This window comes from Calypte anna, chromosome 5A (genome assembly GCF_003957555.1).
Source record: "Calypte anna isolate BGI_N300 chromosome 5A, bCalAnn1_v1.p, whole genome shotgun sequence".
NCBI classification, from domain to species: Eukaryota; Metazoa; Chordata; class Aves; order Apodiformes; family Trochilidae; genus Calypte; species Calypte anna.
Genome location: NC_044251.1, coordinates 35,144,301 through 35,288,479, shown reverse-complemented (window position 1 = coordinate 35,288,479; position 144,179 = coordinate 35,144,301). Strand labels below are relative to the sequence as shown.

The window sequence follows — 144,179 nt, the reverse complement described above, 5'->3', positions numbered from 1 at the left end:
GCATCGTGGGTTCCATCACCTCATGCTCAACTCCCACAGCCTCTGTAGCACCTGGCCAAGATAAAAATCAATGATTTCACACTATGGATATGCCTAAGTTCCGTGTTGACTCTGCATGGGGCAGTGTTAGGAGATGGAATGAGGGTTGCAGATGTGGAAGGAGGAGCACACATCTCGAGGAGCCCCTGGCTCCACACCAGACCAGGGTACCAACCAGCACAGCAACCCCCTCTCACTGTGCTCTGCCCTAACTGAGCATCCCAGGTGAACCCATTAAGAAACAGGTTCCTGTCTAACAGTTTCTCCTTTGGAAACAACAGTAGAGGTATAAGGAAGATACAGAGACAAATGACGCAGAAAACCACCCCTGGTGCTTTTTTCCCAAACGTAAATCTGTTCAAATGAGGGGTCTATTTTTTGTTCTTTTTCTTAGCTTTTGGCTGTGACACCTTCTATGTTGCTTCTCTTTTCAGTGACCTTGTGCATTTTTGCTCTTCCTAATCCAGGTTTGTCTGTCCTGTCTTCTGTTACCTGAAGACCCTAGCTCTCACAGAGAACGGAGGTAAGAAAACTAATAAAATATATTTTATCAAGATAAGCTATATAATGTCAAGGTCAGGCTGGATGAGGCTTTGATTAGCTTGGTCCAGTGGAAGGTGTTCCAGCCCATGACAGACTGGTTGGAACTAGATGATCTTAAAGAAACCATTCTATGATTCTCTGGTTTATCCTTCTACCCACCATACCAGCTTCCAAAATACAATTTCCTGCCCAGGGTGGCACCCTATGGAGCATCCAACACAAATGGGATTGATCTGAAAGCAAAGTTCCCTGCATGAACAGAGGAAGGGCCTAATTTTATGATCCAGTCCCTGTACCTCCATGTGTGGCTATCTAGAAGCAGCAGTGGCTCATGGGTGGCAGTGATCAGGCAGAAGCATTTGGGCTTGTAACCACTGCCTCGTCCCTGCTGGGTGAGGGGGTCTGGGCAGACCTCAGTGTCTGGGTATGTTCTTCAGTCTCCCTTGGAAAAGAGGACTTCTCCTGACTTGGTGCAGAAAAAACAAAGGAAACACCAGAATGTTTTGGGGGTGGAGGTGAGGAGACATTGTCTCTGAATTTTTAATAGGTTGGGTCATGACAGTGAAAACAAAATTGATTTAAAGAAGCAAACCTGGTCTTGCCAGCAAGATAAATATAAGTGCACTGCCTCCCCAGGCTGAGGAAAGGGTCTCCTCTTCCACAGCTCCATTAAAATAATGACTTCTGCCACTTCTCCCTCCCCCCAGCCCTCACCACGGGTCCTCCTTCTCCCATGCTGGCGATTGTGCTGGGATATGCCCCTGATAATCTTCTGCTATCCTGGGGGCCTGGGAGGCAGGAGGGCCATGGAAAGAATCCCAGCTTTTCCATCTGTCGAATTCCCGAGCGGCAGAAACCCGACCCTGCAGGGAGCGGGTCTGAGCTGCATTATTGCTGCTGTGGCAGAGCAGGCAGAGCAAGCAGCCTCTGCTCCTGGCCATGCATTATTAAGTGAGCTCGGAGAAAGGGAGGGACACCAACGACTGGGTGAGTGAACTTGAAAAGTAGAAAAGCTAAAGCTATCCCCATGATAAAAAAAAAAAAAAAAAAAAAAAAAAAGCCAACCCTGAGCAGCCAATGCAGAATCTGCTTTGATGGGCAGAGCTGACCAGCCATGAGATGGAGACATGACAGACATGCTGATAGTTTGCTGCAGTAGTATGTGGGTTTTTTCCATGATTTTAGCAACTTTCTAGAAAGGGAAAGAGCCTGTATGAAAAACAAGGCAGTCAATGTTAAAGCCTGCAATGCACTTGGCTCTGTTCTAATTAGCTAATGGCTGAGGGAGAGGGATTAACTATGAACTGCCTCAGAGCCAAACCCCACAGAAGTGGTGTGACCCCATAGAGCAATGCAGGGGCTGTGAGCCTGGCCAAGGGCTCCTGGGGTGGCACTGCTGGCACCTGAGGCTGGGGGACACCACAGCTGCTGCAAATCAACTCAGCTTTAGCTCTCCAAGCTTCCCATCCCCTTCGTCCCAAAGCACACTTGGGGTTGATGGGTCAGGGGACCCTGCCACAGGCTCAGCACTCCTAAGCCATCAGCTGAGTCTAACCTGGGACCCACATTTACCTGTGCAGGTGCATCCCTGCAGCCGTGCTTCCAACCAAACTGCTGCACTGTGACACTGGCATGAAATGCAGCGTGTGGGGTTTGTGTTCTGGAGCCCCATCACCCATAAAGGTGGATGGGATTTGATGGGGGGGTGAGAGGGGACCCCGCCTCCACACAGCTGATCACTGTCACAGCAGCAGCAGGAGGGTAACAACCAGCAAACACAGGGCTTGTCTGAGAGGAAAAGCCATCCACCAGTGAAGGTGCTAGACCAGAGATGGAACCTTGACCAGGTATGCAATCCTTTCCCTTCCTCAGGCTTTTCCTGAGCTTGTTTAGAGATGCTTTTATGGAGCCTTTTGTCAATTTTCCAGCCCCCTGGTAACTATTCCTTATATGGAAAAACAAGAGCACAAAGGAACTTAATGTGTTTCTAGGTGCTTTTAATAAATTTAATAAATTTGGCGAGGAAGCAAAATAAGCCCAACTATGTGAATCCAGAGCCTGTAACTTGAAAGCCTCCCTCAAGCAGTGCAAAAATGGCCACTCCTGTTATTTGCAGAGGAGGCAAAATTGCAAAGGGCCAAGTATTGCAAAACCCCAGGCTCTGCAGAAGGTGATTTATAGTTACCTGAAAAGATGTGACTAAGGAGCTCAGGAATCCCAAGCTGAACAACAGTCCATTGATAAGCCCCAAGACACTGCGGGCCAAACTCTTGGCTACCCCCCAGCTGACCCCTGGCAGTGTCCTGGGCTTGCCCAAAAGATGAATGTGTGCAGGAGAGAGCTGGGAGCACAGGAGGGCACTGCTGCAGGCCAGGGGTTCTGTGCATTGGGGCTGCTTTGATTTTGTCAGCAGAAGATGGACCAAATCCATTGCTGGAGGCAACTGGAGGCAAGCAGCTTCATCGCTGTCAAGGGACCAAAGGTCAGAACTTTGCTAATAGGTTTATTTTGTTTTGTTTTAATTCTTCTTTTTCTTCTTCTTCTTCTTTTTTTTTTTTTTTTTTCCAAGGGATGTTTTCTTTCCACTTGTGCTCCTGGAAACGCAAAGGCACACAAATAGAAAAGGACAAATCAATAAGCATTTATGAGCCTTGAAAAAGCTTTCTTCTCTCTCAGGTAAAATCTTAGTTGTGCTCTTTATGTGGCTGGGATGATTCATTACGCTGCCCTCTCCCCCACAGGCAGGCAGAAATAAACAGAAATATCTTCCAAATTTAGGAAGGACACCCTCCCCCCTCTCTATTTTCCCCAGCATTAGTATAATTTTCTCCAGACAGATTAAATTATTCGCTCTGAATACGTGCAACCTTCTGATCATGCTTGGTTTGCTGCAGCATAGCCTGCTACACAGGCAACTGGTTTTCCTGGCCATGAATACATCCCTGATCGACATCTCATTTGCCCCTGTGCCAAAACACTCCCCTAGTCCCCTCAGCTCTGCTTTTGTTGTTTGTGTCCTCAGCTGGATCAGGAGCACGTTTTGTCCAGCAAAGCCACGCGTATGGCCCATATGTTGCTTTCTCTCCCTGTGCTGTTTTCCTTTCAGCCCTATCTGCTTCATCAGAGGGAGGGAGCTGATCATCGTGGCTACGGGGCCAGTTTGCACAAAGGGAAATGTAACTCAAGCCCTGGGCTGAGCTGTTTTGGCAGGGTAGCCAAGGCACCGCTTCTTGTTTCAGACAACCTCCCTGCTGGCCCCTGCCCTGGCTGCCTCTCTGCCTGCAGGTGCCTCTCACCCCAGCCTTTGCCCTTTTTTTCACAACCATTTTTCTTCTCACACACTTGTGGACAAAGCTGCCCATGGATGGAGAGGTCCCACCAGCAGGCAGTTTGCACCCCATGTTGCTTTTAAAGACCCTGCCAGGCCAAGAGGTGCTGGGCAAAGGCAGAAAACTGATAGCAATGCCAAGAGTGGGTGCTGCCAGGGGTTGGGCTGATGTGGGATTTGCTCAGGCGGGAGAGCCACACACTGCTCTCCATCCTGCTGCACATCAAATTCACAGGACCTGGGTCTCTGGGTCTCTGTGCCTCTGCCATCTGACACTGAGGGCAGGCATTGCAATTCAGAGGGAATTCTGACATTCTGTCATCTAACCACCCCCTTGGTAGGGGAATCCTCAGAGGGAGGGAGGCACCCAAACTCTTCAGATCATCCTTTGCAATGGCCTGGGATGGTGCTCTCTGGCCCTGCCTTTGCACAGACCTTATTCCAAAGTTGTTGCTACCATCCAAGGTCTTTGTAGTGAGTTTGCTGGCCCCTGATGGGTTTGAAGAAAGTGCAGAGTGAAATTCCCTTTCACTGTCTGCCTTGGTTTGGTTTCTTCCCACTGCAAGAAATTCCAGGATGGAGAACAGTCAGATCAAAGCAAGACAATCCCAGCTGAAACATGCACAATTTGCATATTCCATTAAAAAAATCAAAGGGGAGGGTGTGTAAAATATTTGTGCCCTGGAGCATATACAATGTATGCCCCAACAAGATGCTTATACTTATTTACTCTGATGCCTAATAACAAAAAGAAAAGAAAAAAAAAAAAAGCGACTGCTGTAATTTTCACATCCCAAGAATTCTGGTTCATCTCATACACAGGCCATCTCCTTGAAAGAAGCACAGCTACCTCTAAAAAAAGATTAGACTGACTTTTGGCCAATTGCTTATTTTTGAAGGTCAAACTAAATACATTCCTTGTTCAGTGGGAGGTCCCCCATTGATAGAAATCTTTATTGCTTTGGTTCTACCATTTCATTTAACATTTGATAGGCCACAAACACAGGGGAGCTGAGTGGAGGATACGTGTGCTTTTCTCTGCTGTATTTTAGCATGGCACAGTGAAAAGTCAAAATGGCAAAGCTGAGTTTCTTTTAGGCTGAGAAAAGAAGAGGCTGTGAATTTAATTCTGCTGCTGGATCTGCCACCAGCCAGCTGGATGACAGTGACAAGGTCACTGCTCTGTGCCACTGTTTCTCCATCTATAAAAAAAATGGTTATTGATCCCTTTTTGGAGTATTTTGAGATTGACTGGTGGAAAAAAGAGCTGCCTGAACAGTGCACCATTATTGTTAGCATTAATATTTCTATTGCTTTTTTTTATCACTGTGGTGGCTACTAACATTTCTAGCTAATGTTGCACCTCCCTGGTGTTTGAGCACAAGCCCACCTTTTCACAAAAGCAGGGTGAAACTGTTTGCAGGGGGGAGGTGTGACCTGTCTAAAGTCTGATGGCTGTATCCTTTTTTATGCCTACCATTTCCACATTCAAAGTCTGCACTGTTCTGCACTGACCTCCAGCAGGAGACAACAAATAAAGGTCCATGGGTCTGTGCTCCCTGTGGAGCAGTGGGTCACGGGGCTGCTCTGCTGACCCCAATCTCCAGAGCCCTTCTGCTAGTGATGGGTCCTGTTCATCCATCAGCCAAGCCTGTGGGATGCAGCCCAGGCTGCAAGGTGGCACACAATGAGGAGAGACAGAAGATCCTGGGTGCACACCCAGATGGGAAAACAGCACCAACAAGAACAGAGCATCTCCTCCGGCCCACAGTTGCCCCAGCCCTGCCACAGGCAGGGACAAAGCCCTTGGGTATTTCTTCAGAGCTACAGGCTGGAGGAGAAACTCTTCTCTTCTTCCCCACAGGGTTTTTTTCCTGGTTAAAGCTCTTCTGTGCCAACACCCCAGACTCCCCTCGACACCCAACCTGCCCTGTGCCACATCCCAAACTCCCATGGGTGCTGTGCCTTATGCCAGCTATCCTCCCCTGCTCCCCCCTCCATGAGTTCAGGCATGGCAGTACCCTGAGAAAGATGCTGCCTTCCTCCCACGGAGTTTTCCTGGAGTTTTACAGCAGCTCTGTATTGATTCACTTAAAGGCAATGATCGAGTCCCTCATAATTTATTGAAAATCAGCCGGGTGGTTTTTGCTGACTCCCACGCCTGATGTGGCTCACACTAATAGGATCAGGTGCCAGCAATAAGTCGTCCTGGAGAATATAATCCCTCTCACAGAGCATCTTCCAAGAAAAAAATAATACACAGGAAGAATGCACCTCGAGACATCAAGCGTTTCAAGCGTTGGTTTGTTTGCTTTTTCCCAACAGCCTGCCTTTAAGGTACATCATTTCTGGCATCAGGTTTCCTCACGTAGAGACCATTTAAGTACTTAAGGTGCTCTCTATGTACTCAGCCAAATGTTTTGCCAAGAAACCTAGAATTTCTTTGCTTTAAAGGCATAAAGTCTTCCATCTGAGTCTTAATTATAGGGTTGAATACACAATGAAACTGCAGCTAAGCCCCTACATGCATGGAATGTAACACCACTTCACTGCACCTCACCTGAAAGACAACTTGTAAAAAAGCCACAGATGAGTAATAAACTGGAAGGACACTAATAAGAAAAAAGACTTTTTAAAAAAAATTAAAGAAAAATAAATCCAGTAAATAATTATCTGTTTTCTGATTATGCTCCTCCTGACAAAAGACAAAGAGTTTTGTCGGAAGTGACTCCATCTGAGAAGCTACTTCCAAAAAATGTGATTTTAGTGATGGCAGACCATCTGCTCATGGCCAGGGAAAGGAAGAATCTGAACCCATCTGCATTTGAACTGCCCCAGTGTGGGCACTCAAGCTCTCTTGAGTTGTGTTTCTGGGATGGGTGTCCCAGGGGAGGTAGCAGAAGTGATGGAGCCCCACACCTTCCCTGGGAGAAGGAATCCCAAGAGCCATCTCTGCTGAGACATGCCCATGGTGCTATTAAAGATTTGCAGTGCTGGAGTCAACAGGATATTTGCCTGGATTTCTGTCAGCTTGAGGTCAAGCCCATCTGCAAGGCTTGTTTTGCACCTAAGCAGTAGCTTAGCTGTGATGGCTCTGGGAATGTGGCAAACCCAGATGCTCCTTTGAGGCTCCCCTGGGGCTCTACAGAGCAGAGCAAAGCAAAGCTGTAGGCAGTGGTCTCATGGCCATGCTTAGGCCAGTCCAGACCCTGGTGGCACCATTCCCATCAGAATCTGGATCCACACAATTTCTGCTGCCAGGGCTGTGCCGTATGGTTTTGCTGTAATAAAATATTATGGATAAAAGGGAATGCCCAGCTCTGGGGAAGAGGAAGGGGTGTATGGGCTCTCCTTCCCATGAAGGAGAACAGAGAGACTGGGCCAGGATGGCACATGGGGTGGAAAACCCTGGAGAGGAAGCTTTGCTCTCCATGACCACAGCAGCCAGCTTTCATGGGATCACAGAATAAGAGAATAAGAGAATAGTTTTGGTTGGAAGGGACCTTAAAGATCATCTAGATCCAATCCCCCTGCATGGGTAGGGACACCTCCCACTAGACCAGGTTTCTCAAGGCCCCATCCAACCTGGCCTTGAACACTTAGGGATGGGGCATCCAGAGCTTCCCTGGAAAACCAATGCAGCATCTCACCATCCTCACACTAAAGAATTTCTTCCTAATGTGTAGCCTAAATCTACTTTCTTCCAGTTTAAAGCCATTGCCTCCTCATCCTATCATGGTGTGCTGCATGGCAGAAAGGGTGAAACTCCCTGGATAAATCCCTGGCATGGTGGGGTCATCTTCTGAGGGAGAGAGGCAGAAGATCAACAAACAGCGAGATCCAGTCAGTGCTGCCATTGCTTCAAAAGAAACATGCATTGCATTTCTTAGCAGAGGAAGAAGCCTCATCAAAGCATACCTGAAAGGAGGGAGCATGCTTCACCCAGAGCACATAATCTTCATTTTTAACCTGTAATTTTTTTTTTTTTCCATTGAAAGATCAAATTGGCTTCTTTAACTCCATCCCTAATTAAATGCTTTTCTTTTTTCCTTTTTCCAAACGGCAAATTCCTGCAAATTCAAACAAGTTATATCACCTGGCAGAATTAATTTTTAGTCAGGACATGCCTGTCATTCCAAACAAATTAGACATCTGAAGGGGTGGGTTTAGCTGCATTTCTGTGCACTAACCAAACCGAGTGGTTATGAGCCACACGGGGCCAAAACCGATGTTCTTCAGGCGACAGCAACCCCTATGCATACCAGCACCTCGCTGAATCAAAGAGTAAACACCCATTGTGCTGGGGCACAGGCTGCTGTGGGTCTCTGAACCCGTGTTTAATGACCTTGTCAGGGAATGTGTGTGCTGTACTCTTACACTTTTAAGAAAGCATAATGGTGCTTTTGTCTTCTGTTTTTTCCTGTGTGGCAAGTTGCAGCTAGTCTTCAAAACTTAGCTTAAAAACTTTGCTTATTACTTCTGGACAGTTCTCTTGCCAGTTCTATGCCTGTCTTTTTTATTTTTTTAATTATTTTTTTTCCCCCCTCTTGAGCTAGGTGTCTCAGCAAATATCGAACTTTCTTTTTCAGTGCTGTAACTGATAGTTTGCAAACCAGTTGTGTGTCTGTGCATGTGTGCATCTGCAGACTCACAGTCTCCATTTCACTGAACAGACATACTGCAAGAGCATAACTTTTGTGAGAAGACCTAAAATAAACACTAATGCTCTGTTCAAAGGGCCCTGGTGATTGTTGTCTCCTTATTACAGAGGGAAGTTCACACTCATGCCTTTTGGCAAGTGCCAAAGTCCCACTAAATTAAAGACTCTACGGGCTTTTTATAGGCACTGAGAACAATGAAAATGCAGTGAAAAACAGAAAGGGAAACCTTTCTCCCCACCCAGAGGCTTTCAGGAAAACTTCAGGCTCTTTTGCCCATGTTTTTCTTTGTATGGGTATGCAAAACTTATGTAGAGCTCCTCAGCCAGCCCTATGGTCACAGCTGCAGAACTGGAAAGCTGCTGTCTATCTCCAGCATCTAAACCTGCACTTCAGCTACAGAAAGGGTCACTTCATTACAGATGACAAATTGTGTGCATACACCCAGAAAGCTGATGCAGAAGCTTCATATACATTTCTTGGGGCCAATCATTGAGATTTGGAGGTTTGAGAGTATGTCTGAGATTAGAAAGTAATAGCAACAAAGATCCCTTCCAACTGAACCATTCCATGTGAACTTCTGTGAGCTATTACAGATTCAGAATGGTTCAGGTTGGAAGGGAGTTTAAAGGCCACCTCCCTGCAATGAGCAGGAACAGCTTCAATTAGATCAGGTTGCTCAGTCCAGTATGAATCTTAATCATTACAGGGATGGGGCATCTACAACTTTCTGGCTTACAGTTTCATGACTCTCATTGTAAAACATTTCTTTCTAACTTCTAGTCTAAATCTACACATTTTCAGCTGAAAAAAACCCTATTATCTGGAGCAATTAGAATGAAACTGGGGACATTTCTGCCTGGCTGTGGATTTTTCATAATTCTTTACGTTCTTTTTTTGTAACTGATTTTACTTGCTGGACAACAATGTTCATGGTACAAGACTAGGATTCACCTCTCAGCACTTTAAACATTTACAACACTTCTGTCTCATGAGAGGTCCCTTCACAGTTGTGTACCATTCTAGAAAAAAGATGGATGTAATTGATTTTGGGCACCTATTTTAGCATAAGGTAAAACCCACTTGAAGGCATTGACACTGAAGAGACAACAGCAGGCTAGGTGGTAACCAGACTGATGGAGGTACCTGGAGCTCAGTAGATGAATTGCACCCTAGGTATCATTTAAGTCTTGAACAGATCTACCAGCCAACTGCTTTTGCTGCAAAATTTGTAGGAAAATTAGTCAGGGAGCTAAAGGAATCTTGCTCTAGGCAAGGAACATTATCATCTCCTGGCAGGAAGACAAGGCACTGGGAAGTGAATAATTAGGAAAGTGTATGAATATTAAAACTTTAGTGGCACCTGAGGTGCCTGTTAACTCTACTAAAACCTGAATGTAGTGGAAAACACACAATAGGCCTTCCTAAATAAGATAAATATGAGTAGTAAGTCAGCCTTTGATAAACTGATTTTACTTCATGCCCCCTTATGACTCTCAGGAGCTCACATCCCACTGGAGGGCAGCTGGAGAGATCCAGAGCTCTTAGTCTCAGCCATGGAAGACTGCTCTTCCAAAACCAACTGAGAGCACCCTCAAGCATGCTGAAGTGAGAGGAACCCTGGTAACTCTTTAGAGGTTATGAGATTTGATGCAATGAAGTCTCAAAGAGTCAGGCTCAGATGATTTGGCAGAAGACAGACTCACGTGTTTTTGCTCCCATTGCCTGATTTGCAGGAGACAGGAGGTTAGCAGAAAGGTGGGCTGAAGAACACCTTTCTCTCCTCATTGCTCCAACATATGCCACAAACACAAAAGTGAAACATATCTCTGTGGGATGGACACTGGAAGGAGATGAGATGAAGGATGGAAAGACAAAAATAGGAGGGTCAGAGAAAGGCCCTATTCTTCATGCTAACTCCATAACACACATCTCCATGATACCCCACACTGAAAGCCTCCTAAGTGTGGCCCCCCAGGGGCATCACACCCTGCTCCGGGGATGGGCAGACAGCTGAGCCCTGGTATAGTCAGGAGATGTTACTGCGGGCAGGATGTGTCCCTTCCTCCAGCTGGGATGCAAGTGGTTTGGCAGCACCAGCATCAAGCCATGTGCCTGTTGGACCCACCTCAATACTCCACATGATCTTCCATCACCTTCCAGGGGTCACAAAAATGCCACACCACACAGTCAGCATGTGAGCACACACTTTCATATTGTGCTTAGGGAGATGGCTTAGTGGTGGACTTGGCAGTGCTGGGCTAACACTTGGACTTGATGATTTTAAATGTCTTTTCCCAACCAAAACGATTCTATAATTCTGTATGTACCTACAGACAGAGCTTTATATATTTATGAACACAGAAAGCCCCTAAGTCTTTCCATAGTGCTTTAGGGGGCACTTACATATAAAGGCAGAGCATTAAGGCCAGAAAAAGTGCCCCACATGAAGATAATGCTTCCTATCCCAAAACACAATCGAAACATAAGAGCAGGCGTAACAGGTGGACACAGACAGCGAGGCTGAAGGGAAGCTCATGGCAAAAAAGGAAACCAAGAAAAGCATTCAGCATGATGAAGCTGCACGTCCCTTTTACTAAGATTGTTTTTTCTCATTTCTTGCAAAATATTGCATTAAAAAATACTCATACCCCATTCTGGGTTGTGCAGATAACGCTGGGAACGAAAATGGCTCAGCTGTAACCACATGCTCTAGTATGGGCAAGCACTGGGGACTCATGAAGGCTTGTGTCTTGTACAGGAGATCCCAAATTAGATATTTTTGTTTAAATGACACTTCTTCCCTTACAGCTTTTCTCACCAGCTGTCCTATGGAGGGCTCTGTTCTATATCCGTTTGTTTACCTACTCTGCTGTAGGAACCGTTCCCATGACAGCTCCTATTAGAGAGAACACCTGCAAGTCTGAAACCCTGAGCTCCTTGGTTCAGAAATTAATTCTTGACAGCCTGAAGAAGGCAATAAGCAAGAGTTTCCAGGGAGCTGTTAGAACATCATACAGGGAGATGCATCTAGAGGATGGCAGCCTCAGATAACAGTTACCAAAATTCCTCTCTGCCAGGGTGTTATGTGATGGATTTGAAATGAGAGTCTGCAGTTGTCTTTCTTTGTTAACTACCTGTCTGATGGTAAGTCCCCAGGACCCCTGGGCTTGCTGTAGCAGGCACTTTGCAAACATGTAGAAAGGACAAAGCCCAGAGTTTACAGTGGTACCACAGGATGGGGCTTTTATTCTATTGTACTTATTATTATTTTTTTTATCCTGCTCATTAATGAGAGCTGGGAAAAGGTTACTAGCAGCTTCACACAGCTCAAAATTAGAGGGCAAGGCCAAATCTAGGAAAAAAAAAGTCTCCTACTCAGACAAACCTCCTGAGGGCCAAGACAAATTTCAAATTCTGGCAATGTTAGATGCTGAACATCCAACAGCAGACATTGTATAGGCAATCAAAGATTGCTGCACTCCTTCTGTGGCATCTAAAATTGATGTAACCTTCTTCAGGAAACAGACAAGTGCCCATTGACTGTACCAAGGAGACCAACCTGTACTACAGCACCTGGACTGGAGACATGCTGTTTAGCCCTCCTCCATCTGGCAGAGGGCTTTCTTGGGAAATGTTTGCTAGAAGATTTTGCTTAGTGTCCAGCATGGTTGTTCCTATCACTCTGCCAAGAGACATTCCCCTAAGTTCCTACAGTACAAAATTTTATTTTGCCTTATCCATGAATCTTTCCACACAGCAGGATGAAGCATGACTGCTGCACACTTTAGCACACTACTAACACATCTCCAGCAATGATGCCATGACATGGGGACATGAGGCTTATCAGGCACACAAATAACACAAAAGTAGCACAAGTAACAAAAAAAGCCCCCCAAAACTGCTGAGGACCTGAGTAATAGTCAAGTAAAAGCAAGGCCATGGTTCTTTCGTTGCCCTGTTCCTCCTGCCAGGGCATATTACAGTGACTACCTTGCTCTGCAGACTCACTCAGGTTTCCATCTCTTGGATAATAACTTCTCCCTAATGAGGGCTCTTTGTTTTCCTGGATTTGAAGGCTGCCTTCATGACCTCAACCACCTTGCTTGTCACTCCCCATGGCTCCCAGGACCAATGGTGGGAGTAAATGGCAGAGAAAAATACCACTTTTAAAAAATTCTGATTTCTGCCCTTTGGTTTTGCCCTGGTGGGGCTCATGACACAGCTCCATGGGTTTGTGTCTGCAGCTGAGCAGATATGCCCAGGTCTGACCTTTTGTACTTCACACTGGCAGACAACAGCAGGCTGAGGAGCAAATGAAACCTCTGCAAACAAACTCTTCTGTCTTAGAAGCACAAATCGAGGCATGTTATTCAACATTTTGGCACTTCAAGTCCCACAGCTGAGTCTCAGAAGCATGAAGCACTCGACAGGAGCTTGTCCCAGAGGGCAGGTTTCAAGGATGACCTGAGAGGTCTCTCCAATTCTATTGCACTCTATAAAAAACAACTTGGGAAAACGAGAGCCGTGTATCAGAGTCAGAACCACATATCTGGATGCAAATGGTGGCCCAGCAGGCTGCTAAAGCAAACACTGGCAGCACCGCCCCTTGACTTGCCCTGTAACACAATATAGAGCAGCTCCTGGGACTGATGCTTTGCAGTGCTGTCACCAGAGGAACCACTGGACTCTTCTGGTAAACTAATCCTTGAGGTGAGGCCGTAGGGCAAAGGGGAGAAGGGTGCACTGAGAAGGATAATCCCCATCTCCTTGAAAAATTAAAAGCTGTGTTCCACCACTCCAACACTGGGCAGCACTTTGCTCTGTCAGACACTCACAAAAGCCAGGAAATTTTACGTGTGCAAGCTCCCAAGCTCTAAGCTAGGTGACAACCTGAAGGAGCTTGCCTGGGTTCTTGCAGAGTCAGGAAGCAGGCACCATGGGGGACCACAGAGCCCAGGGTCCCAAGTAGCTGGCCTCAAAGGGACCAAACACCCCCCTAGAGAACCCCAGAGATGGAGAGACATCTCACACCCAGGGACAGTAGCAGCCTGCTTTGGAAATTTTTGATTTCCAATATCCTATTGGTGTGTACTCCCTACAAGACACTACCCCATCAGGTCTGGGACCTGAAGACCCATGCAGCAAGCAGCACTGAAGATCTCACAGCCCAGGGATGACAGCCAGGGCTCGGATGGGGCCAGAATCATGTGCACATCCTGGGTAGTTGCCCCTCTCCAGCCTTTCACGGGCTGCCACCTCACTGGGGCTATATTTAGTGAGGCATATGCGGTGACAGTCATTTTTCCAGTATTTAGGAAATGCTAGTGCTGTCTTCTGGTTGGCTGCCAGGTGCTACTGGGAAACATGTGTTGGGATTATTTTCGGTGCTCCCACCACCAGAGCACCCATCAATCACCCTTATGGGGCTGCTTCAAGTCTGTCTGGACCATGGCAGCCCGGCCAAGTCCTCTTGCCTCCCCAGGGTGGGGGGGAGCACGAGCACCAAGAGGCTCAAGGCAGGCATGCAGATCATTTTTTAAAGAAATTCTTGCCATGCCAGGCTCAGCTGAGCCCACCCAACCCCCCTGGAAAGCCTGGGGGAAGGGGTGATGTTTAAAAGGAGTGGGCCTGGGATGGGGGCACGCTCTGGCTTGGTGATATGGCCTCTCTGAAATGGTTCCTGGGAGGAGAAGCCAAGAGAAAGGCTTTCCTTCCCCAGTGGGCTGGCTCTCAGAAAGAGTTTCAGCAACCAGGGTGTTGCTTCACTTCTTACTGGCTTCTGTCAAGGACCAGCTCTGAATTTGCTTTCTGCAGGGGCCTTCTTGCTGTGTAGAAAGCAAAATACACTGAGTAATTACTTGTAACTAAGTGAGGCATTGGAGTCCAGCAGAGAACAGAGGGTTTTATAACTGTTGTTATTACTGAACTGATACGCTCTGTTAAACCCTTTATTTTCTTTTAAACGGCACTTATTTTCCCAGTGTACTTTGACCACAGCACCACCAAAGAAGCATGGCTCAAACAAACACTTCTGCAAGGTCTTGATGTGCTTTCTCCCAGACTGCAAAAGCCTTTCCTTGGAGTTTGCAGGAGGCTCCCTCACCTCACTTCCCACCACTTCCCACTGGGCTCTCCCTTTGGGCTCTTGATGCTCCCACATTTTCCCCCTCAGCCTCCCCCCTTCCTCACATCTTTATTCTCTTCCCTTCCCTTGTGCTCTCCCACACACATCTCCTCTCTGTGAGCTGATGGCATGCTGAGATCAGGCAGGGAATGTACCTCTGGGAGGGCTTCTGAGACCAAGAGAGGAGAAGGTTTCCAAGATGACTGAAAACAGCAAAGCCCATTCTCCAGGCTGGCAACCCCAGCAGGGCCCACAGCCATGGCCCCAAGTATTTCCTCCAAAGTGACTGATGAAGTTTCTCTTTTTCTCCCACCAAGGCTTTCTTCCTCCCCTGTTGTGCCTCAGTAGTCTGCAAATGACATTTTAATCTCCATGCTTTGGTCTGCTGCTCCATAATGTGGGTTTTTTTCACTGGAATATGTACATATATCAAGCTGATGGTAACTGTAAAAGTGTCTTGTAAATAATGTCATTAGCAGTTACAAAGTGATGGCTGGGAATTAAAAATTATTTACAGAGGAAATCTGGACACTGTTTAAAACAACTGATAAGATACAGAGTTTTGCAATAGGTGTGTGAGACAGAAAAAGACATGAAATTTCCCAGTCATGTTGCTGGTGATGGATATGTCATTGTACTGTATCTCTTGTTTCAGGTTCTACTCTATGTAGGCTCAGAGAAGCATCTTTTTATGAAACCACTCATAGAAGTGTTTGGGTTTCCCTGAGGGTGATGGTTTGTTGATCTGGCAAAAGCAGGTGGGGCATGGATGATCTGATTGCTGGGGGTGGGGAGGTCCTGTTTGTGCCAAGAAAGACATTACAGGCAAATCCCCTGCCTGCAGCTGATGTTTTTATGATTCAGGTGTGTTTTCAGATGTCCCTTTAGCTACACTTAGTGCATGCCACTGTCAAGAGCCAAGTGAACTCTGCTACTCCTGGCAGAAATCACTGCCAGGAGTTGTTCTCCTTAGAATATCCACGCAAGTGTTTTGTAAGTGTCCACGTCACTTTCCTACACCTGAAACAGACTCCTACATCTCTCATCTCTCTTTGTTTTTGAGGACAAATGGACAAGTGCCACCAGCCACCAACTGTCTATGAAACTCTTTCACTGGGCTGGCAGGAGCAGGAACATTGCAAAATCAGGCACAGAACAATCAGCAAAAGGGTGAATTTTCTACGTGTCTGCCACATCAGAGCAGCACAAATGTCCATCCCTCAGTCTGCAGGTCAAAGCAGTGGTTTGAAGTAGAAGATACCACTCAGTGCAGGATGGGAAGACATTTGGGGCCATCCAGTCCAATCCCTACCCCCAGCCTTGTATCACTCAGCTTCCAGACCCTCCTCCCTATGCCCCAGCTGTGTGGTGCAGGATCAGGGATGTCCTCAACACCCCAAACACATTTCAAAAGGAAGTCCAGACAGTAGTAGGGCTTTAATAGTTGGAAATGTCCCTGCTGGGACACATCCTATTGTCAAACCTCAGGATACCCTAGCCCCTGCCTAGTTATCACTCCCACTGGAATTTTTGCTGAACTGGCAAGACAACACTTTCTTATCTATCTCCTGCTGCCCCTTCCCAAATGCAGAGTTTTGGTAATAGCCAGGTTTCTTCCCAGGGTTTCCAGAGATAGTGTGCACTCTTACAGAGGTCCACAGCTTGCTGACAGCATCCTCAAATCCCACAGGCTGGCCTTGGTCTGGACCTGGTACCTTCAAGCTGTACATGCAGCACATGGTGAACATGTTGAGTGGACCCTAGGCACCTGTGTACAAATGGTGGAGGACATTGGTGGTGGAGAATCTGGTATCACTGCTGTATCCTCCCTTTGTTGCAGTTACTTTGCCCACACCCACTGTGTCTTGCCCAGACTCCTGCATCTTCTCAGCCAGGCAAACTCACTGCCCTGTCTCAGCTGCAGACCACCAGCAGCCCCATCTTCAGGGCCTTTGGGGTAAATCTTTAAAACTCCAAGAGATCCATCCCGCTCTTGCAAGAGAAGTATTTGCTAAGACAGGAACAGTGATGAGAAGCCTTCCATGTGTGGAAAGCACAGCAAAGCTCATGATTGTTAATGTTATCATCCTTCTCCTTTGAGGACAGCAACTGGTGGAAGGGCAACACAGCTGCCAAATGCCCACCAGGGACTCTGGAGACCAGGACTTTGCCTGGTTTTGCATGGACCCCAGGCTGGTGGCTGAGACCCATCTGAACTTGGACACTTCTCGAAACTCCTGGGTGGGAATTTTGCCTCGGGAAACCTTGAATCTCTACAGCAAGAAGTCCTGAACAGTTGAGTTTTCCCTTGTTTGGGGAATAGGAGATGGCTCTGGGATGCCTCCATGGGCCTGAGCACTGCCTCCTCTCTCCCACCCAGCACCTTGCCTCAGCAGCCACTGCACCTATGCCTGCCCCCAGCACTGCTTGCAGGAGGCAAGCCCTATTATCCATGGAAAATAATTTTCAGCAAAAGAAACTGTATTCTGAATATTATTAAAGACTGATAGCCTTGTGTCCTGGAGCAGAGGCTCCCAGGTTTGCACAGATCACCCAGAGAGGGCTGCCTGCAGTTAGGATGTATTGATGGTGCTCATTCACTGACAAATTCAATTTCTGGAAACATTCATCATGGGTTGATTTTAAGAATGGTGTTTCTCCTTCCTAGAATGGGACGTATTTTTATTTTTCTTTTCTCTTTAGGTTTTGGAAGTTTCCCAGAGAAACATTTGAAGTTGATGTATCACCTAGGAAGTGACTGACTTTTATCAGAGTAACAGAAACTGAAACATGAAAACTGACCAACAGATTCTGGCTTACAAGGGCTGTAGTGTTGCATTTAGACCCAAGTGTCCATATTGTCTTCAGAAGTTCTTTCTCAGACAGGCACCCATCTTGTTCATGCAGCCCTGGGGGAGAAAGGAGGGACACAGGGACATGGCAGCCTCCAAGCCTCTTCTCTCAGACATAGGGAGAGAGAGCATTGCCCTTTGCATAATACTCATGCAACACATACATATTTGTTAGAGCTCATCTTGCAGTTGAAAAGCTGCATCAGAAATTTTTCCCCTGAGTGGATTTTCACATATCACTGACAAATCCCTCAACATAAAGTCTGTTAACAAAAATATTCACCAAAAATTCCGAGTATCAGGGAGGAATTTCTCTGCCCATGGATCTCTTTTGAATCAAGGCTACTCACTAAAAGTAAAACTTGTTGAGTTGGACAGGTTTCCATCCTCAGGGAAACTTCCCCACAGACTTCAATGGGATTTTCACATGGGTAAAAGTTCAAAATTCATCCATGAGGGTGAAAGAAGTGATTCTTCTGTTTAGTTGTCCAGATTTCATAAGGAAAAGGGGTAATCAAAACCTGTTTCTTTTCACATTAAATGTTTTTTATGTGAGACTACTGAGCTGATTTCAGGAAAACCTCTGTGTGTGTATGTGTGTATGTTGCATGTAACCCTGGTGACTGACCACACTGGAGCCTGTACATATGAAGACTTCAATCAAGATTAGTTAAAATGTAATAAATCTAAGTAGGCAGACATGGTCTGCCCTGACTATTAATAGCAAGAGTGGGGAACTCAACAACTGCTGGTTGCTCAAAGGGCTTAAATGGATAAAATGAAACAGAAGGTGTATGTTTTATTATAGGGTGTCACAGTGTTATCAGATGCATGGAAATCATCCTTGCAATGCTACTGCACCACTAAATCTTGCATGCAGGCTGAATGAAGAGGATTATTTCCAATATCCTTTTGCTTGTGCTGCTGTCACAGCTTTTCCATATTTGACTTTGGGAAAGGAAGAAAAGAGTTTGCAAAACGAAGAGTCATGGCAACACTGCGAGCTAGCACTAAATCAAATCAGTCATGAGCTGCTCTCATTGGTACATCAAAAGAAGTCACCAAGCCAGCAGAAGTGGCTCAAGACCCTGTGCAGGGGTCCACTGGTATTAGATTTTATAATTGTTTTAAAGGGAAGAAAATATGGATAGAGTACTTTATGGCAGACTGGTTTGTAGCAGATATGAACGTAAAAGAGTAGGCAACTTGGCTCAGAATGCCAAAGGAAAAGTGTGTTTAGTTCTGGATTTTATTTTCACCTCCTTATACTCTGATTCCAGTTCAGACAATGCTTCTTAACCTGTTTCCCACCTTTAGACACTCTCGGGTAGCCAGGCTGCCAGATGTGTGGCACAAACATACCTTCTCAGCTACCCTAATCTTAGTGTAGGTGGGAGCAATGATAATGCTGATATAACCAATGGGTTGGCTGGAAGCATTTTTAAACATACTTCCCATATGGCTGTCTGTGTGGTAATGTAACTGGGGTTACCAGGTTTTCTGCAGGTATTACTAGAACTGCTAAAAATGAACATCAGAAAACAAAAAAAAATCCATTACTTTTTTTGCCTGTTCCAGAAAAATGACAAAATATACTAGAACATTGGAAGTGGGACACATTTGTTTGGCTACAACTGTAACACTTCCAAGAACACCTAAGAGCCCTATTTCGCTCTCAGCTTCCAAATTCATACTACTATGAAGGATAGCAAGTTAAAGTGCTAATGGGTGACTGATTTTTCTTCTTGTTATCACAACATGAAATCACATCCATCTTACATTTCCCAAGTGGGCCTAGAAATCTGCTTTCTACTTCATCTTCCAGTCTTGGATATGGAATCTAAAAGTTGAACCTGGGACACTCCCAACCAGTTCTGCTTTCTGAAATTCAACCACAGCCTTAGGAATAGAAAGCAGTGGGAGCTAAGGAAACAGTGGAAAAGCCATAAAAGTTACCTTGGAAAATGGAAGTTGGTTTTGAAAGGCTATTTGTTCACTTGATGGGCAAAATTAGACACAGGCATTCATAGGACAGAGAACTCCTGGACTCCTAGGGGACTACAGCTACCTGAAAGGAGGATGTAATGAGTTGGATGAGTCTCTTCTTTCAAGTAACAAGCAATAGGACAACACGAAATGGTCTCAAGTTGTGCCAGGGGAGGTTTAGTTTGGATATTAGGAAAAAAGTTCTACACCAAAAGTGTTGTCAAGCACTGGAACAGGCTGCCCAGGGCAGTGGTTGTGTCACCATCCCTGGAGGTATTTAAAAGCCACGTGGATGTGGTGCTTAGGGACATGGTTTAGTGCTGGGCTTGACAGCATTGGACATGATGATGTTACTGGTCTTTTCCAACCAAAACAATTCTACAGTTCTACTCATAGAAAGAGATGTAGGACTGAGGAGTACAGGTGGTACCTGCACATCTCTGCAGTACTATTTTTGTGTGGCATGTAGCAGAGCAACCCTTACTGGAGCTCCTTCTTTCCCATCTATCATGGTCCCTCACTTCTCAGATCAGAGGTAATTTTCATGTACAGCCTTTGCTGCCTTCCTTCCAGCTACAACCACTGCCCAGACCTGCCTGTAATGCAAAGTCTTGCAAGAATTACTGGTTCTCCTCTAAGTGTCCCATCAGACAAGAGGCTTAAAAAATAGTGTAATGGGCTACAGATGCATGGGCAAAGACTGCCATAAGGTGCCCGTTCCCAGGGGGACGTCTGAGGCTGGCGTGAATGCACAGACACCTGAAACAAGACAGAGGAACTTTCTGAGATACCAAATGATGATAATTGACCATCCACAATCCATAGCATTTGGGAGTAGGTCTCCTTTTGGCCCTGTGGGATGATCCTGTCACCCTAATATTTTTTCCCTGTTTGTTTTCAGCTCAAACTCTGCAGTAGCACTGGGGTCATTCTGTCACCAGTCAGGATGGCTGAAACAGAGATTCATTGCATGCCCTGGTGAGAAGCTGTGGGAAGATGGAAGTATCTGGGGCCATGCTCCAGGCAGCAGTGACATGATGGCAGCAGAAAACACGAGGTATAAATACTTTGTATAAAGGCTTCTATCAGCTACATCATGTCCCTGTGTCCTGTACAGTCAGGAAACCATAGCAAGATGATCTCAGAAAGGGGAAAACACATTTTCACTTCTGTAGAGCGATGGGGATGTCCTGTAGTGCCAGCACTGCCTTGGCTGACTATCTTCTCTCTTGTCATCTGGAACTAGGAAAAGCATCAGAAGGCATGTGTGAACACAGATGATAACAACTGAAGCTGGGAAAGAGAAGCAGAGAAAGAGAGAGGAAGCTGTTTGTGCCAGCAGAATCTATTCTGCTAGATACAGAGGTTTCACATGTTTAGCAATAAAGTCTGAGATTGGAAAAAAAAGGAATGAGTGATGAAGACAGACTTATGAGAAATACTGATTTTTGTATTGGAAAAAAAATCCAGTATTTAAAACGTTGATGTTGATCTATTAAAATGCTTGAAAAGACAATTTTCTTCCTTATTTTCCCCCTTTTACTCTTCATTCCAAGTCCCTTTGTTCCTCACTTGTCCCTCAGAGTCACATAGATTTTATAATATGTGAGGCTGCATTTTCTCTTCAGCTTTCTTACAATCATCTGTTTGCCCGTGTCTCATTTCTTTTCTACTCACCCTGAGTGCAAATCATCTGACACATTTTTAGCCAGATGAGAGTGAGCTACTCACTCGAGCTGGTCCTCTGAGCTCATTTTACAGTGAGCAGAGAGAGAGACCCAGCTGTCAAGTTATCCCATGCTCTCTAGGAAGGGGAAAAGGCTTAGCTTAGCTTTCACTGGACATCTAATTCTAAGACAGTGAAGAAAGCAGGTTACAAGTCCTTTCATCTGCAGCTTTCCAATTACTGCATAGTGGTGGACTTAAAAGGACAAAAGGAAGAATAAAACAAAGACAAGCTATAATCTGAATGAAGAAAAAACAAACCTAAAGTTGGTGTCTGGTGCATTGGCTACAAAAAGCAATAGAGGTAAGCCAGGTATTAAATTTATCAGAAAATTATCTAAAACTTGGAGAAATTTCCAGTATTTTTTAAAGAAAAGCAAATCTGTTCAACTAAATGCAGTATTGAAGTGTATCTGTTTTCATCCATTTATTATGGGTGTCAGCCCAACCTCAGCACTTGACATCCCTTAATTTCTCCCTATTTGTCTCAGGTAAAAGAAAAAATGTAATTTTGCAGCTGATTTTCCTTCATGAAATTTTAATTCCTATTTTCTAGCATCTTATTTAAGATCTACTTCTCCACAAATGTATAAATCAGTTAATGACAGACTAAAAAAAGACCCAAAAAACCCAACTAGCAAATGATGGTTAACAACTAAAGGCTACTTAAACCATTTTGATGCCATGGGGATGATCCACCTCAAACCTGCCCAGTCCCTTTGCCCCTTCTGAGGGCCCAGTTCCATCACCTCTTTGCACAGATGTTTGTGTGTGCCAGACATGGCTGTGGTTGGTGCATCCTGCTGCAGGGTTCTGCAGCTGTAGCCATGCTGCAGCCATGAAACGTGGAGCACAGGTGGTTTGATTGGGGTGTTTAAGCCAGGGTTTTAGGCAACACACCCTTCTGCTTTCTTCTGAGCAGATCTGCCCTGCAATAACCCTCAAAATTTGGAGAAGGGTCCCCTGTATAACGTCACCCTGAATGGGGGTAACCTTCTTTCTTCTCCTTTTAGCAGTAATTTGGTCATGTTTTAGCAATGGTATGTCAGCTGGTGTGTCCATGGCTTATAGGGTCATATGAATGAACAGCCCCTTCAGCAAGCAGGGGTTTAATTTACTTCCCAGTTGTGATATTAACTGCACAAATGTGCTGTATAATCATGGCTGAGCTCAGGGTTAGTGTTTGCAAGCTCCTGCCCAACAAATAGATCTTCTGTCAATGACATTTTTGGGAAGGCAGTCAAAAGGAAGTATTTCTTTCTTCTAAAAACACAGTCCTGTGATGTGCCTGGTTAACCACCATTCCAGGCTCATTGTCCCTTGTAAGCATTAACTAAGATGCTCAGACTGAGCCTATGAGAACAGAAATCGTGCAGATGGGGAAACTGAAGCACAGAGTGGAGATTTGGCCCAAGCCAAAGCCAGTGGGGATTTTTTTTCCCTGGCTGTGTTGCCCTGACTTCAGGGTTTGCCAGAATTGGCAGTCCAACAGTAATTATAACTCCCAGGCCAGCTTTGATGACCCTTTCTCCTTGGAAGATTTCCCTTGTCACTAACACTGGAGTTCAGGCTCGTGTGCTGGTGACCAGCAGATGCAGATAGAACTTCAGTGAAGCATGCTGGATCCTCCAGGACTTCCTTGGTATTCCCAGCTGCCTTCAGCCACCTTCTCCCTCCCTGCTATCCATGCCCAAGTCTTTTTCCTCTCTTCTAAACTGGTAAATCAATGTGTTTCTTTCTCCAAGTGCCTTTGTGCTAAGTTCATTGGTGTTCATAAACACGCAACGGCAACTATTAAAGCACAAAAAAAAAATTTGAATGTATGTTAATGTATTCTGTGGTCATAAAACCAGAAAAGGGAGAAAATACAGCAGTGATTTTATCTCTGTAGAAAGAATAAATTAAGAAACATTACCAAACATAGCTATAGGACATGGCCAAAGACTCTATTTCATGTCCTAACCTCCGTAACGACCTGCTCATAAATGAGGTGTTTTTTCAACTTTATGTACTTCCCAAGCTGCAAATAATCTGCAAAATCAGTGATTCCAGTCTCATTTATTTGCACCAGTGACTTTATTTTTCAAATAAAAAGCACTGTGCCACACATTTTGCCTGCAGCTGGAATAACATGCAAGCTTTTAGCTGTTAAATTTACCCAAGGGGAGCAGTTTAAGGTAAAGCAGCACTAGCACGTGTCACAGCACGACGGTACCCCTTGAAAATGAAAATAAAGAATGCAAATCTGCCCTCTGTGTCATGTTACACCGTGTCACTGGCAGAGCCTAGTCCCTAGGCTTAAACATTAAGAGAACAGCCCTATTTGATTCTGTACTCCCAGGCTGGGTCTTTAGCTCAGTGCACAGATATTACTCTCTCAAATAACTCGTGTGTAATTTTAACTACACTACAAGATTAATCCCTTCTTTAGAGGACAACCTGATGGAAAGAGCTGCAGTTAGCAGGTGGGCTTGTGGCAAAGAAAAGAGAGCAAGGATCAATTATAGCCTTGGACGTGGCTGCTCAACTATGTATCAGATAACCACCAATTCCCTTAAAATCTGTCACTCCCAGCAGTTGCTATGCAAGGGTGAGTGTGAGGCGCCTGAGTTCATGTTCATCCTCAGGCCAGGTGGGTGATGCCTTTTAAGGAGAAGCAGCAGGAGGAATGCATTCAGACCCAGGACAAACAGCCCAGTTGTTTCTACCAGAACAAAAAATTACCTGATAGGCCAGGAGCACCAAAAAAAGGATTTTTGCAGGGGGAACACAGAGAAGGAAAGCCCCATCAGGCAGGTTGTGGTGGTGCTGAGTTACATGGCAATGGCCTGCAACAGGCAGCATTTTTGTCTCTTAAATTTGTCTTTTAAACACACTATCCTGGGTCAAAGCTTTGATGGCATGGATATCTGGAGTACAAAGAATGGATCTGGTCTAGGAAACATTTGCTCTCTCCTGGGCTTATCTCCCTTCTGATTATCTTCAGGTTTTCCAGTGTATCATGTTTCTGTGCATTTCTAAGAAGCAGAAGTGATTTTTCTCCTCCTGCTGGCACAGTGGCAGGGGTGTCCTCATTTCAACGCAGCCCTTAGGGAAGGACACAAAAGCTGGTGGCTGGTTTGATTGATCAGACAAGATTATCACAGGTAAATGCTTCAAATTGCTTCCTTATCTGTGGGGATGCATGCCGAGCTCTTTGATGAGAGAAAGAACATTCTGGTTCCTCATCTTACTTCTTTGAACAATCCCCTGAACCTGGTTAAACACCTGTCTGATCCAGCTGCTGCACTTATCTCATCAACTTTTCATGTTCACCAAGACAAGCTGAACTCACTGCTTTATGCTACCTCCTGCTCTCTCACCTGACAGCACTTTCACTTGCCCTGCTGAAAGAGGCAATGAAAGAGGCCTGGGAGCATGAGCTAGAAACCAACCAGGATTATAAGGTATTAAAATGGCTCTTGGACACAAAAAAAACTCACAGATTATCTGTGCATGCACAGTCTTTCCAAGACACCTGGGACTCACCCAATTTTTTGTGATATGCATTTGCCAGGACTGCCAAGATTTTTCATGGGGCTACCAAAAAGGTCAATCAGCAGTCAAAGCAGTCCAAGGGCAGATGGGTTGGGAGGTGAGGAGATACACCCTTAGCAATATGCGTGATCTTCTGCATGGGGCAGGAGCACCAAACTTGGTGTGCTTGTACCAGCTGAACCACCTCTGTGCTACTGCAGAGCCAGATGATCCTGTATGAAAATAAAGAAGAAGCAGAAGATAGCTGAATGAACGAAGGAAGTTCACAGAATCATAGAATGGTTCTGGTTGGAAGGGACCTTAAAGATCATCCTGTTCCAACCCCCCTGCCATCGGCAGGGACACCTCCCATCCAACCTGGCCTTCAACGCTTCCAGGAAGGGGGCACCCAAAAATTCCATGAGCAGCCTGGGCCAAAGTCTCACTACCCTCACAGTTAAGAATTTCCTCCTAATACCTAACCTAAATATCGCCTCTTCAAGTTCTAAACCATTGCCCCTTGTCTTCTTGCTACATACCTGTGCAAAAAGCCCTTTCCCAGCTTTCTTGTAGGCCCCCTTCGGCTATTGCAAAACTGCAATCAGGTCACCTTGGAGCCTCCTCTTGTCCAGGCTGAAGAACCCCATCTCCCTCAGCCTATCTTCATAGAGCAGTTGAGCAGTAGGTGAAGAAAAAAGGGGCAATGGGACAGATCCTTTAGCAGATGATCACATATGAAGCTGTCCCCATATCTGAGTGCTTTTCAAGTGCACTGCACACCAAGGCTGATCATAGCTGTTCTTCAGCAAATCTATTTAAATCATGAGACAAAAGCTAAAGAAGACAAAGTCCTCTTCAGAGATCAATAAAGCACAAAGGCAAAACAAACAAAATAAATGCATGGCTTTTGCCAAGAGACCTGTAAATTCTTAAGTGCCAACAAATGACGCTATTTTTTATGAAGTGACTGAAAAGAATGAGGTGATGGGAGCTCAGAGACTTGTGGTTGCCACTATATAGTGGGACAGTTGAAATCAGGATCTGCTCCTAGCTGTCCTCTTCTTGTTCCCCATCTGAGAGAGGTGCCTCTCCTGCAGAAGCAGAGCAGGAACTGCTTCAGCCATTACATTTTTAAATTCACATGAGTTAAGACCCTTGGGTTCCTCCTTTTGAAGATGGGGTATAGGTCATTACATCTCTTAGTTGTGTATAAAAATACTCACCAAGAATCAGACATGGAGATGCAGGGTAGTGACTCACAATTGCCTGTTATTTACTAAATATCTTTATGGTATACTAAGCACTTATGTTCTTCAGTGCCCGCCAAGGGGAATCGTTGAAAACACATTTCAGGAGACGGTGTCTGTCCCAAAGCACTTGTAGTCTGGACAGAGAAGACAGACAAAGTGTGGAAGGATAAACAGTGGGGCAGGTAAGTGATTTGCCTAAGGTCATAGCACTAAAACTGGGACTGGCTCTTCTTGTTCCCCATTAGCTGATACTTTGTCCACTCAGTTCTGATGCTCTGTTACTCCTGGCTATGGAAAAAGTTAGTTGAAAAATATGGCAAAACAGAATATTACCGACAAATGGTAGGGGCTTTTTACTTCATGCTTCATTACAAAAGTAGGTGTTATTAGAGTGGAGTTAATCCTCAGGGTTCTCTGCTCCACAAAAGCCGGTTGGTTGTCTTTAATACCATTTGTGTTTTCTCTTTTGCCACTGAGAAATGGGAGTCTACCTGCATGGGATGGGGCATTAATAGCAACAGTGATGCACATCCTGTCCTGTCCCATAGGTACAAGTGATATATCCATGGCATTCTATCCCATCTGTGGCAGAGCAGAGGCCAGTGACACAGGGATGTCCTCCAACAGCTGAGCAGGGGATGAAGAACAAGTGTCCCACCTGCTCTCCTCAGCCACCAGCCTTCAATCCCCGCCTTAGTGCAGATGACATGCTTTTGGGGTGACCATTCATGCTCTCCAGTCAAGATGGGGTGCTCCACACACCCGTAGTTCCTCTGTCCCTGTTCTCGTCTCACAGAGGTGTCATTTGGGTGTTTTCCATGTTACCACGAGGTGATGGCAATATGTGCCCAGAGCCCATTGAGACCTGTGGACAGCAAGGGGAGTGGAGGGAATTACATCTCCTGCCTGAAAACCTTGAAAGAGGCACTGGGAAAGCCAGAGCTATAAGATGAATGTTAACACCTGCCTCTGAGAGCTCTCTGCTTCTTCTGTAGTTGGAATGCTTGTCTTTGAAGCAGCTCTGCTATGCCCCTGCAGAGGAAGAGCAGTGACAATATCTGAGGGCACTGTAAGAGCAGTGGGATCCAGGAAACAGAAAAGTGTTCATCTGTGGCTTTAGTGGTTCCCGTGACATCTTGCTAGCTGTTAGAAAGGTATTCAAGCTTTAAGAACAGCCAAGGATCCAGATACCAAATGAGTAAGAATTCAAGCTCCTCGTGAACCACCTGCATTTTAATAATTTATTCCTGTAGAGAGGCAGCAAAGAGAGGAGGCACTGAGGGCTCACACTGATATTCCAGATGCATGAATGTGCTTCCTCTGGCATGTACACACCATTTCCTAAACCCACAACTGAGTGTGGATGGGGAGGGGAGGGAGTTCTTGTGGGAAAGGTGGAAGAGAAGCACCTTTGCCTGGTGGAGATGCACAACCAGAGCTGTGAGAGGCTTCTTGTCCTTTGGACTGATTTAAGTGTATTTTGTGTGAACACAAGTAGTTGTGCATGCAGGGGGCTGTGAGCTTAGCGTATAGGAAGAGACATCAGACTTTGAAGGAGCTGCTCTGGGCCATGGAGGCCAATGGGCTGGGGAGGGGTCTCTCCTGGGGGACTGAAGACACAGTCTGTAAGGATGGGACCTCTGCACAGGTAAGAGGTGGGTTCAGTTGAGGAGGTGGATCTTGAGGCTTTTCTAAACCAAGGGGAGATGAGTTGAATCCCTTTAGAGGTGGAGGGTGGATAAGCAAAAAGGCAAATCCCTCAAATGCTTTGCCCTTCACAACAACAACAACCTAAGCCTGCAACATCATAAGTTGCCCATCCCTACAGTGAAGAGAAAAATGTCCCTGGTGTTCCTTGGTGCAGACCACAGTGGATCTCCCAAGTGGGCATGTGAGTGTCTGAGCAAAGCCACATTTACAGAAACACTCAAATGCCCACTTGGGACTCAAGCTCTTTCCCAAGACAGTAGGAACAGAATCAAAGTGAGCAGCAGAGGAGAGGCCACGAGTGGACCTTCCCTGGCTCTCACCTCTCGGCGGCAAGAAACCATCCGAGCCAATCACCCACCGCGTGCCAGCGAGCCTGCCCGGCCTTGCAGCTGTTTTATCATTTTAATTAAGCTCTGCAAACCCGGAGCTGTCAGGGCAGGGATTCATGCCTCTGGTATTTGCTCTTGGCTCAGGTGGGGACACGCTCCCCGTGGCTGCTGGGTGCCAGGGAGGGGCCCTGCACACCGCGGGGCTGGCACAGCATCCACAGCCTGATTCCCGGTGCCTGATTCCTGACACGTTGCTTAGCTGGATGGGGTGCACAGGGAAGGAGGAACAGGATCCCTCAGGACACAGCTTTGGCTGCTCTAAGTGAGGTCTGAGGTAACAATCCCATGTTCTGGTGTGGGGTGATGTGATGGCCACAGTGACCCCCAGCAAGGCAGGGACACGGCAGCCACTGCTCAGCTCACACCATTTCATATGCGAGGCTTTGGGATTTGGGCAAGTCTGGTGGGATGGTGTTGCCTTTCCAAAGGGGTTTCCCAGATAGCTCCCATGGCCCTAGTGAGCCCCAGCCTGATGTGGGCACCTTCTCAGTCTCTTCCACTAAGGCTATACCTTCCCTCCCATGACAGCTTGTGCCACGCTGTCCCAGGTCCTTCCTGCAAGCACCAGCAATGATGCCAAATGGAGGGTGCAATGCCCTGAGGTGTGTGATATGTGGAGGCTACTAGGTACTTACCGAAGAGCAGTCTTCTTGGTGGACATCTCAGCAGGCTGCAGCTCTCCTTCAATATGGCTCTCCTTCACCCCAGGATAACATGGAGACATCTTTTTAGTTCCAGAGCAGCCACTTCCGCATTGCCTCTGGGTTTGGATGGGAAGGAATCCTGCTCTGTGTTACACCTTCCATCAGCTCCTCAATAGAATATTTCTTTCTGTAAGTGAAAGAATCAGGAATATGCTTTGTTTCCATTTTTGAAAGCAAAATATCTCAGTGCAAACACTTTAAATCTCATAGCCTGAATAAACTTTGAATGGATATGGTGCCAAAAAAGTGATGTCTTATGAACATCCATGAAAACTTCAGGCATTAACCTCAGGTGGAGTCTTCCCCCTTGCTTCGGCAGAGGCAGCAGGTGATGTGGTACAACCAGGCAGGACATGCTCCTGCAAGGAAGAGAAAAGCCATACCTGCAGGGCAGGCCATGGGAATAAAGGACCTAGCTCTCACCATACACATGCATCAGAAAATCCAGAGCAGCAATTGTAGCTGGAGTTAGTGCAGTTGTCCCAGCCCTGCAGCACTGCAACACTTTAGCCTAATACACTTCCAAGAAGCCTCAACAGGAACCACAGAGCACCTAGCACCAGGAGAGGATCACAGCTGGCAAGGGTGCCTTCTTCCCTCCAGTGACATCTTCATCCCTGTACAGCTGAGGCTCTACTTAGCCTCCCTTGGTTTTTAAGGTACCTTGTTTGATTTTTATTACAGATGGAGGATTTATATATATAAAAAAGAACAAAAAACAACCAAAAACCCCACAACCAACAAAGAAAAAAACAAAGCAGATAAAAGAAAATTGAGTGCACTAAAAAGTATAGCTGAAGGGTTTTAAGCCATATCTCCATATCAAGAAAAGTTACATCACCCATGAAATCATCAGATATACTCTTGCAGCTCTGCAGTCATTATCCTTATTAGCAGTGTTGTTATTACTGCTGGAACAAGCCTGAGCTGAGGGCCATGGAAGCAGAAGGGCTCAGGGCCACATCCTGCAGCACACGCCATGGAGGCACTGACCCAAACCAGCAACAGTAAACAAAGAAACTTGTACAGAAGAGGTGAAGGAGAGGTTTTGGTAGCTGCATTTTTGAAGGACATGACTTTTTGGGGGAAGGAGCATTTTAGAACATCTTCTTGATGTTTCTTGCATGCTGTGCCCAGTCTCTTCTTGCTGCCTCCAGTCCTGGAGCACTGGTGCTCAGCCTGGCACTCCTCTGCTCTGCCTTTGGGGATGTGTGTCAGATGGGCAAATCCTGCCCATTCACCTCAGAAATTACTCCATACAGAGGAGCAGCTGGCATAAGAAATTGGGAAGGTTCCTAGAAAAGAAGGAATTTCATTTGTAAAGCTTTTCCCTAGAGAGAAACAGGCCATAGCCTAACGAAGGTCTGCCCACTGGCCCAGGGGGAAGGCACATGCTGAGACCACCTTCACCTTCAATTCCCCCCAGAAATGCCACACAATCCTCCTGCTCTCCACAGAGTTGCTTAAGTCCCATCTGTGGCAGAGGAGAGAGGTGAACACCTCTGGGAGAGCATCTCACCCTAAGGGGGTTATTGAGAGGAAAGGATTGTGTCTCTTTAGAGGCTGATAGCTTGCCCCATCAGCAACAAAGACCAGCCTGACTCAACACGTTCCCTTGAAAATTAGCTACTCCAGGCAGGTTGGCAGAATTAAATCCTACCAAAGATAGATATTTCAGTAAACAAATTATATTTTTTAAAAAGTCCACCCCCCCTTTCCTAGGAAGCCACCCACTTTTTGCATGCCAGCTGCTCCACTGCCTGGAACATTTCCAGACAAAGTGCAAAAAAGTTTCTGGATGGGCTGCAAATGAATTCAGCAGCAGTCCATTTGTTTCCCTTTGCTGCATGCACCAATTGCAAATAAGGTTAACAGATGATATTTGCTACTTACAGTAGTTTATAAAACACTACAGGAATTATTTATGGCCTGCCTTCTCTGCATGCCTGGAGATTTGATGTTCAAGAAATCAAGCTCTCCAGCACAAGTTAAACCCCCTCTTGTGAAAGTTTCATAAATTACCATCAAGGGAGAAAAACTGTAGACTTACACCATGTCATCTAATATTCTGGAAGATGGGTTTGCCAGTTCACCAGAGGGAGGAATCCCACTATTTTTCACAAAGAAAAAAGAAAACAGAGAAATTTTTGTTCACATTGTTCTGCATGGGTTGGGTCCTCTGATCTGTGCTGCTGGAGACCCATCACAATCAGCAATACCACTTCAATCTGCCCCCAGCTGGGGATCTAGACTACAAAAAAATAAGAAGTACATTTAATTTTAATTTCAGCCTTATACAAATAAGCCACCAGATAAAATCTCTGCAGTCAGTATGCATGATGTCTCATTTTTTAGGTAGGACCAACCTCCCATTTACAGGCTAATTAGGAGATGAATACACATATATATCTGTAAGTGCCTGTATGGATGGGTACACAATTTCTTTGCTAGCATGCTGGTAAAGAGGAGTTTCATAGGCCCAGACTACATTACTGGCTCCATCACTTCATTACCAGAAATGTCTCTTCTGCTCTTAAAGCAGACAGAAATGTCATCTCCCCTTAAAGCATGTTTAACCCCTTGCACCTCATGGCTATGGAACAGCATTGGATTGGATCACTACAACTTAGTAGCTGGTTACATATGAACCTGGGAAAGTCCTTCTGCATGGACAGTTACCTCACACTTATTCATTACATGACCACTTATTCATAAAAATGGTCCTGAGGTGTACCTATGGCACCATAAGAGGTTAAAAAATCAGCCTTTCTTCCACCTCAGAAAGAGGACATTTGATGCCTTCAAAAACTGCTGAACAAGCTCTGTATTGGAGAACAACTTTGGAAAGAAAACAGAACAGAAGTGCCAGTCCTGCCACAACTGAGATTTATTCCATGGGATCTTCCAGCATTTGTAAGACTGCAGCCTACTGAGCTCTGACCCTAAGAGAACCTGAGAAGCCACTGAAGGTAAACCTGGTTCACCTTTCTGCTTCTTCCAGCTTGTGAATGATGGTGACCCACCTCTGGAGGGAAACCTTGCAGGGGACAGGTGTGGTGATGATAAGACCTTCAGATAATGAGCTGGAGAAGGCTGAAGACATTTCCAAAGGCATAAGCATTCCCTGCAGTGAGCTCTGCACAGGGAGCAGCGAGTACAAGGCATCAAGTACATGGAAGTGCCAGGAAGTGCCTGGCATTTGGAGAATTTATGTACTCATTGTTCACATGAACATTGAGTCCCAGAGTGCCTGGACACCCAGAAACAAGACAGGCACTGCAGGCAGCTGGGGACCAGCCATATCACCATGCTGACTTTGTCAGAGTCAAACACCACTTGGTTGGAACTGACAGGCTCTTCAGCTTGCTTGGAGAGTCATAGCTTCTCATATCCTCAAACCCTCCCTAAATTTGAACCAGATTGAGTAAATGGAGGGATCAAGTGGGAGTTGGATACATGGCTCTTGACTTCTTTTAAAGTGGAACAAAACAGCACTTACTTCCTTGCATTCCTTCAGGGAGCTCTGTTCCAACAGAAGGGACCTAATGACCTCGTCCTTATGAAGTTCTTCTGATACTCTTTTTGCATTAAAGACTGAATACAAATGTTTTGCTTGTACCTTCTGCAGCTGAAAAGCTTGGCATGACTATGGAGGTACATAAAGCACCACTGTCTGTCCATCTGAGGGATCAATAGCAATTAATGGCACCACCTTGCCATAAAAAGTGCTGGAAGATAGAAGTCTTGCTAGTTACCATTCAGGATTTCTTGTCATGATGCAGGGACTACCCCAGACAGTACAGGGCCCTCAGTATAGGCCAGAAGTGAAACCCTAAATTATTTTGAAAATAGAAATTTATTTTCCACCCCAAATGCAAAGACCCTCAGCTCCTCCCAAGACATCTATTCACACCCAAACCCTCTGCCTCTCTCAATAACTCTGCCACTCAACCACCACTTTTTTGCACACTATCCTGACTCCTGGCACACACAAGGACTATCCTGAGAGCCCTGCCCTCCCTGAGAGCAGGTGGTGTGTTCCATGACCACTAAGGCATGGGCTACTAAGGCTGAACCACTGAACACTGGTGTGGAGGCATAAAGGCAGAGAGGTGACTGGGAGGGCAAAGAAATCCTATGGGTTGCATCTTTTCTATCTAAAATATAATCATCTCCCTTCCCTTTCAGTGGCCAAGGCCACTGGTCTCTGGAATTTGTCCAAATCTTGGTCCCAGTGGTGGCAGAGATGAGATAAGCCAGGGTATCCAGTTTGTCTCAGTTCTCCCTCATCAAGGATGATTTCCCCCTGCTATTTCTCCCCTATTCATTGAGATGCAGATACCTCTTCTCTCTTCTCTCTTCTCTCTTCTCTCTTCTCTCTTCTCTCTTCTCTCTTCTCTCTTCTCTCTTCTCTCTTCTCTTCTCTTCTCTTCTCTTCTCTTCTCTTCTCTTCTCTTCTCTTTTCTCTTCTCTTCTCTTCTCTTCTCTTCTCTTCTCTTCTCTTCTCTTCTCTTCTCTTCTCTTCTCTTCTCTTCTCTTCTCTTCTCTTCTCTTCTCTTCTCTTCTCTTCTCTTCTCTTCTCTTCTCTTCTCTTCTTTCTCTCTTCTCCCATTCCCTTCATTGGTGTCCAGAAGTCCCCAAAGCCCTTGCAGGCTGTGGAGTTTAGCTCAGGACACGGTGCTCACCCATGAAACAGGAATCAAATCAAATGAGGACTCTGAACAAATGCAGTGTTAACTGGGTAGGCAGCAGCAAGTTTCTGAAAGCGACCTTGCTTGGTGGGAAACTGTGTTAACACAGCCCCTTGAAAAGCCTCCTCTTGGTCAGAGCTTGCAGAAGTCATGCAGACTACAAGTGATTTCCAGACAAAGCCTGCTCAGCACCCAGATATTTTAAACTGTTGATGACTTCTAGAAGGGGTTGAATTCCTAGCACAAGCATAATTATTCTTAAGATGGGCCAATTTCCATGCTCAGCTCAACACAGTTTTAAGCAATATTTGATGCAAATCAATTTCTAAGTCTGTTGAGAGGCTGATAACATCCCTAGTTAGTTGCTAGTGCCACTAGCATGCTCATTCTCAAGTAATCATATTAGAGGCAGATGTCACACAAGAATATGACTCCACAAACCATCAAGAGACACTGAACACCTTTGTCTTATGAAGCAAATTTCCATGGGATTGTACAGGATAGAATAATTTAATATTTAAAAAACAACCCTGAAATAATTTAATAGGGTATTTCATTAATCTTCCTTGTATGGAAGAATCCAAAGTAATCAGGAGTAAGGGGACACCTCTCCCTAGAAGTAAATGGCCATGAAAATCATTTCATCTCACATCCAGTGTCTGTGGGACTGGAATATTTAGTTGTTGTTGCTATCTTTGCAAATATCCCTCCTAGGTGAAACTGCAGTCTCCCACTCTCCTGCCAAAAAGCAGTAGTCATTTTTGCTTTTCACGGGGGGCTTTCTTTTTCTAGATGAGGATATACAGCTATTCTCATCACTTTAGAGAGGCTTTCAAAAGCCAGGTGCAGAGCTTTGGCATCGGCAACCTCCCCAGAGCACTGTGTAGCACATAAATCTTGCTCCTGGTTAATCAAACAGTGCTGGAGTGAGCCAAGGAACCATGAGAACAAAAACTGCTCTCCCCCTCCCTTTCCACTTACCAGAGATCACTGCTACTTCTTCAGAGGCAGACAGAGGTCTGGGTTTTTTGCTTTAAACATAAATTCAAGACTCTAAAGATGCTGATTTTGTTGGAGGTGGGTATTTTATGTGCAAAGAATTTTTCTGGGGTTTTTTTGTTTGTTTGTTTTTTGCAGAAGTGCCCTTGGTGGGCCAGCTGGTCTTGTCCCTTCACACCACTTTGGAACAGGCCCTTTAACTCTCACCTTTGCAATGATTTACACTGGCTTTAATACCAGTTTGAGCCCCCAGCAAGGCTAGAACTGTTTTGCAGTTGTTATCAGGAACAATTACTGTTTCTCCCAGCCAAAGACTTAGATGGACACGTGGCTGCCTTCCTAACACTGAAGCAGAGCAAAAATGTAAAGCACTGTAAATGGGATAAGGTGATGAGCCTTCTGTTGCTGGTGTTTTGGTTCCCTGTGCTCCTGGGGCTGTGCCTTACAGGACAGCTCAGGAGACATCACCTTTTGTTGATGAAGAGCTTTGTGAGGGTGGAAGACAAGGTAACACCATTGAGAACACTCTTTTCCCACCAGACACATCTTGGAGCAACAACCGCTTTTTGCCCAAAGTTAGTGATTTAGATGCCAGCTTAGTTTACAAACAGTGATGCACAGACTCAAACTGAGCACTATCGATCCAGAGAAGAAGACTGCACCTTCAACCTGTTGGGAGATGAGGATTAGCACCTGAAGCAGGAGCTGTATGTAGAAGTTTGATCAACCTCCTGCTTAACTGAAGTCCTGACTTTAATCTATAGCAGCATCTTGTTTTATCTTAATGAAGTTATGCAAAAAGTTCATCACTAAAAAAGCCAACGCAGGATTTTCTTCCCTCCAAGCTGAGATGAAAAGGACTGCCTGCAGCCTGAAAATTTGTTTCCTTAGGGAAACAGGAAGAAAAGAAGTTACATTAATGCTTTGTAATACCAAGAACCTTTGAATTTCAAGGGATAAAACTGAGCCTTGACTCTGCTACTGTGTCTACATTTTCATAAACTTTTTCCCACTATGCTGACTGTTGTGCTTCTACTTTGGTCAGTATTAATTCTGGTCTCCTAGCACTGATTTCTGTGTTCAAGACATGGAAGCCACACCCCAGTGTATGCAACTGCCAGGCATTAACAACCTTGTGCTAAATAAACACACAAAGATACTTCTGCATCTGGTTTTATTGGCAGCAGAAAGAGACATTATATGTCTCTGGAAATCTGATAAAGCACTGACATATAAATCCTGGATGCAAACATTGCCATTTTAACTGCACTGGACTGAATTTGCTGCAGTGCATAAGGCTGAGAATAAGATTTCTCCCTTTTTCGAAGCAGTGTGAAACAGACAATTTTACAATTAGTATTTGGCAGTATCTACAACTTTCCACTTGCACATAACAGGCCCTCGGATTCAGTTTCTGCAGTGTGACATGCTGCTATAGAGTAATGACTATCCATTTGTTCTGCCTTATATGTGGATTGTTGCACAAGTCTGTCTTCCTTCCATGAATATTTAAAAAGAGCCTGATAGTTGCTTGGTAAAAGCCTGGGCTGGTGCCTGAGTATTGTGCAGTATATACCATACTCTGCCACAAACTTCCTGCATGACTTTGATAAGCTCCTACGTTTCTTCCATTTCTCAGCTTCCTATCATTGCAGTTTGCATTTCCTTCTATGCTTTTTCTCTGAATTCCTTGAACTAGGAAATACCTCCCTCAATATGCATCTTTATGAAGGGCTAACTGCAGACCCTGTTCGAGCTTTTAGATGCTCAAAGCAATACAACTAAATTAAGAAGGGAAAAAATATAGTTGGTTTCGATGCTACAATATTTGAGACTGTTTGAACATGATATTTGTATATTTGTTTAGCCTGTGTTTGCAAGAACCGTTCAACTAGCATCAGACATGGAGTAAAGAACTGGTGTTGTGAACTAGAGCTTGGATGCAGGCAGGAGACACAGCTGAGATGAGGAAAGAAGAGCAACACCCTTGAATCACTTGCAAGTGAAATTTAATACTTGGAATGGGTCAGCCTTGCTACAACAGAGGACTGCCAGACCTTGTCTCTGCTACAAGCTGTGTGTCCTTTACCAGTGGCTAACTGGAACATCTCTGGTGCTGTATTCAGGAGCCCTGAAATGTGCCAATCACCCCACTCCTCAGCAGCAGAGCAAGGACGTGCCATCCCCCTGCTACCAAATCCTGCAAACAATGCTCCCCTTCTTCCTCCTCCCTTCTCAACCCACCACTGTCACCCCAGGAAAGGAGATGGCCAGAAAGGTGTTAGGGAGGACGTGACTCTGGCAGCATTTTTCACTGTAGATGAAGAGAAGGGATGGGCTCAAAGGATGAGTCTACAGATGAGGGAATGGCAGAGTTTGGACTGCATGTTAAAAGTAGATGGAAACATGGTCAGTAGAGTGCTAAGGGCAGGGTAAATGGAGAGGTGGAGGAAGATGGAAAGAGTGGAGTGGAAGTGAAAACAGGGAGTTTGACCACTGCTGATAGTGAGGAAAAACATGAGCAACCAGGACATGAGAATATACTTCAGGCCTCAGGACCTCCCTGGCTTGGAGAACCCAGGAGGATCTGGCTATTTTCTACAGGGAAACAAAGTCAATATGTGTTTACAATTTCATCTCTCGTCCCATAGTCCTTGTCTCTGCCCTTTGTAAGAACTGCAAGTGTGAGACTTGTGCAAGAAACTTCCCCTCCTGATACCTAAATAGAGCTACCACCTTTCTCCTCAGCAGTGATGGAGAAAGCCATTGCTGAAATACTCAGCACATTTAAAGAGGCTTCATCAAATGAAATCAGAAAGGAGAATCCTTCAAGGGCTGGTGTTTTTATTTAAGTAACAAAATTTGCATTATTAGTGGTGTAGCCATTTGCAGTGCATGTATATAGGTTACACTCAAGGAATGTTATTATCTGTACATTAAATAGTCACTTAGAGTGTTATGGAAAAAGAGTATCTACAGATAACATTGACATAAACAAAGCTGAGAGTACTTAACTGCTTATCTTTTCTTAAGTGCCCCCTTAAGAACACACATCTTCATATGCAACTTCATTTACAGAGTTTAGGTATGAATGAAATTTACCCCCAGCTCTTCCATTTGATTATTTCAGATTCTGGATTAGATTCTTTTCTTAGCTCCTTGATTGAAGTGGATGTGTCTGTCTGTCAAATCTGGACCTCTTTTGAAGAAATGTTGTTAGTACTTTGACCATGTTTTTCTATAAGTAAGTTCTATGTTATGCCTTGATGAAAGTGTAGGATTTGTCCTTTGGAGTCTGTGTTGCATTTATACCTTCTAAATGGGCCTTTGTAGTTAAATCCTAGGAATATAATTCATTGCAGAGCAACAGTATACTGTTAGACTTTGTTAAGTGAGAAAATACATATTGTATGTGCACATAGCAAGAATTTGAGGGCAAAATTCTTCTGTCTGAGCCACAAAATGGGGGCAGAAGACGTGCTGGTGATATACTGTGACCAGCTGCTTAGGTGCAATTACATGATGTGTTTGTTCTGATGGTAAAGCTAGCTTCAGGTGTTCCAGTGAAACAGAAACATTCCAAACACCGTGCTTAATAATTTAATTTTCCACTAAGATACGTGTGCCCTTCAAAAATGCACTATTGGTGAATAATGTAACAGGTGACAGGTACTACATAGACCTTCCATGCTCTCTGTGGCTCAGTGGGGAGTTTTGCCAAGCTGGATCAGCTGAGGGACATGACATGTTTGCAAGAGGAAGATGAAAATAGCTGCAGTGTGTAATTGTCATCCCGGGGTTTGGTGGATTTGACACTTTACACCAGCACCACTTGAGAACCAGGGGGGGTTACTGGAGCTGAGTGTGAAGAACATGAGCCTGAGCAGTGTTAATGTCACAGGAATCAGACCAGTTTGGGAACCAGTGTTTTTTCATAAACGAGTCTCCTGCCTTTGTTTATAGACAGGATTTAAGCCCATGTACTAGTATGTTCAATCACTGTCTTTTCCCCCTCTGTCTTTCCCTTTTCTTCAGATAAGAGCATAGCACAGGTTATTCTAAGCTTACAGGAAATGACAGCAATGTTAATCACTGGTTAATCAGGATCTCTAACAAAGGCCCTGATATTTTGAATATTCATATTGTCACGGCATGTCAGAATTCCCATTGTTCTGTTGCTAGTGACACATTCCTGCTCTTCTCTCTCAACATCTCTGGGATGTAGCTTCGAGGAGAGTAAACCATGTTGTTTCTTCTGAAGTGCTGCCCTGGTTCTCCAGATGGAAGGCAGAGGCACAGGGACAAGAAATGACTTGGCCCGATCACATGGGATCCCATGGAGATCCAGGGAAGGAACGCAGGTCTTCTTAATCCTGGCACAGAGAAGGAACTTTGTTTCTTATAAACAAAATAATTCACATACCTGACACGAAAGGATGTATCAAGGTGAGGAATGTATGTGTGAGCACATGTGCACGTAGATAATACATACAAGAATGTGTGTCAGATATATATAATACAAGATGTGTAACTCATTCAGACTTGGCTAGAAAGAGTTATTGTCATGCTGGCTGAATAAAGTTATGCTAATCATTCACTAATGAAATTAATAAACTTTACAATATTCTTCAGGCAAAAAATTGCTTGTGGAACTGTTAGCTCCAGAACCCCACACTAGAAAATGGGCTATGATGGAAAAATGAGCCCTAACAGAGGGTGAAGGTCTATGAAGAGGGAGTTACTGTTGCCCATCTCCCTGCCACCCCCTCAGAGCTGTTCTTGGCTTAGACCTCCAGGATGAGCCTTTAAGCCAGAACCTTTCTTGTACAGCTGATAGTCACCTTGGGGAGTTTGTTGCTTTAGGAGGCTGTGGAGGCAAGCAGTGCCAGCAGGGCCAAGGGGGATTAGACAAATGCATAAACAAAAGGAGCAAGCAGGGATGTGCCCTCTAATGTCACAAGTTGAAACATGGAAAATTCCACTTAGACATAAGGCCAAGAAATGTTTTACTGTGACATGGTCAAATATAGCACAAGTCACCCACAGAGGCAGCGGGATTTCCCATCCTTGGAGGTGTTCAAGGCTGGACTGGACAAGTCCCTGAGCAAGCTGATCTGATTAGCCCTGCTTTGAGTTGGACTGAGTGGTATCCAGAGATACCACTCATTATTCCTTGGTTCTCTAACTGCATTCACAACTCTTCCCTTGACTCCTCTCTGCCTTTCCAGGCAGCAGGCTCACAGCACTCCAGCAGGAGCCCCTAGGATTTAAATGGCCATGGAAAGAGCTGGCCCAATCCTGCCACCAAACGGTGGTTTCCATGGTCCTGCTGAACCAATTTCCTAACATTCATCATGATCCTGTATTTTGCCTGGACCATGTTCTCACACTGCCAGCCCTACCACAGGAAGAATGCAAAGATCTGGTAGAAATTTTGGCTGGGCATCAAGTAAGGTTTCACTCAAAAATGTACCAAACAATCTTGGTTCATCTGACCCATGGTCAAATACTTCTGAAAAGCAGAGGACTTACCCAACTTAAACTGGTTTTGGTTTCTGCACAGCAAATGCTTTGCTCTGGCTGGCCTGTCAGTGCTCATTTCTGTGGCTATGAAGAGGCAATGACAACATGAGATATATTAACTGGAAAGAAGACGTTGGATTTCAAGTGCCTGCACTAGAACTGGGAGATTGTTTTAATGTTTTGTGCTTCTTCCTGTCCTAAAGTATTTCAAACACTCAGGTCTTGTTTGCTGAACACTCTGAACAATACACATGTGTGTTACAAGATTGATGTCATAAATCACCTGAAGAACAAGATGATCTTTCAGAACAGAGAGGACAATTTTGAGGAAGTTTATTTTTTTAATGGCAATATTTATCCACTTAGTACTTTAGAAAGAAAAAAATATCTCAGCTGTTGGGCCTGAAAACCACCTGGAAAATATTAGAAAAGGCCTATATTCAGTCTTTGAGGTTGCATATTTCTGTGGATGTATGAATGTGCATGTATGTGTGTATATATATGTAAAAAGTCAAATATATGCAGATAGGACCAAATTTCATGAGCCAAGGTAACTCCAAAGCTCAAATTTTATTTTAGATAAATGTACATTTTTGAGCCAGTGTAGATATATGAAGCTAAGCAGGAACTGACTCAGATAAGCAGTGGGAGAGGGTGAGTTTCTCCTTCAGAGGCTCTGCTGGAAAGGATGCATTGGCTGAGACCCCAGATGTGTAGTAATGACAGGAGCTCTGTATCTGAGACAGTTGTGCTGTGTCTTCTGGTAATAGAAGCTGGGTCAGTAAAATAAATCTTGGAAGGTCCTACTGAATGTTGATGGTTTTTCTCAGGAAGGTTTCCAGGGTTTGTCTTTTTTTGTTAAGCAAAGTTGAAAAGCCAAAATTTCAAAATTGCTGTAAAGGAAAATACTGTGGGGTGACCAAATAAACACAGGTTACTGTTGCCTTGATTTTAATTCAGTCTATTAATCTGATTAAGTTAGATTTTAAAATTTTTTCATTTTTGTAGTATATTATATAAAGATTTTGTTAGAGGTCAATCCATGCTATAGAAGAATATCAAAATGAGAAGCTGTCCTGTGGTGAAAAATGTGAATGACTTCATTCTCAGGAAAGGGGAATAGATTGTTTCAACATAACCTTTAACTTTTCTTCTTAATTGTATGAAACTTCCAGATTTTAATAGAAAAAACTAGTCTCACTTCTACTGACAGGTCTCTGCCTAGATCAGTTTTTAAATATTAAATAATTAGAAAGTGGAAGATACACGTGGTGGCCAGCAGCTTCATGTAGACTAATCCTGCTTGTAAGTTAGGTACAATTTTTGTCTTAATCAGAAAAGGCAATGAATTGTTGTAGGAGGCTGCCAAGGGATGTGACAGACTCTCTGACACTTGAATTCTGTAAATCAAGTTCAGATAATTTTTGCACCTTACCTCAGTTAGAAATTATGAGGGCAGCTGCAGGAACTGTGAAGTGAAATTCCATTACCTGCATAAATGATCAGAAAGATCTTTTTGGCCCTATATCAAGGCATGATTTTCTGATTCAGTTCTGAGTTCAGTAAAAGGAAATATGAGCAGTGATGTCCCATACCTTTTACCCTATCTGACAAACAGCTTTCTCTTTCAGAAATCTGCCTAACACACACATCACAGCACTGCCTGCACACCTGATTTTCATTTACTCAGGTGTGTTATTGATACACATTTCTATGGGATCAGCCTCACTACCCGAGGAGTGAGAACTACAAGTTTTACAAGTGAGGCCACTAAACACAGGAAGGATTCAGCAGATGGAACATGAAGTGACTTCAACTTAAAGAGGTGTATGACAGCTCATGTTGTTCCCACAAGCTGTCCTGAAAAGGTGGCATCCTCTCCAACATGATCTCTCTTTCTTTGCAAGCAATAAATTTGTGCTGAACATTTGCTCTCTGCCATGAAGTGAGCAGAGCAAGTGAATATCATCACTTCATTATTCCAAATAATAATGAAAGCATCCTCTTCATATTGATGGACCCTCCCATATTTGATCACCTGCCTCTCTTGAGCAGAGTGCCCTCTTCCCAGAGGCACATCACAGGAGCTTGTCAGCCAAGCTGGGGGTTTGGCTTGCTTTGGCTTAAGATCTTCTGTGTGCAGGGATGAGTGTATCCTTTGTATAGAGAAGTCCTGAGCTGTGATGTTTCCGGTCCAACAAAGCTTTTGGCAAAATAGCTTTCCAATAAACCCTCTGGCACAGAAAAGAAATGATGCTGTTCAGTATCTCCTGTGCTCCATCATTGCCACAATTCAGATCAGGAGCAAAAAAAAAAAACAACCCCAAACCAAAATAACCCAAAACAACAACAACAAAAAACATAAACAAAACAAAACAACAACAACAACAAAAAAAACAAAAAACAAAAAACAAAAAACCCAACCAATCAAGCAAATACAACAACAACAACAAAACCCATAAAACCAAAGGAGGGTGTTCTTCCAAACAAAGACAATGAGAGAGAGAGAAGTCAGATTTCTCTAATTTTAGACAGTCACATTCATCTTCATTTCTTCCCAGACACTGTTAGTGGTCAATAATATTCCAGGCTTTTAAACTGGCTACAGCTGTGGTCATATTTCTGGCTTCTGGACTTTAGTACACAAAACCCTGCACACTTTTGTGTACTACAAAGAGGGTCGATCCCTGTACTGGGTATTTTCCTTAGCTCTGTCTGTAGATCCCTGCATGTTTGAAGCTCACTTCTGTGAAGAATAATTTTCTGTGAAATTCTCTTGAATTTGCCTGCACTGCTGTCATGTTCAGTCATACCCTTTAGACCCTTTCCATGTCATGGCCCATGTGCAGCAATGCCCTGCTCTGACATCCACTCTGGATACAGAGATTTCAAGAGACATTGGGAAAGATGGTTTCTAGCAGCAGATGACCTGTGTCACTGCTGTCACCTCCTCTGCAGGCAGAGCCTGGGATCCTGGGCTTGCTCTATGCCAGCAGAACTCTTGGAGTCAAAGCATAGCTCCAAGCCATTGCCTGCTAGTGGTACACACCAAGGGAAGCAACAGCATCTCCAGAAAGCTCCCTGCTTTCCTCCTTGCTCCTGTCATAATTTACTAGGGACTGATGCCAGGAGAAAATTGTCACCTGTCACCAGACTGTTGCACTGCAGAGTGGATGCTGGATGGGTGAAATGTGCATCCCCTGTGTGGGGACAGAGGTCCCAGCCCTCAAAAAAAAAGTAATTTACTTCTCCAAGGGGCTCCTATGGCTTTCTGGAGGAGGAAGGAGCTCTCATTTCAAACTGGGTCCAGGAAAAAAAGGAAGCAAAGAACAACAAGGAAGGAAGAGGAATGAGAAGAGGAATCAGAGCTACTAAATAAACAGACCCCTGGCATCCAGCAGTGCTGCATTTACATAGTTTTAACTCTGTGGCCAAGTAAACCTGGGTCTCCCAGGCATTGGCCATGGTGGGATTGAAGGAGCAAGGGAGGGGATAGAGGCAATAGTTTCACAAGGACATACTGTTCTTGAGCAATTTCTGTGCAGGTATAAACATGATTTCCTGCAACACTGATTAGTACATAAGTCTTCTCACTCAAACACAGCTGAATGCATTTGTTTGCGGTGCCTGATGCAAGGAAAACTTCTGACATATGTTTTATTTATGAGGTGTCCTAACGTAGTGATAGTTTTTGTGTGCATGAGGTAGGGAGAGAATTGGTTGCCTCTCCATGGCTCCTAATTTGAATGGCTGAGTACCAGGAGGGGCGTGTGGAGGGATGACTTAAAAGCTATACAGACTTTGGCTGTGTGAGATAACCAGTACAAGTACTGCTGGCTATGTTAACAGATCCCTCAGGTTTCTCCAGGTCTTGACTGCATCTTTACAGATGCCTAAAGGACACCAAAGGTGGTCCCTAAAACCATGAGGAGAAATTCCAAAAGATCTCAACCTTGTAGAGCTGCTACTGCAGCAATGTAGATGTAAAGACTAGGAAGAGGAAATGATAGTGACCTCCAGAACCAGGACAGGATGAATCCCATGCTCACAGAGGAAAGCCACCAAGGAGAAGTCTAGGCAAACTGATATCCAGACCTATGGCATATCAAGAATCTCCAAGTGGTTGAAGTTGCTTGGTCTGTCCCCACCCTTATCAGTTGAACCTGGGTGTCATGAAGGAGGTGGCCAGTTGACTCGAGTGCTGGGATTTGAGTGTTGCCTCTGGATGTGTAGGGGAAGTTAATCAGAATGTAAGAAGGGGTGTAGCAATTCAATTATCAGATCCATCTTGTCCAGAAATTTCTCTCTTGGTCATGACCTAGTGGTCATGGTGCTTGTAAAAAGATAAAACTATGGGAAATTAATATGTTGCTGGAATATTGCCAGCCTCTGGGACTATATGCAATCTTACTTCCCAGGACAGGACTTGTACCCATGTAACCCTCAATACTTTCTTCTGTTGCCATCTGGCATTTAATTTATGAAAGCTGACCTCTCTGATGCCCCCAGAGCAAAGATTCCCAGGAACTGTGTGAGGAGAAGAATGATGTTGCATTGGCAGAGAGGCAGGGAGCCCTTGGCAGAGAGGGTTGGAGGATGCTTGTCCTGGCTGGGCAAAGATGTTCTTCCTACAGGCTGAGGAGATGGCAGCTGCTTGGTCAAGGAAGCTGGAACAGGCTGGTAAATGGCAGCAGGAGGTGAAGAGGCAAAGCAGGTGTGAGGAAGAGCTCCAGTTCAAGGTAGAAATCAGGAAGACTGGTTGTGACCACAAAATAAATAAAATGCAGAGGCTGGGTGAAGTCTCCAAGAGGAATGAAAATGGGATCCACTGTTGACAGTGACAGGAGATAATGGAAAAGACAAGGAAGAGAGAAACCACCCAGATGGGGTTCTGGGAGAAGTTCAGACAAGAACTGAAGACAGGGGGGTTAGCTTCAAAAAATACCATGCACTGAGCAACATCCTGAGTCACTTAAAGGCAGGTTTGGTGCATCTGACCCCCCTGTGAATGCAGTGAATTGTGAGATTTGCTGGCATGGGCCATTTTGCACAGGTTACTATAGCAGTGTTTACTTTTATGGCTAACAAACTTTTCCAGTGCAAGTTACCTTAGGGACAAACCTCCCCACAGAGTAATGTTACAGCTCAGCCCATATTTGAGCCTTTCCTTAGGCTCTGCTCCGCAGAGGATTTGATGGAAGAAAGTTTTCATAATCACTTTAGGAAAGAAAAATGTACCTATAGCTTCCTGCTGACTGAAGTGTTAGAGCTGGGTGGGTTTTCTGTCCAAACCAGTGCATTCAATGGACCATCAAGCAGGGGCTTGGGGAAATGGAAGCTATTCATTAAAGAAGTAGAATTTACCTTGTGTTTTGGCCCAGCCAAATCAGGGTGTGGTACAGGGTTAGGATTCAGGGGGTTGAAGAAGATGATAAGGTCAAACAAGATTTCAAAATTTTGAATTTACTTTGGTTTAGTGTTTTGTTTGGAAACGCCATCTTTTCATTCCATTCTTACCCTCTTTTCATAGTCTCCTCCTTCCGAGTTTTCCTTAAGGGCTTAGGTAACTTGCAAAGGAAATAAGCATGTTCTCTTCTGAAGGTCTAAGTGGTCTGGGGTTTCCAACATTATTGCCTCTTCTATCTTACATGATGCATGGAAGTCAGCCTGGAGCTGAGCCCCTGGGGAGCTCTGCCTGGAATTAGGAATGGTCATGGGCTTTAGGAAGGAAAAAAAGCAATATATGTGTATGCCACTACTGGGGCAGGGTAGGGAAGGAAGCATCTGAGGAGCTGGTCCCTCCCTTGGTCCCACACAGGTCCATTTTATTATAACTCTGAAGTGTTTGAATGCAATATCCCCCCTGACTTGACTGTGTGTAAAGCATGAGGCACTGGCTGATCTATATATACTTGCCTGCGGGAAATAACAAAGTCACTTCCCCTGAAGTGTTTCTTCAGACTTGAGAAATGTCTGCGGTGACGAGGTGGTGAGAAGGAGAAGTGTCTGGCTGCCACCACAGCCCAGCACAGGCTGCCTAAGCTCCCTGATGGCAAGGGCTAATTGCATCATCTTCCTACGGCAAAGACCTTTCTTCTCCCAGAGAGCACATGATCCCCGTTCTATTCCCCCTGAAATATCCCATCGTCTGAATCATCCCTGGAAGTATTGAAAAAACAGGTAGATGAAAAAACAGGCACTTCAGGAGATGACTTTGTGGCTAAGGTGGTGTAGGACTGACAGTTGGACTTGATGATCTTGAAGGTCCTCTACAACCATGAAGATTCTATGATTCTATTATCTTATCCACAGAATTCAGGACAAAATTCTGCAAGTCATATCCTGCTTTTTATTTGAACAAAACAACAAGCAGCAGGTCTGCCAGCAGGGTCCAAATGTGCTGGGCCCCAGATGAAGACCAAGGGAATGTGGCTGACATCTGTTCAGGAATCAAGACAGCTTCTTCGGTTCACCTATCTGGCTTTATAAGAGGACACAGAGATGGACTTGACTTCCAGGAAAGCCTCTTGCTTGTAACAGGTCTGCTGGTGGTAGTGGAAGTTTGGAAGACCATTGCAATCAGCTGAGGGTATGACAATTCCTCTGGACTTCAGCAGGATGCTCTACACCTCCCTTCTGGTGTCTTCCTCATGCACCTTGGCTTCTAAGAAATTTCTAACTGATGAGTTTAATTTATTTGGAAGATGCTCTTCGTCCCTCAGTTTAATTCTACAGTTTCTAGGTAGCTTATGGACTGGCACAAAATCTCCCATTCCTTTCATTTTCCTTTGGGCTGGTGCTAGCAGGAAGAGTGTGGCAGGAGGTGGGTACCATGAAGCTGTTTGGAAAAAAATTTCTGTGCAAAATGTTTCTGTCCCGAATTCACTTAAAGGTTTGGAGACATTCTGTCATACAGGTAAAAGTGTGACACCACCTGTGTTGGACACAGCACTGTTCGTCCCCTTCATCTACAAAGTTTGTCCACTTTATTCAATCCCCAGGGATAAAAAAGAAATCTGTTTTCCATCAATATCAAAAGGATCTGCAAATTATGTCAACACCCTATGTCACTAAAAAATAACAAATGCCTCTTCTACTGAATCAGCTACAAGAAAATGTGCTTTGGAGTTATAGTCCAGAGCAACTCTCCTTTGACAGGCTGACTGCTTGAGACACATGCAAAAAGTTCAAGGGAATGCTGGCTTTCTGTAGGTTTGGATTAAGGTGTTCTGCTGGTTCTTTTCCTCCAAAGCCCAGTCTGATTCTCTACAGGGTATGTGAGCCACAGCTAAAATCTCCTCGAGTTGGGTAGTTGAGACCATGGCTCCAGTAGCTGCTCAGGGATTTTGCAGCTGCTCTCCAGCAGGGATGTGCAGTAACTGTCTGCAGTAACATACACGGATTTTCTTTCAGAGTGGATGTTAATTTATGAGCTCGTGCAGAACTCCAATACTCAGCTGGTTTACACCGCGCCTTTTTTTGTGACACATAGACAGCATTTCCTGAACCAGGACAGCAACTGGATATGGGGTTGCCTCAAATTCTCAGCAAGGTCTGCCCCTCAGAAATTCCACCCTAAACCCAGCCAAGGTCTTTTGTCACAGAATATTATTACTTCCCTCTAAAAGGCCTTGAGAGTCATGAAATACTTGGTGCCCTATACAGGGACAGGACTTGATCCCAATGCATCCCTTTCAACTCAGCACATTCTATGATTCTACTCTTTTTTTCTTCTTCTTCTTCTTTTTCTTTCCTTTTTTATTTTTTCCTTTTTCTTTTCTTTTTTTTTCACTTTTTTTTTTTTTTTTTTTTAAATAAATTCTCTCAAGTGAGAGCAATAAAAGGTGACAGGAGGTTTATTTCTTGTGAGGAGATGCAGACTGATTATAGGACACTTTCTTCTGGTGCTCTTGCAATATGTAACACATCTGCAGGTCTGAAAAGAAGCCCTCCTCCTGTTACATCTGTCTCAGCATTACTAACATGCCAAACCACTTATTTGCTTCAGGGTGGAGGTCACATCACAGAGTTCTGACAGCCTCCCCTGCAAGCTACAGCCTTCTGAGAGGGACCCTAAAAAACAAGTTTCATGTAACCAGCGCTGTGCAAATAAATGATTGAGGCTCTCTTCCACAGGGAAGGAAGGAAGAGACAAGGTTTATGTGACTCTCCCAGTGCAGCAAAAAGGGATTCCCATGCATCCCATGAGTAGGTGGGCATCCTACTCAGTGGGCTGTGCCACAAATGTCCCTGCTTCCCTGTCCTATACATGCTGCCAAAAATCCCTGAAAATGTGATCCCTTTTTCTCCAAATTATCCTTTTGCCTTCCTGTAAAAGAAGTCTTCAAGTAGTCCCAGGTGAAACAGATTATTAGGGCTGAAAAGATTTTTTTTTTCTTTGATCTGCTTTTTTAAAGCTTTATGGGTATTCTGAAAATCCCAGTGAACCAAAAAAAAAAGGTTATTTCAAGTGTGGTCTCAGCATGTGGATAACTTCTCCTTGTTTTTAAAGATACTTTCTACAATACTTGGAGATAAACTCATGCCCAAGTTCTTCACTGAATGAATTCCCCCTCCTCTTGCAAATTCAGGGCACAACCACAATAGCACAGTATCTCAGAGACATGCAAAAGAACCTCTTCTAGGGTTTCAGTTTAGAGTAGCCTTTCAGAGCTTCATTTCTAAACCCAGACAGATCTCTGGAAGTTGTTCTGGCATGTATTATAACAACAAATAAAAAAAATCACATGGCATTTTATTACAGCACCAGAACTCTCTCTGCATGGAATACTTACCAGTGGATCTGTATGAAGCCAATTCTAATTACAGATAAAAGGTTTGATGCATAAAAAGAAGCTGCTGCATTACACCCATCTGAGGGAGGAGAGATAGGGATGTTCTCCCTTTTATCATTTTCATTAAATTCCTTTTGAAATTAAAAGGCTCCTTGAGTTTCTGAAGATGCAACAGTCTTTTTAACCTGCCATCAGTGAGGTACAGGTTGTTTTCCATGATGTGCTGCCTAAGTCCAGACACTAGGATCTTTCCCCCTACCATGGTGCCAGTGAGTATTGCACGAAGCTTGTTCACCCAGTTGGTTCTGTAATGTCCTTTGCTGAAGTCTAATCTCCTGGATTTGCATTTCATGTATTTCAGGTCTGAGGCCAGGCACCCTGTATTTGTAAACTGCCTCTGCCTCCACGACATCACCTGAAGTAAATCACTTTAAATGAAGGAAACCTTCATGCCTTTGAGCTCAGTCACAGGTGGTCCAGCAGCCTGGACTGCCCAGGGAGGGATAATTGCAATGTATTGCATGATAGCAGAGGGGAGAGGGACCTACAAATGTCATTTTGCCCCAGAGAACCCTCTGAGCAGACAGAAAGAGGGGATGGGAAGCAGTCAGGTGGATGCGTTATCCTAGAGAAAGCAGCACTTAGGGATGGGTAAGAGAAGGACCTTATCAGCTCCATGTGCTGCTTGTAGTCCAGAAGATTTGGTCTTTGCCACTGTTCTCCTCCCTCCTGGAGCTCTCAGCCCAGCCTCTTTTCTTGATCTCAGAATAGGCTGATTATTTTTTCTCCTCTTCATCTCTCCATCTGCAAATTGGGGGTGAGGTGCATAAAGCTCCCTGAAATCCTCTGCAGGGAGGTGCCACAGAAGTGGAAAGTATTAGCTATCAGTATCCTTGTTAATATTCTGCTCGACTCTGAGTGAAGTCACATAATCCTGTGTTTGGGTCACCACTGTTTGTTGCTATGGAAATGTGCATTATCAGATTTACCAAATTCAGTGTCTGAGGACATCTGAGGAGGGGGAAAAAAATCCTTTGTTTGAAGACACTCTTGTGTTGGTGGCCAGAAATTTTGCTGGAAAGAAGAGAATTCACCTATTTGTCTTTTTTTTTCTCTGAAATTTGCTGGAATGAATCAATACGAGCTCCCCCCACCCACCCTCTAAAAGATGGTATCTCTTACCCGATGCACTGTTCCAAAATGACTGCACATGCTGGGTGAATTTCCTGCAGTCATATGTGAATACATCTGGTAGGATCATTAACACTAGAGCAGAAGACAAATGCAAAGTATGTGCTTGACCATATGGGTGAACGTGAGCTGCTTAAATGTGTGCAGCGTAATGGAGATGGAAAGTCTTACAGGAGAAGATCAGTATCCCCTCATCTCTTTGGAAAGGGATTAAGGCAGTTGGTCTTGCAGGAGTATTCATAGAGTGTAAGGGCAAAGGGGACACCTAGGTCACCTAGGCTGACCTCCTGTGTGCTACAGGTCATGGTATTTTATCCAGTGACCCCTGAGCTGAGCCCTGTAATTTGTGTTGAGGCTGCAGCAAAGCTTTCGGTCAGACCAAATGGGAAGATGCTACCAACTCCTTGACCAGGCATTTCCAGGGAATAAGTAAGCTCACTGCAGGTCAAACCAAGCTTGTTGCCAGTGGGATCAAACCCAGAAATGGATGTGCTGGCCCAGAGCAGCTTCCAGATCCCAGCTGGTGAGGTTACATCACCCTGTGCCTCAGTCGCTCCTGGTGGCTCTAAAACCTCAACAAGGCTCTCCATTTCATATCTATATGTGACTGTGCCTTTTCCCTGGGAATGTGCTTACTCATGAAATGACCAGGCAGACTTCCTTGAGTGCAACAGAACAGGATTTTCGGGCAGCACACTGCTCATTTCTACAGTTCCCTAATGCACATCTGCAAAACCTATTGATTTTTAAATTTTTTTTTTTAATCTATAAATGCTCAACACATGTAGGTTCTCACCTTTAATTCTGTGCATTGACTGTACAGAGAGAAAAATTCCCTCTTAGCATATATTTGGCATAACTCTGCTTTTCAGACCCTACTGCCAAATTCCCTGTACAAAGGCTGCTGTAAGGGAAAACACGGCTCAGGTTTTGATATTGTCTCTGTTTGAGGTATTCATGGCCACACTCTTATCTCATACTTAAAGATGAAGCACAAGCCACACCTTTATTTCCCTTTGGATCTCTGTCTTGAGTGCATTCCTCATCCTTTACCAGTTTCTCATCAGGATTTTTCCTCCCTGCTTCATAGAAAGATGATTTCAAACTGAAAGCATGGAGAATGGTGCATAAGACCAAGCTGGCCAACTCTGAGTATTCTTCATTAAGGTATTTAATTTCAGCTTTTCAGGCAGGTTGTAAAAGCTCAGTAACCTTCGGGGGATGCAGCCACTGGCAGGCAGGGCTGATAAGAACTGTTGCCTGAACATCATGCATATACTATTTTTAGCAGGCAAACACCTGCACCCAGCACTAACAGAAGGCTCCTGCAGTGAGAAATGGCCAACTCATGAAAATATCTATGTGTGTTTCTATGTACGTGTGCATGTACATATATATACACACACATGTATGTGTATATATACACACACATATATGCATTCATACTTGCCAAGATTTTTTTTCTGTGACAAATAATTAATCCATTTATATTAATTTTTCCATATTTAATGGAAAGTTCCAGTGAAATAAAAACTTCATTCTTCTTAGAGGAAGGAATATATTTTGTGGGGTAATTGTATCTTGTGCTCTATAAATTCCCTGTCTGCTAAGAAAGATGATACAGCTTTTATTTTGTACATGGTTCAGGTTTAAAACTCAGACAGTAGAGACCAGGCTGGGAATTTGAACAGTGGCTTACTATTTCTGCTTCTCTACTACCACGGTGATTTTTTGCCTTCAGAACCAAACCCACCAATTACAAGGCTGCATCATTAACCTGGACAGATACACTTTGCTTTTCCACCCAGATCAGCAGAACCAGCATAGTTATTGGTACTTTTAATTAATATTAACTGTCTCCAAGTCACATTTAAAAATCAAGAAGACGTCCAGAACTGCCTAAGGTGTTGCTCATCAGGAGCAGAAATGGTGAATTTAGATCTTTGTAGGAAACCATTTTTGGACACTTTCTCTTGCCAGCCCCCTGCTATTACAAATCACTCCAGTGCCTGAGACATTGCCTCCTCCTCTCACAGACTGCCAGCATTCAGAACAGGTATTGCAGACATTCTTAGTCAATATGCTTGTGAAAAACCTTCTCCCATGTGTGATGGGAGAATGCAGGTGCTCCATGTTTTCCAGCTTGACAAGTTGTTCTTTACAGATCTCAGCTCTTCTCTTTGCAGAAGCACTGACCACAATTCTGACCTTGCAGGACGGTTTAGCAAAAATTATACAGACATAATTGTTAAGACTGTTGCAGGTAAAAACCCCAAATAGACATATAATAACCCACAACAGAGTGCCATATAATTTTAGAACTATTTAATACCTCCAAAGTCTGTACGTGATAGCCACAATACATACCACTCCTAAGTAAAACTCTACTTAATTTAAAAAAATTGTATTTTTGTTTCATGCAATTTCTCTAGTCAGGATTTGCAAGCTTGTTTGTATCATTCTCTTTCCCTCCAGGTCAACTTTTTATAATTTTGGCTTCTTGCAACAAATATTTGGCAGAAGGGGAGGGGTCTTGGATACCTACACTCCTAAGAGAAACCTCATTAGCTCATAGGAAAAAGGTGGATGGAAAATGCCCCCAACCCCAACAGGCACAGAGGGTATCTAGAGATGAAATGTCCCAGCCACAGCCACAGTCATGTCCTCCCATTTGACACCAAAGTCTCAGTTACTGAACATGCAGCCTGGGCAGTTCACTCTGCCTCTTTGGCTGTTCTTGGAACTACTTGTTTTAAAGCCTTGCTGGGTACACACCAGATGGCAACATGAGAATCTCAGCCTGCAGCACTTGATTTATGAACCATATCAGCACTACAGGCTTCTTCATTCACAGACCTCTTTGCTGGAACGCAGACACTTTGAGACAAATGCAGCATTTCTGCAGCTCTGCCCTGACATCTCTCATCTCCCACCTCGATTTCTGGAAGCCCCTGGATGACAGAGGGTGCCAGGGGCTGAGCAAAATAAACCAAGCTGTTGCCATGCACTGGAGAGCAAAGACCCTGGGTGCTGCCAGCTGCTCTGTGGGCTGTTGCTCAATGCTGCTCTGCCCTTGGGTGAAGAGTTTACTCAATCCTCAGTTGATTAGGACATCCCTAGGGTATGTTCAAAATGGTATAGGTGTCAGGACCCAATAACAGACCCATTGTTTAGTTCTGGGCTGGGCAGCAAGCACTTGGATCTTGTTCAGCAGAACCAACTAGTAAAATCCATATCCAGAAAGCACCATTCTATGGCCACTTTTTGGAGAGATGTTAGACATGGCTACAATATAGCAGACCTCTTCTTCTGCCCCAGATCCCTAGAAACCCTGCCCTGGCATTACCCCATGGCTTGTTGCCATTGCCCTGGGGGCTGCTTACCCCAATATTGCTGTCTTGGCTTCTCCATCTAATGGAGGAGATGCTCATGGCACATGCCCAGTGACCTGTCCCACTTACTGCTGGATGTTTCTAGCCTGCTCCTGACTGCTTGACTTCAGTCTGCTCTCTGCTTGTGTACAGGCATGTGGGGATTTTCCAGCAAAAAAACATGTCCCTTCCCTTTCATCAAATTTAAAGGGTGCCAGGTACAACTTAAAGGCTTTAACTGAGCAAAACAAAAACGATGGTGAAATAAAGCCATGGGTATATAAGGTAAGATTGATTGCATGTTTGCTACAGATACCTGAGGGCAAAGTTTTGGTTTTTTTATTCACCTTGGCTGCTTCAGGATTGCCACTCCGCTCCCACGCATCTCAGCCTTTGCAGCAGTACTGAACGCTGACTCTCAGCCACTATTAACATTTTCCCTCTCTTCTAGTCCACTCAGTTTTTACCCGCCAGTTCCAGCCACCATTTCCTGGCTTATTTTCCACTTGGAAGCAGTTCTCCACCTCCCCCAGTCATGTGTGTGCCTGATGTGTCCCTACTCCTTCCTCTCCTTCCAGCTCAAAAACCTCAGCCCTTTCTCCCACGCCTCACAAAACCTTCCTCCTCCTCCTCCTCCTCCTCCTCCTCCTCCTCCTCCTCCTCCTCCTCCTCCTCCTCCTCCTCCTCCTCCCTCCTCTCTGTGGGGACAAGCCGTAAGGGACAAGCTCCTGTCCCAGCTCTCTCCTCTTCATGCACAGAAGGGACGCACTCTCAGAGCTTCTTTCCTCCTGTACTTATTCCTGAAGCTGGGCCCTTTTCTCTGGCTCCCCCGTCCTACCACCTCTTCTCCTGCTCTCTGGGAAAATCCCGCTCTCGCCCTGCCTCCAGCCTTGGGACGTCGATTTCCTCCTCCAGGAGCAGCCGTGTCGGCTTCCTCTGACCGCGGCTGTCCCAGACACTCTGGCTCCGCGGCACACCCTCCACGTGCACAAAAACACCACGCCAGAGCCTTGCTTGCTTCTTCCAAAATTCGGCTTAGCCACTGAGGAAACACCTGTCCTGCATGTCACCCACCCTGCCACCACCAACACGGACACCCTGACCTGCTCCACCAGCAATCCTCATCTATCACGCCCCAAAAACCACCGGGAACTGGGGCATTTGCTTATGTCCTCATGCATCCGTGTATCCCGCAGGACCACCCCAACAGAGGATGATGCTTTACAAAGCAGATAGGTTGCTACAGAGCAGATCCCTGTGCTTTGCAAGGAGGCACTGCAATTTGAAGTGAATCCATGGAAAAGCATGAGTTTTGGCTGGAAGTTTACACGAGAGATGGAGTGGAGTGGATGGAATGAGTTCCAGCTTGGCACAAGGGGCTGCAGGGAATAGGCAGGGAGGGATGGAGGGCTGTGTCTCCCCTGGGAGCCCTGCTGCCTCCACTGCCCTCCCAGGTGCCCTGACTCACCCCCCTGCACACACAGATTGTGTAACAGAGGGCAGATCAGTGGCTCCTGTTGGAGCTTGCTCGAGGGTCGGCTGCTCTGCATCTGCAACCACCCTGGGCAGAGCTGTGAGGGATGGAGGAAGGATCTGGCCATCCACATGACACCTTCTCCTTGCCACACAGTGGTGGGGCTGCTAACTCCAGGGAAGTCTGAACCATCTCTGGTGGCCTGTGGTGGTCTGTGTGGACGCTCATGTGATTGCTGGCAAGTGGATAACCCTGCTCTGAGCACAGTTCTTGCCTCTGATGCTGCCAGCTCTCAGCCAGCTGTCTTTTTTTTGGTCTCATGAACTCAGCCGTCTTGGAACAAGCTGCAGCTTGGCAGAGGCATCCAAAGAAAATCCAGATGTTGCAGGAAGTGCTGTCAGGCTGGCCTAACCTCGCACTAATTCAGTGCTGGTAGGAGCCACGGTGCTGCTGGCTTCCAGCCTCCCAAACAGAAAGCTACTTTTAATTTCCTGGTGGCTTGTGGCCACCAGAACCACCGTGGTCTCCCATTCCCAGATGTTGAAGTCTGAGTGTCATTGGCCAAGCCCAGTTTTAACTTATTTAGTTTTCTGCTGCAATTTAAACCAGGGAACTTCTGTTGATTTCCTCGATTCTAGGCAATGGTTGTGTAACACTCCTGGCTTGGGATAGCTGTTGTGTTCCAGTCCAAAGCAGCTGTGTTGCCGCGGTAGATTTTGGTGATCTGTATTATTTAGATGGAGTGTTTGTCATCTGTCTGGACATCCTACAGTCTGGGGGGAACTCTGTGATGATAATGAGTTAAATGCCTTGACCTTGTTTGGGAATTTTACTGGGGAACATGTGGAGAACTTGGCTAGAGAGTGGTAGGGATAGTTAGCCTGTTCTTTGTGTTTCTGGTCACTTAAACTACATGTTCTCTGACAAATTCTATCTGCAGAGCCTGGGCCAGCTGCAAGCTCTCCACCTCAAGCAGACCCTGGGGCTACCTACAGGGTGGGAGACTGCTTTGGGAAGATTCTGTGACGTGGAATGACAAGAAAATCTATTTCTTTATGGAGGTGCAATCAGGAAAGCAATCTTGTATCTGAAACAGGACACTGAGGGGTGTAGAGGAGAATCAGTGAAGTGAGGTTGCAGCTGGAAAGTGAGCTTTGTGGAGTGAGGACCAGGAGGTTTTTTTTTCTTGTCAGATAGTAGGTTGAGAAAAGACTTATACACTGTGTGTGGGTGATTTCACCTGAAAAGGGGCTAACAGAGAGGAATTACAGAGGCTTCTCAGTCTTCTTAGTGAAGGTGCAGCATGATCAGACAATGTGGAGCCTGGCAGTGGAGCCTTGCAGTATAGAGTCCACTGACATCACAGCACTTTGCAGTAACAAGAAAGGATGTTTTTCTGCATGATGTGCTTTGATCCAGCTCCTGGGAATACTCAGTGAACTGAGTATGTGCAATAGAGCAAGACTGTGTCAGGGAACTGGGGAGGGTACTCTTCCCTCTCAATCCAACTCCTCCCTCTTACTAGATGTTATGTAGAAGACGTACAGCCACAATTGTCTTGAATGTGGTTATCATATACATGACTCTGTCTTCAGAATATAACAATACAAGCTTGTGGCCCTATAGACACAATCTAAGAATATATATTTTGTTCATTACCACCTCTAGATGCTTCCAGTTCTCAAGATGGCCACAAAAGGGACATACCTGCAGATTGAAGTGTTCTTGAAAGTACTTTTCTGTCTGGCTGACAGCTGGTTGATTGGCTTTGAAGGCATACCTCTCATGCTCCAAGACTGGTTTCTCCAGAGGCTGGGAGAAACATCAGGATGTCTGGAGGGTTGGGTGATTCATCTGGGAGTTCCCAAAAGCATCCAGTGAAAGGATGCAGTGTTACTGGAAATGCTAAGGTGTTACTTCCGCAGAACAGTGAGTTAGCATAGGTGGTCCAGCTGGCAGTCACACTTAGTCACAATGACCAAACCAGGTCATTGGATTGTGTTTTAGCAGTTATCTCTTGGGCACTTGGCTTGAGCAACCTGAACCATAGGTCTTGGAATAGAACAGAATAGAATAGAATGGCAATTACAGTTGAAACAGACTAAAACAATCATCTAGTCCAACTACCTGACATCTTCAGAGCTGACCAAGAGTTAAAGTGTGTTGGGCATTGTCCAAATACCACTGACACTGACAGCCTTAGGGTATTGACTCTCTTGAGGAAGCATGTTCCAGTTTTTGACCACCCTGTCACTAAGGAAATGTTTATTTAAGTCCAGTCTAAAACTCCACTGCTGCAGCTTTGAACTATTCCCATACTTCCTATCACTGGATGCCAGGGAGAAGAGCTCTTCTCCTCCCTTTGCACTTCCCCTCCTAGGGAAGCTGTGGGTAGAAATGAGGTCTGACCTCAGCCTTCTTTTCTCCAAATTGGACAAGGCCAAAATCCTCAGCTGTTCCTCATAGGGCATTCCTTCCAGCCCTTCCACCAGCTTTGTTCCCTCCTCTGGATACACTCAAGTACCTACATATCCTTCTTAAATTGTGGGGCCCAGGACTGCATACAGTATTCAAAGTGAGGACACACGAAGTCTAAATACAGTGGGATCATGTCTTCTATTCATTGATGAATTTCTTGTTGGCAAGAGGCTGAGGTGCTGCCTCACTCTTGTGACATGAGGACACTGCAGAGAGGCATCATCTCTGAAAGATCTGGTCGGAATGTGTGTTCACTTACATACATACATCACAGCAAATCCCTTTCTGAGACTTTGTAGTATGTAACAGCAAGAAAAGGCCATAGAAATGAGGAACACAGAAGAATTTACTATCAAGATCTCGTAGACTGACTGGCTGATAATTGATTTCTTATAAGCTATTTACAGTATTCAAATGGCACACACAAGTTTTTATGTGCATCAAGTCTTTTATCAGGAAATTACCTGTGTTTATTTAACATTGTATGGGAGCAATTAGCAATTCTAAATGAAGATGTTCTACATTATCACTCTGAACATTTATTCAGTATAACACTGGCAAATTGTGGCCAGAAGGGTTGTGGGCCACTCTTGAACAGTAAGTGGAAGTGGGACGAGAAAAGTGGTGTAACAGTTGCACATGGCAGTGCTGGCCACATCCCCTTTTGACTCTTAACTCTAACTTGCTGCAAGTCAAAGCAACGACTGTGTTTGAGGTTCAAACCATTTTTTTTCCTCAGATCAGAGAGCAAGGACCTTGATTCCTTTTACCTTCCCCTACACCACTGAGTAGTTTGTTGCCTGCTGATGTCATGGAGGCACAGCTCACCCAAGCCCTTCTCTGCCACTGACAAGTTATCAGGCAACAGCAGGATCGGTCTGTCCCATTCCCAGACTTTTGACTGAGACTCCAGAGCCTTGAGAAGACCAAGACATTTTGCCTGATGAAGTCGCCAGACCCCGTACTCACGTGAACTCTGATGGTCTCTGATTGCCAAGCCGGGTAAGACAAACTAATGGCCCCTTCTGACTTCCAGCTGCACCGTGCATCAGGTCTGTGTTTCTGTGTGTCTGGTGCCTCATGGCTCCTGGAGCATGGTCACCTTTGAGATACGTGTAGGGGGACCCAGTTCTGGGCTGCTCAGAGGTGATGGAGCTAAAGGGGCAAGCAGGCTGTGGGAAGACTCATCATGAAGGGAGAGTGCCAGGTGCAGCAAGTGCCCCAATGCACCTCCAGGAGAACTCCAGGAGCCTGAGGATGCTCTGAGATCTCACCAGAAGTTCCTCTGGGTGAGGGTGACCAGGTTTCAGAGCTGTTCTCAAACTGCTCAAGTGCTCACATATCTGCAGGGTGTGTGATGGATTCTCTCCATGTCTAACTCCTACCAAGGTCTGTGGTGGTTTTTATGCATTTCCTTTTCCCAGCGCTGCCTCTCCCATCTCCTCTTCCCCTCTGCATCTGTGGACCCATCCCCATCACTCATCCCCATCACCCAGCTCCTGCAGAGGGACCAGGGATAGCTCTGGATGTTTAGTAGCTCCCACCTCAGGCATCAGCGTGGCTGCTTGTGTGTATCACTTGCAGAGCTCCCCTCACAAGGGAACCTTCTCACATGATCTCCTTGGCTTCTTTTTATTCCCAGTCACAGCAATTAGCTTTCTGCTTTTTGGCCTTCATTTGTCCTAAGCTGTTGTGTCTCAAGTGAGCTCTTATTAGCACTTCCTTCTCTGAAAAGGAGTGACTGCAAAATAAGCCAAGGGTCATTTCCCTTCCCTCGAGACCAGGAGATGTCCTGGCTTTTAAATCAGGCTCCATAAATTTTAAACTTTAGCATCTCATGCGTTTTTTGCCTGGAAAGGCGTGGAGGATCCCCCTGGAGAGAGTGGGGAAAAGAAACTCCTGATATGACAGTACATTGCTTGGGCAAGTGTGTTTAAGGCATATGAGATAAATGACAGTGAAAAAAGGTATTGTTAATGTAATAACTGTGTAAAATGAATCAGAAGAAGAAGTGGAAGAAGGAAGTGACCATTTTATGTGTCTTGCACCATCTTTACTCGCATATCATCCTGCAGGGCTGGGCATCAGCAGGTGGAGTTGCTAAACATCAGCCAGGAAAAACACTATTAGTAAATAAAATGCTGCTGTTGAAAAGTGACACAAATAGACTGTACTATGTGTGATTAATACAAATTTTTAAGCTGAAAATACTTGTGATGTCTGCAATGCTCATTATAAGCTCCATAAAAAATTCCCATATTTCCCAGAACACAAACTGCCATCTCAGCAGTACCCATGAGTTTCTCTATCTCATGCTGATTCTTTCTGCAAGAGATGCTAGTGGGAAAAACTGTCAGAGAACAAGCTGGTTCCTAACAAGTGATATCAGGAGTATGTGTCAGTGGAACATTGTGGCAGGGAGGTCAAGAGGTGCACTGCTTGGCTGGTTTCAGTGGTGGGCATGGTATTTGTACCTCATCATGTGCTGGTCCTTTGAGGGAATGTCCCTCTAATGCCTGTGTTTACATCCCAAGAACAGAAACAAGACTGCATCAAGGAGTTCCTCTCTTCCCCTTCCCTTACAGGGTGAGGGTCAGTACTGGTAGGTGGAGGTATGAGCCTCCATGGCCATGTTGGCCATGCCAAGCAGCACATCTGGCCCAGAAACAACTGGAGGTCCAGTCCCAAGCTTGGACCTGTTTCTTGTGTAAAGTCAACAGGCTCTCCATGTCCCTCCACTATCAAATTTCACAGATGCTAATCTTATCTTTGCATTTCTCCAGCAAGCCTGTGGCTACTTTGAACCTCAGTTTTATTTTCTTTCCTACAGACACAATGGTGATGTTGTTATAAGCTACACATACAGGAGGGCTCATGGCCCAAAGAAATCCAACTTTTCTAAATCCATGAGATGCCTAGTGAGGTTTTCAAGCAACCCAGAGCTGCAATTTAAACCAAAGTGGACATCCTGCATGACTGAGGCAGGGCAATAGTATGACCATTCCATCCTCAGGTAGAGATTAGACCACCAACACACCATCCACCAGTGCAACCCACAAGGTGTGTATGTGGGATGGTGCTAGCCTGGGAGCCACACCTGAGCACAAGCTGTGTGGCATACAGGCCCACTTCTTCCTGGAAATCTAAGCATTGCTCAGGGTATGGAGCAACCTACGTACAGAGGAAACCTGTTCTCATCTTCTCTGGCAACTGACAGGGCTATGGGTTAGACCGTGCCATAGAGAGAGAGAGAGACGGAGAAGGCAGGAAATCAGAATATTATTTCTTGATTTCTGTGCTGCAATTAGGAAAGGGCTGTGTTTTTCATTTTCACGTGCCTCAACTCCCACCAGCTGCACGCACCCACCCACAGCATGTGTGCTGTGTTTTTATTACGGCTGTAGCCGCAGGTAGCGTGGAATCGGGGCCAAGCATACATTAGTAAAATTAGAAGAAATATCATCTGACGGGTCTGGACGGTGCTGTGGGCAGAGCATATTTGGCAAGACTCTGCTTCCTTCACAATCCAGCCCAGAGACATTCCCTGATCCTATCTGAGCAGGGACTGAGCTTGCAAAACGAGTCCCGGCTTGCGAGCTGTGAGTCAGGGATGTCTTAAACACTGCCTCAGCATCCAACACCAACAAGCTCTCTTTATCCTGTTCATCCTGCTTAAATAAATGCAGCAAGCCCTCGTGTTAATAGAGCAGCCTTGAGGGCTGCAAGGCATCAGCCTTTTTTTTTCCACACCCTCCAGCAATTGCCCCTTTGAATTTGGCCAGTTTTGTCCCATTATTTTCCTCATCTCGGGCTGATCTAATGGGACTCTTGACCACACTGTTCACAGACAGTGGTGTGAAACCTGCAACTGCTCTGTAAGGCCACCTTCATGTTCCTGACTAGTGAGCCATAAGGATATACTCACTGCAATGGGTTTCCCTGTGAAGAAGCTTTTGAAGGATCTGTGCCTGGTGCTTAAAATCAAGTGTACTTTCCAGCTTTTTTTGATTACCATCCTATTAAATACAGCCTCTCCACAACTCAAGAGATTTCATAAATTGTCTGTCAAGACAGGCAGGAGTCTGTGGAATACCCTGCGGACTCCCTCCATCCTATCTGAGAAAGACTAATTAGAAGTGTTTTGTTTTGGAAACATTTGCTGAAAAATGGTGATAAAAAACATCAGATCCAAGTAACACAGAACTTTTACTGATCTCTTCCAGAAAATCTCACCTGGTAATGGCATTGCAATGGCTCAAGCTATCCTTGCCCAAATTTGAGTGAGGATGTAAATGCACTGAGGAATAGTAACTACAAAGCTGAATTTACCTTGTTACTAAAACAGGGGAAGAGAAAGAATTATTTACCTGTGAAGCTAAGGAATTTAATGCAGAATTTTGTAGTGACAGAGTAGAAAGCATAATACAAAGCAATAGACACAAAAGGCTGATGCAAAGACACTACATGGAATGTATTTGATGCCTTCACACAGTTGATTTATCTTAATTCAAAAAAATAGCAAGTCAGAGAATAAATGAGTCCTGAGTGGTAACAAATAGATTGCAGTACTGTGTGGGAGAGAGAGGGTCATGTTTCTGTGTAGCAAGGATATACCAAGTTTTACCTTATTCTTTTGTACAAAGAAAGACAGATTCAAATCTAAGTTTCTAAGAAGGGAAGAGGAGAATCAGACTGATTCTGAAGACCAAAGGCAGCTTGAAACTGTTTTTTATCTTAAATATATTTTGCTCCTCTTCCACAATACAGTGCATTGCAGTCTTCATGCCCCTTTTCTCACCTTCCTTTGTTTTGCAGTATCACTCATTGCTCTTTACATGTCAGTACTGCCCACTATCAGTGCATTGCACATTCCTTTAACAAACATCATTCCCCTCTCATGGGCTTAGGATGAATTATTTCAGCGATACCATTCAAGGGCCTTAAATATATTGCCTTTACAGCTATTTTTACTTACAAGTGCTTGAGCCAGACCTTTGATGTTTCATTTGGGTTCAGGGCAAAACAGAGAATGCATTAAAATAAGCAAGAGCTGGTGGTTTTCTTCTAAGTGTTACCAGAAGCCAGGGTGAGACCCAGAAGAGGAAGAGAATGGGAATGCCAAAGATTTCCATTGGATACCTGCTCTCCAGGGTTTGTAAATCTGTCCTGTAACACTCTTAATCCCTCCTCCTGCAGGGGAGTGTGGTATCATTGAAATCTTCATGATCTCCTGCAAGCAGAGATTTAAATGAAACCCTTTGTTTATTGTGTCTGCAATTCTTTCATTTTTCAGGAGAAAAAAGGGGTCATTTCTTCTGTGGAGCCTAAAGGCTCAAGGAAGTTTACCAGCATCCTATCCTGCTCTGACTCCCATCCGGCATTTTTACAGGCATGGACTAGTCCATATTCAGACACCATTTTGCTGGACATGCTGAAGGAATGGAGTGCTGGAGACCATGGCATGACAATTTTCCAAAGTCAGGGGGAAGAGAAGGCAACCGTAACTACCAGGTTTGAAGTTGATGCCCCCATGGCACTGGAAGAAGCCTCTGGAGGGGCCTGAAGGCCATCTGAGCTGTCTGATTCCCAAGGGTCCCCTCTTTAATGTTGTTCATAGGTCCTGGGGGATCACCATGTCTTTTCCAGGTCCCTGAGTGTTGTGTCTGAAGCAATATGAGGGGCTTATGTGCTCCTCCATGGCACTTCTTGGCTATGGTCAGGGTGTGTATTATGCAGGAGGGAAGCAAGCCTGGCCCTGAGAGCAGCCTTGGGAATATCCTTAGCCAAGAATATCAATATCATCAAAGGTGGCAGGATTCAGGAGGTTGAACCATGCAGGACCTGAGGAAAGCCAAAACTGCAGAGTGGTTCCAGCATAGTCCTTTTGGTGAGTCTGACTTAAGACAGGAACTTTCTCATCTAGTGTCACCTAACAGCAATAAGTAAGGAGACTGTCCCTCTCCATCCTAAGTGGATCATACAGGGAATGACTCACATCCAAACTTAAAACATCCTGGGAGCGTCCCCTGGTAGACCTGCTTCCTACTTGCTCTTTCACCTAATTAATTTTACTTACCTTTTACTACGTCTTTCAGCGTGTGGGTAAGACCCATCATTGCCTGTAGCTATTTTGAAGAGACTGTGTAAAATATCCTGGGAAGAATATGGGAGAGTAAGAAGAAAAGGTTAGAATAAAATGAAAGCAAGTTGCATATAAGTGAGCTGGGGAAACGCACAGTACATCAAGATGGTGTTGATGCTGAAATAGGAGGAGTTCTGAATGTTATTGAACAGAGAATTTAGCCTTTGGCCAGAGATTAGCAATGTATCCAGGAAATAACATAATGAAGCTGGAATAAGATAGGCCCCCCACACTCTGGAAAAAATATCCTCGAAGGATACTCAGGAGCAGCCACATGAAAACAGGGTGGCAGGGGATATAGTGGACAATCTACATGCAACTTTTGGCAGCCAGCTTGCATTGCAGAAGACCCAAGCCATTCTCAGTGAGCGTTGTGCTCACAGCCTGGCTTAGATACAGCTGGAAGGTTGATGTTATTTTTTTGGCATCCCAAAGCCAAACACTCTAAAATCAGAGGCCTCAAAGGAGAGAAGAGACATGATCAGATCATTTGGTGTGGGTTTGATTTATGAAGATTAAGTGATGCTTAGATAGAAGCTGGCAAAGAGATAAAAAAATAGGAGACAAGAGTCTACAAGTATCTGAAGGATGTAGGCAGGTCACATAAATGTGCTTGGAAAGAGAGAAAATAGGACGTGATAGCAAGAAGGGAAAATGCCCCACCAGTATCAAGCAGACAAAACTTAGATATAGAATCTTACACTAAGAGAAAATTCCCTTGCATGGAAACTTTCAAGTAGCAGAAAATGTTTTGTAGAGGCAGCTTTGCTTGGATAGGGTAAAAGATAATAGTTGAAGCTCCAACTTTTAAGAATCTGTGCTCTTGATAAAAGATGAATTTTAAAAGTAGCATTTCTTCTATGGATACAGTGAGGTGAAAAAAGCAACACCTGTTTCAGTTTTCTAGATTTCCTTTAAAAAGATAACTTGCAATGAGTAGTCAAAGGAAAACCAAGAATCTGAGAGCTAAAAGCTAGCAAAATCATTGAAGAAAGAGCAAAGAAATATTAAGAGCACAATGCATTCAAATCGGCACAGAGGGCCAGATGGTACATACCCAAGGGTATTAAAGGAATTAGCTGAAAAACTCTTAGGCCCATTATCCATTATATTCAAGTGCTCCTGAAGAACTGAGGAAGCCCTGATGACTGGCAGAGGAAAAGCATCACGCTTCTTTCCAAAAGGGGAATTACAGATCAATTAACTTAACATCCTTTCCAGGTGAAACTTGGTCTCTAATAACCAGAAACTACTAGCAGTTGTCCTGGAGGAAGAATAAACCAGAAATCTGCTGTGCACAAAGATAGGTCATGTTAAGAGCAGCAGTTGCAACCAAGTGATAGACTGTACCGCCAGATTATACTCACAGTGTTGATGGGAGGAGGAAAACCACAGGGTGTGTGTGTGGGGTGGAGTAAGTGAAGAATAAGCAGCTTATCCATCATGTGGGATGGAATATACACCATAGTGGGCTATGCTGGTGGGAGGAGGAGGGTGATAAAGTCCCTTGAGTCTCTCAGTAAATTTGCCCTTAAGGGTTTCACTCATTGGCAAGACAACTGGTTTTACAGAAAGCTCTCCTGCGGAGAGCTCCTTGATTTCAGTAAGTAATTTTATTCAGTTTCTTCAGACATAATATTCTTGTAGATCTTGATCCATCCCTAAAGAATTCCATGCAGACACAGCTGACTTTAACAGTGGTTGGACTGGGCCCAAAGCAGAACAAGAAAGATGTAGGGTGGATACAGAGAATAACAATGAAAGAGAATAAAATCAGCTGCTACAATAGAAAATGGAGTATGCTGGTAAACATTGCCTTGTTGGGCTCCTTGGGAACTCTTGCCGTGTTGGACATTGTACTCATCTGCAGTAGCGCCAAGGAAGGAGAAGAAATGTACATCAATCAAATTCAAAGGTAACATTCAGCTGGAGTGTGAATTGCAAATCCTTTATTAGATGCACCACCCTAAAGGGACTTCAATAAATGAAGCATGGGACATAGTGGGAATAGGAAGAAATCAAACAAATCTAAGTTCAGGAACATCCACAGGGTAACAACACTCACTGAAGAGAGGTAAAAATAGTAAGACAGAGGCTATAGAGAGCAGTAATCCAGAAAAGGCCCTTGGATGCGTAAGTTTGAAAACTGCAACTGATAATTAATTTTAAATAAAACAGATCAATCTACTTTTGAAGTGCTAATAGGAATACCACTTGGTACAGGGCCTACTGAAAAGAGTGCAGGCAAACAGGTGATGTTACAGATCAACTGGTGTAGACAAGAGGGTGGAAGGAATGACCTATTTACTAGGAAGATCAAAGGAAATAAACACACACATAGTCTGGAAAAACAGGGAGGCAGCAAGGTCTGATATAGAGACAAACCTTACCATGAAAGAATGCTGCTGAGTGGGAGGGAGAACCAGAGCTCATCAGTTAGCAATGGTGGGGCTTCACATACCAGGCCACACTCAGGCTGGGAAAGGGGGTAATGATCTGATGACTTGACAAGATCTCCAGGAGGATTGGCTTGGAAAGGTCTCTGTTGTCCAAAATAGGTTTTAAAGCCACTGTACATTCTGGCCCTGTGTTTGGTTCTCCACCTACATGGAGTCACCAGCTGGCTGCCTCTGAGTTCACAGGATGTTTACAGACAAAGTCTCAGTAATGTTCCTTGGGCCTGTAGACATGGAAATGTAAGGAAAATCAACAGAACTTGAACAGTGAGGGGAAAGTATTCTGGTGAGCAGAAGGAAAGTCACTGCAGAAGAGGTGGAAAATCCCAACTTCATGGGTTTAGATCCCTCCAGGTGGGTACAGCTAGGGATCAGCAAAGCAAACATGTGGCAGGCAAAGAAAAGGACATGAATTAACGGAGAAGCCCAGTCCCAGCCATGAGGATTGCAGATGTCCTTTACAGGCGTGTTACTTATTCCCCTTCCTTGGAGAATAATCGACATGTGCCAGAAGAGAGATAAATCTTACCTTCCTTATATCCCTGTGGTAATATCATGGTTCTCCAATGTGGGAACTGGGAGAAAGCTACCCTAAACTGCCATACCTCAAGGACTTCACACCTGTTAGCTCACAACTTCAACCAGACTTTCACCACAGCCAGGAGATAAATGCTAATTTTGTCTATCACCTCTCAGTGTTTCTGCTTCCTCTGTGGACAAGATTATCCAACCTGGGAAAAGATGAGAACCCACTGGGAACTTCAGTAACCACTGAAATTTTGTAGCCTTCCAAAACTGCTGGACCACTTATTCCACCAGTGTCCCCATTTCTCTGTGTTGTCTAACCCACTGATCTCTGGTTGGTTTTCATGGGGCAGGTTATGATCCAGAAACCTCTAAGTGTGCCCAGCCAGCTAGCCAATTCTTCCTTGTTTTCACACACTTCATCTCTGAGCCTTTATTAGCTCAGGGCTTTCAGGAGCCTCCAGCAGGATGTGCCTGCAGCAGGCCCTCTGCTCTGGGATTTGCACTCAGCAGAGACGCTCCTCATCCTTATCTGATCTTCACCACAAGTGGCAGCTCCTCGCTTCTCCACTCAGGCAGGGCTGCAAGGAATTCCTGGCAATTCTTCTCAGTGGAAAGGCTTTCAAAGGAAAGGGATATGAAACCCTCCTACATGTTTGGGAGGGTGACAGCACATAATAACCACACGGCATCACTCGAGTGCCCGGAACAGCCGCTGCAGCGATGTGAACGGAAGCTCCGCAGGAAGGGGATGAGAAATTCACTCCCACCACTTGACTCATGTGGGTTGCTGCTTAGATACAGGTCAGAAGCAGCCACTGAAGTCATGGGTGTCTGTGGGCTGCAGGGTTTCTAACTTGATGTTTTATGGGGCTATGCCTATCAAAATATTTGGGATCTGCTGGTCTCTGGTTACCGTGACACTTTCAGAAGTGTTTTGGTGCCAAAGGCACCATCTTGCTGAGAGGCTGGCAGAGTCAACTGCATGTTGATCATGGCAATCAGGGAAAGGCCATGTGTGTGCAGAAATGATGAGCTATTGAAAACAGCTCATAAGGGGCATCTGAAGGCCCCCAGGCTGCTGTTCTGACTGGACAATGTGGTGCTTACATAAGTATTGTTTCCAGAGAAATAATTGCAAAGGGCATATGTAGATATGTGAACAATTGTTGGGTTTGGCACTAGTAAGCAAGAACCCAAAATGAATATTATATTTTTCAAAGGAAATGTTACATTGTCTAATCTTCAAATTGCATGCCACTTTGGTTTTATTAAATGAGAGGAAGTGCAGGTTTGTGGTTTAGAGAGTGGGACCAGCAGTCCAGGGTTAGTTCCTGGTTCTAGCCCAGACTTCCTGAACCCGAATTACTTAAATCTCCTACCCTTGCGTCCAGCAGTTCCCTATCAGGAGGTGAGGATAATACAACCTTTGTCCACTCTTCTTCCATTTTATGTATTAGATAATGGAGATGGAGAGAAGATTTAATACAAAGATGCACAACCCTCTGCAAAGTGGATCATGATTGAGCATATATACATTATTTTAATTTATATTAGTTTGAACTGTCCTACCATATTCTCACATACAAAGGAAGACTATTGCAGAAAACAACTGTTCTAAAGCATGGCTAAAGAGTTATTACATGGGTCTGTCTTTCTGGTTTAAAGAGCCACATGTATCTGCCTAGGTGTGTGCAATATGTTAGAGACCAAGTGGTTTAAAAAGAGGCCAAGTCTTGTTTCGGAGAGTTTATTGCAACTGAAGGGCTGAGGACTGTTTGTTTGTGTGGAATGGTTCCCAGATCTAGCTATTATTCTCCGTATATCTGTGACATGATAGGCCAATGTGTATAATTAAAACTAATATAGGTATTTAATCAGTTCATGTACAGATTACTGTGCAAGTCTCCTTTAATTCATAGTATAATATCTATTATGTGTTTTGCAAACAAGAATAAAAGTGCAAGGTATACTGTTTTCAAAATCATGGTTACTCAGTGATTGACTATTTAAAACTTACTATTCAGGTGAGTGGTTATCACCTTGTCTTCTCTCAAATTTATGATCTTCCTTCCTGCTTTTAATAGTTCTAGTCTTCCTGAGGAAATAAAAACACAATGGTATAAACCAGTCATTCTGTTCTACAGAGTGAGTATTATTTGCTTTTTAACTTTAATGGTTTTACCCACCTAAGGCCAAGAGCATAGCAATTGTACGCTGTGGGCTTGCGTTGATGCTGTGATGGTGGGGAGTAGGCTCTGCTGCCTGCTTGAGTTTGTTTTTCTTGTTCTCCAAAGTGTCTGAAGACACTCAGGGCTGCATCCAGGCCTGAAGTAATCTCATACAATCTCAGATACCTAAAAGTCAGGAGCTTAAGCTTAAGCTATGTTAAGCACCATCATCATCGGAGAGAAAGCTCCACAAAGCAATTCTGCATGTGGCTCTTCCATGGTCATTATAGTAGCATGGAGAAAAGCCTGTGTTGCCAACCAGGCAGGGAATTTAATCATTCTTGTTGGAGAACTTTTCACAACAGGACAATCAGATAAGAAAAAAAGCTCTGCCAGAGTGCAAAGGGGTTGACACATAACTGCTCCTGCACCCATTGGGTTCAGGGTGATCAACTGCCCTGGAATTTACACAGTTACAAGGAAACAGCTGGCTAGTGATCTAAGTCCACATACATCTTGCAGGTTCATAAACCGAAGCCTGAAGTATTTTTTGTTAGGTAGTCGGATGCTGAATCACTACAAAACATGCACTGTGCTCTGAAACCTGCTGCCAAGGAAGAGTGAGAAAACAGACATGTTTCCCGTGTTTGTCTGTGTCACCCTCCCAGAGTACCTGTTCTACAAACAGCATCACTTATGCAGTTGAGCATCAACAAACTTGCAGATTGAACTCTCACATCAGCCAAAGGTGAGACAGATTCTGGCTGAGTAAAGTTCTCCAGATTCTACTGATATCCAGTTGAGGTTAATTTGCTGGATATGGGTGTGCTGAACACATTCACTGCTTCACTCCCACAGGTAGATGGGACAACCAGTCCATTTGCCAGACACAACCTTTGTGGCTGGTGAATACTAGCTTTTTAAAATTTGGTAGCTATTGAAACCTCTCCATTTTCTACATAGAGTTTACAAACAGTACCAGTTCAGTTGCAAAAGCAAGTCCTGCCAGGGCAAGCAGTTCTGTTGGCTCATTTAAAATTTGTTTTCCCTAAACACACATGTGACCATGCAGCACCCACTTTCTACTCATTTGCCCCAAAAGGCCATAAAAATCAGTGTTAAGTAAGATGCAAAGATATAAGATTTAAAATATAATTACTGTCCATAGGAAATAGATACAAGTTAGTACACTGCCTTCCACACTACAGTAGGATATATTTTATTTTCAGAATATCCTAAGTGAAATGCTTTCCTGGAGTTTCTGCTGCTCCCATATGCTGCTTTTAAATATCTGTTGAGGTTTTCCAAATGGTTTCAACATCTTATGCTGTGGCCAGCTGATGTGAGTTGGCACAGGTCCTTTATAGCATTGGAAATATGTCAGTCTATACCAGCTGAAATTGCAGCACATAGTTTAAAATATGTTTAATGTCTTCTTAATGCTTTCTTGAACAATTGCTAGTAAAGTCTCCAGTTTTATCTCAGTTTCTGTCCTCAGAAAAGCCTTTGGGTAATTAACATCTTGGGGAAGGTGAAAGAGAACAGAAATGCCCCCCCACAATCTTTAAGGCAAATATCCCCTACAAGTCATGATGGAAGGGACTGAGTTTCAGTAATACCACTAGGATAGAAGAGCATAACTTACCATTTTAAGTGGTTATGAAAACAGTGCTAAATTCAAAACACTGAAGCAAATCTTTTTGGCTTCAACTCTGGTGCTGCTTAAATTATTCACTGAAAACATATGACTGTACTGATTTAACACTTTTGTTGTTCTTTGTGATTTTTGTTGAATGAGATGACCTTGATTTGCTGCCTGTTCAAAGCAGGGTTTTGCCTGTTAAATAACTTTCAAATATTCACCTCAGAGTGCACAAAGAGATGACTTATATGTTCACATAGTTCCTACCCTTGAAGCACCAGTTTCATTATGTGAAAAAGAAGTGCACACACATTGCACACACATTCCTCTGTGCCCACCTGTCAAGTTCTGCTTCAGCAGAGGTTTGGACTTCCCTGGAGGTGCCACATGCTGGTGGTCCCTTGTATGGCATCTCCTCCCCACACCCTGATGTCCACCATAGGAATCTGGGTGGGAGTGTTGCTGATGCCTTGGGATGGAGCAGCTAACTCCATGTGCTCTCCCTTCAGGTTCATTTTGCCCCATAGCCTTAGGGATGGCTGCTGGTACCACAAGTGAAACTGAGTACCATGAGCAGGGCTCTTGAAGGGAATGCAAGCTACTCTAAGGAGAGGCTGGTTTTCCCAAAAGTCTGCCAGAAGCAGGAGTTGTCTTCCAGTACAGCAAAAGCCACTTTGCCAGCCAAGCTTGCCCCAGCACTGGGCAGTGACACATACCCTGACATGCCACTGAGCTTGGCACTGCAGAGATTTCCTATTGCTTTGAGAAAAGAGCCCAGATCAGCTTTGTGGGAGCTGCTCTTGTGTGCTCAGGGAACCTACAGACAGTCATCCCTGCTTCTTGGCCCCGCAGCCAGCCACAGCATGTACTACATGTGCTATTCCTTAATGTATTTATTGAGTTAGCAGGGACAGTAATTAGCTAACTCAATCAAGCCAGAAGAACTGAACAAGAGCATAAAGCAAATGCGGGGTGGTGAAGCTGAAGAATGGATAAAGATGGGTGTTGTCCAAGTGAAGTGATTTACTTGACTAAACTTACCTCCTGCTAAAAGTTCAGTCACTGAAGAAAGACTCTCATTTATGTTGATTGTAACAGATGACCTCAGGTGATGTGGTCCCTGAGGTATAAAGCTTTAGGGGTGCAACAAAAGGGGTTTAGAGCAACTGCTGTCCTCCCAGCATCAATGCTGGCTTCTTTCCTGAGGAGAAGTGTCACGTTTGGATGCTTACAGAGAGCTTCAGGAAACTGTGACTGTCACAGACCCCTCCTCCTGCACCCAGGCATCGCCCCAGCCTTTTCTGGAATATCTTACTTCTTCCTTCTCCCATCTGGAGAAGTGCCTGCCTGCCACTTTGGGGCTTTCCCTGCCTCTAAAAGGGAAAACTTGGATTTCTTTTTTTTAAAGTATTTTTCTTAAGCATGAAACCTTTAAATCTCTGTCCCATTCTTAGTATCTTTAAAAGCCTGTTCTGGACCACTCAGCTCAAGCCTAGGGTGTTGTGAGAGTTAAGTGTACAAGTGAAACACAGCTGATATACATTTCTGTCTCTGTCTTTCTATACCCACAGCTTGTCTGCCAGGCAGCACACTTGCTGGGTTTCAGATCCTCTGGTGACACCTGAAATCTGCTGAAGTGTGAGTGGGAAAGCAAGCAGGAGCAGGATGCCATTTGGGAACTGGAGGTTTCCACAGGAGCACATTGCTGTGCTGCTTTTCTGCAGCAACCAAATAAAGCTTAAAGGTCTCCTCTGTGCATGCCATTTTCAGTATGTTGGGGAAAATATATTTTTACATATATAAAGCAAAGCAAGTTCTGGGAGGCTGCCAGATCCCCCCAGAAGACATAAAGATGGCTAGTGCTTGGAAAGAAGAAGTTAAAATGGTGGAGCTGTGTGGAATAGTAAAAAGCAGGGCACAGACTGGAGCAGTAAAACTCTTCTCCACTGGCAGTTTCAGGATGCCAGTGTGCAAGGTAATTTGGCTTTTAGCTGTCCCCTTAAATGTCCCTCTTGTGAAAGTCTACAACATAAAAAGCTTTTGGTAAGTTTTGGGCTGATTATCACATCCAGAGGATAATTAAATATGCCCCATTTGACCCGAACGGTAGTATCAGTAACTCTGAACTCTGATGAAACTCGCAGCACTCTGCATAAAATTCTTCTCCTCAAGGTCTGATTTGAGTCCACAAGACGTTTGAACTTGATCCTGTTCTGGTTTCAGGCAGTTTGGTTGTTTTGCAGCAATTCTGCCAATCTGCACCAGCTGCACACATCTCCTGGCCATTGGTCTTCACAGTGTGTTCCATTCAGCTACTGGCAAATATTCAGTGCTTATTCTGTTGCTTGCATGTCTCCTACTTGAACTCCTAAGTAACCTAATTAGTAATTCATATTTTAATGAGCTCCTTGTTATGGGGTTTATACCCTGCAATATTATGTGTCTTCTAGCCATTAGCAGCTTGATGTTAAATGGTTTTATTTTGTCTCAATGCACACCTGGTGACTTAGTGCCTCCTAACCAAATAGTTCATTGCCTATTTGATCAGGAATGAATTTGGGATGTGCCCTTGAGGTCCTAAATGCAAGCAGTGACCTTCCCACTATCTGCTTTCTTTCAATTTACCTTATTAAGACTTTCCCAAGACCCAGCAGGATCCATTTTTCGAATATGATGCTCCACAATGTTGTCCCGCTGTTGCAGTAATTGGTGACAGGTTATGATATAACCTGACTTGTTTTTTTCAAAGCATCTCCCTAGGTGTTCTGCTCAGGGAATGAACTGATACAGGCACCTTGGAGAGAAAAAAAAAAAAAAAGAAAGAAAGAAATAAAGAAATCTGAACAAGGACCTGAATGGGTGGGGAAGGAGGAGGAGGACTGGTTCCCAGGGATTTCACACTTAACTTCTGTTGCTATGGCAATTACTCTGTCTGTCTGTACTTGCTCAGAGCAACAGCTACATCCGGAGCTGCACAGTCAGGCAGTTTTGATAGTTCTCATCTGGGAGTGTGGATGACAAGCAATGGGGATGTTAGCTCCAAAAAAAGTGGCTGTGGTGATGGTGTGGTGAGATAGAGAGAGAAGAGTTTGCAAATAAGCATTAGCCCAGTCCTTGCTCTGCCAGGATGTCAACTGAGGCACATTTGTGCACAATACTGTGCACAATTGGCTGTGCTGACACAGCCACCACCTGAGTTTCAGATGGAGCTTCTAGGTAAAGCCATGATACAGATAAGCAAAAAGGTTTGGATCAGGGAAGTGAGAATTCAATTCAATCCAACTCTCCAACATACGGAGGAGCTATGGAACATGTCTTGTATCCAAACCTCTCCTCTACAAGCTCTCAAACTAGCAGAATGGGAGAAGAGTGTTGAATCACAGATATTGTCCTTGGTAAAACACCGTCTCACCCACAAATTGCTTATAACACTAATAATAACATGGCACAGACAAGAATCTGTGGGAAGAGTGAATCACTGGAAATGTCATATTTATATAGCACCTCTCAGTGTCATACTACAGCAGCTCTGCTTCTGGGGGATCTGATCCTAGAGGTCCTGTTGCACTCTAGACCTTGAGGATGTACTCAGCCTTCAAGCTCAGCTTAATCACAGACTTTCCAAATATAAGAGTCAGTCAGAATGTCCCCTCCATCAAGGTACCAGGTGGCTCATTTCCCTTGACCTCGAGACAGGCTGAATTTCAGCTGTGCTTCATGATGCTATGTGCCCACAGAACAAGAGGGGAGCAGTCTAAGTCTCCCCTGAGAAAAAGTAATCTTGCTTCTGCAGAAGGGAAGGCATTTTCACCCGGGTAGAATTGAAGAAAAACTCTAAACCCTCCTGCACCCTTTTTCACCGGGTGACTTCAGGAAACTGCTCCCTGGTGATGAAAAGTCCCTGCAATAATGCACCCCGAGGTGTTGGTTTTTAAGCTTTTCCAGCAAACAAGACGTATCCTGCTTAGAGAAATGTACTCACCAAGGTGCAGCTTGCCAAGCACTAGGATTCAGACTCAGAGAATTGACTTTTTTTTTTTTTTCCTTAAATTAAGCTGGATCAAGTCTTTGTAAGGATAGAGTATCTTGGCACAACCTGGATAGAAAACAAGAGATAATGCCAGTTGCATGTTAGCTTTTCAACTGGCATGTATTTTGTAGTTTAGAGCTCGCATTAGTGGGATGTGATCTTCTCTCTGGTGCCAGAGAGGTTAATGTAACTGTCACTGCAAGCATTTGAGTTAGGCAACACATTTCTTGGTTTAAATCATGCTTCACATGTGGATTTAGCTTAATGAAAGAATTTTGGGTTTCAATCCACACTTCCTCTTTCAAGTCAAGGCTTCTTTCAGCTTCCCTGAATACATTTATTGACTTTTTAAAGAAACTGAATTAAGTGGATAGAGTGCTTGATACAATTTCTAGCATGTAGAGCAGTGCAAACTCTGCGCCATGAGCATCAAGTCCAGCAAGTCTTACTCTGTCTATGGACTGTGAAATAGTTCCTGCCATTCCTCTCCAAACCCTCATTGCCACCAGCAATAGTCCAGAAGAGCTTCTGCACCTCTTACCTGCATCTCCTAGAAATGTTTCCTGGCCCCATGTGCCCTGGAGTCTACTTCCATCTGGAAAAAAAGTGAGGTGCTCTCTTGTATTCTGGTTGCTGGTGTGTGTAGAGCTGTCAGGAAGGGAACATCTGATCTGGGAGAACTCCTATCAGAAAACTGCTCAGAATAAACACTATGCAATGCAGAGAAAGGTCCATTTTGTCAGGTCACATGGCTCCCCTGCTTTCTTCTGTCTGGAACCATGTGAGTCTCCCACACTTTCAGCAGCAGGATGGGCTTTTTCCCAGCTGTTGAATTATTCCACTTCAAATAAATGGTCTCCTAATGGGGTTGCCTCCCCACTACAGGAATGAGGAGTATTAGGGCCTATCTGAAGTGAACTGGCTGCAATTGTGTTTCTCTTTGAGAAAAATCTCACTTTTTCCAGAGGGCTCCCTGAGCCTGGAAGCCTGGAGATAAGGAGGTGAAGATAAAGGCTGTGCTGCTGGGCTGTTTGAATTGGAAGAGACAATAAAGTTGATGATAGTAAATGCTGAGTGTATGAGACTGAATGGATGGATGGAAAATTAGCAAGATACTATACGCTGCTTTATCTTAAGAACTCAGCAAGCAAATGTGATTTCTAGCCCGGTGTGATACAATATGAGCTGAGCTGCATCCGAAGATACTCTGGGGAATGGATGGCCTCCCCTGCCTGCCACCCCACTGCTCTTCTCAGGGCTCTCTTCAGTCTGTTTCAGTCCATGGATGGTGGGTGGTCTGGGGACTGGCACATCCTCTAGGGAAACCCAAGCATCCTACCTGTGTCACCCTTGGGAAAGCCCTGTTCCTTACGTCCTTTTGATTTTTATCTAACTCCTTTGGGGATCTGGAGCCTTAAACTGCCTTTCAGTCATTCTAGGTTAACTGCACTTCCCTTCCCACAGACGTGTTGTGCAGATAAAAAGCTGGTGCCTGAGGCTGTACACTCCAAGACTTTCTGACAGAATAAACCTGAGGCCGGCTCTGGGAGTTGGCTGCTGGGGCACAAGAGACTGTACTGCTCTTAAAACAACATTCAAACCAACAAACAAATGAACAAGACACTTCCCTACCATCTGAAGTTTTCCTAATCCTTATCCAGTGTTCACAGCTGCCAGGGAAAGTCTTCGTGGAGCACTGAGCTGACTGAATGGAGGCACAAGGAGATTTTTCTTTCTCCCAGTCTGTGCGTTGCTGTGTTGCACCAAAAACTTCCTTAAATGGGAGGAATTCTTATTTTCAAGATCCATAAAAATGGAAGGCTGCTGATGTAGCTGAGCTGGAATTAGGCTGGATCCTTTGCCATTCCTTTGTATTTTTCTCTTCCTCCTCCTCTTCCCCCCCCATCTCCAGTACCATGTTTTGGCAAGTCCAAGCAGGGGCTGGAGGGCAGGAGTGGGACCAGGTGGGACCAGTGGGTCCAAAGGATGCATCTGGGACCTTTCCAAGGAAGTGATTGCAACCCATAGGTCTTCTGTAGCCAACAACCCAGTTAATCCACACACAGGACCCAGCCTCACATTCCCAGATCCAAAAAGGAGGAACCAGCAGCCAGCTCAACAGCAACCTGCACCCTTCTCCTTTCTGAATTTCCAGCAGGCATTGTAGGGACTACAGCTTTTTTTTGCTTTACACATTGTGTTTTCAAAGGAAAGCTACTAGCCCTTGAAGCACAGGGAGAATGGTAAGGGTGGAAAGAGATGCCTGGGTTATATTCCTCCTAGACATAATAACATAACTGAGGCTATCAGGAATTAACTTTCATTGGAACACAACCCTTTTTTTCAGAGAAAGGCACATCCTCTTCAGAGGTAGGGACTGAGGATTTCAGATGTGAGCCTCAGAGCTTCAGGTCAGGGTTTCCAATTTAACTTGTGGATTTTAAGATTGCCTGTTTCCAGACTGCACTGAAAAACTGAGAAGGTTTAGCATCTCCCAGCAGCATGCTTGTCCTCTCTTTTCTTTGCTCAATGGTGCAGAGCTCTCCTGCCTGACATGCCATTTCTTCACAAGCCTGGAATTTGACAGGGCTTTAAAAAGGACAAAAATTACACAGATGTGCATTCCATTCATCATTCCCACATGAACCAACAGGGCTCAAATTAGCCTGGATTTTCACCAAGGCAGTAGGTCAGCCCAGATGTGAGAACTGAGCTCAGAGTACACCCAGGAGCCCAGCCCCCTCCCTCAACATCTCTGCAGCATCTCTTGTACCAACCTGGGATGAAAGGGATGGGGCCAGATCCCAAGCAGACCCTGCCACCACAGTCTTCTCTGTGGTAGCAGGCACTGCCTCAGTTTCCCCATTCCCAGGGTGGTCTGGAAGAAGGTTTTGGCAGACTAGTCCTGTGGTGTGTCCATGTGGAGGAGGTTATCCTGTATTTTCACATCTCACAGGTAACTGGAAGGCTGGGACAGAGTTCCACTGCATCAGCTGGTATCCAAAGGGCAGCACTTTATACTCTGACATTTCACACCTTCACAACTCCATGGCCCACATGACCATGCTTCTCATTAAGGGCTGCCCTGCAAACTGACCTTGCAAAATGCAGATGTTCCTGGAAGATTTGTGATTGATATTCATATATACCTACCTACCTACCTACCTGCTTACTTATCTTTCTATCCTTTTATCCTTTTATCCTTCTATCTATCATATATCTTTTATCTACCCTATCTATCTTAGGCAGATTACTGGGCCAGACCCTTAGCTACATATGTATAGGTCCAGTAGGGCCAGCTGATGTATGCCAGCAAACATGGCTCACTGTGTCTGAGGCTGAAAAATCCTACAGGGAGGAAATTGTCTGTGACATTTTGTCACATGTCACGCTGTTAGTAGAGCTGAGCAAATAAATAGCACTACATCTTCCAATCAATGAATGCATCGTTGCTCACCAAATCAGCATGAGACTGGCAAGAACTCTCCTCCTGAGCCTCAAATCTGTGCTGCAACAAGGGCTGGCTATGCACAATTCCCCCATCCATCTCCACAGTCCACCAGGGAAGAATTCTTCTATGAGGCTGGCAAGGAGAGAACCCTTGGAGTTCACATCCCCCCTAGTCTGGGCATGGCCAAACTACCCAGGAGCACTGTCCAGTACTCACAGATTAACTTCCCATGACTCACAATATAATAATTCTTGCTGTAATTCGTGGTATGACTCCTAGTGCTGTGCTTCTAGGATTCACCATCTGAAACCTGAGGAGAACTGAGATGGCTTGATTGGAGGTGCAGATTGCAGGGCATCTCCCAGGGATCTCACAGTCCCAGAGTAGAAAGCACCCAGTTCTCAGCTAAGCGTGATTCCAGCCCAGAAGTGTGGTGGATTTCCTGTTTGCAGAGATCCCAGATGTTTGATTTAAAATTCACTCCAGCCCAAATGTTCACGCTGGTGAACTTGGTAGCTGGACTGTTTCCAGAAAATGAATGCAAAAAATGGGGCTGGGACACAGGGAGGGAGCGACAGGCGATGGTTTATGAGTTCTCCATGGATGAATCAAATGCACACAGGCACTGTCTGGGACTGACCATCCGTGATTGGAAAACTTGTAGGAATCAAGCAATGGGGATGGTAGAGGAAATCCTGTCATTCATTGTTTTAGTCTTACTGATGTCACTTTTATGTCCCTTTTATCCCTTGTCTCATCCAAGCCTTCCAGAGGGAAAGTTCTGACTGACAGATTTGGTCAGACAACCAGACATGACGTGCAAGAGGTCAATTCATTCTCTGTTTGTCAGAGAGGAAGAGATTTATTTGCTGTAGGTACATCCGGCTTTGACTTCTTTGCGATGCTCTTTTGTTTATGCAAACCAGTTGGCTGGGGGCATGGAGGTCAAGATCTACATCCCAAGTAGGAAATCGGTGCTCAGAAATAGCAGCCCTGAGAGTTCACGAGATGAAGGTCCCTCCAGGCTCCCTCTCAAATGCGTTCTGTGGAAGGAAAAACAAAAGCCCCGTATTTCTACAGGAGGGCGTGTTTATGGTTTTAAATTGCACAGTCAAGATTTATCTCACTGCAACCAAATGATTGCAGGGCAGATACACAGAGGAGGTGATTGGGAACTATTAGCTACCCACATCTTCAGATGGAAATTCCAAGCGCTTCAGCACATGTTGTGTTTTCAGAAATTTTGCCATACCAGCCCCTTTTGCAAAAACATTAAGGGATGGAGACAAAGAATCTCTATTTGCTATTTCAACACAGAATAAAGGTCAGGTTTGTGCCCAAAAGAACACAGACTCTTAATAAAGCTCTTCAGATGGCTTTTTTCTCTTGATCTGCATCTATGTGGTAACCATTGGGGTTTTTATGAGCTAAAGACCGTCTCTACGTGACATAGGATCTCTCTATCTTTGCGAGTTACTTTTACTACTTGTTTGCAGCTGTGGCTTTTTTTCTTGCTTTCCTGACTCATTGCTGTTAAAAATTGAAAGTGGTTCAAGTCTCAGGTGAAATAACTCCCTCCACGGACCCTGTTAATGACAGACTTGTGTACTTGCCTTGCACCGAGTTCACGAAGTTGGTTGGTTTCCTTGTGCTGCCACCTACAGAGCAAGCAAGAAGTAGTGCCTGGGGATTTTTAACAGCCAGAAAATTCCAAATTCTCCTCTTTAAAACCTTAATGCTCAATACCTTCTCCAGCTTTGATAAGCACTGGTGGCATCTGGGACTGCAGGTTTTCTCTCCCAAGACTGTCCTTGTAGTCATCACTGTAAGAATGGCAATGGAGAAGGCTTTGCTGCAGATCTGTGCCATGGGCTGTGGCAGTACCAGGGAGATTGCAGTCTCCAGACCTTTGATAAGAGAGAGATCATGAGCCAGATCTTGGCTCTAGAAGTTTCTGGGCCATCTACTAAGTGATGTCTTCCTGCTTCACTTCATGCTTTGATTCTTTATCTTCCCTCTGCATGAGACTTCTTTCAGACACATGAGTCTCTCAAATGTTCCAGTGGCATCAGTGGTGGCTGTCAGGGGACGTTTTTCTGCCCACCAGGGCTCCCAGTGTGGCAGAAGAAATGGACTCTGTGCCACTGAGCTGCAGCATGCAATCACAGCACTTTCATCCCAGTGACCCTCTGAGGCAGGGCAGAGCTGTGACATTCTCCTGTAAATGAGGAAAAGATTATCTGGGGTAATGCTTACTATTTCTATTGATTTCAGAAGTTTCAGAGTTAGGAGTCTGGAGCTAAGTGTTGTTCATACCAGACTGAGTGTTCTCTGTGCACAGGTACACAGCAGTGCACCCGCAGGGACCAAGAAGTTGACAAGAAACTGCTTGGAACAATCAGGCTGATGGGAATCCATTTGCTTCTGTCATTTTAGACATTTCAAAAACATCCTTTAGCAAATCCTGATGGTACTTAAATTGTGTTTGGAACCTCAGGGTGCTGCATGGACCTTCTAAAGAAGTGAAGAAAGCAGAAGAGGAATGCACTGATTTATAATGTGCTATCATCTTTAAAAATCTGATCTGGCCTGAATGCTCCAAGGGTCTCTGTATGAAACCCTACCCTGGGTGACTCCCATTAGGTTAAAAATAAATGCTGCATTTCTGTGTGCAGTGTGAGTGACTGCAGTTGGAAAGTCTGGATGCAAAATCTATGGACTGGCTTGCAGAGGGGATTGCAGCTGGGATGGGGCTTCGGGTGTTCCCCTGTGACAGTGAGACAGAAGCACTCCAGAGATGATGGTCAGAATTCTCCTTCCTGCTGTGTTTGCTCCCTGGGGTGGCAGCGGGCAGCAAAGATCAAGGTCTGGTGCAAGGTTATAGGTTCAGCATGCAGAGCAGTGGCAGGGCACAGAGTAAAGACATTTGCAGACATGGGAAAGCCAGACTCCTAGGAATCTGCAACAAGCACAGCCCATGATTTCTCCAGCACTGCTGGACACAGGGGTGTTAGAAATTGCCATCCCCCCTGGGGCTCTGCCTGGCTCTGCAGAGCAACCGGGTGCTGCAGAGGCAAGGGAAACATGGAGCTCCCACCAATCTGCTCCATGCTGGGGGCTCCCATCACCCTTCATGACATTTTCTCTTGCCCAAGGTGGCAGCCAGCAGCTTCCCAGCACCATGGCCTTTCACAAACCAAGGAGGGGTTGAGGTGAGCTCACAGAGCTGCCTTGGGAAACAAGCAGACTCACTGGCATACAGGCACCAGGAATATTTGGACCAGCTGCAGATCCCGAGTCCTGCTGTGAGGCAGAGCTTTCACCCAGCTAATGGCTGAGCTGAACTTGCCAAAGCAGGTAAAGATATAACCTGCAGCTTCCTCAACGTGTTTGTGCAGCTCTTTGACTGTGTCTCAGAGAGGAAGGAGGGCACCAGGCAATAACTCACATACCTGCACTGGATTGTGTAAAATGTGGCTGTGAGTGCCCGCCTGCCATGTTGCTGCATGTGCATTGGTTTTATTGCTCTCTGCCCCAACAGTGCACACACTGGTATTTTCAGGGTGGAGTTCATCACAGCTTTCCGTGATTTATTTCCCTTCCCTTTGTTGGGGTTTCTGAAGCCTCTGAAGAGGCTTTTGAGAATGAGAGAGGGAATCATATTTTTGTACCTCTCTGTTTTTCTAGATGAGACTGTATCCTAAGTGTCTCTGGCTTTAGGTCTCTCTGGGACTGGGAATAGGTGTAGCGGGAGGAGCCATTCTTGCTCCTGACGCTCAATGAGCTGCTGGTCTCTTCCAGGACTCCAGCCACCACACAGCGCTTCCAGGGTAGAAGTGTAGCAGGAAGAACCTTTCTTGCTCCAGAGGCTTGACGAGCTGCTGGCCTCTCCATGCCTCACACCAGAGTGAGCTGAGGTGCCTTCTGTGGGTGTGTGTCCCACCTTTATTGGCCCCCTGGTCTTGCTCATGCCCAATAGGGGCCTGTCCTAATCAGGCACAGGTGGACTCACACCCACTCTTTGGCAACTCAAGGCACCTGGTTGACAATGTCTCTCTACAAATAGGGATCTTTTATTCTGCTGAGGTAAGGTCTGTGTTCTTCACACTAGACTAGAAGCTACTTTTGCAACAAATAGGAGTTGGTTTTATTCCCAAAGTCTGACATCCAGGACTCTGTAGAAGCCAGCACTGGCCAAGGACTTAGGAAAGCTTTGTCTGCACCATGTAGGCAACCCACTGGCTTCTCATATGGGATCCAAACACATTGCAAAGTAGAGTGTAATGAGTGACAAGAGCCAGTCTGACTCTACAGACTCCATTCCCAGGAGGCTCACTCCAGCCTACACCTCTCACATGGTGCCTTAAATACCCCTGTGCCACCTCCACATCCCAGGAGGCATCAAGTCACCTGCGGCAGTGACTCAGCTGCATATTCATTGCTACTCCTGGGTGCCTTGCAAGAGGCCGGGGGTACAGGCAAGCCCTCCTCCTTTCCTGAAAAGGACACTGAGATTTATTTTAAAAGACATGATTGACGTTAATAGCAAGAACAGCTACCTGGAGGCTGCAAAAACCTGTAGGAAAAGCTGCCGTGAGATGAAAAGAAGTCGTCTGCAGCAGGAGGAGCATGACGCTGAGCTGCTGCCCTCTGCTGCTCTGCAGCCCTGGATGTGGCAGGATCAGGCTGTGCATCCATTGCCAGCAGAAACTTCTCACTGGAGGCTCCCTGGGGCCGCAGAGCCCAAGCCTCCAGGATCTACCATCCTGCCTTCCCTAAGGACTGGGAAGCTTCTCCCAGGTTTTTGTTCAGGATCAAAGTAAACAGATTTGTTCAGCTTGCCCTGAAGGTTCATTGCCAACACAGGTAGACTACAAGGAAGTAACTGTCGTTTACCAAGACAAAAGGTTGCGATTTAATCACTAATTATCTCTTATCATGTTTTGCTGGCCTGACACGAGCCAGAATGAGTGCAGTGCTGCCAATTGGGGCTGTGCTGGTGCCTGGGGAGGGGGATCCCCTGGGCTCCTCTGCAAAGGGTAAGCAGGGTCTGGGTTTTGATGTCTTCTGACCCGTGTCATATATCTGCACACTACATGCTATCCCCATCATTCATATTTTAATGTAACTTTACAATTTGAACAGATCTTGAATTGATTTTTCTGAACAAATCAGTGCCTAAAAGCTGCTTAAAAGCCAGGAGTAGGAGGTAGCTGGGAGAGGTAACAGTACAAGGAATTAATTGCTTGGAGGGCACCCAGCACAGGCACATGAGCTCCTGCTGGGTTGTCTTCAGGCCAAACTATGGACAAATGGGTAGGGGCAAATGACATAGGAAAGGCATTTCAGGAAAGGCTGCAGTCAGTCCTGAATTAACAGCAGGGTCTAGGCTGCAGTATTAAAAGCAAAGATTTGGGAGGCACCTGAGGCACAACCTGGCTCCTGATTTTGTCTCCTATGACGGTAGGAAGTAGCATTTGTTTTATCTGGATGCAGGTTATACCCACTTCTAGCTGGGCTGGCTGGAATACTGAAAAGCTATGTCATAAAGCTGGTGGCAATTAGTTGTCACTTCCCTGCTGCCACAGCTTGTCCTACTGCTGCCCAGACCAAGAGGTATAAAGACACTTTATAAAGACACTTTATACCTCTCCCTCCCTGGATGAGTAAACAACATAGTCTGTGAGACCAGCTCAAGAAATAAAGTTAATGCAATCTCTTGTATTTGCCATTGTGCACAAAGAGAAATGGTCTGTGCTCTGCCCTGTTCTAGACCCCACATCTCCCTCTACAGACAAAAAGGTTTTCACTATGGTTTAGAGTAACCTAAAATCCTAGGCTATAGATTTGCTTCACTTTCTTCAAATAAATACTTAGGAATCTTAAAAGCCATCTGGAAAAATATTTCATCTACTACAAGAATAACCTGCTCTGTTGGAAGGGACCTACAACAATCATCTGCTCCAACTGTGTGTTATATAGATAAGCAAGTATTTTTACAGAGTTGTGTATAAATTAGACAAAATTTTATAAAATGGGATGGTTCTTCAGTAATACTGGGTGAAATGTCTGCCACTTCATCTTGAACAGTGTGTACAATTATGATCAGCACCCAAAACAAAGATCACAGACTACACTCCTGATGCTGACGATCCAGAAACATTATGTCCTAGATATACCATAATATTTTTTCTGCAAATTAGCAAAAAAAAGGCTGTTTTAGTTAGCATATGAAATGCATTCTGTGCACTGCTACTGTCAAAATTGTGACTGACTGCATAATGAAATATAATTTGGAATGTAAAAATGGCATTTTAATATGCTCTGCTTGGGGAGCACAATTTGATATGTCATGCTGGCTTACTGCTAATACTTATTTCCCATGGGACAAACTAAGAGACATGTAGTCTTGCTATCCAGAAAGGTGTCAAGTCATACCCAGTCAAGAATAAGCTTTTCTGAGCCATACAGAAAAATGTTAAATTTGCAATGCACATCTCAATTCAAAGAAGATAACTGGAGCCACATGCTTTATACTAAAATTACAGCAGTCAGGTGATTGGTAGGGGAAGCATTTTTAATCACACCAAGCTGGAAAAAAGCAGAAATTATCTGGCATCACACAGCCAAAATCTTGCTCTGCTCTGCTGCTTGGAGTGCTATAGTTCATGTGTTGGGCTTGGCCCAGGGCTGATGTTGGAGTTGGGTATGACAGCTGGAGTTGCCCAAGGCACAAGGTTTTGGAGGATTCAGCTCCTGATGGATAGCTTTAACCAGCCTTCCCTTTTGGTTAAAAGCCAGGGAAATGGTTTCTCAGATGTCTGACTTAAAACCAGAATTTCTGTTGACCACCTCATGGAGAAATCCGCCAGTTACATAGAATTATTTCATAGAATCATAGAATCATTTCAGTTGGAGAAGTCCAGCATCTTGGTGTAGCTGCCTGATAAGACCTAGAGGGCTGAGGTTGTGACTGAACACCTACTTCCATTAAAAACAGCCTGGTTTCTGAATCAGGACCTTACTGCCTTAGTAAGAAAAGAAAAAAAAAAAAAGAAAAAAAAAAAAGTATGTGTGTTGGTGCTGTGCATAATATGATGCAGAGGAGTGTGCAGACCCAGGCACCACCAGCACCATCCATAACAGGCTGCAGGGAAGGCATTTTGTCCTGGGACAGGAGAAATCTTCAAAACCGGGTTCTTTGTGCACAAAAAAATGCCCTTCACCCTTTGCAGCATCCCTGAGGGGCTGCCTGAGCCTCCTCTCAGTCACACATCAAACACAAGGAAGGTTGAGGTGCAGTGATCATCAGTGGCTCTCCCCGATGGCAGCTGCTGCAAAATCCATACCCTGGGCAGAAGGAGATGGGACTCATCTGCAGCACCAGCCACTTTCTCTGATGCAATTTCCAATACCAAAATCCACGGCATTTCTGCAGCCTGACTGCTCCTTGGCCAATTAGTGAGCTTCCTAACAGGATGTCATGTCACATTATCTTTATTTGCACAGCCCTCCAAATGCCAGAGAGCTGGCTGGATGCTGACTCAGAGGAACATTGGCCCGTTTATCATCTGCTCCCTTGATTTCTGGTTGCTTCAAGGGGAATCCTCTAGCCCCTGTCCTCCAGCCTGGAGCCTGGCCTCACAAGCAAGCCCTCCATACCTCCATTTTTGTTATTGCTTGCTTTTTTGTTTGTTTTACCTTATTTCTGACTTATTTTTAGGGTGAGGATCAGGGAAAGCCTGGTCACTCCTACAGCTCCAATGGCATCAGTCCAGGCTTATCCTGAAGGTCCAAGCAGAAGTACTTCCCAGGATCTGGGACCCACCCTTCTAGGAGATGCAGTGGAGGAGGAGGCTTCTGCCAAGGGAAAGGAGCTTATAAATCCCACCAGAACAACTTGCCTGGGAAAAGGGAGTCTTTGGGTCACCACAGCTCCTGGTTCCCCTTTCCACCATATCCCACTAAAAATGATGGTTCTCACTGCTTAGAATCACAGAATCACTAAGGTTGGAAAAGACTTCTAAGGTCACCCAGTCCAACAGTTAACCCAACACCATCTTGCCAACTAAACCATGTCCTAAAGTGCCATTTCTCCACGTTTTTTGAACAACTCCACAGATTTTTATTCCACCACTTTCCTGGGCTTGCACCAGGTAGAGGCAGAGCAGGGGATGAAGGGACAGGAGACAAGAACTGCAGTGACCACCTCCCACCATCCACCAGTATAAAGCTTTAGGTGGCAAATGAGGCTTATCCAGTGCTGTACATCCAGCTGGCATTGAGTGGACCAGGACACCTATCCCCAGGGTGAGCCCACCTTGCCTTTGCCTTACCCCAGCTACACTTATGAAGCAGAGTACAAGCCACCTTTTGGAAGCTGCAGGTTAGCATTTGGCCACTTCTTATCCTGATGGGTTCAGCATTGCATTTTGGCTGTGGCACACAAGCCTCTCAGTCACAGAAAGGAGCCAGTGTCACACGAGCTGCAGCTGAGCAGTAACCTTATATAAGGCTGACGAAGGCAGGAGAGGGCATGGCTCCCCACAAAGGCTGTTACACCAGGGAGTCTGTTGATGCTGTGGCTTTGCTTTAGTGATGGTAAGGGTTTAGGATCACTTTTTAGTCCAACAGCCTCCACAAACCAGAGTGCCTGCTGCAGGATGGTTGACATGACTGACAAGCACAGGGGAATGGCACGCACAGCACGCATGTAATGAAATGTGTGTCTGTGCATTCATGTGAGCAAATGATTAAACATGTAGAAACTGGGGTAGAAATGAATTGAAAATGGAGTAGAGACTCTTGGGACTGGTGACCCTTGGCCACCTGTTGCTGTGTTGCATTATGGTAGAAATATTTCATCAGCCACCACCAGCTCCATCAGCGTCTGCATTATCTGGAATTTCTTGGTGTACTATGTCCACTGGAGACTTTCTCTATTCTTCTGGGTTCTATTAGCTGTATTTTTTCCAAGTACAATTTAACTGACCATTTTTTGAGCTTCATCTTCTCCAAATGGACCACAAATACTGTGATTAGTTGCAGAAAACATGGAGAAGCAGTTTATATGTTCTTTAACTCTGCTGTGGAAAAGAACCTGGCTAGTGATTACACAGGGCAAAACTAGGCAGATGAGAGCTGCCTAAGATTTTCTCAAGGAGTATAATTTCAGTGAAATTTAAGTCAGGGACTGAGTTGGTGTCCAGAGGTGGGAGAAGCAGAGAAGAAGCTTGTAGGCATTCTGTGCTCGTCTTCCAGGCTCTCTGCAAAGCACCAGGCTCAGGTTTTCCATGCAGTTTTCTTGGAAACCAGTTTTAAACCAATGCATGAGTGCTCAATGGAAGTATTTCTTCAGGAGCATGTGTCTTTGTACATACTGCTGTTCCTGGGACCTGGCAGCAAATTATGAAACACCTGCACATAAAACAGTTCACCTCTGGGAAGGGGGATGGGGAATGTGTTGTCACAAAAGATACATGAGGAAAGGAAGTCCTTGCCTGTAGAAAATGGCATATGTTGTCCCTCTGCAAGCCCAAATGAGCCTTTTCCAGTTAAGGCACTTTAATAGCAATGGGGAATATTCCTGTCCCATCTGCAAAGCAACACCTTTGGACTTCTCCTTTTTTAATGGAGCTGAGATTTCCCCATCCCCCAGTGATGACTGGAGTAGGTGGCCTGAGGAAAAATTCTTTATTCATGTGAAGACAACCCATCAGGTTCATTAAACTGCAGATTACACAGGCTGATGACAGAAAGAAATTAAATAAGGTTTTGTCTTATTACTTCCTTATTTTTAATTGAATAATAGACTATTAATTTGATTGAAGCTAGTCATGTTAAACATTTTCCTAGGATATTGTCTTGAGAAATGTCTCATCCTGCAGGTTGCCCTGTGGCTTGGTTACTTTTTTGGCAGTGCTCTTGAGGTGCCCACTGAAGTGTTGCTCTTAGATTGTTAGGAATTTTTGGAGGGGGTGGTGGGAGGTAGGGTTGTTATTATTAGTCTATATTTAAATCAGAGCAGGAGGCAGTGGAAAAGAAAGTTATTGTGGAAGTGGGGCAACTTTTGTTATTGTGAAAGTAAGAACTAGGAGGGAAGAGGGCACAAGACCCTGATGAAATTGAGAAGGTCCAGGTTGGATATTGCCTGTTCAGAGACCCCTGTCCTGTTCCTGTGCCCACATTGGTGCTGGTGCACCCAGTGGGAAGTTTGCGTGGACATGTGAACAAGTTCCTGAAGGAAAACAAGCTGAGAGCTTTCCATCCTACATCTGCAAACCTGAGGAGGTGGGCAGATCCTCAAGGAAGGCTGCCCTAAGAGTTATGAGTGGGCAAGCCACTTCCTCACCTCAGTGCCTCAGGCAGCACCTCTGCTGATGCCCAGGCTGCTCAAATCTGGTGTGGAAATGCAGCACAAGCTCAGTGGAGAAGGAGCATGGCAAGAAGCTGCCCCTTGCTGTGGCTGGCTCCCTCCTGGTGCAGAATGTGGAATAGTGTTTTGTTCCAAGGACACATAGTTTGTGTGGGTGTAGATTTACATTTCGTTAAGGAAAATGAAATAAGGGGGCCGGTTTCAACTAGCCTGCAGTTTTATTATTTGCAAGAGCCCTTGCCTTCATGTGATGCTTTACGTAACAGCCTTACACATCTGCAAAGTATGTAAAGCATTTCCACTGTTGGGAAAAAGAAGAAAGGGGAGGAGATTTAAGAAAGGTATTGTATCGCCTTAGAGGACTTGACATGGAATTTTTAGCTCCCAGCAGGCAAGAAAACAGCAAGAATCATGGGTCTGGTCTCTAGACCCAACTTTCCCTAGGTTTTATGGGATAGTAGACCACATTTCTAGGGATGACCACAAAGTATGTTTGAGAGCATACCCAATGATGGATTCAGTTCAGAAATAAAATGCTAAAGGGAGGCAGGCTGAGTGAGAATAAAAGCAGCAGGAAACTGAGACATGCGTCCTGATCTCAGGGAGGAACAATGGCACCAGGAAGAACATGAAATTAAGAAAATGACAGAGCTTGGGGAGCAGGAGAGGTGTTATCAGAGGCATCCTCTGAGAGGCTGCAGAGCTACAGAAAGCTGAGACTATACCTCTGTCTTACATCACCTACAAGATGGGATCAGTCACACTCCTTCTCTAATGCTCATTATTATCATGCCTGATATTGCAATGTATATACATGTAAGGCTGTGAGGGGGGGGAAAAAAAAAAAAAAAAAAGCAGCAAAAAATGCTTTGAATGCCTCTAAGGAGGATTGGAATGAATGAAAAATGTCTGAAGTCGTTCAAGTGCAAAGTCTAGTGAATCAGCCCATCCACTTTTCTTTGGCTTCTGAGTTTGGGTGGACCCAAACCACAAAGAAAAGAGGAAACAAAGGTGGAGTAGACATCGAGAAAGATCTTTGTGAAACTTGGCATTAAAATGTAAGAGCTCCCAATCACTGCTCAGCCCACGCAATGTGAAGCAATTGGAAAGGACTGGAAAATCACTGCATGATGCCCTGAGACGAAGGGGCTGGTTTGTTTGTTTCCTTTACCCAGGAGCTGTTAAAGAGCTGACTTCTGAGGAATTGTCGCTGAGTTCCTCTTCCACTGAGGTTTCCCTTTAAAATTACCTGAAATAGCAGAGAAAATATGAATGTTCTGTTTGATTCAGAATTATGCTTCTGCAGAAGCAGGTACCAGGTTCTTCAGAAGCAGAACTGAGTTGTCCTCCTTTAGAGGACTGTTACCTTTCTAACAGTCTTCCCCATTTTAACAGTCAGGAATGTCTCAGACTATGACTCTGTCCAAACAGAAATTTGTAACCTTGGTATACACAGCTTCTACATGGCTGTAGAATGTAATCCTGTAGGTGCTGCCTATAATCAGCATGGTTTGTCCCTTAAAACAGTTCCCCAGTCCAAAGGACTATGGAGTCAGTCTTGGTTCATCAGGTCTCAGGAGCAGAAGACCATCCAGCCCCTTACTCCCCATTCCTACTCTAAAATCACACTATAAATGCTTAAAGAAACAGCATTTCTCATGCCATGTATCACCTGCACCCACAATCTCACACGTAGCTGAGTTTAGGAAAGTAAAGTGGGTGAATATGAAGGGACAGAGAAGTTAAGACATATTCATGCCTTCAAAAAAAAGTGTTGGATCCAGCATTGTCCTCACCCTTTTACCAAATCAGCAGAAAGGCAAGAAAAAATGGTGCATTTTGTCATGTGGGTTCTGTGACTTCTGTCCCACAAGCCTTTTGTGCACAAGCCAGCAGAGGGGCAAAGGAACCAGGAGAGAGGGGGACAGCCACCAGCCTCTGAAATCCCTTCTGGGGTGACCATAAACCCTTCAGACACGGTACAGATAGAGGAGTTAGTTCCCTTGCTGCCTTCCAGAGCTGTAGCCATCTAAGGGGGACAGACATTGCATTTTCCAGCAAATTAATAGGGTGAAAATTCCTCTTTGGATCCCCTAGTTCTGTCATATAAAATGCACCTCAAAAAACCTTGCACTGCTGCCCTTGTGACTGCACATTGCTCTCCTCCTTGCTATGCCTGAACAAAGTTCCTAGACTGGGAGACATTTACCAGAAGCCTTTCCTCCTCCCAGCTGTATGCTTGATCCTCTTCATTCCCTCCTCTCTTCTGAAGCATTTACAACTCAGTAGATATATTTGCATTACTAATGTATCTCAGGTCTTTTTACTGTTGCGCCACAGTAAATGATCTCCACAGCCTCTGATCCTCTTCCTTATGACTTTTCACTATTTATTCATATATTTGTACAATATAGGACTCAGAGATCACCACCAGAAACATGCCCCAGCTGTGTCACCCACCAACTGGATCTTTACAATTGAAATGGCCAAGACAGATGGAGTTCTGGGGTGCAGAGGGACTGATCACCATGCTTGCACCCCCCATCTGGACCCCACCAGCGTCCTCCTAGCCACTTGACTGTGGTTCCCTTTGCCTGCCACATAATGTTGAATTGTGCCATGAGCAGGACCTCTTGCTTCACAAGCAAGCAGCAAGAAGCCAGAGGAATTCCTTCCCTCCCCTGATTCACACCACAGCACTGTTCTCTTGTCCTGGAGTTGGGTCAGGTCCTTCTCTGCTGGAATGGCATCCCAGTGTGAGCATGATGCCACTGATTCAGCCTTCAAAAATTATTTGCAGGTCCTGTTTTTACTGTTTGACCCAATTCACAGCCTTTTCCTATTGTGCATACACAGTATTCTTTTGCCAAGCAAAGGGCAATTTTCCTTCACTGAAGAGACAAAGGCAAAACTTGCTCCCAGAGAGAAAGGGGAATAATTTTGCCTTTTTTTTTTTTCCTCCTTTTTGTAATGCTGGCACCAACCCAACTCTCTGCCTTTTACTTTCTTTCCTCTGTATGTGTGATATTTTTTTTTTCTTTGCACAGCTCCAGAGGAAAAAGATTTCTGTCTTAACATCCTGCTCACTTCTGCATACTTTTGAATGCTGGTTATTAAAAGCTATCTATTTATACACAGGAACAAAGTACATTCCACTAACCCCTTGTGGCATAACTCTGCATGCTGACTGCTAAGCTTTAGAAAGGTGAATCGAATGTATGACAGAGAGCTTTTTATAGGGGTTGAATACCCACTGTACGTCAACACAGTAATGCCCTTTTAAAAGTCTCTTTGCTATCATGTCTTTGGAAAAATGAAAGGAAAACCTTTCAACAACCTCATTCCCTCTGACTCTAATATTGATTGTGTTGAGAGGGGTAGGTGCCAGATAGCTGTATTGGTGGCAACAAAGATAAGAAGGTTGTGCATACCATACAGAGTTATATTGCTTGAATTATGTTCTTAGGCAAATGCAGTGACAATAACAGGACAGCATCAATAGGGTGAGTGGTTAACCTACCTGTCTGGTATCTTTCAAAGAGATCAAGTTGCATTTCATTACTGGAAAATTCCTAAGGACCAAAAATGAATCAAGAACAAGTGCATTATCTCAAAATCACCCCTCTGACAATACAGCACAGTGGGCTTCTCACAAGGAGAGGTTAATTTAAGTGATGCCTTTGTTCAGCTCACAAAAGGGACTGGGGTTGAACACAAGATGTCTAAGAAGTCTCTCTGATGAAGAATAGCAGGATCCTTTAGAGAGGATTTAGATGTTTTGGGTCTATCTACTCTTGGAATATCTTTAAGACAGAAGATTGGTGCCCAAGGTGCAATTCAACATTTTTGCTTTGATTTTCATTTTTTATATTCCCATCAAAGGATACCTGATGCCCCCTCCAATTCACAGCTGGTACATTGGTTTCAAAACCCAGTGAATTACCCTTTTAATCTTGATGGAAGTCTCTTCCATCTGCCTGCCCCAAAAGTGCTTTACTGTATGCACAGCTGTGACTGCAGTTCCACCAGGCATTCACCACCTCAAGGCTCTGGGCCTTCAGAAAAAAAAATCTACCCACACAGCAATGTGTCTGCAGAGCACCATGCCCCAGGCCTCCAAGAGGAGATTCTGGTGAGATCACATTATGGCTTCCACCAGTATATTGTGGGAACAAGACAGGCACAGAGGTTCATTCAAAGCCACAGCCTCTGGAGAGGACAGATGTTGTAATGCCATCCCACCCCATTTCTAGAGACTCTCTGATTAATGCATCACCCGATTTCCTAGGTTCTTATTCTTGTACCCTGGTGGCACAAAATCTTTTAGAAAGCCTTGGCAAATGAGAGCAGGAAAAGTAGCCCTTCTTAACCCAGTTTACTTGACAGTTTCCATAACAACTTGACACAGCTATTTATATAGCAGGAGAATATAATTTGTGTTTCATCATTTTTAGAACCTTTGTTGCCATATCAACCTCAGCACCGTGTGGCAGAGCACAGCCCCATTCAATTCTCTCTTGTTTGTGCAGAAAGAAACTTCTCTCTCAATGAATTGAAACCCAGTTGGTCTCAGAAGGACCCTTGAGAAGCCTACACATCACTTAAAATATTGTTAGAGTTAGAGAGCCCATATTTAAATGGGCTTGTGCCTGTGTGTCCTATCTGCACCAGATGGCTGGGACCATCTGCAGCAGGAAGCAAAGATGAGGACAGAGTGGACAAAGAAAGCCAACAGTGCAGCAGATCACTTTATCTTCCTTGGGAGGTTTATAAACAGAGGAATATGGCAACAACTGCTTGTCTTTGTCATGGGTGGGGAGGGAAAAAAAAGTTCTGAAAGATCAGGGTTTCAAAGGCTTCATGTTAGCATTCCTGAGTCAGCCTTTTGGGATGGAGATTGGGTGTCAATTAGTTCCAGCAAAGAGCAAGGATGCAGATGGGTGAAAAAGTGGAAAAGACAACTGCCAGGAGAGAACCTGCATTCCCAGAGGAGAGGAACATTCCTGGTGTGGGTTCTGGTGCTGTTCAGTCCTGGATTCATTTCTCATAGTAGCAAGTACAAAAAGACAGCCCAGCAGGAGCCAGACCTCCCCAAAGCGCAACTTAAGTAGGGATAAGTTGTCTCCCGGTAGGTCTCTTAGAGGAAGCCATTGTGAACAGGCACATTAGTTAAGTCCTTACAGCCATGGGAAATTAATTTGGCCCTCAAGTTATCACCAAGCTTCTTTTTGTTCTGGTTCCTGCTGGCTGGCACAGCAAATGCTCATCACTCCCCTACCTATGGACTCTGGGAAGGTTCAGCCTTGCAAACCCATGACACTAAATCTTTCCTTCCAGGTCAGAATATAATTAATGTTAAAATACTCATACAATGTGAAGTCACAAGTATCCATAATCCACCTGACAACCCTGGCTGACAAGTAGCACTCAAATAATCCTTTGGCTGGGCTGCATTTTCTCACTCACACCTCCTCCTCCTCTTGGGATATGCCAGGTCTGTTGTCCATGCCCTGACAACCCCCTGTCTCAACCTGCTGTGGTTGCTCCTTTCCCAAGACACTCCTGTTCAGAGCAGGTATCCCCTCTCTCCCCTCCTCCCAAGGTCTGAAGCTGTCCCTGTATTCCCTGGAGCAGGAGCCCATTCACCAGGGTAAACTTCGTATCAATAACGTGACAGGTTGGCAGAGTGCCAGTGGCGTAGCTCATCTTCCACCAGCAGAAACACACACAAGAGCATTTCTCAGAAGCAGGGACAGTTCTCAGTTTGCATTAATCATATTTCTATGTCTTAATTGTCTCAGTATTTCTACAGGGTTTCTGGTGGGACTGAGAAGCATGTGAGCATCTGGGGCACGGCTGGGTTGAGCTGTCTGTGTCAGCAGAGAACCTCTGCCTCACATGTGTTTTGTCATGTAGCAGTGCTGAACAGACTCTGCTGGCTTTATTAATAGCAGGCCTATTATGATGTTCCACCAAACCCTTGGACCAGGGACAATAGGAAACAGCACTTACATGTTTAAATCTGTGGCACCCTGAGCTGTTTGAATCTGCATGATTCACTGTCAGACAGTACTATGTCAGGCACTGCAGGCAAAATAAACCAGACTGCAGATGCATCATCTATATGCATTCTACGTGTAAGCTGTATGAAATGCATCCTGCCCACCTTCTGCTTGCAGAAGCCATAAATTAATTCCCTGTATCTGTTAAAGCATTTTTGGTAGGACCTTGGGAACAGCCAACCTGCTGCTTTTAACTACAACTCTAGATGGTGTGAGGAGCTCTCTCTCATCTTGTCTTCAGGTGCTTGGAGGATGTCTGGCTGGCTACTGGAAGGAAACAGCTTTAGGTAGGACCTAGGGGAGATAACTTGATTTCTAAACTCAGTAGTTATTGCCCACAATTTGTCAAAAAGAACAAAGTTTTTGTGTTTAACTTGGGGTTTTTCTCATACTGACAAGTATTAGTTTAGCCCTGAGCAATCTGGTAGGCCCTGGAAAGTTAAAACTTGCACTGTTCACATTCCTCCTGGAAGTGCTCAAGGCCATCACAGATGGGGCTTAGAGCAACCTGGTCTAGTGGGAGATGTCCCTACCCGTGGCAGGGAGGTTGGAACTAGATGGTTTTTAAGGTCCCTTCCAGCCCAAACCATTTTGTGTTTCTATGATTTGCCTTGACTGGTGCTCCTGGAATTTGTTTCTCTCCCCTAACCCTTGCTTAATTTGCAGCATAATTGATATTGTCACTGAATTTAAGAGAAAGTCTCACACTTGAAAAACTGTATACTGAAACCATTAGTCTTTGCTCCAAAATAATAATTCTGAAAGCAATCTCTGACATACCCTGAAAGCTTGTGGCTCACTGTACAAATGGAGCAATGCCTCTTTCTTGAGAGCAACCTATCCAAGGAGGAGACTGAGGCAAAGCATATTGCTGCTACCACTCCTTTGAAAGACTGAAATCCTTGTAGCCGAATTAGGATTTCTTCCAAAACCGAACAATGCCTGCAAATTAAACAAAAAATATCTGATAAAACCTTTCAGAGTGTTCCCCAGTGACTTACAGCCCAGCAACATGCTCCATCTCTATTGATATTAAAATGGTCTCTTGTTCTCTGCTGGTTGCTTTCAGTATGAAATTAGACCTTACTCACAGTACCTCTTTTAGTACTTGTCTGCAGAAAATAATTCTCAGTTTACATTAGTATGAGAGTGATAGTCATCCTTTTAAAGGGACGTTTATTTGTCTAAAAGCTGCAATAAAATCAGGGCCTTTCCCCTATCCCTCAAAGACATTCAGGTTTCTGCTCTGAGAATCTTGTAAGGGTCATAATTTAATATAGCTTTTCACTTCTTCCATCCCTGCACCTGAAACTGTCCAACCTGGCCTGTCTGGCCACACTAGGAATTAAAAGCCATCTGGGAAGTCTTTTGTCTGGAAGCAGCAGGGGAATGTAGCAGGGCTGGAGCCCCTGTAGCACCACAGACATACATAGCAAGGTGTGGGCCTTTCCCTAATGTGAAGTGCCACCATGTAGGACCTTCCAGAGACACCAAGCCTTCCTCCTCTACCTGATCAAAAATCTTGAGCATAAAACTCCCAGGTCTTTGGACAACAAATTTCCTCAATGTCTTCCTTGGCCCCTTGGGATCTGTCCTGCTGCACATGACCTCCAGCCCAACAATGCATCAGGCAGAGATTTGTGGGCATCATCTCCCAGCACTGCACATCATCTCACCTGCCAGAAGCATGACCTGCTCTTTGCTCTTCATATGTTAGGCAGACTTTGTATCTTTGTTTTTTTTACATCTAAAACAAAGAAAGGGAAAAAAATAATCCATGCTCCAAATGCCAAGTCAGGGTCTGGCACACTATAACATGATCCATCCCATTCATTTTATAGCACTTTAATGCCTCTCTCAGTAGTCTCACTACACAGACTTCAGGCAGAGTGGAGCCATGTTACTTAGCAACTCACAGTACACATGACAAAATTAACCCAAAGAGTTTTGTTTATTAACTCTTAACAAGGAGCAAACAAAACAGCAACCTGAGAGTTTCACAATGCGAATGTTTTCCATTTTGGGTGCATTACTAATATCGTGGACAACAATCTTATCTTGGGTGTTCTGTGGGATTTTTTTTTAGACCTTTTGTGAAGAAATATTTGAGTACAAAAGTCTCCCCCACCCTCCTTGATGCCTGATGCTTCTATAGTGGAAAAAGTATAAGTAACCGTAGAAAATTAAGAAACTGCCAAAGATAACAAGCTCTAACTGATGCCTTGATTGGCCTTGTGAAGTCCAAGTTTTGAGAATGAAGATGTGAGTGCTATCCCCAGATCCTCTCCCAGAGTTTGGACACATTGGAGGGGTTTGGTGTTCAAACTGATGTGATTTATTCCAGGCTATTCAGAAAATGTAACCAGCAGTTACTCTGTTCCTTCTCCCCAGTCTTTGAAATACAGTCCTGTTTCAGAGAAATTTTGTGAGAAGACATGTATTAAGACATGCAAGACAGCTGAGCCTTGATTTGAAAAGCTATTTTAGTAGCTGACTAAATCATGTTGACTTCAGTGGCAATTGGGCATCTAAAGACATATTCTTCAGGTGCTTTGGAGATGTGAGCCAGACCTGTCTGGATAAAAAAAAAATATGTTGGATGTCACTTGTGGAATATATTGCTTTATATCCATCGTTTAAAAAGGGACTAGACATAGTATTTTTATGGTGCCTGTCATACGGATTAAAAAAAACCAAAACAAACCCAAAACACTAATTGCTTTTCAAAAATATGTAAAACTTGCCAGTCTTTACTAAAGGATGAGAGCCCATTGCCTTGCTGTCCCAAGGGATTTGGATGAAAGGCTCGTGCCAAGAATTTCAGGGCTAAGAGAGACTTCTGCAAGATTATTTCCAGATATGAAATGCTTTTCCTGCTGTGCCATTGAGCCTTCCCTGTCCAACACTTCATGGCAACTGCTGATAATGAAAGCTCAGAGGCCTCCTTCCCCAGCAGTAACTACACCAGCTGATCCAGGCAGCCTTTTCCGGCTTTTATGGAGAAGAATGAGTGACTTCTTGTGAGAAATTACTTAGACACCAGCAGCAGCACCTATAGGATTTAATGAAAGCAGAATGCAGATTCCTATCAGCCCTCATTTATTTAGCAGTAATGACAAATTAATTCCTTGGAAACTTACTCCTTGTACTCCTGGAGGAACCAGAACTTGGCATTGAAATGGCTTGGAGGCAGTGTGGTCAGAGGCACGTACTCCAAGGGTCATGCTCTGGCGAGTGCCAGCTGGTGGAAAGGGTGGCAGGGAGATGAGGTAAAGAAAAGAACTGGAAGGGGAGCAGGAGGTGAGGGGCAAGGTCCCCTTGTGCTCTCAGCTCTGCCACTGGGCTCAATCTCTCTCATGTGTTTTTGCCCAGATGCCAGGGAGGAGGCGCAAACTGAGAGGATGCCAACATCCCCTCGCTGGATGCAACCGGGTGTAAATAAACAGATAGTCTCTGAGAGCCTGACAACATCTCTTATCTTAGCCAGGCCATCCTCTGTCCTGCACAAGCATTTTTCCTTTTTATACATTTTCCAGTACAATAACCCTCAGTGGATGTAAACATTTCCCTTAGGAAGCCTTTCACTCATGACTTGCTCTCCCTGCCTTGAGGTCTTGCACAGGTAGCAGGTAGAGCCCCGTGGCCAGGCATTCTTAACAGGAAAAGAAAAGGGGGTGGGTTCAGATATATATGGGATCTCTGCTAAAACTACCCTGCAGCCTTACTCACCTCTCCACTCAGCATTTTGTCTAACATCTTCCAAGGCTCCCTGAGCATAGAATTTTTCCCTTTTCATGAGCATTCATAGTGGAGGGCAAACAGGCAGCCTGGTAAGGCAGGGGCAGTAGGTCAGCCTATTTGTGCACACCAAGGGTAAAGCTGGTTTATAGGTTCCTCTCCTGTAGTCCCTGATCAGGTTCATTTGCTACACAGACCTCTGTCCCAACCCTTTATGTGCACCCTATTATAATTTTACTACTGATAGCTGTGAGATCATACAGGATATCAGAAAAAAACTGTATTATCCTGCTGCATGCATTAGGCAAGGGACTCCCTGTTTCGCCCCAGTATTTGCCATCTCTGTACCACCATGGCCTTGGTGAAGTCTTGTGCTGTGCCTTTTCTCTTCCATGAAAAGCTAAGCCAGCTTTGTTTCTACATCTCAGATTAAGAACCCAACCCTCTTTCTGTTGTCTTCTCCACAGCCCCTGTGGTCCTTGACATTTAAATGAAGACAGATCTCTGGGGCACATAAGGGTCAGGTCTGTTGCCTTTCAGTAATGAAAAAATGGCAAAATCAAATTAACCTCAAAGTCAAAAGTAGAGAGACTTTCAGCTTCTTCTCTCTAGAGCTGACATTACTAGGTTGGTGCAACATAGAACTGGACAGAATTGAGAGGTTCATGTTGAAGGGTACTTAGCATATCTACAACTGCAGCATCAAGAGGGTTAACATTTTGACTCTTTGCAAAGGACAGCAAAAATCAAGACTGACTCTCCCTAATCCAGGCTGGTCTGCAGCTTTCTCAAGTCGACAGGATGCTTATTGCAACTGCTACTTGGTATTGAGTGTTGGTGCTGTATGACATAGCAGAAGCATCAAATCCTAGAGCATATGGAACAAACCTGGGACTGATTTTCAACCTCTCCTGGCCTTCACAGCACATAAATTAGATGACCCAAGCCTTGTGGAGCCAACCATCCACCTATCCATTCACCTATCTATCCATCCATCCATCCATCCATCTAAAGCCTACTGTTAAGTGTGACTCTAGCAGTAAGGAAGGGACGTGGCTCAGGACCTCAGCCCGGAGATTTGCTTCTGCTGGTTCCAGTGTGGACAGGTTCCAAGAAGAGAGAGCTGAGTGAATAATTCATACCTAGTCTCTCTTAAGATCCCTGCTCTGTTTCCTTGCTCAGCTTCCTCAGCATCCCAGCAGAGAAGAAGAAGAAGGAAGAAATTATCCGGCTATTGTTCTGCCCCAAAATCAGCATCTGAGAAAAGGAGAGGCAAGCTTTATCCAAAGTGTTGCTGAAGAAAGGGACAGGATATCCTGGTGAAAGGAGAGGATTTGCCCCAGAGTCCAAAATATCTCGATCTCATCCACTGGCCAAGGTTTATTTTCCTTCTATTTTTAATTTTTTTCCCTTTCTGCACTTTCTCCCAGAGGAAAATCAGAAAGCTGACATTGCCTGAAAACCATGTTTTAAACTTTTTCTGTTCCCATTTTCCACCTTTTTTTTTTTCTTTTTTTTTTCTTTTTATCCACAGCTCCCTCAGTCACACCCATCTAACTCTGTGCCTTGCAGCAAGAAGGCTTGGATACACATGAAGGTAGATTTGAACCATTGCTTTTGATAGTTGTGGGATCTGCCTTGTGCAAATCAGGATTAGTACAAAGGTTTCTAATGAAAGCTTGTACCATTCAAGTCTCTCCTGGCTTGCACAGCAGCTACAGATGTCCTACTAAGCCCAGCTTGGAGGGGCAAGTTTAATTCATGCTCTTCTGTCAAACCACTCTTGTACTGTTTGGGGAGCGCTCAAGCTGCCATGGGCCCCTTGGGGGTGCTTGGTCCACCATAAGAAAAGTTCAGGTAAGAATTCCCCAGACCAGTGCAAAATGTTCCCATGTAGGTTGTTTCCCTCTACCCCTTTCCCTTCTTTTCCTTACTTTGTTTCAGGGCACTGGTCAGCCCCCAGCTCACCACCCTCAGACACGTGTGTGCATGCAGCCAGGCCAGGAGGGGAAATGAATCACTTGCAGTGAGAGATCACGACAGCAGGATTCTTATCTGGAAAACGAACGTGCACATCTTCAGGTGCCTGGCAGGGCAAAAAGATCTTGGCTAACTCAAGGGCTTAAAAACAAGATTTCCTGGGCGTCAGGAACCAGTCTAGTTCCTTAATCTTACTTCTTCACACATGCACACACGCACACACACACACACACACACACACACACACAAAACAAACCAAAAAACAAAAAACCCAACCAAAAAAAAACCCCACCCAAACAACCTGTATACCAACCCTTTCAGCTGCAAAATGTGCACACTGGGAATAGGGAGATGGGAAAATCCCTACAAGATGAGTAGCTCCAGGCAGAATATCCTCTGTGTTGTGAGCTTCAAGGGTCTTTCAGATTCCCAAAAGCTGGCTGGCTGCAGCCATTGTATCAAATTGGATTACATGGGTAAGAATCGCTGATATGAATGTCACTTGGCTGTGACTGCTGCTTACAAGTCAATGCTACATAGACAATGCTCTGAAAATCCAACAGGTCCACTGAGAACTTTGGGCTTCTCAAGGCAAAATTAATTAAGAAGTAATGAACTGAGCTTTTGATACCATGATAGAAGGGTTGCTGCAGGCACAAACACTAAGAGAAGGGTGCTTTTGACTGATTTTTAATTAGAATTTAATAGTGCCCTGAAGTTACATCTCTCATTTAAAAAAAAAAAGTAGCATACATAGTTCTATGTGATGAACAACTCAAATTAGATTTTAACATATGCAAATAACTGGTCTGAAAGATCTGTGTGGGAGTAATAAAGATAGGAAAGGTTAAATCTTTGACCCTTTACAGTTGATTTTTCTTTAACTGATCCATCAGGCAGTTTGTTTGCAATTAAACATTAGAATTAATAGAGTTTAAAGGAAGTACTAAAAAGCCATGTGAAACGCAGGCACTGAGAAATTCAGCTGAGGTAAATTAGCACAGCCCATTGATTTTAACCACATTAACTGTATTAACTATCTCACTGAAGTGTGCAGGTCTTGACTGTAGGCAACACTGCCAAGGCACAGACACCCCTGAGTCTCTATTCACACTGAGTATCCTCTTACTCTCCAAGATGTCTGATTTGTTACGTAGAGCTCAGCCTTTCTCAGCCAGAGGAAATCTGCCCATAAAGTCACCCAGATAGCTCAAAAAGCCCAAGATGGAAAACTGTGTGTTAGGGAAAACACCAAGAGCTTCTGGGCTGGCTTAGCCAAGGAGGTTTTTACCTCTAAGACCTTTGCAGGCATTTTACTGCTACTGATAGCATCAAGAAACTCTGCTGAGCAAGACTCTATGGAGTCTGGCCCAGGATGAGCTGCCATGACAGGAGGCCAACAAAATGTCTTAGCTCATCCTGAGCAAACAGATCCTTTCTTTGCACGGTATGTAATAGAATATTTATATCATGTAAATATATCTGACCTTCTCTGTTTGGAGTGCTGTGCTTTTGCTGCACTTCTCTCCATAAATTGCTGCCTCAAAATGAGCAACATTGTGAAATGCTAAATTGTAAAATTAAATAATAAATGTGATTCCCCACAAAGGATCCTGCCTAGTAGAGATTAACACTTAGCTGCTTTTCAAATGCATCTCGAACTCATCTCCCTCAGAGGCATAATACAGCGTCTCAGCTATTTGAAAACAAAGACAAATCCCTCATCCTGATCTTACAATGTTGGGTGGGGATGGAGCTTTTCACACAGACAAGCAGAAGGGCGAGGAGGTGACAAGACACACAATCACACCTCCTTCTTGAGACCAAGGGCATTGCCAATGTAAGTGCCACAGTTGTTTGTCCACTCACCATGCCAAGGCTTTGCAGTCCTGGGTAATAAGTGACTGGAATCACTTGGAGATCTCATGCAGTCAAATGCTGTAGTAGTTGGCTGTGTGCAGTGCCAGCAGCACCATGGATACAGCCCATAAGCTTTGGTCTGCCATGCTCAGAAGTCTTGTCTGTACAGTTCTCTAGTTTTTAGGATTTCATTAAACATAGGGGGAGCAATAAAAAGTGGTGCTTGTTGTGGTTTGGGGGTTTTTTCCTTGCTTCTTTTTAATTACACAAGAATTTAAAGGCAATGTAGAAAGGCCATGCCAAGAAACTCCTCCTTTCCTTGTCAAGTTAGTTCCATGCCATGTTAGTTAAGCACTGATTCTACAACTACTGAAAAGCAAGTCTGAAACTTCTCTTCAGCAGGTCCATGATCTCCTGGGATGGAACAAACATCCAATTTGGATCCTGCTTGTCTATGGGACACCACACGGATGTCACTAGTTGCTAATGTGACCCATGGCAGGTTGCATTCCCAAAGACAGAGGATAGCAAGGGGAAAGGGAATAAGCAGGGTGAGTTTCAGGTCATGGGCAGGGAAACCATGGAGCACAGGGCAAGGGGGTGAATGTTCACCACGTATGAGGAGTATTCTGCATGTTTGGTTTACTACTGAAGCAGTATGGTGGTAGGGGACCACACTTCATCTGGCCACATGTGGAGCCTTTCCCCACTTTGAATCCTGTTGCATTAGTATCAATCACCATCTGATATCTTCTATAAAATGATGCCAGTGTCAGGCAGATCTCTTATTGTGACATGCTGTGGAACTGAGTGCAGACAAAATAACCAAGGTATTGTAGCCAACCTGCAAAAGCCTCTGGTGAAATCTGGGCTTTGCCCAAGTACCTAGAAGGGTTTTCCCATTATTATTTTCTTAAAACAACAGGAGATTATTTCTATGTATTAAGGATGCTTCTAACTTGGCTTTTGTAGCCAAGGACTTTTCCACTCTGTTCAGATCTGGTGCTGAAACAGAGGCACTGACATTCCTTCAGATCAACTGCAGCATCTCAGTGTTTAAGTAGACTCATATCAGCAGCAAACTTTGCTTGGCTGGCTTTTGATTTTAACCTTTAAGAGCCCAGATCACCCCTCCACCACTTCCTCCAGCAGCCCTTGACTTTTTTCCCTTTTGCTCCTTAATGATGCCAGGCCTCGCAAACCCCACTATTTACCAAGGGGCATCCCAGCAAGAGGTGTTTAGGACAGCAGCAACTAAATGTCCAGGGCAACTGAGCTAGCAAGGTGGGCCCTTTGGGTATTGAGAAGGACACAGGTAAGAATTTGGTCTTGAGATGCATTTTTTTAGGCAGCAAGAACAGCTGGGAGAGCTCATGGGTAAATCGTGCCCCTTTGGTGTTTATTGGGACCTCTCATCACTGGTTTGTACTTTCTCCTTAGCTCAGACACCAGCCCAGGGAGAACATATGAGGCCTTGACAGGTAGATAAAGATAACAGCTTCTTGGCAGTTGCTCTGCATCACCCTAGAATGATATGTTTACAGAGTGTCTAAAGTGGGTGTTGTTTCAATGGGACAACGCAGCCCCTCAAGCAGTTTTATGGCTTTGTAATTTATTTACCAAGGCAAGCTCAGGTCAGTCACACTATCTATTTCTCTTTTAGTGAGGTGTTGTTTATTTTTCACTCTCATGTTCTGGGTGGATTGAGACACAAAAAGGTCAAACAGCTTCTCCTTGAAGTCTCCAGGGCTCCCAAGGCTAAGTCATTCCACCTTTTAATGTGTTAAGAGCTTGACTTGAAGTCCGAAAACTGCAAGCACATTTAAAGTTGCTTAAGAGCCTTCCTAAGGAGGAGACTGCATGAGAGCCTTGTTCTTCTCTGTACTATTTACACCCTTGCAGCTCCTCTCACAACAGCTGAGGTGATCTAAGGATACCCTTTGGGCAAGGTCTACAGAGGAATGTTTTCGATTAGCTCAACTACTGATCTGGATAAATTCAGATACTCCCACTATTTTCCAGGTCTGAAATAGAAGATCCTAAACTTAGCTTGGATTGTTCTCTTTCAGGCCAGTCAAAGCCTGGACTCCTGCCTTTCTGTCCAAATATACCAGAATGACTTCCAAAAGATACTGACTCTCTTTCCACATCTTGTCTCCACTTTAAAACTAGTGCAACAGATTAGGGAATTAAGAAATTCTTTGATGGTGCATGGAAGTTAACTATTAAATAGCGAGAGCTTTGCTAAAAAGAAATGCTTTTTCTTTTCCCCTCTCCTTTTGCAAAATAAGCAAACCCAATCTGAGAGGGGCTTAAGGTCATAAGAAATGATCTAACTGGGGAAGCCACAAGAATACCCTATGAGGAACCCAGAAGAGGTGAGCACGTGTTTATACCCACTTGGGAAAAATATCTCTTCTGGTGTCCTCATGTGTGTTCTAAGGAGGTATTTTTAAGGATTTACCCTGCATTTTTGCTTTTTTACCAGCACCTGTCTTCAGCTGAGGGTAGAGACAGACATTGAGCCAGATGGACCTTTCTGAACCAGCTCATGTTTCAGGCTTTATGTGAAGTACCTCAGATTCTTTCTACAGAGACATCTCAGCTCTTATACCAGCAGTTTAGAACCTTGCAGATTGTGCAGGTTATTCTTGATGTCCTTTCTCCCCTATTTTCAGGAAATGCCCAAAGAAGCAGGCCCTGGATGGTCTTGAGACAGGGGATCTCAGCCTCTCCTGTTGGAGCTGGTCCAGTTTGTGCTGCTAGTTAGATGTTTACTGGAGCAGGAACCTATAACTTGGCTTTCCCACATCACACACAAATTTCCTCACTATGTGGCTGCAGAGTCCATCTTCCACCTCTTCTCTCTGGTCCAATGACTGTTTAATTATTTATACAACAGGGAACTGCTTCAGCAGGAGACTTTGAGACCAGACCACAGATCTATCAGTTAAACGCTCACAGCATTTTTTTTCAGGATGTGGGAGGCTCTGCATAGACCATAGGAAACAGAGGCTCAGTCTGTGCTTCCAGTGGCCTAGTGGCATTTTTTCCAGTGCAGATTACTGGTGTGCTGAGAAAACCATTTATATATATGGGATACAGACATTTATAGAGGCTCATGTGATCTGCAAACTTAGAGGATGAAACGCTAGTCAAATCAGGAGAGAGGACAGACCTCCCATTTGTTTCCATGAGCTGGAAAGTCAGCAAGCAGGATTTGAGCATGATCATTTCAGCCAAGCCAAGATTTCAGCAGGTTTGCATTTATCAGCATGTCAGAAATGTAAACACCAGGGCTAGGGTGGGGCAGATGCCCCTGTGTTGGAGTTAGGCTTGAAGTGGCAATTTGATACCTACCTACCTTTATGGAGTGAATCTGCAGTAACTCCACAACATAAAGCTCCAGAAATGCTTTTAAGTGACTGGGAATGTGTAGTTAAAACAGACTGGAGGGAAAGATATAAAGGCACACACAAATGCTACCTTCCTGCACCATAGCCTTTGCTTAGGTTGTGTATCACAGGGAGAGATTTTATTAGGCGCCATTAAATTTTAAAGCCTTAATGGTACCTTCTATACTGCGTGATGGGTACAAAAAGGAGAGTTTGACAAAGCCTTAATGCAGCAGGAGAGGAGGAATCCTCCACTGCAGTGTTCGTGGCTGTTGGATAAACTCCCTGCTGCAGAGCATCCATGGGATTAGTGTGACCTCGCCTGGTGAAAGCTGGTACGAGTCCTTCAGCTCAAGGCTGGAGCATCCCTGGGCTGGCAGGAGAGGAGCAGAGAAGCAGAAAAGACAGGCAGGGTGAATTCACCGATCCTGATGCCTTTCCAGAGAGCATGGGAATGGGACAGGCAGGAGCACAGGAAGGACAGCAGCAGAGAAAAAAGCGAGTAAAGCAAAGTCGTGTAACAAAACTGTATGCAACTCAGAAGTCCAGGTTCTCACTTCATAACAATGGGTTCTGCTGTGCCTAAACCTGTCCATTGGATCTGCTTTTATTTATTTATTTCCCCACTTTTTTTTTTCTTTTTTTTTTATACTGAAAATATTTAGAAACCTGTTGTCACATTTTCCCTTTCCACTTACCTGCCACCTCCAGCCCCCCTGTGCAGAGCAGGTGAAACCCATAGTCATGGGCCAGTGCTGCTGGCTGGGGCAAGAGTCCCAGCAAAGCAATAAAGTCACTCTCAGGTATATACTCTGTGCATAACTTCAACCTTTGCATTTAGAAACCACGAATCCATCTGTAAGGTCAATATATTTTAGGGGCATCAGGACTGAATGTTTTTTTTTAAATCACAAAGGGTGCTGCAGATCTGAAACTTGGTCCCCATTGATGTTGAAGGCCTAAATACTCTTGGTTCTCTCCCCTTCTGAGCTGTACACCCGCAGCAGTAACCTGAAACTGTGTTTGTATCCAGGTCAGGGATATGGTGTAAGAGCTCATCTGCCTGACTCACCAACTTCCTTGCCAAGTGAGCATGAAATTTTCATGACACTGCAATGTAGCTGATCCACAGCCTCCTAAATGTCACTGCGCCAGAGATTTTATACCAAGGAAGCACCCTGAATAAATGATTTGCTTTTGGGATGCTGGATTATTTTTTTATTTATTTGTGGTGGTGGCAGTACTGATGGTTCAGGAAAAAATATATCGACTGAGTTGGGGGAAACAAAAGTCTCTATAAAATCTTGGGTGGGATGAGACCACCTACCAGCTCTGTACAGAAAAACCTAGGACACACCATGGAAAGAGGACACATGGTTGTGATTTTAAGCTTGTCTCTGGGCCATAGGAGCAGCCTGCAGCCTCAGAGAAGGAGTCTCCACCAGCTCACATTTTAATATGGCCAATGTGAATTACTCAGATGAAGCCACTGTTCATCATCCAGGGATGTTGAACAATCTATCCAAAAACCTTTTAATGGCAGCTGAAAGTGGCCTCCTAGAATCACTGATGGCTTTGTGTGGTTCTTTGTGTCCATTATGTTTTGGAATCCTCCAGAATGCTAGTGCAGAAAGGGAATGGTGCAGGAAGTGAAATTGAGACTTATCCACCATTTTCAAAGCACCTGGAGACAATGACAAACGGCCTCAAAATGTAAATACTGGCACTGCTCAACTTTTTTCTCATTATTGGCTCAAGTGACAGCCACAGACTAACATGGAAGTTTTGTCTGTACATCAGTTTTGCAGTCTAATGCTCACAAAGGCATCTCCAAGCTTTGCCCTTGTACTCACAGGGTCTCAAACATTTTCCCTTCCAATTTCCAAGACCAGGGTCATCCAGCCAAGCACAGCCAGGAGTAGCTGTATCTGTGGGGAAGGGAGCAGGGGGACAGATTGATGCCTCAGTGAGAGCAGGGAGTCATGCCCCATGCCCTAAGGATGACATCCTCAGGACCAGTAGGTGCAGACACAGCTTGGGACATTCCTGAATTCCTTTGGTTTGAGAGGGTCAGACTAAAAATCACCTTTCAGTCAGAGGTACAAGGTACTTTGAAGCCACATGTTACAAGCTGAGTCTTGCTTTACCACTCAGTGGGGCCCAGACTGGGTTGCTTTATTATTCAAACACCCTATATCTTAGTCACATTATTTTTTCAACATGGGAACAGCTACATTCCTTCTAGGAGCAAAGAGGTTGGCTGCACTCAGCCAAGGCATGTCTGAATTTGCCTCTTTTAAAGACTTTGATAATTTTCTCAACCCCTGACTAACTCAAATAGTTTTGCAATGAGTGACCCAGGGAAAAAAAAAAAAAAAAAAAAAGAAAAAAAAAAACCAACAAAAATCCAAAGCAAAATCAAGATGTCCCTGACTTCATAAGCATTGAAAGGTTCCCTTCAGATCACTAAATTGTGACAGCTTTTCCGTGCCACCTCTGAGTCCTTTGTGTGAAAGCGTACAAGCTCCTTTCAGTCATGCAAGAACACGAAGATCCTTGCACAGGCAGAAGGCATTTGAAGATGTTTATTGAGGCAGGCAGCCTGACACAACACAGGCAAAATGGGCAAAATGCAAACGAGTGCTCACACACTGGGAGCGTGCTTGGGCTTCTCACCACACTGCAGGGTCTCTGTCATAAAGAGCTGAGTGGAAAATGAAAAGCAGATTGGTGGCAGCAGCAGGCAGCAGCTCTGTCATACTGCTCCTGGCCCAGCATGAGGCTTCCTCCCCAGTGGCTTTCTGGGATGAGTCATGCTCCCGTGTCTGTGGGGGTCCAGGTTCTGTCCTTCCAACTTGTGGAACCAAAAAGGTGTCCGTGAGGAAAGCAGGCACCCAGGTCTGAGAGAGGAGCTGCTGCAGTTATCCACAAAGCAGCAAAGGAATAAAGAAGGAAAGTTAAGTTTTTACTTTTAAGGAGTAAAAATATTTTTTTTCTTCTAAACATTAAAAAATTGTCATTCCCATCAAAACCAGGGCTGCATTCAGACCAACTCTCATGCAGCCTTTTGGACCTGTCCTTCTCACCCTGTGAGCAGGAGGTGACAGCCCTGGCTGTGGCAGTTATGATTTCTCAGCCCTAGCCAGCTCTCCAACCAGCCAGGAGGCCAAGCCTGTGGACAGACATGCAGACAGACAGACAACCTAGTTCTCCTCTGACACATGCTTTCCCAGTGGCTTACTCTATTTCCCAGTCAGACAGAGAGTCAGTCAGAGACATGCTAGAAAGGTTCATCTTCATTTTCAGCTACCACCCTCCTTAAAAAAAATCCACAGAACAGTTTTGATGCATGCAGAGAGAGGGCTTCCAGCACAGCCTCAGAACATTTTCTGAGTCAGTGGGAAGGCACCAGCCCCAGGGACCAAGGGAAACCCCACAACCCTCTGACCATCAGTAGATGCCCTCTTCACTTCCTCCTGGGCGCAGCTGATTGATTCTTTACCTTAAATCCCTGGAGTAGCTCTCCAGTCCCTTTCCCTGCTTTTTTGGGCAGTTGTTCTCAGCTCTCTTGTAGCCAGGTCTCATCTCAGAAAAATGGTAGCCTTGTGCTTCATCTCTCAGGACAGCAGATCCACTTGACTATCTGCCCATCCTCTACCCCTAAGCTTCTCTTTAGTGTTTTCACCTCTGAGGAGAAGCTAACAAACCTGGTGTACAGGCTACAGCCACCTGAATCCACATGTCAGCTCCAGGAGTTGGGCTTCAATCCCTTGGTGTCTTTCCCACAAGTCATCTCTGCAGGCCTTGATAGGGAGGACATCATCACCACTTGCAAGCCTCTCCCGTGGCAAACTTGTCCCTATCCCTCATCACAGTAATCATTTTTCTGAGGGTGTTTTCAGCTTTATTGTTAGTCTGATCTCTCTGTTACTGAAAGTTCCTTTAGGTGTCCCACCACATGCTCAAAGACTGCTCTTCCTAAAATAAACCTTCTTTTTAGACCCATTCCCATTCCTGCTGGACTCCGTTCTCCTCTTCCATACCAAATTCCCACTCCTTTTCTTCTCCCTTTTTCTCTCCTTGCAGTCAGGTTTGATAATTTCTACCTTTGCTTATAGCATCACCAAACTCTGGGGCTTTTCTCATCTTGCCCACAGTAAAATCTCCTGATGACGATTTCTTCACCCTCCCCACCTTCAGTAGCACAAATTCCTCTCTGCTGATTTCCCATCCCAAATGCCACTGCTATAGAAACCACCTTGTCCTCACTGCACCAGTCTGCTCTTCCTGTCCTTTCTTTTTGTGCCTACTCTGGCTGCAAAGCCTTCAAGTCACGTCCTCACATTCTAGACATGACACAATGATGCCTCTTGCATCCTTACATTCCTTTCTGCTCTCAGAAGGCTCCCTCTGACTCCCTTCACACAACCTGATGCAGCATCAATGCACTGTAGCATCCATCTTCCTCTGTCGCCCTCTGTCTTCATGCAGAAGATGTCTTTATCTGTCTCAAGATTTTTGTTATGTTCCTCCAGCCCATTCTAGGCTCTGAAACCAAGAGCAAGGCCATCCCCTCCACCCGGGCCAGACCTGGCTGTAGGGTAGGAACTGGGAGAGAGGACCTAGAACTGTGCTCCTGGGCATGGTGGTGCCCTGCCATGTACTGCAGCAGATTCCAAGGTGGGGGGTTGTCTGGCTTATGATATTTCTCACTTCTCAAGCGCACACACACACACACACTTGCTGTGAGTGCCTCATGCTCTTTTCCCTTCCTCCTTGAAAGACACTCCCACCACAACAGCCTGACTTACACTCAGCTTCCCTTGATCCAGCTACTGTAGATGATGTCTCATTTTGTATTCCTGTAACAGCAATGTAACCCATGAATGGTTTAGAAATGGTCTTGTTGATGTTCATGTGAATATCAATAGATCAGCAACATCGATCTTGAAACCTCTTAAAACCAAATATTTTCTCACAAGCATTCAGGTCAGAGCTGACATGAAATAAGAGCCTGAACACACACACAAAAGAACATTTGTATTTGACTAATGCTCTGAAATACTGCAACAAAGCAGAACATCTTGGGAATAAGCTGTATGTGGCCAGCACAATGGCTACAAGACAACCACATTTGCCTTTGCATGTGTCCTCTTCTCAAGAAAGACAAGCAACATCAGAAACACAGGAAAAACAACTGTAGGTTCCACATATTTTTAGAAGGAACCATACAGGACTGGTTATACCAGCAACACCAAAGACAGTGCTGGGAAATGAATTGCCACACAGGCAGCAACTTGGCAAGGCAGAATGAGAAAAAATGAGAACTTGTCATCATTTATACTGGTGCTAGAAAGGTCAGTAACAAATGAGAAGAACAGGAAGTTACTTGAGAAGGAATTTGATGCCACAGAAGCCTGGTGAGATGACTTCCCTGATTACTGTGATTATAGTGTTGACTAGAAAGGGCAGGCGGGGGTGGTTGTCTGTATCATCACTATGAGCTGGTGAGTTGCTAAGACAGATTTACAAGATGCTGAGAAGAAGAGGAAGAGTGTCTGCAGAATGACCTGCTACAGATCATCAACAAAGTCAGAAAGTTAAAAAGCAGGATGCGTTGTTCCTTAAACACATTATGCATTAAACACTCATCCAATTTGTAGAAAGTAAAGTTCTTTGTGCATGGAGGACAGACATATGTAGTGGCAGACTTATGCTAGAAATGTATGCAGCCAATAGGAAAAAGGTATCTAGGTGATACAGGTGAATTCTCCAATCCATCAGGTACTGCATCCAAAGTGAAAGAATTGCTGGGTAGAAAAACTGTTTCTCTCTAAAGACCAGCCATCATGATTGTGACATTATTTGTAGAATGGATCATTCTGATTATCTAAACCTTGAAAATAAGGTAAGATCTGTATCTTAAGGAAAGCTACTACTGAAATTCATTGGTAGGAAAAATGTGGGTATAAAAATCTGAATGAAAGTTCAGTTCTTTGATGAAGGGCTTATCAGGTACTCAAAAAGTTGTGATATCCAAGCCAAGAGTGCAAATGGATCATGCTAAAAATCTCATCCTTGCCAGTGATAAAGTGAAAGAACTGCTGTGAAATCGAAAAGCAATCTGTTGCAGATGTGAAAGGGAGAAATGGATGTCAGATCATATAAAATAAAATAAACTAAGTTTTAATTTCACTGACTCATTTCTCACACTACCTGGAAATACCTCAGAACAGGCAGAGGAAAGAAAGTGCTTAAACATTCACTAAGAATAAAAATAGTTTAACAGTGGTACAGAAGTATCACTAGGGGGAGGTAGTAAATAGCGTGATAAAAAAAGGAGAGTACTTAAATAATTTTCTGTATTGAGGAAGAAGTCACACTGTGCACATTTACAACATGAGGCTGCTGATGGGCACAGCGATGCTGATAGGATTATAAACAAGGTCTACCATTTATACTGAAAATGAGCAGTCTGGCTAATTAGCATTCCTGAAAGAGATTACATGATCTCTCTCCTGCTTCTGTCTGAAGTAATGCTTACAGTGCATCCATACTCCAAAAGGGAACAGAATGAGCTGGGTAAGTGCAGTCAAACAGAAGTGACAGATGCAAACAACTGTGAGCTAAGGGTGAGGGTGTAGTGAACGCCAGTGAACATCTTTCAAAGAACAACAGGATTTATTTGAGAGAATGAGTTCCAGCCTTTATGAGTCTGGCCCAGACATGATGGATTCAGAGTTTTGCAATGCACTGGATGCTGTATAAGGCAAAAACAACCCCCACATTCTGTAGAGCAACAAAAGCTGGAGAAATGAGATATTTTGAATACAGATGAATGACCAGAGCATGGGCTATCAGTGCAAAACCTAACATAAGGAAATACAGCAGCTGTGAGTGTGTATGTGGCTTTACATGTAAGCAGATATGTAGGGAAATTATCTTTGCATGTTCATTCTTAGCAGTAGAAAGATCAGTGCTGACCTACAGACTCGTGAGCTCAGGGAGAGCTTCAAGGAGAGAGGATACTGTGTGCTACCACCATGAAGTGGTTCTATAGGAACCACTGCTGGAGACTGGACTGTGAGCTAGACAGACCTTTGGCCTCCCAGTAAAGCCACTCATCCACACACTTCCCAGATGTGCATTCTTCAAAGCAATCTGAACAAAGGAAAGAGTGAACTACCTCCAACAGCAACCTGCAAAGACCAAAGCAAACACCATATTCTGTGAGGTTCAGGGCTTGCTCTGCTCTTCAGGCTTTTATTGGCTTTAGTCCTTATTCATCATGTTAGATCACTTCTCAGTGTCCTATGACCATGTGCAGGTTAATTGCACAAATATTTGCACAAATAATTACTTGTTTCTTGAGTTCCTAGCTACCAGCACAGCCTTTTAGCCTTGCCAGTAGAGGTCTGGCCTTGAGCAGAGTGCATGGGCAGCACTTGCATTTTGGGACCAGCTGTCAGGACAGTTTCTCTGTTTGATCTACTACAGCTATCTGTTAAAAGACACAAATAGCCCTGGCATCAGGGGCTGGGACTTCCTTCTGACAGATGAGTTCCCCAGTCATCAGGACAATTCTCCATTTCCTTTCCTTCTGAAGCATAAATATATTTTCCATACACCTGTCCTGGCTTCAGTAAAAGAGGTGCAGACCTTCCCCTATTCCTATTCCTCCCCTCCTCTCTCTATCACACATGTTTTCCAGAGAAACCAAAATCCTCATAGGAACTGACAGGCACAGACTGGTACCACTACCAGCTGGGAGTCAGGGACTACAGCTGCTGGATTGCCATATATTAAAGAAAAAAAGATAACAGGATTTAAAAAGTAAATACTGGCTGCAGCAGCTTTTTCTGGAAGAACCTATTGATGTAAGGTGGTTGTCCCTAGTGCAGAGCTGCTGTACTGAGACTCTTGGGGAGGGGGACCATGATTTCAGCACATTTTTGAGTCAACCCCAGGATTAGATGCTTGGCTGCTCAGCACTGAGCAGATGTGAAGATCCAGCTGAAGGTATCTAGGGACCACAGATGATAGAAGGCATGATTGCTAATGAAAGGAAACAGACTGTGGTTTAGATGTGGGCCAAACTGAAAGGGGGGTTCATGTTAAGTGTCTGTTGTTCTACTAAGAAGGGCTTCCAGGAGGTATGCCTGAGGTTTTTGTACTTTGATTTCTATGGAAGAAAATACCAGGAATAAAAGACTGCTTTACTTTAGGTGAGAAGGCTAAAATAAGTGTGTATTTCTGGTATATAAAAGACAAACTGGCTTCTCCTGAGTCCAGACACACTGAGCCTGGAAGGAAGGAAAACCTTTTCAGCAGTGCTCTTTGATAACTGTGATAAAATACCATGAGAATTCACCAAACATGATAAGGGCCTGGTGGGGTCTCCATTCTTTACATCTCCAGAGCAAGGCTGTACATCTCCACAGAAGATGCTTTAACCCATGATGACCTCTTCAGACTCAGCACAGCAATGGGGAAAAATGGGGCAGAGAGCAGAGCCCAGACCCAGCAACCATACACCCACCTCAGCAGAAATATCCCCTGCCAAGGACCTGGCCCATTTTTACACATACTGAAAATCTAGAGGAGGTTTTGAGAGAAATGAGATGTTTGGGCTGTTTTTTCTTTTGAACCCTATAATAACACTCCTCATGTCTAGTTGCACATGTTCTTTAAAGAGCTGGGATTCCCCCTTCTGACAGGACTTACATAGCAGTCACACTTCCTTTAATCTCCATCAAACTATTATCTCAACATACCACCTACACAGACAGATGAAAAAGCACCAGTAAAAGGGAACTATTGTTGTTGGTATGTCTTTTCCTTCTCAGGGGAAAAAAAAAAAAAACAAAGCATAGAATAAAAGCTCTGACTCCAGCTTTGTACATATGAACTCCTTTCCATCTGGAAATTCCCCTAAGTTATAGCATAAACAAACTCCCCTCAAATATGTTAAAATAAAGTGAACTGAAATTGAGTAGCAGACATGGAAGTAGAGACTATTCGTAATCTAGTGGTTACCAAAAAAACAACCAAGTGCAGATAGAATCTGATTTTTCATCTTAGACTATTTTGAATTTCTTGTTCAATGAAGTAATAATTCACCTTATAAAGCATGCTGCATTTGAATATAGCTTTTAATTTGATTTTTTGATTTAGCTTGATAAGGTTTTTAACTACAAGAAATGCCTCACTTCATTTACTTCATTTCCAAATAATGGATTAGACTTTGAAGAATAAATACCACTGTGCTGTTAGCATTTTTCAAAAGGATTTTGGCATCACAAGGTGATTGTTGTTTTGCTGTCCTAGTAATGGACATGGATGTTTCTAGTAAGACCGACTCTAACAGGGAGAGGAAAATGATATCCTAGCAGAAATCATTGCTGCTAGGAATAGGTGCACAGATTTGACACACTCATAATTTGCTACACCAAACCACAATAGGGGAATGACAGAACAACCACAGGGATTGTCACCACAAGATGTCCTTTTTATAAACAATATGCCAAACATAACAATTTGCTGCCAACTGCCTTTGTACCATCTCTGGCATTTGTCAGAACCTTGACTGGGCCAATTCTTCTCACTAAAATGGCAGAAAACTGACCTATTCTTTTCATTTCAAATGGGAGTTGGACCTTCCCCTTTAAATAGAGGCAGAGCATGGTGTTGGCTTACCCCGTCTCCTGCAGAATTGCTTGTAAGAAAGGAGGTCTGGTCCACACAGCAAGATGTCAACAGCAACAACACAAAGAAAAATCATTGCAATAGGGACACAGCAGAAACCACAGACTTGTTTCAGGAGGTCTGACAGTGATCAGGGTGAGAGCACAAGTGGCTTTTATAGAAAACAAAATGTATGAAAATCACCTGAGGTGTGTAACAGGAGGCTGATGACCAACACCTGTGCTGTGGTTGCTGCTTTTCTGGTCTTTAAAGAAGTCCTGAGCAAAGGGGAAGCGTGGCTGTAGTAATATGATGTCAGAGTTCTCTGGGGCACCCAAAACCATCTGTAGGATATCAGTGTCTGCTCCTACAGCTCCTGCAGATACTCATGTTATCTGTCTGCAGAAGAATTGAAGTGGTTTATCGCTGCCCAGAGCCTTCACCAACCTCTAGGCAACTCAACCATCTTGAAACCAAGCAGACCAAAGACAACACATTCTTTCTGGACCATATTCTTCCTTCTTTTGGTCCTCACACTTTCCTCCTGTTCCTGAAAGTGCTGGGATATCACCTGAGGTGATGGTAAAAGAAAGAAGCTTTGCAGAGAAACCGAAGTCAGACTTTATGGATGTGCTTATATCAGTGTTTTCTTGGGTGTCTGGCACTTGGGACCCAAACAAGACACACTTTGTTTTCACCCATATATCTGCTGTCTGTCTACCATAAGCTGCAGTATGTATTGCATTGAATGTATCAACCTGCCCGATCATGTTCTGTTTGCCTCTGATCTGAGTGGTGACAGTGGGCGCCACATACCAAGACATTTGCACTCAGTGAGGTCATCAAAGCCTTGGTATTTAGGTCTGTAGAGTTCTGTGAATCATGCATATTCACTGCGTGTAGGTATCTATATATTTTTTAATTTGTAAAAATACCTCATCCTCATGCAGTGTCTTTTGACACTTCATCTCAGAATATTTTCAAAGGAAGCCGATATTACAGCTGCCTTTTTAAACAGAGAAAATGAAAACTCAGAGATGAGATTAATGAAAAGAGCTTCAAGATCAGTCCGGAACTGACTTGCATCTGTTTCCTTCTCATTATTTGGCCATGTACTCTTACAAAACTGGTGCAAAAAATGAGATATTTGCATTTTCTTAAATATTGAAGTATGCAAGTTTCTCTGCACTGAAGTTTCATGCAAAAACACCACACATCTCAGTAACCTGGAGTACACAGAGCTTTGTGGTGTCAAGGTCCACTCAGTAAACTCACTCTATAAATGCTAAGACAGATATCATTCAGACACACCACAGACTGCAGGGCAGCCAGACTTCCCATCTCCTGTCTCATGTGTTAAAATAAGTCTGTACTACACCAGTACCAGATGAAGCTACACCATTTATCTTTCCATGGGTAGCTCTATTTTAAAAATGACCCATGATGCTAAAGTGTCAGGAGAAAAGATGATTCTTTTAATGTTAAAGAATCTTTCCATTAAACATGGCTGCTTCACAAAGGCATCTTTTAAAAATACACTGGTAGCCCCAAGTAGGTCATGGAAATACTGTGTGGAAAATGAGGCTGTAGAATCATTGTTTAAGTGAATAGCCATTGCTGAACACAAGCCAAAATCTAAGGTGTCTATAGAAAGATTAATCAATGGAAGATTTATTGATGCTGAGAAAATCATGACAGAACTCCAAAGTCAGCATTTTCAGGGGTAATTTCCAATAGGTTTTTCTGTTGTCTGTTCCATCTTCATGATGGAATAAGAGGATCTGAAAAACTAGTGGGAAAGGAGGGGAAATAACTTGAATGTTTTCCCTTCAGTGTGCATACACACCTAGAAATTTCAAGGAAGACCATACTTATTTTTTCAGACTTTATCAGGGTATTTATTTGACAAAAGGTGAAGCAAATATCTCAAGGTATGTGCCCCACTAAATTGCTCAATTTATTGAAGACTTTGCTTTCTCTGAAACATTAAGTTGCTCGCAACAATACAGCAGCAGAGACTGGGAGGACCTTTCATACTGACCTGGGTCCCTGAAGACTCATAGAAGATGCCTTAAGAGAGGCATCAGAGGTAACCATCTAATGCTGCAGGAGGTGGTTTCATAGCTTGGCCAATACAGAGTGGTATCATCACCCAGATCATCACCCATGTGTAAGCCTCAGTTTCCCCACTGCAGGACAGCAACACAAAAAAGAGGGAGATGGGTGAAGAAAAAAGTTATTGTAATGTTGAGCATGTGCAGGTCTGTGAGCTCCCCCACTGAGGAACAGCCAAATAGACCACAAAATGTTTGGCAAAGGCTCAAAATATCAGTTGTGCAGAGAGGTTCCCCCCAGTGCTCTAACAGAGATATACGGTGCTGGCAGGAGCTCCTACAACTTGCTGAGGCTCACGTCATCTGGGGTGTTCACCTCAAAGAAATGTCATGCAGAGCTCTGAGTTCTTCACGCAAAAGAGGCTTTTGAGAAAGTGTGTGAAATGGAGCTCAGGGGGGACAACTCTACCATCATGTGTCTGCTCTGCAGCCGTTTCTTCATCACACACAGTTGTTGAAATTCAGACCTGTGGCTCAGGGACTGGTTTGCTCTAGATAAATCTAGCATGCCCAGAGCCATTCCAGCTTTATACAAGGCTGAATTTCCAGCATAGGAGAATGCCAAGATAACATAAGTTGTCCATCTTGTTAAATAAATACCAACATTTCCTTTTGAGTCAAAGGATTCACATTCTCAGTGTTTGTGTGTGATCACAGATCTCCACAACATGTTGTGCTCAGGAGAAAACCCAGGACATTAAGTCCTGTCCCCAGTGAATACTGCCAACCTGTTTTGTTGTCCTGTTGCCTTTTTCCTCCCACTCCTCCTCTATTCCATTTCCTTTTCCTGTGATGTTGCACGGCAGCTCCTGTGCAGGCGAATCAGTAAATCAAACCATTTACAGAGTATTATTTTCAATGTTATCTCTGCTCTGCAAAACATTTCCTGCTTTCCTGTCTGTGGCTTTTCTCTAAGGTGCCCCTCAGCCACAAAGGCCCAGTGCAGATGTGTTGGGGGTAGCCCATGGGTACCTGCAAGTTCAGTGGCTGTTTCCCTTTGCAGGGTACAAGGTTCCTAAAGCCACTCACCCTCCAAGGATTTGGTTCAGCTCTCCAAGCAAGACTGCTGGGGTCCTTGCTGGCAGCAAGGCTCCCTGACCATACTGGGAGGAGCTGATGCAATGCAAATACCAGAGCCCTTAGAATCTCAGAGCTGTGTCAAGCCTAGGTACAAATCAAACTGTTGGAGGCTACAGGGAAAACAACAGGACTGAAAAAAACACGTTTGGATATATGGCACATGTGTCTGAGTGGTATTTGGATGATCTAAAGCTCAGACTGGTCTCTGTGATGATTTTGTTTATGATTTTGTTTCCGTGGTTGACACAGTTTTTGTATTATCTGAGATATAATAACCAAAACCATAAAAACCACGTAGTATCACAGAGCTCTGGGTAGCCACAAGAAAAAGTTGTACCTCCTCAGTAAATCATCCCCTTAGTGGGTACTGAAACACTGCAATTTCATCAGCTTTTGGCCCCTTCACAGATGCCTTCCAAGTTAAAAACAAAGCATGGCTTTAAATTACAGAGCTGTGTGTAGAAGACACAAAACCAGCTTTAATTTCTGCCTGTGTGTACCACAGGTAAATGTGGTTGCTCAGAAGAGCAGACCATGCTATTGATATGCAATTGGTTCTTCCATCTGAGCTTGCTAAGGTTAAACTGACTTCAGATGTTCACCCACCACTGCTGCTGTTCTGAGTTTGTAAAAAAAAAAATCAGAAACACATTTTGTTTGAACTACACCCTTTTCCTCTCTGAGGCACCAACGACTATAACCTTTTTAATCCTGTAGGTGTTACGGTTCCCTAGTGTAAGGAGGGTGTTTTATTTAATTAAAAAAAAGCCAGAGACATCCATCAAAAGGCTGCAACCAAGGCTGCAAGGGCTGTGTGAGTCAACCCATCATTACCACCTGCTATCCCAGATTTATCCCCCCCCCGCTTTTTTGTTTTGTTTTGGTTTTGGTTTTTTTGTTTTTGTTTTTGCAGGGGGGTTTTAAGGTTTTTTTGGTTGGTTGGTTGGTTGGTTTTTTTTAGTTTTTGACTTTTATTCCAGCAGTTCAAGTCACACAAAAGAACAATGTGGATGGGCTGGGATGTCTGGGGACCTACACATTCAGAGATGGAGTTCAAAGAGTATGGCACTCAGTGCCATAGTCTAGTGACTGTGGCGGTAGTTGATCAAGGGTTGGACTCAATGATCTCTGAGGTCCCTTCCAACCCAGCCTATTCTATGATTCTATGAGTAGTAACAAAGTGGTTGTTGCTGCAGCATGCTCTCTTCTTTCAACCTCAGCAGAGGGCTCTCCCAAGAGGCTGTTAAATACCAAACAGATGTTCACCTCACCTCACCCCGAGGACCCCAATGCCCAGGCTGGCACCTCTTAAGTCCTACCATACAGAAGACAAACCCATCATGGCCCCAGAGAGTCAAAGGTCCCTAAGATGCAGCATGTGACAGCCAGCTGTGCCGTGCCAGGGAGCTCTTGCCAGGTGACATCTTCATGTTGGTGTATGAAACAGTAGGACAATCAAACATGATGGGACTTTTCTCATCAAGGTGAGTGGGTTTTGCTTGACGAAGACATGATTAGTTGCACATGTGGCTTGGAGATTTCCATACCTGAGGCACACACCACACCCACTGCATCTGTGAAAACTGAATATGACCAAATTTCTGCACACCATTCACAAAAATGGGCAAAGCACAAGCAGGAGGACTTTCAAGCAGAGATGTGTGATGCAGGCATTTATGCAACTTGACAAAAAAGAACAAATCTGTGTCATCCTGCTCTGTGATAGCACAGCATGTAACACATGTAGAAAATCCAGTGCACGGAAAATCTCTGCAGCTGACCTGCCCACATTTCATTTTCAGCAGCAAAATAAGGAGGATTCTGCATTTCCTGCAGACTGCATGCCAAGAACTGGATATATGTACATGGGAAGCCAGGAAGCCATGTGAGCTCTGTACGAGGCTTTAAGACCTTTAAGAACATCAAGTCAAGCTGTTAACCCAACACTGCCAAGTCCACCACTAAACCATGTCCCTAAGCACCACATCTACAGAGCTTTTAAATACCCCCAGGGATGGTGGCTGCACCCCTTCTCTGGGCAGCCTGTTGCAGTGCCTGACAACCCTTTCAGTGAAGAAATTTTTCCTAATATCCAATCTAAACCTTCCCTAGCACAACCTGAGACCATTTCCCCTTGTTTTATTGATTCTTACTCAGGAGAAGAGACCAACCCCCACCTCACTACAACCTCCTTTCAGGTAGTTGTAGAGAGCAGAACTTACTTCATCTTCTTCTACATGGACAAGTGACTGGATCTGAGAGCAATCATTTCCCTTTTTATGGTTTTCTTTTCTCTTAGCTGAGTGCACTGGTCAGTCTCTGCTTCCTCCATCACCCAGCCACAGCATCGTGCCACAGCTCCATGTGTCCAGCAAAGAGCCCAAGCACAGCCCTGCTGGCACAGCAGGGAGGGTAAATTAAATGGAGGTTGGAGTCAAAGAGTAGCAGTCCAAATTCCCCCACACTGGGCTGTGCTGTCTGCTATGTTACTGGGGGGCAGGAAGCGTGGCCTTTCTCATAGGGCCCCCCCTAAAATGCAGACAGGGTTGCAGAGGCACTTGTGAAAGCCAGCAGCCATCTGTGGCTGAGCACAAGTCCACTTGTGCAGAGGCTGGGCATTACTTCATATCTGACAGCAATATAGAGGACAGAAATGAGTACAGACTGCTTCAGAAGGCTTTTTGAAACCCTTAACGTTGCAAAAACTCTGATATCCTGACTGCTCTGCTCAGTAGAAACATGACAGCCCTCAGTGCCTGGGCTGCCCTCACACACAGAGCAATGCTCTTTGTTCCTTCCATCTTCCTGCTAATTACACATTTTCCTGTCCTGCCCATTGTTTTTTTCCCACTTTCTGATGATCTTCTACCGGCAGTAACAAGTAAATTGTTTCTTCTGCCTCTTCTTGCACTTCCAGTAAACCTCCAGGAGCAGATCTTACCACAGATATTCCCTGCTGTAGATGCCTTCTTACAATGACTTACTCAAGTGATGACGGGACAAAGATTTTAAAGGCTGGGGTATTCCAGTCACCCTCCTATCTACTAGTGGGCACCTAACTACAAGTGACACACTTTGGGATCCTCATGAAGTCATGAGCAATCTACTTTCCTTCAGCTCACAGCACTTATGACTGTACGTGGTACCGTTAGCAACTTCCTCCAGTTTTCACAGAGCAGCCTGTGAGTACAGCACGAGAACTTCATCACCTCCTTTGCAAAAGCCCAAGAAAAAAGAAGTAAGTGATTTCTGTCCCTGAAGCAAGGCATTACTTCTACTGAGTGGTATTCTGCTTTGTTCTGCTTTGATTACTGCTTCTCCTTGCTGTGTGTTTGCACTTCAGAAAGGCAGACCCTGTTTCACTGTTTCACTGCCTATGTTTCACTGTAGTCTCCTTGTGACTGATACAACAGACCTGAAATGTTGTTGGGTCCATATTAATTAGAATTTATTGCAGCTGATGGAGTCTTTGCGATCTGTTTTCCTTACAAATTCATTTTCCTGTAAAAAACATACTTGTCTTTCACAGAACAATTTTTGTTCCAGTTAGGGGTAGATGATAATGAGGACTGAAGGATTTTGGCAGGATACAGGTTGCTGTGAGGTTAGATTTAACTACCACTGCAGAGCATGAGGCATGAGTACAGAATTACATTGGAAACACAAAAGCTGGACTTCCTTTGATAGACCGTAAAGAGAAGTCATATTCAGCCTTCCATCTCATCCTTACTCTACTGGAATTTATTGTGATGACTTTAGTCTATAGTGACTAAATGGATACACTACATTTTTTCTTTTTCTCCATCTTTTATTCACACAGCACTGCTGATCTCTGTCACTCAGAAGTGTGGAGACTGAGTTGCAATTATTCTTTATGTCAAATATTTTTGGGATTTGACTTATTTGTCTGACTTTTCAAAAATCTTCAATCGCCTTTAAACCAATGGTTCCTTAACTTTGAGTAACCACATCTGGTACAGAGATAGGGGGTGGAGGGGGGGAGGGAAGGCAAATAATAAAAGGACTCATTCTGCTCTTTAACACTCAATGGGAAAGGCTGATTTTCTTCTGAGGACTTTGCACAGGACACTATTTAAACAAATAACCACAGTCTGTATTGAGTACCTCCTCTGTACTGTACAGAATTCTGCCTGAAACTGCAGGCAGCTCTTTCATGTTCAGCATTTTCCACACGATCTCTCCAGGAGAGACTGATCTTACAGTGATCACACCATGATCACACAAACAGCATTGCTGTCACTGTAGAAGTGCCTGAAAGCAGAGTTTCAACTATCTCAGCCTTCCCTGACAAAGCTCAGTCTCACTTCAGAGCTGAAATGGAAATTTCACAGCTTTGTGCAGAATGATTTTGACCTCCCAGCCACATTCTTCTGCTTTTGTACACAAGGGGCTACAGAAGTGGTAGCAAGACAGTGGTTCCCCCACCAGAAAGAGCTAGAACTGCAGAAGGTGAGAGCAGCATTGCTGTGGTTACCAAGAAACTTGTATCACTGCTCATAGGAGCAGTTGTCCCAGTGCAATAAGAACATCACCAAAGCAGCTGCTGCAGTTACTGCTGCACCAGACAACATGAGGACAGGTTTCTGTGGCTGCTCTCTGGGGCTCAAAGCTTCTACATCTGGCCTGAGCTTAGCACAGGCTCAGGCTTTGTTTGCCTTTTCTTGACAGTCAGTGCAAGCCTATTGTGTTTTCAGCATGTCATGGGGTGTAATTAGCAATGAGCATTTCGGGCCACTGAACTTACGTGGTCCTTTTTTCACCTGAGGTTATTTTTTCTCCTTTTACTTCTTTTCCCTCCCTGTACAGACTCAGCTGCCTCTGCAAAAATATGTATATCTCCACACTGCTCCTGGCTCCAAGGTTGCTGTGCATGCCTTGTGCATGGAGCTGGGACAATTTTAGCAGGAGTTAGCAGGCAGGACCTTCTAACATCCCTCTGTCACACCACGGCTTTCAACTGAACTCTTGAGGCCAATGCATATGATGGAAGCAATTAGTGCTTAACCCTCCCTCCTGAGCTGGAGCTATGATTTAGTGGTGATGGAGAAAGTAGTCAAGGATCTCATCATACTAGCAGAAATCCCATCATCTTTACAGCTGCTTTCTGTAGAACACATCAGAGAGAGAGTGTAGTTGCTGACAGAGACATCAGAGTTGTGTAGGTGCAAAGAGGAACCTTTGAGCATCACAGTTGTTGATGGTATAACCAAGATCTTAAGGGGAAAACCCTGCTGCTGGTATGTGAGCTAAATAGCTATATGAGGTGACCCAGATGGCAAAAAAAGGAAAGCAGTAGCTCTCCAATTAGTTGAAAATGAATCATACGACAAGAAGGAACAAAGAAATTGAGTTTCAAGGAAAATGGAAAGGGAGGGCATAGTAGTGTGTGAGTTCAGAAAACTTGTGGAAACTATCTTTAACTGCTCTGTTAAAATAGGATTGTTTCAAATATAGAAGGCACTATGGTTTTCAAAAGGCTTTGCAGATCCCAACTGCTGAGACACATTGACTTTTGAAAAAGAAAACCAGTTTTGAGTAGAAACTAGATTAGACTTCTCACTGAGACAGTAGGTCAGTGAGAACAAGTCTGGCAGGTCATAAAATCATTTGGGGCATGTTTCTGCTCCCCAGCAACCTCTTTTTTAGGACTGATGATGCTACCATCCATAGTACAGCTCCCAGGTGACAGCAGCTCCTGCACAAACCTACCAGGCAGAGTCTGCTGTCAGAAGGTGGAAGGGCAAAATTTAGCACTGTCTTTGCATTTTCCTGCAACTGGCAGGAAAGCGACAGTCGTATTTTAAGGATGTAGGAAAAGTCTGTTTTCCTTGTGACTGTCAGTACTGCAGGGGATGTCAGTGCACAAGAGGAAAGCTTGTGAATTTGGGAGCTTGATCAGGAGATGGTTTCGGTTATGAACAAATAGACACTGCCTAGTGGCAGTCCTGCCTGGACACTTGTTTTCTGAGCATGCATCCTCTGGTTTCCATGGGAACTTGAATGGCAAAAGAAGTATGAGTTACCATTTGTAGATATCCTAGGCCAGTAGTGGTTTGGAAACCACTGATTGGCTTTAGACAGAGGCAGGGAAAGCATCAGTGTGTTGGTGAAAGTCAGGAACAAACCATGGCATTGCAGAGACCACATCTAAGGAAAGGAAAATCCAAGCAATTTCAGTGTGTCAGCAGTGACAAGGCAACAGCATGCAGGGCTAAGCTGTGGTCAGATACAACCATGGTCCATTAATAAAAATAAACCAATATAGGGAGGCAAACATTGAACAGCCACAATCCACAGCCAGTTTACAAACAAGCAGGGCAGCTTACCACAAGGTAGGATGCCTGCATGGCCACTAAAACACATGCCTGTCTCTGTTGCAGCATTGCTCCATTCATGCTGGGCTGCAATAGAATCCAAGGGTCCCACAGCCTCTGTGGGTCCAGGAGCCTGGAAATCCTGAGTGCCAGCCAAGGACTACCACAAGCCACAGGCATGGCTACACTGCTCCCATTCCAATGGCCTTGACTGCCTGAGAGGTGATGAGGCTGAACACTCAAACTTGATGCTCCTCCCAGCAAGAACAAGACTCCCTTTAACCACAGGTTGTCCTTTGCTTTCTCATGCAGAGACCTGAGGGCCTTTTCTTGGTGTTGGTGTTGGCCCAGGTGACACACACAGTCACCTGTTGTCATTCACTGAAGGGTAAAAAGATACATGGCCTCAGTCCAGAAATTTCCAGCAACTCCAGATGAACAGTTGCTGCCCAGTTGCCAGGGTGACAGAGCATCTCTGTTAGGGGCACACCTTGTGTTCTGAACATAGGTCTTCACATTTCCTTGTTCAGTTACCTGTTGTTGTATCTTCCTTAGACCTGACAATTAGGTGTGCTCAGCTTTAGCAGGGTGCCAGCATGGCCAAATCTCCTTGCCCTGTTAAAATAGCTGCTCTCATACCCCAACCTGCTCTTTTGGAGTCTAGAGTAATATTCATCCACATTTAAGCCCTCAGTGTCAAATCTACCAGTACTTTGCCTTGCTTTGACATCCAGGAGCATACAGAACCCAGGAGAGGGTCCTTCTTCCAAGGCTTCACAGTTCCAGTACAAGCCAGCAAGAAAATCTGGCCAGTTAGGAGGCCAGTTAGGAGGCCACTCAAGTAACAGAAGCCATATTTAAATACTCCCAGGCTATCAGCAAAGCTGCGATAGCTATAGGGAGGTATTTGAGCACAAGTGCCTGCTTGTTTTGTGTGTGAAGAGGGTGTGCATCAGCAGCACAGAATTTGCCAGCCCTGGGGCTTCTCTCAGCTCTTCACTTTCACTGGCTCTGCTCCAAAAAGTCAAAGGCTTTCCTCAGCCTTTTGACTTGACAGGCTTAACAGTTCAGCCTCAAATTGATGATAGCATTTCTGAGGATACTGATGGCTTTCCTGGCCTTGGAGCTGGTAGGTACCAGGGAGTAAATCTGCCCTGTAGTAGCCACTCTCTGATGCTCTCAGGGAGGACTGAGAAACTTCGCCAGATCCAAAAGTCCCAAAATCATGAGTCATGGCTTATAAGTCATGAGACTGGGGAAAAAAAGTCCACTGGTTTGTGGGGGATTTTGAGGTCTATTTTTCACCTATCTACTCCACATAACACATATATAGATATATCTATTTTTTGATGTGTCAAGTAAGATGATTTAAAACCCTATAGAAGGAGCTTTCCTTTACACATTTCTCTCTTACCTGCTCTGCAGACCCTCACTAGGTACTGTAACAAGGCACTAAGACATAAAGTTTATGGAAGGATCACAATTTTAAGCTTGGTCCTTTGTCAATCCTGAATTATGTATCAGTTCACTCACAAGTTCTTATTTTAGCAAAGTAACACATTTAGTTGTAGAGTATAGGAAAGGGGAAGTGGCTGTGTGGGTCTTTGCAAATGCTTACAAACAGGTATTGAAAACCTCTAGTTGCTGAGATTTCACATCTATGAACTGTGCATCATGGGATAAATAAACACTTTCATCTCATCAGAAATGACTGCCGAGTTCCCCTCCTCAATGGCAGATGATTAGCATCTTCTATCTTCTGACAAAATTTTTTTTTGTTTTTTTGTTTGAGGTTTTTTTTTACACAGTTGCTCGTATCTGCAGTGTAGAGTTAGTTATTAAGGCTGCATAACTAATCCCAAGGTCCTACTACTTCCTTATATCAGCTACTGTCAGCCTAAATGCTCTGCAGCTTGTTTTAACCAGCACAAGTCACCTGAGGGGTTACCTGCTGCACCACAGTGCTCTGGCTGGTGTCTCACAGCTGGAGATCAGTGTAACCACTGCTGCACAAGAGCTTACATCAAGCAAAACCATACCTGAGCCTAAGATGACTACACTTGATGACCAAAGCAAACTTTATGCCGTGCTTTGGTTCAGCAGGAGGCTGCTCAGAGGCCTTCCTTGTTTCTTAAGTGTCTTTCCCACAGCTGCAGCAGCCAGGAAGTGTTCAAAAGAGGGCAAAACTCAAATAGAAACCTAGCAAATACAAGAAAATTGCCACTTTCCTCTTTCAGGAATAATGTGGAGATTTTTTTCCTGACTAAGCATTAAAGCAGCTTCATATGGTGTGGATTTGTTTCTGCATTCAAATCCCATTGGTGGTTTTCTTCTGATCAAGCTAAGATAGAGACAGATGTTTTAAGATGGAGTTGTGCTTAGGCTGTATTCCAGTATAGTCCTGTAGTTTTAAATACCCTTTTTTCTCTACAGAGCTCTGCATCTATATCGTTACAAAATTATATATTTATATACTATGTTCAAATTCTATACTATGCAGTTTCAAGTCCCACTATCTTGTGTGCATCAGTAAAAACAATCAGTCTGCTGGGTAACTAAGAGGAGACATTGCTACTTTTCCTTTGTCTGCTGAGACTTGTTTAGAGAAGTAATTTCCTCTACGAGTTTGTTTATTACTAATGCTGGAAAAACAAACAAACAAAAAATTAAAACAGTTCACTAAGTTCTGGTTCATGATCTATTTTTATCCACAAAGATAACACACAAGTTTTCCTAAGTTTCTATTAAAATTTACAGCCAAAAGCCAGTGGCTGGAAAGCTAACAGTAATTAAAGTTTACAGATAAGTAATGCAAGGTCTGCATGAGAAAGAGAAGTTCAGGGTCAGAAGAAAAGTGATGAGCATTGTGGGTCATAGATCTGGGAACTGATGTCTCATCATATTGGATTTGAGTGGTCAAACCAACACCATGGTAGCAATCTTGTGTCAGTTGTGGTACCACATGCTACTAAGGAAAGTACACAAAATCTTTCAGCAGACACTTAGGTTCTGTTTTACTGAATGTTGATTTATGCCTTAAAACTTGCAGGCTGCTATTCTTTCCATGCATTGGGAGCAGGAGGGGGCGGGGGGTGGGTGAAGGGATGGGGCTGGTTTTGTCTTAACCATTATAAGTGTAACCTTAAAAAAATATTCATAATATCCACATAAGCCCCTCAGTATTCTCAGCTCTTACAATTATCTTTCATATAGAAGGATGATTGAAAAATTATTTTAAAATGAAAAATAAATAATGTGCTCTGCTTATGTAATTACACTCATGTTATGTATTTCAAAGTCTCTTTTTTCTCTTCTCTCTCTATATCTCTGGTGGATGAATCCAAAGACTTCCAACCAGTGCTTTGTTCAACTACTGTACTTTTTTTGATTTCTCCTTTCTGCCCTGTAACTGTATCTACATTTTTTTTAACCTTTCCTAATGTGGGCTATTTTTATCACTCTAGCTTCTCTGCTGGGAATTGAAATAGTTTTACATGAGTAGCTCATAGAAAAATGAAGCAAAAAAAGGGCAAAATAATGTCTTTTGCTTTCCCCCTTGTTTTCACTTCTCTCTTTATACTTCAGTGTTAGCAAAAACACTTCAGTCCCTTGAGGAAAGACCAAACTTTAATGCAGCCGTCCTGAAGGAGCAGCAGGAGCTGCCAGTCAAGCTTCCACACCACCCAGGACCTCTTTCTGCTTCATTCAGGGCCAGACTCCCATGAAGACCTTTACTCTGAAGCAATAACCTCTAAGCTGACACGCTCACAAAAGTCCACACACTTTTCAGGGCTTAGCAGTTATGTTTTCAAAGGAAAAGAACTGGAGTGTTGTGGTGAGAGCTGCTGTGCTCCATGTGGACCCAAACAGCCAGATGGATTATTAACAGCCAAACAGCTTATCCAAAGGATTTTGGCATCCACAGAGAAGGTACCTGGTTGAGCAACTCAGTTGCAAAGAGCTCTAAAGAGTCAGCAGAGATCAGCAGTGCCTCTGGAGCCTGATGGAGGCTGCAGATCACACTACAGCTGAGCTGCTCTCAGTACAACCCTCCCTCCACCTCCCTCTTGCTGCTCCACTGCTGGCCATTACTTACTACTATTTCCTTTAGGCCAGCCCTGGTGCTGCTTTGACCCTACTGACCCAGTTTAGAAAGGTCAGCTGGTGGACAGTTGACCCAAATAGAAAATGGGGACAAGTTTTCTGGTGGCTTACCACTCTGTGCATGTTCACAGAAGGGTCAGGAACCCACTGGTCAGGGACAAAGCATACAAAAAAAAAGGTGACAACCAGGGTGTTTATGCTAGCGTGCCTGTGATGTGAAACCACATCCTCACAGCATCCTAGACTCATGGTGCCATCCCCCGTAGGCTGTGTAGGGCACTTTTGCAGGACAGATCAGTGCTCCCTGAGGCTTCCTGGGTAGGGAAGAGGGCAGGTGACATTGCATAGGCTCTCCTGCACAACAGAGCAGTACTTTGGCCCCTGCCCACACAGTGGAAGATACGAGTTCTAGACCAGACAGCACTTTGGTATTTTAAATCTTCCACTTTCAAGGGAAGCCTAAGAGCAAGCACCTTACCACTTCTTCTGGTAAATCAAGTGTACCTGCAAGGTGTACTGCATCACAGAGAAGGTAAGGAAAGAACAGTCAGTCTCAGTCTGTTTTCACAGCCCTGTTCAGTGGGTCTGCAGCAAGGCATTTCTGCTGCTTTCTTATTGCACCCCAAGAAATGTCATGTCCATCACACCTCTTCCATCCACAACCATGTTTACTTGGGCAGCTGCAGGTTCCTTGCCCTTTTTCAGGATTTTCTCACCATAAGGTCTCACTACATTACAGCATGTAGACACTCCATTTTAGGCGTAAGAAATGCAATTATCTATTTGTCTAACAGTGTGAACATAACACAACAACATTAGAAATGCTAGGCCTACCTACCCCAATAATGTGGCTACAGTCTAGGCCAAAAGCAGATGTCCAGGAAAGAGTGAAAATACTGAGCAGGCACACAGCACATCCTAGTGGATTACCCCATCTTCCTATACCTTAGAAGTTTCCAAGACCACTCTCTGGTGTGCAGGTGTACAGCATCTCCCACACTGGTCAGACACATCTGAGCTGAAGACAAGCTCTCATGTGAGGTCTGGGCAGAGAAATGTTGCTGACCCTGAAACCAAGCACCACTTTTATCCCCTCTACACAGTGGTTCAGTAGGTGGCCCAGAGAAGACCTCACTTCATTCACCAAGGATGGCAGAAGAATGAAGAGGCAGCAAAAAAAAAAAAGTCACTACCAGCCCTTATAGCAACCATAGTACTTCTAAGTTAACAACAGCTGTCAGTACACTTTCACTGCATAGAAAAGAAGGGAAGTAACTTCACACAGAAACCTTGCAGCAGCCCTGCTGCATACGGTGCTGTCTTCCCTGCACAGCAGTACAGATCCTCTTCTCAGCCATTAAGATGAGACATTTGAAACTAAAGAAGACTTCACATTCCCCTTGAGGGGGCCTCAAGATACCCACCAAACTCCAGTCTGATTCTCACTTGTGGAGGGATATGGCCCTCTGGCAAGAGGCCATGGTCCAACCAGCATGGTGGCAGCTGCCTGCTAACCCTCACCACGGTGTCAGCACATAAGCAGAGTCTGGTTTGCTGTGGGAGCAACTGGAAGGCAGTCACAGAGCACAGTTGCACCCTCCAGAGTGGGCTTCTTTCACACACTCAGCACTTTTTCAGTTCTTCCTCCATTGGCTTATGCTGCCAACAGGGATGGGGACAGCAGGTACCACTGACTCTGCCCTGTCTGCTCACTTGCCAGAACATCTTCACTCAGAAGCTACTGTCATTGAGCAAGTTCTGACTGTGCTGAGGTACATGATAGAAATGAACACCTCTTGGCATGGGCCAGGAGACCCTCTCGGTGTTTATGGCTGTGGCTAGCACAGTGATACTGCGAGAACCTCACAGGCTAAGGCAACCTGTTCCTCTTTTCTCACAGAGTTCTGATAGTTTTGTAACTAAACTAAGTCAGGGGATCTGATTGCCCTCCAAGTTCTAGGGTTCTTGCATGGCAGGTGTTCTGTCAGGCATTTAATGTAGAATTGCTTGTACCACCTCAGGGACTGCTCTTGCCCACTAAATTGTTCATCATCCCAGTGATGCAGGAGACAACCCCACTGCACTGAAAGTAGACTGTTTCCCCTTGGTCCACTTAAGGAGGGGCCAAACAAGCAACAAATAAACATTCTGAGGCTGCATGAACTCGAGGTTAAAGATATGGCTCATGCACAGTGTGGACTAGGAAAGCTCATTCCCCTCTTCTGTCTGAAGGGACTCGCTCTCTGTTAACAACATCTCCTCAGTGTGGAGTTAGGGGACTCTTGCCTGGAGCGCGTGTCTAGTCCATAAAAGAATGACCAACAAATAAGGCCTGACAAAGGCTTCTTTTTATCACAGATGGTATACATTGGACACCTTCAACTCATATATACAGCAAAATACAATTTTTAAGGGCATGCAATACTATTCCGGTGCATCCACCTCCATATTCCTCTCTTCACTTGAAGAAGATTTCTGTATGGAAATCATCCTGTGACTTTGCAAGAAATGCTTCTCCCAGCACTACTTAACACAAACCAAATGCCAGTTCTGCTCATGTTTATGGTTGTCTCAGAAAGGTGGAGGTTTTTTAAGCACTCCTGCTCAAAGAGCACTGATTTTCTTCACCTCCATTTCCTAAATATGTGTATATTCTTCTCTCTGGTCTTGATTATTCCTCTAACTGCTTACTATCATGGATGTTACAGAGCACTACAAGTTTATGTTCTTCAGCTGCATTTATACTTTTAGAGGAGGGAGGTGAGAAGTATGAATTAGCTAGGTCTAAAGAACCATGGTGGAGGCGTACACCAGTGGGCAGACTGGTTCCTGCATATGTGGTAATTTCTGACGCAAATACTACCACCCACTTGAGGCTTTCCCCCTCCCTCCCCAACTGACCATACATGATACCTTCTGTTGGGAGTCTGCCTCCAAAATCTCTACTGTTTGAAGTTGTTTTATTCAGTTTGAAAAAGAAAATTATTTGAAGACTGGTCTTTTTAACTTCCTCTGGGAAGTGACTTCAGTAATTGATCAGAAGCTCTGTCTTATTTATGAGGCAACCTGGTGCAGGAACAGTCTCCAATTCTCTGTTTCAATGAACAGGCTTACTGTTGTCAAGACATTCCTTGTGAAATTCCTTACTTACTTACAGGAACTTTTTCCTTTAAGGCCTGACTCCCAAGAGACAGGAAAACTTGGAAAACTTGCCTGTTTTAGGTGTTCCCCCTAGACAAGCATTCCACTTGTCCCCTTGACATGTCCTGTTGGCACCTGTGGGTCCATAACTTTTACTGGCATGTTTTTAAGTAAGTGATTCACATGCTAACTTTCCACTTTGTCTTCTGATTCTCAGGAAACGCCAGCTGGAAAAAGAATAATGGAAAATTGTACAGACACAAATAATCACCCCACTTGCACAGAAATTCCCTACAGCGAGAGCAAGACACTTCTGGTTGCTGTTTACAGCATCGTTTTTGCCATAGGCCTTCCAGCAAATTGCATAACTTCCGTGCTTACACTTGTACAAATCCAAAGGAATAAAATAATTGCCATCTACATTTTCAGCTTATCACTGAGCGAGCTGATGTATTTAAGTACTTTGCCCCTCTGGATTATCTATGTGCAAAATGAGCATGAGTGGAATATGGGTGTAAATGCTTGCAGAATAACAGGGTTCATCTTCTTCTGCAACATATATATCAGCATTCTGCTTCTGTGCTGCATTTCTGTGGATCGTTATATGGCACTGGTGTATGCTCTGGAATCTAGGGGGAGAAGAGAACAGAAAAAGGCAATCATCATAGTGTGTTTTCTCTTTGTTGTCGTTGCAATAACCCACACTCCGATATTTAACATGGAAGATAAATGCATGAATAAAACCTGCTTTGAGACTTTTCCTCTTGACATAAAGTTGGCTTCTTTTGGATTTGCCAGATTCCTAATTGGATTTGCCATACCTTTCATAATTCTCATTTTCACAAACTACAAAATTATCCAAAGTATAAAAGCAAGCAGCAGCTTGACTTGTCACCAAAAAGCCAAAGTGAAATATTTGGCTATCACTATTATTGTAATTTTCCTGATCTGCTTTGCTCCCTACCATGTGGTACTTGTAATAAGATCCATATACTTTATGTTTCATCAAAATTCCTCATGTCCTTTTGAAAAAGCTATTTATTCAATATTTACAGTGTTTCTGTGTTTAGCCACTGCAAACAGCGTTGCTGACCCAATCATCTACGTTCTGGTTTGTGAAAACGTCAGAAAAGATTTTTATAGGAGTCTGAGAAGATGGAGATTGAACTCATCCAAGCTGAATTCATCCATTAACCACAGGACTGACACCCTAAAAGTGAAAACGTCAAAAGAATCAGAAGAGGGAGGGATAAGAGAAGGAAACAAAGAAATACCAGATTTATCTGACATTCAAAAGAGCAGCAAGAGTGGCAAACACCACAAAGGTGGCAGCTAGCAGTTACCTGCTGACACAAATAAGAAGTTCCCAACGCTACCTGCAGGTTGCAGCACAAAAGTATTTACATGCTGATGTCTGTAACTCCTTGAGGATGCTACAGGAGCTACACTTCTTATTTTTGTTTGTCTCCTACAATAGTTTGTCCACCAGTATCACTGGTGAAAATATTGCTTTGCTAAGGACAAGTGGAAAAAACAAAGTAATTTACTTTTACTCAAATTCAGATCATGAGAGCTTACTTTTGTGGACGATTTTTTTTCCTCATATGAATTCAGAACAAGTTTTATCTTCTGAGATGGACGATGAAAATCCCTGCTGAGGAGAACAGTATAGGGCCCCTTGTTTCAGTTGAAAATTTTAATTCTTGAGGTTCAGGTGCAGGAACATGTTCAGGTTCTCATCCGCATACTCTGTTAACGTTTGTGGTTAAACAGTGGAAAATATTAAAAATGAGGAAGTCTTTCAACGAGTGCCTTGAAAATGTTCCTAATACTTCAGAATGCAGCTTTATCTACCTTGCACACTGAGATTTAGAGGGCAAAACAGTGGCCTGATAACACAGACCAACAGTACTTCATATTAGTCAAGATCCTGCCCTATCCTGAAATTCTTAAAAATTACAATCCCAATGTTTGACATTAGTAATTACAGTTAGTAAAATCTACTTGTTTGGGAGTTAAATGTAGAATGCCCTGAAATTTATATAAAAAAATATACATTTCTGAGTGGTACCATTTTTATGTCTGGTTTTATGTCATCTCTGAACCTTTGTTGAACTTGTGTTTCATTTCTGACTAAATTAACACTTCCCTTTTGTTTCTCATCCAGCTTTTAGTGTGTATACTCTTTACAAGAGGTAAATGCCTCACAGACAAGGAAAAGTTGGCAGCGTGGAGACTGCTGTCCCTTCTCCCCATCGCTGGGAACCCCCTCAGACATGCTGCTCATGCACATGAGACAAAGCTGGGGCAGATTTTGTTGATGCTGCTGCCACTTTACTAAGAATAAAGTACTGATGGTAGTCCGCTGTGCCTTCAAACCAGTTATTAATATACAGTAACAACACAAATCTGGCAAGATTTCACTAAACAGCTTCTTCACATTTTTCTGTGAGCAAAGTAAAGCAGACAAAGTTCATAAATCAGTTTCAACATTTATTCAAGTATGCACTTGTGGAGTGTTCCACAACATCCTGTTTCATCTGTAATGCTGTATTACAGTAATGCTTTTAAACAGTTATTAATGTCCACATTTCTGAATTGAACTAACATTAGCTACTGTTAATGTAAATACAAAACCTGCTAATGTTTTAAAATTGTCATAGGTATTTCTGCATCTTATTTTTTATTCTTACACAGATTTGCAAAGAAGCATTGTGCCAAACTGGCATTTCCTTGAGTTACTGTATTTGTGACGTATTTAATTTTTGTATTATTTAATTACTTCCTTAGCATCTACCTATGAAATGTTTCTATCTTCAAAAGAAGTTCACATAATCCTGAATTGAACAGGAGATTTTTTCTTAAAAATATTCTGTTGTGATGTTAAGTAAAAAAAATGTGGCTTTGAGTTTTCATATGCATGCTAGACATCAACCTGTAAGGCATCAAGGAGAGATTTGCAGAGTGCTGAATACCTGTAATTTTGTTGAAAATTGAACTTTTTTTTACTAAAAAAAAAAACCAGCAGCAGGCATTTATCATAACAGACCAGCCGGCCAGAGCATTGGTGATTAGTTTCTGAAGACACAAATGCAAACTGCCCCAACCTCAGGATTTTCATAATCTAAATGTAAAACTGACATATAATAGCAGTGAATTTAGAAGAAATTAGAGACTTCTGAAATGATTGAAATGGATGCAAATTAGATATTCACCTTGACAAATTCGAAATCTCTCTGGTGTTTTTTCCTCTGATAAAACGTATCTTTAGAGCAACCAATATTGAAACCCAATGCTGATGGTGCAGGTGACAGGGATTATAAGAGTCTGATGCAACATCTCTAATTCTTTCACCTTGTTTAATTCACATGCTGCTCTAAATTACTACATCATTATACATCCTCTTTTAATGAAAGTCCTCAGAGGTCTTTGTTCAGATGCACTCTGAAGTAAAAACAGTAGAGGTGATAAAGCCCTGGTCTAACTTTGAATATGACATAGATGATTTCCTTTTGAAACCAAAATATTCGGTGAAAAATTACTGAAAGGATTAGGGGCCAGGTACCATGTAATATATCTGCATGGGAAAACTGCAAATCCTGACTTTTGGACAAAAAGGAAAAGCAGCTTTACATCAAGAGGACATCAAGAAATGCAGTTTCTACATTGTTAAACTATCCTATCTGATAAACTGTTTCTCAGGTGTTGAACTGAAGCATGGGATCTGTTTTGTCACACAGTACCTCACTGTCTCATGCAGACAAAGGACGGATCTCAGCACTGGGACATTTGTCAGAGACAGAGCAAAGGACACTACTCAGGACAGAGCAGAACTGAAGGATTGATTGTGTGGATCTTTCCATTCCTTCCTCCTGCAGGGACAGTGACAATGAGCCTGGAGGGACCAATTTGTGCTGTGAAGAAAGGTTCACCTACTACATCATGTGTGCAATTCTCAGCCCAGCTATTTAGCTCTGTCCCCTGATTTCCTCAGTTCTGCTTAAGCTGTAAAACAACTTGGAGTGAGTACAGAACCAGACCTGGGCTATGCTTCCCAGTTTGATCTTTAGATGGCCACATTTCCACATGTATGGCCCTGGGTAAATCACTCACTAGTGTAACAGGAAGATATGAAAAGTTCAGTCTCTTTTGTATTCAGTATTTACTCAGGGATAACTAAAGTAACTTGATTTAAAGAAAGGCAGTCTGCTTAATAAATAAAACATTTTATTTTTACATGTGTCTCAGACTTTCATAATGTACCTGGGAGATAAGTAGATTGCTCATTATTTTAAGTACAATTGAGAAGCATGAAGTGAATAATTTCTGTCTGTGAACTAGAGCTGGCCAAACTAGGTTTTTTTTCAGACAATATATCCAATTTGTTTGTTTATTCATCAAGATCAAGATATTTCTAAATACTGCATTTTTAAAGTCATCATTTGGGGTGACTCACTTATGAAACTCCATTCCTGTCTACGAAATGCTTTCATGTCAATTTAGATTTCACTTCAAGAGGACAGTTATATGAAAAAGCAAATCCAGATATGAATTAACTCAGACTCTCCAAGCATGACAATGCATCTGCATTTGGTGACCCAGTAGCTGGTCTGATTTAGTCCCTGCTATCATATAACCCCACGCTGAATTTCTGTTGAGTGATGAAACATAATTCAGAGCCAGGCTTTCAAAAATATCAACAACCTAACAACTTTTCTTCATGATCGTGTTGTCTTCCACCAGGCCAGGTCTTTTTGGAACATCCTCTATATAGTGAAATGACACCAAAGTTGTCCCACAGGTTGGAATATCCGTCTTATTTTTAAACCAGCATGAACTAAGTGTAGCAAGTAAGTGTTGGGGTGGATTGCATCAGAGAGATGCAAACATGTTTTAAACCTCTTTGCTATGCAGGGAAGCCACATTTAGCATCCCTAAATGTGGACGTCCCAGAATGTCCTCGGCAACGAATGTCTGGACATGAGGACAGCTACCAGCCCTCTCCATCTCTTCTACCCTGCTTCATAGCGGGGGCTGCATCCCTCAGAACACCCGCTTTCTCCTGCACAACAAAGCTTCGCACAGGAGAGGGCGCTTCCCATCCTCTGTTTGCACCAGGGATGCAGCGGGATCTCAGGACGCGAGATCTTCAAGTGAAAGCGGTGTGAACCATAAAAAGAGAAATCTGCTCTCCCAAATACTAAGATCCTGTTACGAGACGTTAGTTGCTGCCATCATGAACAACTGTTAAGACAGAGTAAGACTCCAAGCTCGCTATGTCTCACCACTGTAATCCAGATCATTATTAAAATCTAGAGGTTTGCTCTCTTACTCCATCGGTAAGAAATTATCAGAGATAAAAAGAAAAAAACAGCCTTGCAGACAGACAGAAAAATCTGCTGAGAAGAGATGATAAACTATGTGGTAAGAGTTTCACAGAACATCACATGAATATGGTCTGCAAGAGCAACCCCAAAATACGCCTTCTCAGTACACCATGAAATGATCCATCCTGTTTGGCAGCCTCAGCCTGTGACAGGGCCCAGACATTTCAGCCCACGATCATGAACATCCCCTGTATCTTCAAAGATCCATCTTGAAACATTTTCTTGAGGGAGGTGAAGAATCAAAGAGAAGAGAGATACCGTGGGGAAAGGGTGCTGTACAATAAACAAAATCCTGAAAAGCCTTGTAAACCTACAGCTGCAGATGTTCTGAACAAGTATGCAAATACCTGCATGTTCAGAGAGCTACTTAGAAATGCAGCAGTCTGTATCACAGTTCCCCATCTGTAAAATGTGACACTTCTTCCCTTGAGCATTGTCTGTCTTTTCAGTTTAAAATAAAAACCCCTTGCAGGATGTACTAGAAAGAGTGAGCAGGTGTGTTGGATGCATATTCAGTTTACTGCAAGGGAGCAGTAAGCAGCGTGGAGGAAGATATAAAGTACAAGAGAACAAATTCTATTGGGTCAGCACTTCCAGGGGCAGATTCAAAGCACTTTATTTACTTCTATTTGTGCGCGGGCACCAACGGAAAAAAAAAAATTTAAAAAACCAAACCAAAACAAAAAACCCACCAGATTACATTGTAACTTTGGGTCTTCTAATGGTAACAGGGGCAGCAGAATCTTGGGGACTTCACTGGGATTTTTTCTCACTGGGATACTTTGGTGTTTGGAGACGTTTTGTTTCCTCCAAAAGGTAAGACTAATACCAAACCAGACTTGTCTTCCAGACTGGAAACACTCAGGGCCAAGTGCTCACAAGGCTCACAGTATGTCTTTGGGTACAGGGCTGAAAAGAATCAGTAATACCAATAGCATTTGCTCTTGCAACTTCCATGCATGATAGGCCACCACCAATAATCTCTAAAATTCTTTGTGCTTTGAGATCTGTTCATGTGGACACTGCCTCTCAAGCTCTTCCTTCCTGGCACTATTTTCATGAGTTGGGAAACACTTCCTTAGCATCAGGTTTTGTGAATATATCTCTGACAGTGTGAGCCGTATATGTGTGAGGCAGCAGCACAAATACTTACTTATTTGATAAATTTAGGGTTGGTTTTTTTGCCTGTCTTAAACACTACTCACTACAAGTAGTTTCTATTTTTGGATATTTGTCATTTATAGGTAACAACACTGTTGGATATGTTGGATAAAGAACATTTGATAAGGTATTTTTAAAAAATCCAGCCAGTCTACCTCTAATTCTTTTGTTCAAAACTTCCCTAAAATAAGGCTTATGGAAATGGACAGTCGATAACTCTCAATGGAATTGAGCACTTCCCTGCAGGACTTGCAGTAATTGCTGTGTCATGAAGATAACAAATGCACAAGGCTCAAACTAAATTCAAGACTGGATGCAGCAACCCATAAAAGGGAAGAAGAATGTACATTAAATAACAAGGGAACTCGAGAACATGACTTGATTTTTGCTGCCTTGACAGTGTAGATCTGAGATTTCTATCAGAAACAAGCAAAAGGGATGAATGAGGAACTTCCTTTATACATGGGAGCATGAAGCAGATGCAGACAGACAGACTCTTCTGACCAGAAATGTTCCCCTCCCACAAGAGAGGAAGGAAGCTTGACATTATATTAGATATTTGTCTTTTTGTTTTCTTACCATTCAGCTTCAGATACTAGAACCATTTCTCAGTCAGATTCCAAGATGAGAAATAACACTGTACAAGGAAAAATCCCAGAAACCAGTATTTTTTCTCCAGAGATACTGAATACTATTACAAATAAATCAACATGAAGTTAAATCAAAGCTGTGATACCTGCCCTCCTTCCCTTTAAGCAGTGGAAAACAAAATGAGAATTTTTTTATTTTTTTTTTTAACAGCCCATAGTTTCAGGTCATAATGACATCAAACCTCAAGAATTTGAAGAAAAATCTCTTTGTAGAAATGTAGCTTGGACATATTCTTCTATGATGTGAAGCAATACTAATGTATAAACCTGACTTGTCTGTGCTTCAGTACCACAGCTAATTTACCAGCATAAAGAAAAGCTTTTAGGTAAGCTACATATCATTGACATATTCAACATATCAGTCATATGGGTTGTGAGTCTACTGCCTCAATTCTGAACCACGCAGCAAAGCTTCATTTCAAAAAATGACTCTGAGAGGTTAATTCTCCTTGTCTGTACTATTAACTTTCGTTTTTGATAACATTTTTTGTGTTTTCCAGTGTAATTCAAGCCCTGACCGTTTTTAAATCACGGAATTGTTCCTCCAGGAGTTTAAGTCAGTCACAAGAGGGCACCAGACTCTACCCTATTTCTCCTGCGGGTCATGGTGGACTCCACAGCAGGAAAAAAAAAAATTCTCTTTAACTTTGCAGCCTGATTTTGTCAAACTTCTTGCTCCTGCTAGGTAAAACAGTCCGTACAGATGGGGATGTGTGTGTGAGCTCATACTTACCATACTGTTGAGGCAGACACAAGGTTGGGTTATACTTTTTATCCAGCTACAGCAGAAACAAGCAACCTTTTTCAAATGGTGGCTACAAAGAGGAAGAAAAACTAGAGGAAAGAAAAACAAACAAACAAACAAAACCAACCAAAAAAAAAAGAAAGTAAGAGAAATCGTGGAGGAAAAGAGAGGCAATTCCCTTGCATCGCACAGTAAAAAATGGAGATGGAACTTTCCATGATTCCCTGGTGAAGATTTAAGTGACAGAAGGTAAAAATACCATCTAAGGCACGCAGCTGAGCCAGCCCCTGGGGGATCTAAACACCCAGCAAATTCTAAATCACTCTTTGAGGATCCTCACCTTGTCCTCTTGCTTCAGCAAGCCACTCTCCACGTTGTCCTGCACCACTGTCCACTGCAGCTCTGGAGACTTTATCCCAAGTCTATTGGTATTTGATGCTACTCATTAGTCAGATTAAGCAAGGTCAATTAAAGATGTATTATCCTGTTAACATTAGACACATTGAAATGATTGCTGGGAAAGCACTGGGTACTGACAGAGCACCAGCAGACATGAGCTAACTAACATCCCTTTATTGCTACAAGAGTTAGAGGTGTTGTTCCTATCAAGACACAGGACTGGAGCAGAGACCAGGACTAACGCACAGCCTGTTATCTGTGCTCATACTCAGGCTTCTAATTGGGTTAACCTTTTAACTAGATAAGGCAGACAGACATTAGCAATCATTCTCTTAGGAAAAAAGGGTTAAAAAAAAAAAATCACATTTTTCAATGTGCCTTTTCACACCTTAGTTTACCTACTTCTTATTCTATTTTTTTGATACTCTCATTAAACTATAAAGACTGCTGTTCGAACTATAATTTATGATATTTGTTTTTCTTAGGCACTGTGTAATTCAGATATGTAACCACTGGATCAACATCAGCAATAATGTGTGGATCCAGTACATTTTCTGGTTTAACCTATTAATTACCAGATTCTAAAATAAAATTTGTAAAGAATCCAACAAACCAAAAAACCATCACAGTCATTGTGGGCTCTTCCAAGGAGTAGAGAGGGTCATTTTTACTTGAAGATAATGCATTAACTTCTATAACCATCACAATTGATTCTTAATTTTATTCTCTTCATTATTAATGATGGGTCTAAGAAAAATCACATTTCACTCATGCTGTCAACACCTCATTACTGGAGTCTTAACCACTAGAGTTAAGTTACTGCATAAGCAGTTCTTATTTTTCTTTTTTCCCCTGGTATTTATGGTCCAAATACTTCACAACTTTAAGGCAAAATTAGAAATAATTAAGTGACATACATATCCTTGAAAGTTCTCTTAGCTTTAACTGTGCTTTTGAATTATAACTCTCCAGTTTGCCACTACTGCAGAGAATAAGCTTCCCACTGGTATTGTAATTTTCAGGGACACAGCTTCTAGAAACAGCACAGTGCCTTACAACAGGCTGGTTTCTTGAGTTAAACACTGTAATATCAAAAGACAAAGAACAGTAAAGGTGCAAGCCTCAAATCTAGCATAAAAGATCTGAGAAGCACACTTCAAGGATATATGGAAAAGGAATAATTCATTAACTTCTTCAGCTTGCAACCACTTCAGGCTATTTTGTTCTTACAGTATCTGCAGTTTTCAAAAGAAGGTAGAGCTGGTGGGGGAAAAAAGATCTTCACATGCACAGCACAAACACATTCATCAGAAACAGACTAACTTCCAAGATGAAAATATGGTACTTTGCTTGCTGCAGAGAAAGGAATACCTTGTGTAGTGACAGGCTGCACATGTTTTTTGAGCTTGTGGGTGCTATTTAACAGTAGATGCTTGGTTGCTATAGCAACTGTCATACCCTATGGTGTTTATGCTTAGATATGGAACACATATTTTAAGCAGCACCAGACAGCATAATGTTCCAGTGTCCAAAATGTGTGTTAAAGAGGAAATTCTTGTTATGAAGGAAATAGGTGTGTTCTTCTAGTTATTAGAAAACCTTTATAATGCAACACTTTTACAACAACAAACAATTTTGTCCCCCACAAACACAAAGCAGAACTACCATGATGAGCCAGAAGAGGGCTTATTAACCTTAAAATAAAATTCCAAACAACATTTAGCTCTTCAAAAATCCATCTTTGCTGACTGCTACTGCATAATCCAGAGACTTCTGCAGTTTGGTACAAGGCATAGTGCTTTGTCACTAGAGGTTTCTACGGCAGTTTTTTAGTACCTCACTAGGTAAAGCTTTGGAAGTCTTAACTTTATGTCATCTGGGCTTTGTTCCTACCACAGATGTCCACTACCAACAGAAAGCCACATACTGGCTGTTGGCCCTGTCTGCCAGTGCTTAAACATTATTTGTGGTTTCATGGCTGGAATTTCTCACCTGCCTCTGAACTGGCTGGCAACTGTAAATCTGGCTGAAAATACTTATTTTTATTTTGTCATACCCTGATGTTTAAGGAGCACAAACAAATATTGTAATATGAGAGCACTCTTTCTTTCAGGTCCTTTCCACCTCAAGAGGAAACTGATGGTCAGTAACTTCCACAGCTGTCTGTGAAGGCTCCTTAAACTTCAACACAACCACTGTAGCCAGGCAGGCCAGAAGAGTTTGCAGGCTAGGACCAGCCTAACAGCTTTCCTGTGTTCTGTCTCCACTCTATTTCCTGCAGTCAAACCATATTAATACCTCTTCTTAACAATTCATTATCAGTTCTATAAAGTTACTAGCTGACTTGGATAAATGCAGTGCTGATTTTAGCTCACAGTGTTTCTTAGACAGTGAAGTCCTTTTTAGCTCATTCTTTGCTTATAATTTACTTCAAGTCACCTCTAATCCTCCTGGCCTCCTAGTGTATCAATCAGATACCCACAGCTCAGGCTGGTGGTCTCAGGCAGACAGATTTCTTCCTAAGAATGGGTTTGTTTTGCCATTCTTGTACTGACAGCCACATACCCTCCCTCCCATCCCCTGTCTACTACTGCTATTAAGCACCCAGCTGAGCCAACACAGCCCACCAGCTGTTGCCATATTCAGACACGTATTAGCTGGTGCGTGGATTAGTTGGTGTGATGAGTACTCTGATTATGCCATTCTCAGTTTGTTAGGCACTCAAGTTTGATCACTATCATGGAATACCAAGCTACAGTTAGCCCACAAATGCTCACTTACTATGAACACTTTGGCTAGTTAACAAGCACCAGATGCCCACTGTTCTTTGTCCAGCCCCTTCCTACAGGTGGAGCAATACAGAGCAGGGAAGGAGAAGCTTACCCTCATTGCAGAACTCCCAGTCACCTTTGGTGGCCCACACATTAACACACTGTAATGGTATAAAAACATTTTCTCTTAAATTCAGTGCCCTGTGACTGCAGACCACACGCAATGAAGTTGTATCCTGTACCTGCCTTACAGGGCCCTGCTGAACCGCTACAACAGGCTTACTTCTTAGGGAGCAGACACATTTAATTACCCCCCTTAGCCTTTCTTCCATCTGCTCCTGGATTTTTTAGGCTGCCTCTGCTGCAGGAATGTGCTTGTCTGCAGAAGCACTCAGGAGTGTTTCATAATGCTGCCTATCTCAGGGGTAATCAGAATTTGCCAGGTTGGGCTTAAAGGAAACAGCACGAGTGGGCCTCCTGCCCTACTCTGGAGCCAAATTAAAAAGACAAACGTATCTTAAACACTTTAATCCAACAGTAATTAGAAACAATACAGACTCAGAGCAAATCCACACTGTCTTCAGCAGGCAGAGGCAAGCAAACTCTGTCCCCATTCTGAACCAGCGGGATCACAGCCAAAACTCTTCCAAACCTCACACAGTCACGCTGGTACAGCCCAGAGCTTGAGCCAACACGAGTCTCTCACTAAGAGTCACTACCAGAGCACAGCTCTGCCCTGACAACAGCTCACGGCTTCCAGTTCGGGGCTGACTCATGTCTGGTTTGCTCCGAACACCAGCAGTGCAAGCACACATTTTCCTGTCTCTGCACAGCCGCACTCCCTGAACCACGCAGCGCAAGTACAGGCACCCCTGGGCCCTCAGACCAGCAGCTGAAAACGCTGCAGCCACATGGGAGTAGAGAGTGGAAAATGCTTCCCTGACAGCTCAGTATTGGTACTGAGACAGGCCTGCATCCTATCTTGCTGAAACTGTTTGTTTCAAAGCTTAAGCAACCTTCTGACTAACTTTCCTACCCTCTTTATCTGAGGGCTCACAAGCCACCGGTTGTGAAACACTGCACTAAGCCTCCTACAAACACCGAGTAAAAGACACAGTGTCTCTCAGCCCCAGAAACACTCCCTTGAAGAGACCTTTCCACAGGCTAGAAATACCAGTGCAGGGATCCACTTACCAAAAAAAAAAAAAAAAACCAAAACCAAGAAAAGCCCCCTTCATTCTTCATGTATTTCTGTTTCTTATTCTTTACCTACATAAAGGTTGTATACACTATCCCTTTAAGACTGTTAAAATTCACTATCATAAGCATTTGTAGTGTGGAAATGTCACAGACTGAGATCTTTTGCACAGCATGAAGCTACATAAATAAACTGGAAATTGTCGGTTTTTAAAGAAAGAAAGAAACACCAAAC

The 144,179-nt window shown here is 44.1% G+C and overlaps 1 protein-coding gene across 3 annotated transcripts; it reads left to right on the top strand.

Annotated features, from left to right (window-relative positions):
- Positions 1-58,182: 58,182 nt before the first annotated feature.
- On the top strand, positions 58,183-132,970 carry GPR132 (G protein-coupled receptor 132). Of its 3 annotated transcripts, none has more exons than XM_030452325.1 (2): positions 58,183-58,351; positions 131,852-132,970. In XM_030452325.1, exon 2 carries the CDS (start codon positions 131,876-131,878, stop codon positions 132,968-132,970), a length of 1,095 nt encoding a protein of 364 aa, XP_030308185.1. In that variant the 5' UTR covers positions 58,183-58,351; positions 131,852-131,875. The 3 variants fall into 3 exon arrangements, with proteins under 3 accessions (XP_030308185.1, XP_008499331.1, XP_030308186.1); XM_008501109.2 differs by lacking the exon at positions 58,183-58,351 and adding an exon at positions 118,826-118,868; XM_030452326.1 differs by lacking the exon at positions 58,183-58,351 and adding an exon at positions 121,282-121,292.
- Positions 132,971-144,179: the final 11,209 nt, after the last annotated feature.

Bases quoted from the DNA above. Each gene is read 5' to 3' on its own strand.
- GPR132 (XM_030452325.1), top strand. From the start codon at position 131,876: ATGGAAAATTGTACAGACACAAATAATCACCCCACTTGCACAGAAATT.